A 124,556-nucleotide genomic window follows, 5' to 3' on the forward strand; every position below is an offset into this window, starting at 1 on the left:
GTCTGAACAGACCCACCAATCACAGCTCTCGCCGGCAATGGACCAATAGCAGCAGTCTAGTACCGGTCACATGGGACAAGGGGAAGGGGGGCACAGGAAGAGTTTTTAAACTTTTGATAACTTTTAGGGAGGATTGGTGGATCTGTACAGATCCAATGATCACCGGCATTGGACCGCTGTTACGGGTCCGTTGCCGGTGACTGAGATGTGTAAGCTGTCGGGGGGGGCGTTTTTTTTTTTACCCACCCCTGGCTAAAAGTGCACTGTGATTGGTGGGTATGAACAGACCCACCAATCACAGCAATATCCGGCAATGGACCGCCGCTATTGGTCCATTGCCGGTCACATGGTGCATGGGGCAGAGAGGGGGACCTCTGTAACCGTTCCCAGACTAAACTACAAGTCCCGGGAACGGTTTTTAACCCCTTCCCGCTCCTGGACGTACTATTAGGTCATGGTAACTATAGCGTTCGCGCTCCATGAGCTAATAGTACCTCTCGGCCGTCCTCCCGACACATACAGGAGCTGTGACAGCTGCTGTCTTGTTCAGCAGCTGTCACAGCTCCTACAGCGGGGACCGATCGCTGTGTCCCCGCTGATTAACCCCTTAAAAGCCACGTTCTATAGAGATCGCGGCTTTTTAGGGGTTAAGCTGCCATCGCCGGCCTGCTACACGATAGCGGCCGGCGATGGTGACTATGGCAACCGGACACCAAACAATGGCGTCCGGCTATGCCATAGACGGAAGCCTAGTGGGTCCTGCAACGTCAGCGATCAGGGCCTCCTGTCCTCAAGTCCCCTAGTGGGACAAAGTAATACAGTAAAAAAAAAAGTTATAAAAAGATGTGTAAAAATAAGAAAATAAAAGTTTTAAAAGTATTAAAAGTAAAAAGCCCCTTTTTACCTTATCAGTCATTTATTATTAATAAAAATATATAAACAAACAAATAAACTATACATAATTGGTATCGCCGCGTCCGTAACGGCCTGAACTACAAAATTATTTCGTTATTTATCCCGCAGGGTGAATGCCGTAAAAGAAAATAATAATAAACCGTACCACAATCACAATTGTTTGGTCACTTCACCTCCCAAAAAATGGAATAAAAAGAGATCAAAAAGTCGCATGTACCGAAAAATGGTACTGATCTAAACTACAGTTCGTTACGCAAAAAATAAGTCCTCGCACGGCTTTATTGATTGAAAAATAAAAAAGTTCTGGCTCTTAGAATAAGGTAACAAAAAAGTGAATGATTTTTTACCAAAAGTATTTTATTGTGCAAACGCCATAAGACATAAAAAAAAACTATAAACATCTGGTATCGCCGTAATCGTATCGCCCCGCAGAATAAAGTGAATATGTCATTTATAGCGCACGGTGAACGCTGTAAAAAAAAATAGAATAAAAAAACAATAGTAGAATTGCTGTTTTTTAGTCACCACGCCACCTAAAAATAGAATAAAAACTGATCAAAAAGCCGCATGCACCCCAAGAAAACTACAATGGATTCCTCAAGGGGTCTAGTTTCCAAATTGGGGTCACTTTTGGGGGGTTTCCAATGTTTTGGCACCACAAGACCTCTTCAAACCGGACATGGTGCCTAATAAAAAAGAGGCCTCAAAATCCACTAGGTGCTGCTTTGCTTCGGAGGCCGGTGCTCAAAACTGCAGAATCTGGGCAATACGTATTAAGTTGCGTTTCTCTGATAAATCCAATTGTGTTGTAAAAAAAATGGAATAAACAGGATTTTCTGACAAAAAAAAAAAAAGTAAACTTCACCTCTACTTTGCTCTAAATTTCTGTGAAACACCTAAAGGGTTCATAAACTTTCTACATGCTGTTGTGAATACTTTGAGGGGTCTAGTTTCTAAAATGGGGTGTTTGATAGGGGTTTCTAATATATGGGCCCCTCAAAGCAACTTCAGAACTGAACTGTAACCTAAAAAAATAAATACATGAGGCAATACTTCGCTTCTTACATTATACTGATAATGAGCCGTGCCCACCCCGAGATGACCCCAGTTTTGACCATTTGTATAAACGGAGACCCCTATTAGACCGTTTCAGTGCCCGGTTTTCCCAAGCATTCACCCCCAAGAAGTGTATTTCTATTGATGAGTCCCTGGTACATTTTAAAGGGAGGGTTCAATTCCGCGAGTACCTGCCGGGTAAGAGGGCAAGGTATGGCGTGAAGATGTCTAAGCTCTGCGAGAGTGCATCAGGGTATACCTACAGGTTTAGGATATATGAAGGAAAGGCCACCCCCAAACCAGACTGCATCCTGGACTACAATAGGTACAAGGGAGGGATGGACTTGTCAGATCAAATCCTGAAGCCCTACACCGCCATGCGGTGTGGTATAAGCTGGCCGGGCACATCATACAGATGGCTTTGTACAATGCGTACGTGCTACGTCTATGTGCAGTCCAGACGGGAACTTTCCTGGAATTTCAAGAGGTGATTATCAAGAACCTAATATTTAGGGACCAAGAAGGGGGGGGGGGGCACCCAGTACTTCTGGAGGCGGGGCCACACGCATCGTACCAGGGCGGCAACACTTTCCAGGAGAAGTTCCCCAAACTGGCAAGAAGGGAAAAAGTCAAAAGAGGTGCAAAGTCTGCTATAAGAGGGGGATAAGGGATGACACAATATATCAATGTGACGCGTGTCCCGAATAACCAGAGCTCTGTATGAAAGAGTGTTTTAAAATTTATCATACATCCCTTGGTTTATAATTGACCACAATTTTACTTACCCTGATGCACTCCGCACAGCTTATCCCCCCTCGTCTTTCCCCTCTGGGCCCTGCTGTGTGCCCAGGCAGCTGATAACAGCCACATGTAGGGTATTGCCGTACCCAGGAGAACCCACATTACAGTTTATGGGGTGTATGTCTCCAGTCAAAATTCTCACTACACCTCTAGATGAATGCCTTAAGGGTGTAGTTTTTAAAACGGGGTCACTTCTTGCGGGTTTCAACTGTACTGGTACCTCAGGGGCTTCTGCATACATGACTTCGCACTAGAAAATCCCCAGTAGGCCAAATGGTGGTCCTTCCCTTCTGAGGCCTCCCATGGGCCCAAACGGCAGTTTATCACCACAAATGGGGTATTGCGGCACTCAGAACAAATTGCGCAACAGAATGGGGTATTTTGTTTCTTGTGAAAATAAGAAATTTTCAGCCAAAACTACATATTATTTGAAAAAAATAATTTTGTTTTCATTCCCAGCCCAATTCAAATAAGTTCTGTGAAAAAACTATGGGGTCAAAATGGTCACAACACCCATAAATGAATTCCTTGAGGGGTGTAGTTTCCAAAATGGGGTCACTTCTGGTGGGTTTCCATTGCTTTGATACCTCTGGGGCTCTGCAAATGTGACATGGCACCCAAAAACCAAACCAGCATAATCTGCACTCCAAAGAACACACAGCGCTCCTTCCCTTCTGAGGCCTCCCATGAAAACTGTGCGGTCAAAATGGTAACATAACCATAAATGAATTCCTTGAGGGGTGTAGTTTCCAAAATGGGGTCACTATTGGGGGATTCCTACTGTTTTGGCACCTCAACACCTCTTCAAACCTGGCATGCTGCCTAAAATATATTCTAATAAAAAAGGACTCAAAATGCACTAGGTGCTTCTTTGCTTCTAGGGCTTGTGCTTTATTCCACGAGCGCAGTAGAGCCACATGTGGGACATTTCTAAAAACTGCAGAATCTGGACAATACATATTTAGTAGTGTTTCTCTGGTAAAACCTTCTGTGTTACAGGAAAAAAAATGAATACAATTGAAATTCAGCAAGAAAAATGAAATTTGCAGAATCGCTTGGGTAGGTTTAAGCATTTCGCCGTTATTACCACATAAAGTGAAATATGTCAGATTTGAAAAATGGGCTCTGAGCCTTAAGGCCAAAACTAGGCTGCGTCCTTAAGGGGTTAAAACTTTAACAGTAAAACCAATGTGATCGGTGTTCAAATCCACCGACCACCGGCATCGGATCGCTAATCAGTGTCCGTTGCCGGTGACTCTGGAGTGTTAGCTGTTAGCTGCCTCCGGCTGTGTACACTGGGAATGACTCAGTGACTATACATCCTCGTGCGGGTAGTAATCTCCCGCAAAGACGTATAGTTACTTACTCGTGCGGGTAGGGGGTTAAAAAAATATAAAACATTTATTTGCGACTCATTCCCTTTAAGGAAGTAGTAATAACGTTTAAAAAAATACAAGGATATAGAAAAAATATTTTATTGAAATAAAAAAAACAAAAACATTTCTGGTTAACCATTTTATTGAGAATAAGAAAACGCTGCCATCGAAGTAGTCCTTGAATCCGAAGTAGTTCAACAACCGAACCTGTAAAAAAAAACAAAAACAAACAAAAAAATGTATTGCTTTGTTTTTATTATGTGTAAGGGTATGTTCACACGGCAGCCTCCGTGACGGCTGAAATCACGGAGCTGTTTTCAGGAGAAAACAGCTCCGGAATTTCAGACGTAATGGCAAGTGCAGGCGCTTTTCGCTGCGTACATTACGGACGTAATTGGAGATGTTTTTCCATGGAGTCAATGGAAAACGGCTCCAATTAAGTCTCAAGAAGTGACAGGCACTTCTTTGACACGGGCATCTTTTTTACGCGCCGTCTTTTAACAGCGGCGCGTAAAAACAAAAATGACCGCCGGCACAGAACATCGTAAATGGGCAGGTTTGCTGACGCTTTGGAGCCGTATTTTCAGACGTAATTCGGGGCGAAGACGCCCGAATTACGTCCGTAAATAGGGTGTGTGAACCCAGCCTTACGATTATACATTCCTTTTCTGGGTCCAGCACTGGAGCTGCAATGTCAGCATGCTGGGCCGCCCTATATCTAATCCTATCATATGAGTTCAAATCTGCTGAGCCACTGTATCCAATCCTATCCATAGCTATAGGGTCATAGTGATGCAGATATGCTGTCTCCCCTGATGATTTTAGCAACGCCCCTGGCTGCTAGTGCTGCATCTTTGGGCCACTTAAAATCTTAAGAGAACCAGCGATCCAGCTGAAAGCTGCAGGCTGTCGGCCATGAGAAGAAGTTGGGGAGCTCAAGAAGGACTTTTGCACCGGGGCCAATGAGCCTTTAGCTATGCCCCTGCCTGGACTGCTGACTCAACAGTATCAGGAGGCCATAATTGACTCAAACCCAGGTCTAACTTGGACACAAGGCGTTCAGCCCCCAAAGACACAGGTGCCATTTGAGGTGGTCATATTTGCATGTGTATCCAGAGCGATGAAAGGTGAGATGGATAAGTTGTGCTTGAGGGTAAGGCCACACGGTGGGGTCACGGTGCATTTCTGTTGCGTTTTTAAACTGCAGCAAGTCATTTTTGAATATAAGTCAATGGTGAAATTTTGGTTATGGACAGACCGCTGCTATTATATTACAATGTGTTTTTTTTTGTGCGGTTGACCGCGTCTTCATAATGTCCGACCGCATGCAGTTAATGACCGCGCTGCCAAAGTTGTTGCTGAACTGCTTGCGTTTTTGCCAACCGTTCTGCAATGCCTTGTAATGAACTATATACAGGAAGCACCAAACAAAATTTCAACACGGGTGAAAACTATGTCCATCAATTATTTCCTTTAAAAACGCAAAAGAATTGCAGCATTAGAGAGATAAAAACACATGCAGTTGACCGCATGCGGTTTTCAAACGCAACAAAACGACGCACCGTGTGGCTTTACCCTGAAGGCTATGTTCATTTATATTTTAAAAAAACAAAACTATCTGTGTTTGGTACAACTTTCTAAATACTCATAACGTAGATGTGATCAATAACAGGTGGATCCTGCGTGTCACGCAGGACCCACCGACACTGAACCAGTCAGTATCGCTGACCTGACTGATTCAGGTCTCAGCGCTAGATACAACTGCTCTGTATACAGAATACAAAGCAGCTGTAATAAAAAGTATTTAGAAAATTGCACCAAACACACAGATTTTGTTAAAAATAAATATAGATTTCAAAAGGTACCCTTTAACCCCTTACCGCACCAGGACGCACTGGTACGTCCCGTATTGCAGTGCTTTAAGGCACCGGGGCATACCGGTGCGTCCTTTCTAAAAACGGTCACCCTGTCAAAGGACAAGGTGACATAACTGTGCCGTCAACTGTTTGACAGTTGATCGGCACAGTAAGACGGCAGGGGACCAATCACAGCGGTCTCCTGCCGGCGATCACTGTGATTGGTCAGTCAAAGCAGACTGACCAATCACAGCTCCATGACGTGGTGTATGTGATGGCGCTGGCTCAGCTTGAGCCAGCGCTATCACCGCCTGTAAATCACCTGTCCGACACCCCTCTGCAACGGCCAGGACTGGAGCTAGGCTCCGATCCGGCCGATTAACTCCTTCGATGCATCAATCAACGCGATCGATGCATCGAAGTGTCTTGTAGCCTATTGGCAACCACGATGGTTGCCACAGGAGCGGGTGTCAGCTGTTTGTCACAGCTGACATTGTGCTCTAACTGCCAGGACCGGAGCTAGGCTCCGATCCGGCTGATTAACCCCTTAGATTAGATTGCACCCTATGGTTGCTAATGACAACCATCGGCACCCGCGGGTGTTCCGATGGTTGCTATGGCAACCGTAGCCTAACAATCGCTTCCTAGTACGGAAGTCTATTAGGCCCCGCCAGGAGGCGAAGCCTAATAGGCTTGCTGTCAGTGAATAGCTGACAGCTCGAATACACTGCACTATGTAGGTAGTGCAGTGTATTAGAATAGTGATCAGGGCTTCATGCCTTCAAGTTCCCTAGTGGGACACAAAAAAAGTTAAAACAAGTTAATAAAAATGTTGTAAAAAAGTAAAAAAAAAAATAAGTTTCATGAAAAAAATAAGTTTCAAAAGACACTATAACAGCCTTTTTTCCTATAATAAAGTCTTTTATTATAGGAAAAAAACATTAAAAAAAAGTACACATATGTGGTATCCCCGTATCCGTAATGACCAAACCTATAAAAATATCACGCTATTTTACCAGTACGGTGAACACCTTAATTTTTTTTTATAAAAAACGATTCCAAAAACGCTGTTTGTTAGTCACTACCCCTCGCAAAACAGAATAAAAAAAAAAAGGGATCTAAAAGTTGCATGTACCCCAAATTATACAAAGAAAAACTGCAGCCCGTCCTGCAAAAAACAAGCCCTCCCGCAGCTTTTTTGACGGAAAAATAAAAAAAAGTTATGGCTCTCAGAATATGGTGACACAAAAAATAAATTTGAAACAAAAGTGATTTTATTGTGCAGACGCTGCAAAGCATAAGAGAAACTATATACATCTGGTATCACCGTAATCGTACCAACCCACAGAATGAAGTAAAATTGTCATTCATAGCGCATGGCGAACGCCGTAAATTTTTTTTTTTTACTAAAAACATCAGAATTGCAGGTTTTTGGTCACCTTGCTTGCCAAAAAAAATGAAATACAAAGTGATCAAAAAAAATCGCATGTACCCCAAAATGGTACCAATGAAAACTACAGATTGTCCCGCAACATATAAGCCCTCACCCAGCTCACGTGGAGAAAAAAAAAAAGTTCTGGCTCTCAGAATATGGCGATGCAAAATGTGCAGTGTGTTCCAAAAGCGGATAAGATCGGGCACCATTTATCAGTGCGACACCGGCCACATATCTATGAATTATTATTTATTTACCACATTATTATACCCTCTTATTATACCCTGATGTACTCCGCACAGATTACATATGCCCCCACATCATAAACTGAAAAACCAGCAAAACCCCAAACAAAACTACCACTAAGCAAAATCTGCGCTCCAAAAGCCAAATGGCGCTCCCTCCCTTCTGAGCCCTGCAGCGTGCCCAACAGGCAGTTTACGTCCACATATATGGCATCGCCATACCCGGGAGAACCCGCTTAACAGTTTGAGGTATTTGTCTTCAGTGGCATGAACTGGTCACAAAATATTGTGCACTAAAATGGCATATACCTGTGGAAATTTGCAATAAGCCCTGTCATATGTCCAGGCAAATGATAAATGCCTTGAGGGGTGTAGTTTACAAAATGGCGTCACTTCTCAGGGTTTTACACTCTACTCTGGTACCCAAGGGAGCTCTGCAAATGCGACATGGCGCCCATACACCAGTCCAGCAAAATCTGTGCTCTAAAAGCCACATGGCACTCCTTCCATTTTGAGCTCTGCCATGTGCCCAAACAGCAGTTTAGGGCCACACATGGGGTATTGCCATACTCAGGAGAAAAAACAACACATAATTTGTTACCCAATTTCTCCCGAGTACGGCAATACCCCATATGTGGTCATAAACTGCTGTTTGGACCCACGGCAGGGCTCAGAAGGGAACGAGGGCCATTTGGATTTTGGAGCGCAGATTTTGCTGGAATGGTTTTTGGTGCCATGTCGTGTTTGCAAAACCCTGGAGGGACCATGACAGTGAAAACTCCCCAAAAGTGACCCCATTTTGGAAACTACACACCCTCAAGGAATTTTTCTAGGGGTATAGTTAGCATTTTGACCCTACACGGTTTTTGCTGAATTTATGGGAATTATGCCGTGAAATTGAAAATCGAAATTTTTTCTAATAAAATGTCGTTTTAGCTCAGATTTTTTCATTTTTACAATAGATAAAGGAGAAAAAACACCCCAATATTTGTAAAGCAAACTCTTCTGAGCACAGCAATACACCATATGTGGTAATAAACTGCTGTTTGGACACATGGCGGAAGTTAGAAAGGACAGAGCGCCATTTGACTTTTGGAGCTCAAGTTTTGCTGGAATGGTTTGCAGTCCCATGTCACATTTGCAAAGCGACTGAGGGGCCAAAATAGTGCAAACCCGGCAAAAGTGACCCCATTTGGGAAACTATACCCCTTGTGGAATTTTATCTAGCGGTATAGTGAGCATTTTGACCCCACAGTTTTTTTTTGCTGAATTATTGGAATTATGCAGTGAAAATGAAAATCTACATTCTTTCCACTAAAATGTTGAATTTTTTTCATTTTCACAAGGAATAAAAGGAGAAAAGGCGCCCCAACAATTGTAAACCAATTTCTCCCGAGTACGGTAATACCCCATATGTGGTCATAAACTGCAGCTTAGATACACCACAGGGCTCAGAATGGCAGGAGTGCTACTTGGCATGTAGATTTTGGTTGATTGTTTTTTGGGCGCCATGTCGCATTTGCAGAGCCCCTGAGGTACCCGTACAGTAGAAATCCCTGAGAAGTGTCTCCATTTTGGAAACTATACCCCTCAGGGTAATCATCTAGGGGTGTACTGAGCATTTTGATCCCACAGGTGTTTCATAGATTGTATTAGAATGAGGCAGTGAAAATGAAAAAAAAATATTTTTTTTCCACAAGGGTTAATAGGAGAAAAAACAACACATAATTTGTTACCCAATTTCTCCCATTACCCCTTGTGGAAAAAAAATATTTTTTTTTCATTTTCTATTGAGGGATCCGTGAAAATGCGCAAAAATGTCATTTAAAATGTCAGTTAAAACAACGACCATGTGAATAACCCCATAGAAAAAAATGCAGCCGTGTGACGGCCATTAAAAAAAACGTCCTTGACACGGACGATTACCATGTTAAAAAAACCAGTTAAAAAAGTGGTTTTTTTTAAGGTCCAAAAAAAAAAGTATATAATATAATAAAATATACACTACCGTTCAAAAGTTTAGGGTCACTTAGAAATTTCCTTATTTTTGCAAGAAAAGCGTTTTTTTTTCAATGAAGAGAACATTAAATTAATCAGAAATACACTCTATACATTGTTAATGTGCTAAATGACTATTCTAGCTGCAAACGTCTGGTTTTTAATGCAATATCTACATAGGTGTATAGAGGCCCATTTCCAGCAACCATCACTCCAGTGTTCTAATGGTACATTGTGTTTGCGAACTGTGTAAGGCTATGTTCACACATATTTTGCCAAGTTTTTTGATGCGGAAACCGCGTCGCAAAACTCGGCAAAAACGGCCCGAGAACGCCTCCCATTGATTTCAATGGGAGGAGTCGGCGTCTTTTTCCCGCGAGCAGTAAAACTGCCTCGCGGGAAAAAGAAGCGACATGCCCTATCTTCGGACGCTTCCGCCTCTGACCTCCCATTGACTTCAATGGGAGGCAGAGAAAGCGTATTTTTCGCTGTTTTATGCCCGCGGTGCTCAATGGCCGCGGGCGAAAAACGGCGCGAAAATCGGCGTGCAGGGAGAGGAAAATCTGCCTCAAAGTTCCAAACGGAATTTTGAGGCAGATATTCCTCCCCCAAAATACTCCGTGTGAACATAGCCTTAGAAGGCTAATGGATGATTAGAAAACACTTGAAAACCCTTGTGCAATTATGTTAGCACCACTGTAAACAGTTTTGCTGTTAAGAGGAGCTATAAAACAGACCTTCCTTTGAGCTAGTTGAGAATCTGGAGCATTACATTTGTGGGTTCGACTAAACTCTCAAAATAGCTCGAAAAAGAGAGCTTTCATGTGAAACTCGACAGTCTATTCTTGTTCTTAATAAATAAAAGCAAAAAAGGACACGGTGCCAGAATGGAGTGTAGAAGATGAGATTTTTTTGGGGGAATATTTGCTTCCCTTTCCAAATGTGCAAATACTGGCAGGTAAACGCAATGCGGTGCAAGCTGCTACCGATCCCCAAACGCAAACACCTTACGGAGTTGCCTTACATGAAAGATGCATAGAAACAAAAAATTAAAAAAGAGGGATACTTGTAGGCGCTGCTTGGTTGCGATATAAGTAGGTTTATTGCATAAAAGCAAGGTAAACAGAGTGCCGGCGTTGAAACGCGTAGCACTCTGTTTACCTTGCTTTTATGCAATAAACCTACTTTTATCGCAACCAAGCAGCGCCAACAAGTATCCCTCTTTTATTTCTATGAATCTATTCTTGTTCTTAGAAATGAAGGCTATTCCATGCGAGAAATTGCCAAGAAACTGAAGATTACCTACAACTGTGTGTACTACTCCCTTCAGAGGACAGCACAAACAGGCTCTAAGCAGAGTAGAAAGAGAAGTGGGAGGCCCCGCTGCACAACTGAGAAACAAGACAAGTACATTAGAGTCTCTAGTTTGAGAAATAGACGCCTCACAGGTCCTCAACTGGCAGCTTCATTAAATAGTACCCGCAAAACGCCAGTGTCAACGTCTACAGTGAAGAGGCGACTCAGGAATGCTGGCCTTCAGGGCAGAGCGGCAAAGAATAAGCCATATCTGAGACTGGCTAATAAAAAGAAAAGATTAATATGGGCAAAAGCACACAGACATTGGACAGAGGAAGATTGGAAAAAAAGTGTTATGGACAGACGAATCGAAGTTTGACTCACACAGAACATTTGTGAGACGCAGAACAACTGAAAAGATGCTGGAAGAGTGCCTGACGCCATCTGTCAAGCACGGTGGAGGTAATGTGATGGTCTGGGGTTGCTTTGGTGCTGGTAAAGTGGGAGATTTGTACAAGGTAAAAGGGATTTTGAATAAGGAAGGCTATCACTCCATTTTGCAACGCCATGCCATACCCTGTGGACAGCGCTTGATTGGAGCCAATTTCATCCTACAACAGGACAATGACCCAAAGCACACCTCCAAATTATGCAAGAACTATTTAGGGAAGAAGCAGGCAGCTGGTATTCTATCTGTAATGGAGTGGCCAGCGCAGTCACCAGATCTCAACCCCATAGAGCTGTTGTGGGAGCAGCTTGACCGTATAGTACGCAAGAAGTGCCCATCAAGCCAATCCAATGGGGTGAAATTTCTCCCGATTACCTGAGCAAATTAACAGCTAGAATGCCAAAGGTCTGCAATGCTGTAATTGCTGCAAATGGAGCATTCTTTGACAAAAGCAAAGTTTGAAGGAGAAAATTATTATTTAAAATAAAAATCATTATTTCTAACCTTGTCAATGTCTTGATTATATTTTCTAGTCATTTTGCAACTCATTTGATAAATATAAGTGTGAGTTTTCATGGAAAACACAAAATTGTCTGGGTGATGCTATATTGTGATCGTTTGGACTTGGAAGGACGCGGCGATACCAGCTATGTTAAAAAAAAAAGTTAACCTTGATTTAGGGAAAAAATGTGAAAAGGGTTTTTTTTTTTTTAACTTAATACTTTGTTTTTTTTATGTTCCAAAAAAAACTAAACACCTTTTATTCTTTTATTTAACTTTTTTTAAAACTTTTTTTTTTATTAGTCCCCTTAGGGGAGTTGATCCACTTCAATGATCATCCACTGCATGATATACTGCAATACTAATGTATTGCAGTATATCGTGATTCTGACATATATATATACACACACACACACACACACACACACACACACACAAATTGGTGGTTTTTAGTCATTCACGCTAAAAAAATAAATAGTGATCAAAAAGTCTCATATACCCCCAAAATGGTATCGGTGAAAACAGCTCGCCCTGCAAAATTTAAGCACTCATCGCTAAATTGATGGAAAAATTAAAAAGTTATAGCTCTCAGAACATGGCGAGACAAAACATTTTTTTAATTTAGCAAATAGTTTGTTTTTTTAAAAGTGGTAAAACTTAAAACAAAAAATTTGGTATCGCCGTAATCGTATCAACCTGTAGAATAAGGTGAATATGTAGTTTTTACCGCCCAGTACAATATGCAGTACAATAAGTGGTGCCATTAAAACTACAACTTTTTTTCACAAAAAACAAGCCCTCATATGGCTATATAGACGGAAAAATAAAAAAAATTATAGCTTTTAGAAGGTGGGAAGGAAAAAACAAAAAAGTGAAAATCCCAAAAATTGCTGAGGGAAGGGGTTAAATCAGCCGAATGCCTATTAGGGTATGTTCACACGGCTTAGCAAAATAAGTCTGAAATTACGGAGCTGTTTTCGCCTGAAAACAGCTCCTGATTTTCAGAAGTTTTTAAACTACTAGTGTTTTTCGCAGCGTATTTTACGGAAGTTATTGGAGCAGTTTTTCAATGGAGTAAAGGAAAAACGGCTCCAAAAACGTCCCAAGACGTGACATGCACTTTTTCGGACATCTTTTTACGTGCCGTTTTTTGAACAGCGACACGATGTTCTATTCCCACGAGGTGTAATTTTACGCAAGACCCATTGCAGGCAATGGGCAGATGTTTGTAGGCGTAATGGAGCCGTTTTTTCAGGCGTAATACGCCCGAATTACGTCTGAAAACAGTGCGTGTGAACATACTCTTATGTTGCAGAATTGTAACGCATTTCATTCTTTACAATGTAAAGGGTTAATTAGCTGTAAATCCCTAGCAAATTCTGTCACACACATTGAGGAATTAGGTGCACAAAATCCACATCAAAATCGCAGGTAAAATCTGCACCTAAGGGTATGTTCACACGAAGTGTTTTCAGACTTAATTCCGGCGTTTTACACCTCGAATTACGCCTGAAAAACCGGCTCCATTACGCCTACAAACATCTGCCCATTGCTTGCAATGGATTTTACAGTGTTTTGTCCACGAGCCTTAATTTTACGCGTCGCTGTCAAAATACGGCGCGTAAAAAGACACCCGCGAAAAAGTGCATGTCACTTCTTGGGACATTTTTGGAGCAGTTTTTCATGGCTGAAAAACAGCTCCAATAACGTCCGTAAAAGACACCGCGAAAAACGCGAGTTGCTACAAAAACATCTGAAAATCAGGAGCGGTTTTTGCCTGAAAACAGCTCCGTATTTTCAGACATTTTTGGTCACTGCGTGTGAACATACCCCAATAGTGCGTTTGATACGTTTTTAGGTGTGGTTTAAACATTTTGATGCGGAAATAGGTGCAGGTTTTAGGCTGCAGATTTATTTATTTAAACTAGTCAGAAACAATTCGCAAGCGGAAACGCAAGATAAATTGACATGGAGCATATTTTCAAATACGCAGCGCAGGTCAATTTTTTGTGCAGAAATTGCGACATGTAGATGAGATTAGTTGATCTCATTTACTTTGCTGGTACTGTATTACACTGCGGATTTGCCACACGAAAATACCCACGACAAGTTTGCACGTTATAAGTATCGTGTGCATTTGGCCTAACAGAGTTTTTTTTTTAACTCGCCCTAAGGCCCCGTTCACACATGTTGGATCTGATACAGATTCCGATGACATGCTGATGATTCTGCATCCCATGCATATGAGGTTGCCACAACCCAGTTCACATGCTACGAAAAAAATGTTCGTGTATTTTTGTCCGCACCATGAAAAGAAATCTACCACAGCAATAAGTAGCATGCTACTGATATTGCATGGAAAAGCCGAGAGGACAGAGACAGTTGACTGCAGGACATACCCTCGGAGTAGCAGGACACTGCCCGGAATCCACGACGGTTGGGAGATAATAGTCAGGGGCTCCACCTGGAGCAGAATCCCCAGCAATGCTATGAACTGGGATCGCGCTCCTAGCTCACATCCACCTTCCTGCTTGAATCTGGCTCCTGCACAGGTCCAGCGCCCTACAGAGCCACACCGTATGTCCCCAGTGTCAGGACATATCCCATAGAAAGCTATGGGATCCAGTCTAGCATCAGTTTGCCTCCGGCTGTTCTGCAACACGCCGGAGGGAAACTGACATATGTGAACGGCCCCTTACAAGTGGTAACCATACGGATAAAAACCCGAGTGCTGCGGGAAAGACAAATTCCATACCACTAGACCCGCTGGTAACAGATTACAGCAGCCTGTAGTCTACCAATGGAGATGATCAAAGGGGCCACTGCCATTTCCAGTCAGGCTTTTCTTTTTTGGATACAACTGAACTCAAGTACAGCTATGCCCTTAGAGAGATCACAACCATTTTGGTTGCTGGCTACAGTCACACACAGGAATCCAAATATTAAAAAAAAACAAAATTTTGAATTTTATAAAAAGTTTATTTATTCATACCTGTGCCTGGAAAAATATGCACTTTCTTTTTTTAAAGTATGTTTCAAACAATATGTGAGATGCATGAGAACTGAGAACAGATTGCCTAAGCAGACATGTCTACAGCTTTTTTTCCCCTCCACAAATTTACCTAAATGTAAAATGCCACACTGCAATACATAAAAGGAAGTCAAAGCCGTACAAAGACAATTTAACACAGTTGCACAACAGTGAATTCCAGTAGTAGCAGCTGTAGGGAGTGTTCACTCCTCTGGCCCAGAAGGCTAATGAAATTTAGAGACAAATCCTACTGTAGATTAGAAGACGACACAGACACTACACAGAAAACATACAAGTGCACACTTCCATGTGTTTTGTAACTTGCTAAGCAATTAAATTAACAGAAAAGCAAACCGACAAATATTCACCAACCTTTAATGCAAGGTTATGTGCTTACCATAGGTTTTATAAGTGAAACATGCCTCCATATAATACGAACCCTTGAAAAGTGTGTTATTAATGTATTTATAGATTGTATACTGATTGGTTTCATAAAGCAGACTTTATACTTACACCGCAAACCTTAAACCGCTTCTACCCAATACCAAACAAACATTCAGTGACACGGAGAATGCATTCTGCAAAAGAAAAAATATATATCTCCAAAGTTTTCTTAGGATTCCCAAGAGTAAAAATGTTCCAGTAAATTCATTTCACAAAGGAGTACAATTATCGTGGTATTTTTTTGGGCTGGGTTTTCCTGTCGCATTTAAAAATGTGTTTTTTGGTTGCAATTCGCTACATTTTGTATTAAAAAAAAAGAAAAAAAAAAAAAAGCCAAAACTAGGTGGGGATCATAAAAGGGAGAGAAAGTATAAAAGAACTACTTCTCTTATTTGAATCCTCTCTTGGTTTTGACAAAACCTGCACGTGCGATTACATCCTTAGGCTGGCTTCCCACGGGGTGGATATGCAATTTTTGCAGCGTAAACACAGATTACGCCGCAGATACCACAACGCTTGCCTGTCTGTTGCAGGCTTTGCATCCCCATTGAATTCAATGGGGAAAACCCGCAACAGAAAATGAACAAAAACGCAGAATAAATGGACATGCAGCGTAAACATTAACATGACCTGCGGTGCGGAATTTAATTCTGCAGCTTTTTTTTTCCCCGCAGCATCGGCAAGAGATTTACTAAATCTGATCCTCTTTGCTGCTAATGTAAACGCTGCGTAATTTCCGCACAGAATTCCATTGCGGAAATTCCGAAACATTTACAATACGTGGGAACCCGGCCTTGGGGGTCCATTGAGACGTTGCAGTTCAACCGTGGTTGAAACAGATTAGAAAAACTGCATCTGAAAAGCGCATGAGTTTGTATTGCGGTTTGGTGCGTTTTTTGATGCAGTTGCGGCAAAACCACAATCACATCGGAGAACACACCAAATTGCAGTAAAAGCGTATGCAGTATTCGGATGTGTTTTTTTAATGCGGTTTTAACGGCAACGTCTGAATGGACTTTCAGGTGTATGTATAAATTATGGCTTCATCTGCTCACACCTACATTTGACTGGAGAAAAGCCATGTTCTATTGGATGTAAATATGCCTTATATCCGGTTTACATGCCAACTCTCCAAAAATGATCAGGATACTCCTGGAAAATGTGTAGATCTTCCTGAAGAGGCGAACCTCCCTCTATTCGATCAGTCCGCTTTACTCCTGGGCGCCACAGCCAGCGTCAGGACATTTCAGCCCTGGGGACTACTGCAGACAGAGGACGGCAGGCACGGGGAGAGGCGAGGATCTGCTGGTCTGTCTGATCTAGAGTCTATTTATTTAGGTGGTCTGTATTTGTTTAGAGGGTCTGTATTCATCTTGGGTTGTGATGTAGGGGGTCATATGCACCATTTGTGAATTAAATACGGTCGTTTGGGCACATGTCCTATATAAATGAGCATAGAGAGAAAAAAAAAAAAAAATTATAACATTTACACAATGCTTCTCCCAATGCTTTTCGGAATCCCCCTGATGTCCCTTCTCAAAAGTTTGCAAATATTATCTATAGTTTAAAAGGCAGTTTTTCCACTGACTTAAGTCAAAACATTGGCGAATAATCAAACAAGCATCACACCCTTTTCCTTCAATGGTTTAGGAAAAATAGGAAGGGAAGAGGCTTTTTAGTATCTGAATGGAAATGAGGGATTATCTGTCTGGTACAAGTGCATTTCTGCAAAGCTCTTCTGTATGCTGTGGGCATTTGAAATAAATGTATCTTGGTAAAACTGCAAAAGGTTGTCACTATGGGCAAGACATTTTACAGGTGAATTATTTTGATCAGATTTTAATCTACAGTGAGTTGGGGTAACACTGGAAAAACAAAAATGCACAAACATACTATATATTTTATGTATATTACAAATAGACAAAAAAATAAATCTACCTAAAATGTTAAAACAAAAAAAAAAAAACACAGAAAGATACAATAGCACAAACATTCAACATGACAACACATACAAAGCTTTCAAAAGACCACCAAGAAATAAATGAATATGGGTATGGAGCACAAGAGACAGATGTTCTGCTTATATTCAAGATTTAACCTGTACAAGAAGAGAAAAGGAGCAAAAATGCAACTAGTTTTAGAATAGAAAAAGCTATAAAAAGAAAATGCATGGCAAAAAAAAAAAAAAAGGTAAGATTATATGGCGGCCCTAAAATGATAGAGCTGTGAAGAAGCGCTTATAGTACTATATTCACCAACACTTGCTTTTGACCATGTTGACGGCAGCATCCAAGGTTAAAGGCTATGTACACCTTGGAAAGGAATTTCTTCTTTTAAATAAAAATGTCTGTTTGGTGCAACTTTCGGATTTAGTTTTTACTAAAAATTAGGTTTACCTTTTGAGACACAGCTGCTTTGTATACAGAACAGCTCTTGTGCTGAATACTGGATCAGTCAGGTCAGTGGGACTGACTGGTTCAGTGTTAGCGGGTCCTGCGTGTCTGACACGCACGATCGAGCGGTTACCGATCACATCTGAGGCACGCAGGACCCGCTGACACTGAACCCATCAGTCTCGCTGATACTTTTTTTTTATTTAATAAAAAAAAAATAAAAAAAAAAACAACCAACCACCTTTTGAAAGGTTTATATAGACTTTAACTTCTACCTTAATACCTATAGTGTTAGGGGAAACTATTGAAAATCAAAAGCACACATAAAACCAGTAGTAGTATAACACAAGGAATGGAAAAATAAAAGTGAAGTCATGCTAAAAACGTGGGCATCATAATGAAGATTAGTGCCAAACACAAAACAAAAATGAAATGTTCATTTTTGTGCTCCATGTGCCCTTGTGTCAAGAGAAGGGGGGCTCCCAACACAAAAACCAACACACATTTTCACAGATTAACATACATCAATAACTACTGCTTTTTTTTTCATTCATTCAAGGTAAAGAAAAGCTGCAGTGTGGTACCCTTTTTTCTTCACATCTATGGATGGATATTACATGACAGAATGTGTGTCAGGATTTATATGGAACGGCTGCATTGTCTGCTGCATATTGCTGCTTATTTATTGTAACAACCAAAACAAGCTGAGCATCTGAAACTAGTGCCAAATGACAGAGGGTTTAAAAAAATATCTACTTTTTTACTCTAGCCTACTCGCACAAAATTCTCCTGCAAAATTCCACGTCCACTGTGGTACAAGTCCAGGTTCAAGTCGTAGCATATGTCTTGTTGCAGATACCAGTGATTTAAGAGTATGCCTCGGCAACTCCTGTATAATGCCCGTAATTCCATTACAATTGCCTCTGCTCCTTCAGAAGAGTTTTGTAAGTGTTTCTTCTGCCAATTTTCATTTCTTTCAGCGAACACCAAGCAGAAATGAGGAAATCATTATGATGAGTTTAGGGTTGTAACAAGTCAGTATCTTGGCCATAGTGCACCGTAAGGGACAATATAAATCCGATTATGTGCCTTAGGAGTGTCTTCCATACAAAAATCAACAATGGCAAGTCATTACCCCGAACTCCGCTAGCAGGCACCAGTGGCAAGAGTGGGGTCTGGAGACTTCATATGTTAAGCAGTTGCATGGAATAAAAGACCCTGCCCTCCTGGAAGGAGTGAGCGTATGGAGAAGCACAAGGAGTGCATATATTCATCTGTGTGCAATTAAATTTCTTCAACCCCATGAGCAAATATCATCACCAGGCCTGGCTCTAAAACCATGTCCTCTCCCATGTGTTGGTTCTCACAGGCCATCACCACCACGGCCTGCTTTCCTGGAATTCGTTTTGCCACGTAGTTCTCATAATATCGCCGATTCATTTGTCTTGTCTCAAGAGTAGCCAGACCCTGTGGCCAGTTGCGTTCATGGGCATTCTCTATCAGCTCATTTACTATTGATGCCGGGCAACCACTTTCCACTAATGAACGCTTGATGACCGCTTGCAGCACAGCATCTGGTGTGGAGATCATTCCTCCCCAACGAGTCACACGTGCTGGTTGTAAGGAATTTACCCACCTGTATTAAAAAAAATCAAATAATAATAATAATACATTTTATTTGGAAATTCAACCATGTACTATATAATCTATTCAGCTCAATTGCTGCATATCATCTTTGCCAAGAGGTAGAAGCTAATTTTTGTTTAGGAATAGTTTTCAAAACTAAAACAAAATTTCTTTTTTTTTTTTACCATGGCTACTGTTCCTACTCATCCTGGCCATGTTTTATTCCTATTCAGGCCATATTTGCTAGGCTTCATTCACATGGCAGCTTTATTTAGTCCCCAAAATAGAATCAGATTCCATAAAGAGAAAGTAGGAAAACTTTCCCAAAAACTCTTAATGCTGGATGTGTTGCGTAGTACCAAAGTTTCCATACAGAATGTTTAGCAAATATATTTCAGAGAGGATCCCCAGCTTACCAATTAAAACAGATCCGGTCCACTACAGATATTTTAATTTTTTTAATGTAGACTTGGTGATGTGGTGTTAACCGCCCAAACAAAAAAAAAACACCTTAGTCACTTTCTAAAATGCATGGAGTTAAAAGTCGATTGGCAGAAAGTAAGTGTGTACAGGACTTATTCTATGCACTAATTTGCCATGACTATTTCCATTCTTATCAATTCTCCACAATTTATTGGGTTTAGCAAAGTTTCATTGTGAAAATAAATTTGATTGCAATAGGGTGGACTGCAAATATGAAATGGTTTTCACAGAATCATGAATCTATAATCTGTCTGCAGTGGAGCAAGTGTGAACAAGCCAATCAGAAACTAAGTGGCTCAGCGCTCACCCGAGTGCTTCTACTGCTTTGTTTAAGAGATCAGTGGGGGTCTCAGTGCTCGGACCCCCACGATTAAAAGCTCTGACATGTCACTATGACATGTCAGATGTTTTCTGAAAAGTTTAGTCACCCTTTAAGGGGTTAATGAGAGACGAGAGAACGCTTTAGCCACCCCCCGAAAGAAGCTCGATAAGGCAAAACCCAGGGTCGGGCAAGTGAGGATTGGTGTGCAAGGTGGAGATTTTAAATATTTGAGCTCTTTTTATTTTGTCATCAAGTATATGGTATAAAGTACAGAGAAGATTTTATTCAACGCTGCAGTCTGCGCTATTTTTGTCTGCTTTTATCCTTTGCAGAACCACTTGTGAAGGCTGCGTGACCATGCAGTAGAAAAATCAATAGTGTTCTGACACTTCATCTACCACATCTAACCTCCTTGATGGTGAGAAACATTTCCTGGAGACGTTTGTTGAATTTTTATCTTGACTACATGTTTATTGCCATTGCATATTATCTTTATATATGTATTTGAGTGGATTTCTGGACTTTATCCACTGCAATTGGGTGCTCCACGGAATACAGATTAGTGCTAACCAAAATGTCAGTACATCCATTTCTAAATTGTTAGCTGTACCTCTTTTACCACTTTTTGATCAGATATTAAAACAGTTAAAAGAGCACTCTTTTATTGCTCCCTCCATTTGTACATTGGTGTTTAAGTGGGGTGCTGTGTCCAAAAATACCTACCGATCCCCGCATCTTGTATATTTCGGGTCCAGCGCTGCTCACGTGATCTAGAGTCACTGTGCTTTTGTAAAAAAACTAGAACTCAGGCTCTCAATGCATTCCTATGGGAGACAGAACGAGTATCCATAGGAATGCATTGAGAGCATGACTTCCGGTTTTCTGAAGAGCAGCGATTCCAGAGCAGGTCAGAATGAAGATCACATGAGCACTGGACCCAAAAAACAAGATGCAGGGATCGGTAAGTATTTCTGCACACAGCACCCCACTGAAACACCAATGTACAAATGGGGGGTGCAATAAAAAAAATAAAAATAAAAGTGGAGTGCTTCTTTAAGTACCAGCCTATTTGGGGGCTTTCAGGAGCAAGCTCTTTTTTTTTTTCATCACATCATCTCAAGAGCCATAACTATAATTTTTGCATCAACATAGCCATATGAGGTTTTTGTTTTTTAACAGATTTTGAGGAGGAAGTGGACAACCTGAGAGCAGAAGCAATGGAGACAACAAATTTGAAACAAATCCTGGCTGCTATAAAACACACACACACACCACAAACACACTAAACTAATCTACCGAAACTAAAACCAGTCACTTTTTTTGGTCCTACCAGAGGACTTAAAGCGGTACGTTTGGTCGCTTCTATAAGGCTTTGGAATACATGGTATTCTAAATTATTATTGCCTGTCAGTGTATCACCTCTGGCATGGCCTTATAGGCACAACGTTTTGGCAGCTACACCTACAGTACAAGTAAGGCTGAAACAAATAACGTGCGCATATATATATATATATATATATATATATATATAAAAAGATCGCAGCGTCTTGTCCTTGTCTGCCAAGAGCTGAAGAGTGAGAGCGGATGCGCGCACATGCTCCGAGCTGCGCACACACGCTCTGAGCACACACTTCTCTAGCTCTTGCTGTGGCACTGTACGTAGCTGATTGGACAGTGTCACAGCGCGTTTACACGCCCCCTTGCCTAAAACAACCCCCTGAACTGTCAATGGGGTGTGTTTAAATATCGGGCACCAAATAACACGGCACCGATATCTAAATTAGTGCCCCAGGGTTTGTGCAGCCCTGCCCATTACATGCTGCACATGTATGGGCAGGTGAAAGGTTCTCTTTAAGGCGTTAAATGTTGAGCTAAGCAACTGCAGATTAAGGTTTTCTTGTCATCAACACGTAAGGTACACTTTTGAAACAAAATGTAAGCACAAAACCAGTGAAACATTTTATAAAAAAATGTTACTTACTCGAGAATTTCATTATATTCTATAGTCTCCTCTAAGTTCTGTAGGTTTGGGTTAGAACTGCGGATCGCTCTCATGTAGGCCTTTAGGAGCTGAATGTCCCGTTTCTGAAACCGTTAAAAAGGGTAAAATAAGTTTAAGCTTATTAAATAGAATGTAAAAAAAAAAAAGTTTTGCACTTTTGTGGAGATTCTTGCATATGTATGTAAAATGGTCATGAATCCCTTTGTGATGTACTGGTGGTTAAAGAGGCTCTGTCACCACATTATAAGTGGCCTATATTGTACATGATGTGATCGGCGCTGTAATGTAGATTACAGCAGTTTTTTATTTCGAAAAACGATCATTTGACGGCGTTATGACCTATTTTAGCTTTATGCTAATGAGTTTCTTAATGGACAACTGGGTGTGTTTCACTTTTTAACCAAGTGGGCGTTGGAGAGAAGTGTATGACGCTGACCAATCAATGTTATGACTGTCAAAAATGATCGTTTCTAAATAAAAAAAATACTGCTGTAATCTACATTACAGCGCCGATCACATTATGTACAATATAGGGCACTTATAATCTGGTGACAGCCTCTAAAGGAAAGAGCCTCTTGTGAGATTTACCACATCTTGTTTGATGCTCCTTAGCAACAGACAAAGTGTGTATTCACTTTTTAGATTACCAAAAAAGCTGCAGTTATTGAATGCCATTTAAAATTCTAACAACGCCAACATAAATACATAAATGAAGCTGCTATGTTTGTAGAGATTCTGGTTTAAGTAATGCACTAGTATAGGATCAAGAATAACATATTTGGCACAGCAGGAATTTAGTTAACCATCTAAGTATAGCATCAAAACACATCTAAATGACACGTGGGTTTTTAGGGTTATTGAAACTGTCCTAAACAAGAGCCTAGGATTTCCAGTGCGATTTGTTATATGTAAAGCCAGTGATACAGATCGAATTGTCTTACCGGTAATTTTCCTTCCCTTAAATCCGAAGACAGTACGACATATGGAGTAGCCCCCTGCCTACTAGGACAGAAGAACACATGAGTAGCTAATAGCAATCAATTAAACTTTAACCAATGAGGAGGCACTCCAGCACATACACGCCTGACACAGGAAACCACTCGTGTTGTATGAAGCAAAAAAATAAAAAAATATTATTAGGGAGCGAAGTTTGTGCTGCCTTTGGATTCAAGGAAAGGAAAATGACTAGTAAAACAATTTTATCTTTCCTTATGATCCTCAGCACCACAACATACAAGATTGGGAAGCCGTAAGAAAATGGGAGGGGGATTACTGAATTGCCGATTGTAGCATCTATCTGCCAAACTCCAATTCTATGGAGGCAGCCAAGTCCAGCCTGTAGTGATTAGCAAACGTGGAAGATTAGGTCCATGTTGCTGCTCTAGAAATCTGGTCAAAACAGACAGTTTTTCTCTGCCCATGAGGTACAGCTGGAATGAGTAGAATGTGCCCCAAGACCGAAAGGAATGGGTAGGCCTTCAAGAGAAAGACCATGTAGAATTGGTGTCTTTAATCCATCTGGCAAGGGTTGATTTGCTTGCACAACAACCCTTATTCTTGCCCTGGAAGTGGATGAAGAGAACATAAGAGGATCTGAAGGAACATCTAGAGCAGGGGTCTCAAGCACGCAGCCCGCAGGCCGTATGCAGCCCCTGGGGCTGTCATCTGCGGCCCGCGGGACACAGAGCCGCTAGTACAGAGACTGCTCCGGGACTCCGGCTCTGGGGGAAGCCCCAGACATCGCTGTTCATATGTGGACAGCGATGTCAAGGAATTGGAGTCCCGTGCAGAGTGCTAGTCTAGTCTCTGCTCCGGAACACTGTCCATATATGAACAGCGATGTCCGGGAATTCCACAGTGTGTCAGGGTCTTCCCCAGAGCAGTGTCCCGGGCAGAGCGCTAGTATAGGCTCTGCTCCGGTACTCTGTGGAATCTTCGGACATCGCGGTCTACATATGGACAGCGATGTCTGGGGCTTCCCAGAGCTGGAGTTCCAGGCAGAGCGCTAGTATAGTCTCTGCTCTGGGACTCTGGGGAAGTCTGACATCGCGGTCCATACATCAACCGTGATGTCAGGGGCTTCCCCAGAGCACGAGTCCCAGTGATGTCAGGAGCACAACTGAGTCCCAGGAAGAGTCTACTAGCGCTCTTCTCCGGGACTCCAGCTCTGGGCAAGCCCCTGACATAACGGTCTATATATGGACACTGATGTTAATGGCTTCCCCAGAGTTCCGGCGCAGAGCCTATACTAGTGCTCTGCTCCCGTACTCCGGCTCTGGGGCTGCCCGGGATATCACATTCCGGTCCAGGAGGATCCAGACATCTCTGTGTATGGACAGTGACGTCAGGGGCTCCAACAGTAGAGGAATCCCCAGCCAAAGTGTCGGCAACGCTCTGGCTGGGGATTCCACTCCTAGGGGGGAGCCCCAATGGAACCATCTACTTGGGGTGTGTGGTAGCATCTGCGGCGGGCACTGTAGCAGCATCCGCGGCGTGCTTTACTTTATTTTTTTATTGCACATTGGTGTTCCAGTGGGGTGCTGCGTGTAGAAATACTTGCATCTGGTCTTTCGGGTCCAGCGCCGCTCACGTGATCTTCATTCTGACCTGGTCTGGAATTGCTGCTGTTCAGAAAACTGGATGTAAGGCTCTCAATTCATTCCTATGGAGCCTCGTTCTGGATCCCATAGGAATGCATTGAGAGTCTGAGTTCCGGTTTATTCAAAATCACAGTGACAAGTCAGAGGGAAGATCACGTGAGCTACACTGGACCCAAAAAGACAAGATGCGGGGATCACTAAGTATTTTTGCTCAAAGCACCCCACTGAAACACCAAATGTACAAATGGAAGGTGCAATAAAAATAAAGTGGAGTGCTCCTTTAATTTGAGGAAGGGTTTAGGAATTACGACTCTTTAATACGTAGATGCCTCTTTTTCAAGGGACCAAAAAAGGTAATTGGACAATTATCTCAAAAGCTATTTAAAAACGGGCTGAATGGGCCATTCCCTTGTAAATCCAGCATCATATAAGCAGGTAAAGGGTCTGGAGTTGATTCCAGGTGTGGCATTTCCACTTGGAAGCTGTTGCTGTGAACCCACAACAGGAGGTCAAAGGAGCTCTCAAGGCAAGTGAAACAGACCATCGTTAGGATGAAAAAAACAAAAAAAACAAAAACAAACACTGGTGATCTCATGAACTCAAAAAGGCCTGTACGTCCACGGAAGACAGCAGTAGTGGAGGATAGGATAATCCTATCCATGGTGAAGAAAAACCCCTTCACAACATCTACCCAAGTGAAGTACACCCTCCTGGAAGTAACGATCAGTATCTAAGTCTACCATAAAGAGAAGACTGCATGAGAGCAAATACAAATGGGTTCACCACAACGTGCAAACCATTAATCCGCCTCAAAAAAAAAAAAATAAAAAAAATAAAAAGGCAAGATTAGACTTTGCCAAACATGTAAAGAAGCCGGCCCAATTCTGGAATAGCATTCTTTGGACAGATGGAACGAAGATCAACCTGTACCAGAATGATGGGAGGAAGAAAAGTATGGAGAAGGCTTGGAACGACTCATGATCCAAAGCACACCAAAACTTCTGTAAAACATGGTGGAGGCAGTGTGATGGCATGGGAATGCATGGCTGCCAAAGGCACTGGTGTTTATTAATTGTGACTGAAGACAGAAGCAGCCGGATGTATTCTGAAGTGTTCAGGGTTATATTTTCGGCTCAGATTCAACCAAATGCAGCAAGGTTGGTTGGACGTCGCTTCACAGTACAGCTGGACACGGACCCAAAACATACCACGAAGGCAACCCAGGAGCTTAAAGAGGCTCAGTCACCAGATTTTGCAACCTCTATCTCCTATTGCAGCAGATCGGCGCTGCAATGTAGATTACAGTAACGTTTTGTTTTTTTCAAAAACGAGCATTTTTGGCCAAGTTATGACCATTTTTATATTTATGCAAATGAGCCTTTCTGAAGTACGACTGGGCGTGTTTAAAGTTATGTACAAGTGGGTGTGTATTGTGTATGTACATCTGGGCGTTTTTACTTCTTTTACTAGCTGGGAGTTGTGAATAGAAGTGCATGATGCTGACGAATCAGCATCATCCACTTCTCTTCGTTAAAACCCAGCTTCTGGCAGTGCACAGACACACAGCGTGTTCTCGAGAGATCACGCTGTGACGTCACTTCCTGCCCCAGGTCCTGCATAGTGTCGGACGAGCGAGGACACATTGGCACCAGGCGACAGAGGCTACAGTTGATTCTGCAGCAGCATCGGCGTTTGCAGGTAAGTCGATGTAGCCTCTGTCGCCTGGTGTCCTCGCTCGTCCGACACGATGCAGGACCTGGGGCAGGAAGTGACGTCACAGCGTGATCTCTCGAGAACACGCTGTGTGTCTGTGCACTGCCAGAAGCTGGGTTTTAACGAAGAGAAGTGGATGACGCTGATTCGTCAGCATCATACACTTCTATTCACAACGCCCAGCTAGTAAAAGAAGTAAAAACGCCCAGATGTACATACACAATACACGCCCACTTGTACATAACTTTAAACACGCCCAGTTGTACTTAAGAAAGCCTCATTTGCATAAATATAAAAATGGTCATAACTTGGCCAAAAGTGCTCGTTTTTGAAAAAAAAAACAAACGTTACTCTTATCTACATTGCAGCGCCGATCTGCTGCAATAGGAGATAGGGGTTGCAAAATCTGGTGACAGAGCCTCTTTAAGGCAAAGACGTGGGATATTCTGGAATGGGCAAGTCAATCACCAGATGTCAACCCAATCGAGAATGCATTTCACTTGCTTAGGACAAAAACTTAAGGCAGAAAGACCGCAAACAAGCAACAACTGAAGACAGCTGCAGTAAAGGCCGGGCAAAGCATCACAAAGGAGGAAACCCAGCGTTTGCCTGAAGTCTGGAACCCATGGACATCACCAGTCATTGCCTGCAAAGGATTCTCTACAAAGTATTAAAAAAAATTTTTTTATAGGAACATTAATTTGTCCAATTATTTTTGAGCCCCTGAAATTAGGAGGCTGTGTAGAAAAATGCAATTCCTAAATGTTTCTCAGGATATTTTTGTTCAACCCCTTGAATTAAACTGGACAGTCTATACTTCAATTGCATCATAGTTGTTTCATTTCAAATCCAATGTGGTGGCATGCAGAGCCCAAATCATGAAGATTGTGTCACAGGTCCAAAAATGTTTGGACAAACTGTCTGTGCTGAAGTGGCTCCTCATTGGTTTAAGTTTAATTGATTGCTATTAACCACTCATGTGTTCTTCTGTCCTAGTAGGCGGAGAGCTAAGGCTATGTTCACACGGAGTATTTTGGGGGAGGAATATCTGCCTCAAAGCTCCAAACGGAATTTTGAGGCAGATATTCCTCCCCCAAAATACTCCGTGTGAATAGCAATGATCGCGCCGTTTTTCGCCCGCGGCCATTGAGCGCCGCGGGCAGAAAACACGCTTTCTCCTGCCTCCCATTGAAGTCAATGGGAGGTCGGAGGCGGAAGCGCCCGAAGATAGGGCATGTCGCTTCTTTTTCCCGCGAGGCAGTTTTACTGCTCGCGGGAAAAAGACGCCGACGCCTCCCATTGAAATCAATGGGAGGCGTTCTCGGGCCGTTTCTGCCGAGTTTTGCGACGCGGTTTCCGCGTCAAAAAACTCGGCAAAAGACCCGTGTGAACATAGCCTAAGACTGTACCCGTATGTTGTGCTACCGAGGAAAAGGAAATTTGTAATGCAATAGAAGAATTGTGAATACTTGGGTGGAGTTTTTTCGTAACGAAAGGAGGGTAGATTGGCAGACCATTTGGCTCTTCTTCCATTTCAGAGACAGGAAGTGTTTGTCGAAAGAATCCATCTCTACTTCTCATCTTAAAAGAAACTTCATAATCCCATTTTCGTTTGATATAGGTCTTGCTTTTTAAGTGTTTTCACCCAAAGTAGTCTGTGGACGTGCATCTAGTATAAACCTAGCTATACGTACAAGGTTGCTGTTTGCTAAACATTCTTTCCGCTAAGAGTACTCATTTCCCAACACACCCATGAACATGTGTATGGTACAGCCAAGTGTAAATGTTACTTCAATAAGATTATGGAGATAAGAGACTATCAGATGCCTATTGATCTACCAATAATCTGCAGTAACAAAAATAAAATAAAAAAATGGACAGGTTAATCCCAAATCTGTCTGACCCTTGTTTTGCCCAACAGAAGAAGCCAGGGGACAATAGTGCTGTCCTGTTTGTGGATCTTCTAAAAAGCATTAAAATACGGAATAATAGCGAACGTGTATAGCGAGATTAAAAGTGTGGTTATTACTGCAGTGTGTTTGGCAAGACTTCTAAATTAAGCCATATTTTGGCCAAATTCAGATTTTAATTTTATACATTGACTTTACCTGCTCAGATAGATGGTGCTTATTCTCAGCTGCTGCTTTTTCTAGCTCCCCTATACGAGATTGCTGCTGCTGTACTACTGAGCGAAGATGCTTTATGCAGTTATGATTTGGTAATTCATCTTTGGGCATTTCCAGGCTAAAAATGTAAATAAATAAAAAAAGAAGGATGTACATTTTAACATAAATGACTTGAAGCAATTGTTCTATAGCTGTACATTTCATAGCATTGCATCATAAAAGTTTAGAAAATTATAAAAAGGAATACAGGATATGTAAAAACAGTGTAAAGAGTAATACTGGCTGTGCAATTTGTGATTTTAACAGAAGAGGAATATTGGCACTACAATTGAATGAATTGGAGTTAAAAATTTGAAAAAATAAAAATGAATTTCAAATTGACAGCAATTTAACTAAATGGAGGCAAAAGCCGAGACAATGGATGGCAAATGGTCAAAAGTCAGCCATATACAGCGCCTTGCGGAATTATTCACCTCCTTGGTGTTTTTCCTGTTTCGTTGCATTACAACCTTGAACTAAAATAGATTGTTGGGGGTTTGTACCATTTGACGTACACATATTGCCAACCAGTTTGAGGGTATACATTTTTTTCCCCCACTGACACAAACAAAAAAAAACAGAATTTTAGCGTGCACGAGTATTCACCCACTAAAAATCAATACTTGCAGATTTTGCACCGAAAACCCACAATTTAATCTGTGCGGAATTTAGCGCATGCTGCAGTTCATTATGTTGCAAACATTATGCAGATTTTTACAGCGGTATTCACCTTTTGAAATATGCGCCAGACCTAGGTATAAAATATTCACCACAACCGTTTAGTCTTAGGCCATGACCACACATGCAGAATTCTGGGTAAGTTATATTTTTTTCTGAGTTGCGTTTTTTGCAGCAGAATTGCTGCTTTCCGCTGCAAAAACAGGTAACATTTACTATTTGTTGCAGGTTTTACCTCCCCATTACATTCAATGGGGAAAACCGGCAACAAATAAGCAGCGATTACGCAAATACGATGGACATGCTTCAGATTTAAAAAAACGCATGTCAATTTGAGCGTTTTTCCGCTCTGTCTTTACGGTGCTTATGTATGATATTTGTTCAAATATCATCCACTTTGCTGCTTCTGCATTACGCTGCAGATTTTTTGCAACTAAATCCATTGCGGAAAATCTGCAGTATTTACTCTACATGTGAACTTCTCCTTAGCACGTATCTAAGCTTTCAGCTGACTTCAGAATAAGCGGTCCTGTGTGTGCATGAGTAATAACACTGCTATTTACAAGTCATAACGGCTAAAAATAGTTTTTCCCTCTTCAGGCCCTAACACTCAGTTGTCTGAGCTAATAGGTGGAGCCTAACTGCCATCATGTCTTCTATACACTGCACATAAAAGGAGAAGAATTCTGCGGTCCTCTCTATCACACAGAAGAATGGAGCCAGTGTAGCTGAGAATCCAGCACTGGGAAGAGAAATAAAACAGTCTCTCTGCCTCACTCATTTTGCTACTGCCCCCTCCCCATAGATTTCTACGGGCAGCTGTAACCTCATCCCTTAGTGAATCTACATGGTCTTGGAGAAAGTAGGAGCAGTAAATTCAGTTAATAAGGGGGGGGGGGGGGTCTGATAAGTGGCGAGTATTTTCTTCTCTAATAAGATTAAAAAGTTTTAGATTTGCATGTACTATCGATTTATGCCAAGTATGTTAAAAAGTAACCATTTAAATGGGGCTGTCTAAAACAGCCAAAATGAGTGTTCAGTAATTTCTGGCCTTCCCATTTTTTTATTTTTTTTTAACTGCAATGCCCTAGCAGGCTGCTTGTATGAAGTCAGTGGCACACGCCGGGGGGGAGGGGGTTTCTCAGTTGCTGGTCCAGGGCTGGGATGCCCTCGCATACTATTGGACTCAATTGTACGACAGCACTGAAAAAGCAAGGGAACAATCAGTAAGTACCCTTCTCCGCCATTCAGGTACCGTGATGTCATCGTTCCACTGGAGCAGGCCTGGTCACAAGAGACCAGGCCTGCATCACTGGAGGACAGAGCAGCAATGGGGACAGTTAAGTGCTTGTTTGAGCGTACAATACAAAAAAAAAAAAAAAAAAGTGTGTGTGGCTTAGCAAAAGCGTCAGGGCCTCCCTCCAACTTGCAAGTTTATTATAATTTACAACAGAAAAAAGGTGTGAATTATAGCGAACAGCACCTTCTAGCTGGCATATATTTCATTTTATGGCACACTGACAACTCAAAATGCAACAAATTTATTAACCCCTTATCGGACAATGATGTAACTATGGCAGGGAGAAAAAGAATGAAGGGGGCTCAGGAGCAGAGACCGCATTACCTTTTATCTACCTTGTCCATATTATTTAATTTCAATTGTAAAATAAAAAAAAACAAAAAAACAGAACACACTAATTGGTATCACCGTATTCATAAAAAAAACAAACTATATGTCTGTTAGTTTTTACCAATGGAACCATTTAATGTACTATATATATATATATATATATATATATTTTTTTTTTTTTTTTCATAGGACCTTAGGGGGAATAAAAAATAAATAGAATAAAATGTTTGTTTTTTAACTTTAACCCCTTAGTGACCAGCCCATTTTAGGCCCTAATGACCAAGCTATTTTATTCGTTTTTCTATAGTCGCATTCAAAGAGCTATAACGTTTTTATTTTTTGCGTCTACATAGCTGTATGAGGACTTGTTTTTTTGCGGGATTAGTTGAGCTTTTTAATAGCACCATTTTTGGGTACATATAATTTTTATATTAACTTTTATTAACCCTTTTGGGGGGATTATAAAAAAAAAACTGAAATTACGCCATTGTTCTATGCGTTTTTAAATTGGCGCAGTTCACTATGCGACGTAAATAACATGTTACCTTTATTCTATGGGTCGGTACGATTACGGCGATACCACATATGTAGAGGTTTTTTTATGTTTTACGACTTTTGCACAATAAAAACACTTTTGAACTAAAATTATTTGCTTTTGCATCGTCGCTTTCCAAGAGCCGTAATTTTTTTATTTTTCCATCAATGTAGTGATTTTTTGGGCTTGTTTTCTGCGGGACAAGACAGTTTTGAATGGTACTGTTTTGGGGTGCATGCCACTTATTGATTCATTTTATTATGACTTTTTTGGGGGGCAATGGAAAAAAAATGCAATTTCGCCATGGTTTTTTGCGTTTTTTTTTTACGGTGTTCACTTTGCGGTTTAAATTACATATTAACTTTATTAATGGAGTCATTACGGTCGCGGCGATACCACATATGTGTACTTTTTTTTTTTTACACTTTTACTAAATAAAACCACTTTTTATGGAAAAAAATGGATTTATTTTTTTACTGTACTTTTTATTAATCATCTTTATTTCACTTTGATGACTGATTTTATTAGTCCCACTAGGGGACTTTACTGTGCGATGTTCCGATCGCTGCTATAATGCTCTGGTATACTTCGTATACCAGAGCATTATTGCCTGTCAGTGTAAATCTGACAGGCAATCTGTTAGGACGTGCCTCCGGCGTGTCCTAACAGGAATATGTCCAGGGCAGACCTGGGGGCTTTTATCAAGCCCCCGGCTGCCATGACACCCCATCGGAGACCCGCGATTTCATTCGCGGGCCGCCGATGGGTGACAGAGGGAGCTCACTCCCTCTGTAAACAAAGTTAAATGCCGCGGTCGCTATTGACGGCGGCATTTAACGGGTTAAACGGCCGCAATCGAAGTAAACTTCGATCGCGGGCGTTGGAGCAGGAGCTCCGCTGTCATCAGACAGCAGAGCCCCGGCTCCTGCCTGCATGGGAGACCCGTGCAGGACTTAGACTAGGCTGACGTGAAAAGGCATCAGCCTAGCCTAAAGCCCATTAGTGACCGACGTAAAAAGGCGTATTAGTGGTCACTAAGGGGTTAAGGACATAGACATATAAACTTTAAATTTGACTTTTTTTAGTCCCACTAGGGGATTTGAACAAGCGATCCTTAGATAGCTGGTACAACGCACTGTAATGCTTTTGTATAGTAGTATATTGTACTTTCAATACTCAAGCAGTCTATATTCTATATTCTAAGACTGCTGTATGAAATGCTAGTCTTGGCATTGAAAACCAAATTCATTGGCCGAGATGTACTATGACATTTTTGCTTATCTGGCACCTGCCAGTGTCTGACCACAGCCTTCGGATTTCTCTCAGTGGACCCAAAATTACCAATGGGCAATTTTAGAATCCGCAAACTTCCAAAATTATAAACCCAATGACTGCATGCAACCGAAACCTGCAGTGATCAATTCCCACTCTGCAGCGGCCAATTTCAGACCCATTTGCATACTTACATCTAGTGGGTCGCTCGTTGTCAAATGCCTTCTATGCTTCTTACTTTTAGATGCAAGGAGGGCATTCAATAAAAAGGGTTTTCTATCCTCCCTTTGAGAAAAAACAATTTGTAAACATTCTATTTCTGGGATATATAAAATTGGCTGTAATGTCCTTCTACTCCTGTGCATCAGTTAGATTATTTACCTCCGGGTTTTATTTTATTTTTGCCATTAGAAATGACACCTACCAAGGATGCCCACTTGCCCCTATTATTTTCACCTTGGATGAACGTCAGGTGTGACCTACATGTCGATGGAATAAAAACCGAAAATTGCCATCACAAAATTGCCCATGATGTGATTCGCTCTTGCAATTTTAGAATGCTGGTCATATATTAGAGGAGAATAAGAATAAAACTTCAGTCCTAAAAATGTCCATTCTGACACTTTTCCTTTACACTTTTAGAACATAAATTAGGACTTCACCCAAAATGTATCAATAGGTATTCTAATTTAAGTTGTGGGTAGAGGGCAGGCAACAGTGTGGCCTTAAATGCTTTACGTAGGGCTGGAAGGTTTAGGAGCACCAAACGTGAAATTATACTATTAAGCAGCTATTCTAGACCAAACCATAGGCTAGGGTATATCAAACTAACAGAACTTGGGAACAAATTGAGAGGGCAATTGCAGACAACCACTTCATCTCCTTACTTGGATACCATATGTATGGATCAATCTTTTTTTGTTTTGTGTTCACATGATGCGATTGAGTATAAAGTCCATAGACACATTCCCGTTGGAGCACAATTGCCATTCAGAGCCGAGGTTTTTAAAGCTGCCAGCTTCATACAGCTACAGGATGTTCCTCTGAAACACATTGTGAATGGTCATGCCAAAATACGAGCTAGTTACCCACCTGAACAGGTAGATTTATACTTTAAAATTAGCACATCTTTTTGAAACATGAACTTACCCACATCCCTGCTCACATGTCACTGGTCGCTTTGGATTATGTTCACAGTCGTTTAGGTGAGACATGAGGTTGTCTAGTCGCACAATGGTGGTACAGCCAAAAACAGAGTTGTCACATGTAATTTGGAGCTTCGAGAGCATATTACGCATGATGCGGGGAACTGGGCGCAAATGTGCTACTGTAACAACACTTCGGTCCACGGGGCAGGTCTGCTGTTGAGAGAACCACTGTGTGATGCAGGCATTGCAAAAAGCGTGCTCACAATGAGGAGCCTGTGAAGAAAAACATTGAAAATTAAAAAAAAAATCTGTATGAAAACCCAATGTATTTGCTTCGGCCTCACGCACACAAACGTGTTTTTGCGTCCGCAATTCATCAGCAGAAAATGCAGATGAATTGCGGACCCATTAACTTCTACGGGACAATGAACAAAAAATAAAACTGAACGGTTAAAAACACGTATCCTGGTTTTAACAAATAATTTGTATTTATTGTTTAATGAAGACATACAATTTTCCAATATATATTTTTAATCTATTCCTTACGGCTTTCAAGATCCCTGCTTGCCGTTATTCAATAGGAACCCTAAAGGTTTACTTCCAGTGGATACAAGTCTGTCCTGGTCACGTGATGGACACACACAGGGCGCTGGAGCCTCCCAGCATGTAGGGGGTGCCACTGTGAAGTGAGGAGGCAGCGCAGGAAGCTCCGCCCACAGACCGTCCTGCAAGAAACCTGTGCAGCAAGGAGAGATGGTGTATGTATGTATGTATCCCAAAAAAAAAAAAAAATCAGGCAGCACTCCAGCGATATAGCAGAAAAAGTACAAAGTGCTTTATTGATCCATCAATAGAGTGCAGTGTTTCAGCTCCACAATAGAGCCTCTCATGCGGGTGTGTGTGTGTGTGTGTGTGTGTGTGTGTGTGTGTGTGTGTGTGTGTGTGTGTGTGTGTGTGTGTGTGCGCGCGCGCGCATGTCTAAAAACATTTTTCTACAGTATATTTGTGGTTACTACATTATTTGTGGAGGGTAGCAATAGAGCGTCCCGCACAGGGCGCCATCCAACCTAAGGCTGGCCCTGGTCACACAGGTGTTTAGCTGGTTACAAGGCACAGCTCTGATAGCTGTACTGTAACCAGTCCTGAATCTGTGTGCATCACATGACAGGACAAGTTTTTATTCCCTGAATGTAAACAAAGAAGGTTCCTATTGAATAAAAGCAAGCAGAGATCTTGAAAACCATGAGGAATACAGAAAGTGTATTGGAAAATTGCATAACTTATGCAAATAGGATTAAAAATCGGTATACCCCTTTAAGAAATTGGCTTAAACAAAAAAAAAAAACACAAATACACCTTATACATACCATCATTCTATGGGGACCCAAAAGTATGGGAAAATAGGGCTCTAAAGTACATCCTGACTTTCTAATGTACTATAGAAGAATAAGCGTGCTACACGCACCATTACTTCTTGCATAGGACATATCCAATGCCAAATAAAGCTCTACCTTTAACAAGTTCCTGACCGCTGGCTGTGTTTTTACAGCCAGCGGTCAGGGTCTCTGAAGTCCGCCATATAGACTAACTACCTGGTTGTTGCTAACAGCCCTGAGCACTGGGCAAAGTGTCTGGGGCCAATCTTTTGGCCCCTGAACATGTGATCGCTGTGACATCCAATCACAGCGATCACATGCATTTCAATGTAAAATATAGTGTGCACTCACTCACTTGCACACAGCCCTGTGCCCATGCAGTTACCAACAGCTCTGGGCAGAGTATCAGGGACCAATCTGTTTGTCTCTGAACATGTGATCGCTGTGAAAAAAAAAAAAAATCAATAACATTTGTTTTTATTTAAAAAAAAAAAACTCCAGTGTTACACATCAATACATTCTTTGTATCGATAGATGGATAGATTGTACAGATAGAACAAGAGATTTCTACCTACCTTTCTATCTTTACTAGAATAGGCAGGTAGGGAATATATCGATTTCTTTGTTAGCGGCAGAGTGCGCGTGTGCGTATAAAAAAATAATTGTTTCTTTAGTTCGTGTTTGACATTATGGCGAGGAGATTGTTTAGCGCTGAGGCATAGGCCATGCTGTGGTCAGAGTCTGAGACCGCGTCAGAGATGGAACCTGTTTTGGGCAGTGACGATGACAGCGTCACTTCAGGTTCATCTTCAGGGGACGTTATCCCTGATGCAGTAAAAACTGCAGAACATGGAAACGCAGGGCCTGTAGCACGGGACAGCCTGGTCCCTCCAGTTCAGGCTCTTGTATGGGCACCTGCTCCATCTTTTGGGCCTAGAATCCACGGATTTACTGCCACTCCTGGCATAACTGTGGACAACATAAATTTTGTCCAAACGGATTACTTCCATTTATTTATTACTGACCACATCCTAAATATGATTGTCCACGAAACTAATTTATATGCCGCTCAGTATATAAGGCAGAAACCTTCATCTACCCATGCCAGAGATTGGACCCCCACCAATTTGCAGGAATGAAAACATTTTTTGGGGGCTCACACTAAATATGGGTATTTTAAAAAAAGCCCTCCATTAGGTCTTACTGGTCAACAAGACCCGCCCAAACCACCCCAGTATATTCTACAGTAATGCGCAGGTCTCATTAAACAATAATGAGGTTCCTCCACTTCCATGACAGCGCACCCCCCACCCCAAGTACTGATGCAAACCATGCTCTATTGTTCAAAATAAGACCGCTAATAAATTTCCTCAATAATTTCTGCAACTACACCCCTGAGCAGAATGTAAGTGTGGATGAATCCCTCAACTTCCATGGAAAACTTAAATTTCGCCAATATCTACCTTCCAAAAGGGCAAGATATGGTGTTAAGCTCTACAAATTGTGTGAAAGCGGGTCAGGATATACCACCGCCTTCAGGATTTATGAAGGGCGGGACCGCTCAATTAATGTTCCTGGATGCCCCCCTGATCTTTCCACCAGCAGTAAGATCGTGTGGGAGATAATGCAGCCTCTGCTTGACAAGGGGTACCACCTGTACTGCAATCATTTTTATTCCAGTGTACCCCTGTTTAGACATTTGCATGCTGCAAGGACTGGGGCATGTGGTACCATGCGCAAAAACCGGATTGGTTTTCTGCAGCAATTAGTGGGGAAGCGCATGGTAAAGTGGAACTCCTGTGCTTATGCATCTGAGGAATTGCTGCCGGTCAAGTTCAGGGATCGCAAAGATGTGTATGTGCCAAGCACGATTCATACCGCAGGAACAGTGGCAGTGACGGAAAGAGGGGCAACATCGGACAAGCGCAAACCAGTGAGCGTGTCCGAATATAACAAGTACATGGGGGGGGGGTGGATTTAATCGACCAGGTTTTACAGCCCTATTTAGTGAAACGCCAAACAAAAAAGTTATGAACTTATGCATTAGCTAAATTCTTAAATCTAATTTAACATTTTGCCCACTTTAGAGAAAAAAATAAATGTATACTGACAGATGCCAGTAAGACAAAGCCCTATATGTGCTTTAAAAAAAAGTTCATCTATGAATTTTACACTGTATTCACCTGCAGTTATAATTATCTAAAGAAGCGCATAGAAAAATTGTGACATTTTTTCTGGTCATTTAGCTGTAAAACAGCCTAGTCCTTAACCGGTTAAACGACAGAAACAGACCATTGGTATTCGCACATACATGCATGTAGGAGGGATTGGGTACGTGAAGAAGTAAAGGTTTGAAATGCCAGACCGGAATGGAAAAATAAACACTTCAGCTGTTAGCAATTTTCCTTGTGGAATATCTCTAAACATAACTCCAGATTTCCTAAAAATAGATGGAGTTACAAGAGCCGTGACTTTCTAGATTTCTTATGCAGTTCTTGAGGGCTCATTCAGACGAACGTGAATAACGGCCGTGTGCTGCGCATGGAAATCACGCGCAGCACATGGACCCATTGATTTCAGTGGGGCCGTTCACACATGGAGGAGTTTCACAGAGTCCGCTGCATGAAACTTACTGCATGTTCTCTATTGGTGCGTTATCACGCACCTACGCGCCCATTGAAGTCAATAGGTGCGTGAAAGCCACGAACCGAACACTACACATCTGTGTGCGGTGCGTGATTTGTGCATCAATTCAATTGAAAATAAAAAAAAAGGTTTGCGAGTGCGTGAATAACACATGCCACTCGCAAAGCACACTGATGCATAACGCAACACACACGGACCAGATTCATGTGTTTTTTTCACGTACGTGAATCTGATCTGCTCGTGGGAATGTAGCCTAAAAGTGCAACTCATGTATACACAGCTTCTACTATTGTACACTGAACACATTGGTATTTGTTTCTGACACAACTGGACATCTAAATTATATTTGGAAGGAAGGGTCCAAACCTTCCATCCTACTTCAAAAACATGTTCAAAACAAGTCTTTAGTACAATAATTTTTCATACGTGCATAGATCAGACATTTGACACATTGCCATAGATATATCTAAATTAATAACGTTTTTACAGAAGCACATTTCTAATAACACAATGCAAACTAAATAATAAAAAAGCGTTTGTAATAATTCTGCATTGCCAAAAATGTAAATATATACTCTACTTAAATTCACTGGTTTATATCTTTAGGGATATATATATTTTTAAAGTGCCAGTATCATTGCAATATTTCCAAATTGCAATCTGCCTGTGTCAGATGCACAGCACAGATTGCAAAAAATATATATCAACTATCAGGTTCAACTGTTGATGCGCTTTCTTTGCCACTATGGTTTCAGTGATTTATTGGAAAAATTCGGGTGGATACCCATAAGCTCACAGTTTGTGTCAGCCGAACATAACGTTGCTTTATTATACTTGGTTTTATTTTTATTTTTGTTTGTTATATTTTGTATATATATTTTGTTTTTGTTATTTTATGTTTTTTATTCCAAGTTGTGCAAAGTTTGTCCGAATATGAGCTTAAATACCCCCAGGGATATCTCCCCGTTGGTATAAATATTCAGCCTAATAGATGCTGTTGGAGTGTGTCCTCCGTCTGTTGCATCTATATTATTATATTGAGACTGGATAGCTGCACTTTGTATGGATATCAGCCTGTGTTGGCTGATGCAGCTATCAGCTGCTAAGTCCTTACAGGGGCTGCTGCTGTTGTGCTGAGTCAGGATTGCTGCACTATCTAGGGATGTGAGTCAGTGTTTATCAGCTACAAAGCCCTTATAAGGGCTGCTTTCTCGTTCCTGTCACTGAACTCACTCTCGTGCTGAGACTCGGTAGCTGTACTGTCTGAGGCTGTAAGCCAGTGTATATCAGCTGGTGCAGCTGCTAGCTTCTAAGTCCCCCTAGGGGCTGCTTCCTCGTTCCAGTCTGTCACTGGACTCACTCTCGTGCTGAGACTCGGTAGCTGCACTGTCTAAAGCTGTTAGACAATGTTTTTCAGCTAGTGCAGCTGTCAGTTTCTGAGCCCTTATAAGGGCTACTTCCTCCTTCCAATCTGTCACTGAGTTTGCCCTACGCGTTTCCTTGCTATTACTGATGTCTGCCGCAATTCTTCAGGGGCCTGCAGTAGGTAAGTATTATTTGTTTGTTTGATAATTAGCATACAATGGCATAAGGAGACATTCAGTGATGTCTGACGTCGCTTGTGTTTGCTAGCCGCATTTGGCGGCAGGACGCTGCACAATTTAAAGTGCAGAGTCCACCCCCATAGTAATGTGCCAGCCTATCAGGAGACATGGCACTCCCAGCAAACTCACTCCCCCTATCTAGGGGCTCGTCCGTCTGGGACCAATCACAGCGGTCAGGAGACCCCTGCCCCAGTGTGACGTGGATGGGGTTGATTGGCCTGACGGATGCACTAGAAACTAGTGTACAGGTCTCCCCCATACTCCCCGACGTCAGAGCCATGGGAGGGGCCTGGAGTGGTTTGTTCTGCATGCCTGTTTACAGAGTGCCATGTTATCTCCTGAGGCTTTGCTGCACTTGCTAACTGGGGTGCAAATTAGAACTATGTGAGTTTTATTACACATGTATATTGTGTGAGCAGGTTTATTATTATTACAGAACAGCAAACTGGCTTTACTGGACGTTCTTGTTACTTTCTGTTGATGGACAAAAGGATCAATAAGTGTCACCTCCCTTTATTTTGGGACATACACCCCAGTTCAGTCACATTGAAATGCCTAATGTACATGTTTGGACATATTATGTGGCGAGTACAGTCCTTCTTAGGAGATTGATTCTGCATGTGAAGTGAGTCTGTATCTCCACTTTATGATACCACAATGCTGTACTCTGTATAGACATGTACTTGGCTAAGAATTAGTGTTTTATATTATTTTTGTATGTTGAGCTGTTCTAGTTACTGGATATTTATAGCCAGGCAGATTAATGGGTTTCGCCTCTCTTTTCTTTGGGGCGTGCATCCCAGTATAGTCACGTAATTCTATCTAGTGTAAATGCTCGGACGTTCTTGTGTGCCGATTACAGTAATTAGACTATCAGTCCTTTCGTACTGTATTTGCTGTTAGTCTAGATCTCCACCTTATGAGTCCACAATACTGACTTCGTATCTTATATAAAGCTGGTGAATGACATATAGTCATTTATGCCCTGAGGACTCAAGGTCTGCAGCCTATATATCCAACGGCATTCTTTTTGGAGAAGAAGTCTGTCCAAATTTCCTCCACGACTAGATGGTCTGATGACCTCTATTATTTGAAAAGAGATCTCCGCCTCCCTGTTGTCATGTGCTTCTCTCATATGTCTCGCCAAACATGTGTCCTCTTTCCGTCTCATATTTCCTATGTGGTCCAGAACTCTTCTTCTGAACTCTCTGATGGTTTTTCCCACATAGTTGAGTGGACAAGAGCATGTGGCCATATACACTACTCCTTTGGTCTTGCAGTTTCCAAATTCTCTATTGGAAAACACTTGCCCAGTGGATGTACTACAAAAGTTTTTGCTTATTGTTACGTGCTGGCAAGCCCTGCATGATCCACACCGGAAGGTTCCTACTGGTCGGTCAGGTAGCCAGTCCTTTCGAGGGAATTCCTCGGTGAAGTGGCTATGCACGAGGCGGTCTTGGAGGTTTCTTCCTCTTCGGAATGTAATTAGTGGATAAGGTGCCACTGCTTTACTGAGGTCACCATCCGCTCTCAAGATTTCCCAGTATTTCCTGAAAATGCCCCTGATTTCCTCATGTCTGACATCGTAAGTGCCCACCATCCTGACTTTATTCTCATTCTTTTCTACCTTGGTGATAGCCTGTGGGATCAATAGGTTTGTTCTGTTATTCGACAGCGCATGTTGGTAAGCCTGTCTCAAGGTTTTCTCTGGGTATCCTCTTGTTTGGAATCTTTTCCTGAGCTGTTTGGATTTGCTCATGAAGTCACCAAGATCGGAGCAGTTTCTCCTTAACCTCAGATATTGCCCCTTAGGGATCCCTTGTTTTAGGGGGATGGGATGATGGCTATCCCATGCTAGAAGGCTGTTGGTGGCTGTACTTTTGCGATAGAGTGTGGTGGTTATTTGACCTGATTCGCTTTTAAAGATGGTAATGTCAAGGAAATTGATCGATGCCTCATGTATCTCAGACGTGAAGAATAACCCTAAACCATTGATATTAAGAGTGTTAACCAGTTTATTGAAATTTTCAACTGTGTCATTCCAGATGATGAATATATCATCTATGAATCTCGCCCATAATAAAATGGGCGAGGTGGCTGAAGCGAGATTTTCAGCAAACACAACCTGGTCCTCCCACCAACCCAAATATAGGTTGGCATAACTAGGGGCACAAGGGCTGCCCATAGCCGTCCCTCTAAGTTGATGAAACATTTTGCCTCCAAACAAGAATATATTTTTTGTCAAGATGAAATCGAGCATGTGGAGAATAAGCTCGTTATGGGCCTTGAATTGGTTGCCCCGAGTTTCAAGAAAGCATCGTACAGCCTCACATCCCTGGGCATGAGGGATGGAGCTGTACAGTGCTTCTACATCTAAACTTGCCAACATGGCGCCTGGGGGAATCTCCAAGCCCTCTAGTCTCTTAAGGATGTCTGTAGTGTCTCTCAGATATGATGGTAGGGCATAGACGAAGTCCCGTAGTACATTGTCTACGTACGTACTGACATTCTGTAAAAGGCTATTTATACCGGATACTATTGGTCGGCCTTTGAGGGGGTTCATACCTTTGTGTATCTTCGGTACACTATAAAAGGTCGGAATCTGTGGGTGGTTGGGGCTCATAAAGTCGAATTCCTCTTTGCTGATCAGTTTGTCTCTCCAGGCCTTTTGCAGCATGTTGAGGAGTTCCCCACTATGATTGTCTATTGGGTTATTAGCTAAAGTGCAGTAATTACTTTGTACAGATAGTATGCGTTGGCACATATCTTTGTATACCTGCACCTCCATCACTACAAGATTTCCCCCTTTGTCTGCAGGTTTGATTATTATTGTTTTGTCCCCCTCAAGGTTACGTAGTGCAGTGATCTCTTCTGCTGTCAGGTTGCTACGGTGTTGTTGTAGTTCCCTGTTCGTGCCCAATTGTTCTATTTCTCTAGTCACCAGGTTCACAAACATATCAATATTATTTGTTTCATTCATTGGTGCTGCTTTAGTGCTTCTGTTTTTAAGATTGGTAAAGGGTCCCTGTCCTTCCGGTCTTTCATTTTCTTGAACTAGACCCATAAGGTTTAAGAAATCGGGATAATCACTTTCTTCGATATCTAATTCCCTACATTTCTGTTGGTCATGCTGTTTAAAAAATTTGATCCATTTCAGTTTGCGGGCAAAGAGATTCAGATCTTTTACCCATTCAAAGGTGTCAAAACGGGTAGTAGGTACATAGGATAGTCCTTTTTTTAAAAGATTGATGTCCTGGACTGATAAGATTTTCTTTGAGATATTAATGATTTGCATTGTGTCAGTCTTACCCTCATATAGCTCTGGGTTAGTGTGCTGTGGGTTATCATCTCTTGCACCTTCTAATCCCTCTCTTGTTGTATGGGTCTTGTTCGTAGTGTGTAGTTGGTGGCTGGGTAGTCGGCCCCTAAAAAATCCCTATTACCTTGATGAGCCCTCCTGGAGCGTCTGCCTTTTCCTCTCTGTACTGTCCCAAAACCCGGACCCTTTCTGGAATGACTATAGCTAGTGCCCGTCCTTTTCTTGTTCACACCCTCTGTGTCAGACTGGTCAAAATCCGAAGAGGATCTCTCTGAGTGAGTATCTATTCCTGGAGTATTGCCCTCGAAACTATATGCTCGATGTTCTTTGAAGGCCTGTAGGTCTCGCGTGAACTGCAAGTGTTTCCTCTCCTTTATGGCTGTTTGAAGCTTTTCAATCGTCTGCTGCAATTGTGCCTCTTGTTGCTCAAAAGTGCCATCATTTTTATATGTTTTTATTTTGTCAATCTGCTCTTTCAGGGCTACTGATGTCTTTTCCAGGTTTTTATTTTCCTGTTCTAATAATATGCGCATGAATCGTACTGAGCTAGCTGTAGCCTCCATGATCCATCTTTCTATAAGTTCTGGTGTCCTAACTCTTCTGGCTGGAATGATATTAATCCTTAACCCTTTCGGGACTATGTTCTGCTGTATATAGTTTTCTAGGCTTTTGACCTCCCACCATGACTTAATGTTCTCTTTATAGGTGCTTGCCAATGTATTGAATGCTGATTTCAAGGTTGGTGTGTTGGTGGTGGTTAAGTTTAGTTTGTCCGAGAAAACCTCTTTTGCGTCAGTAAGCCACTGCTGTGTATTGATATCCTTAGATAGGAAACCTGCCATAATTTTCCAATGCACACTTATTATGAGATTAACTATGATTCACTGAGTATATAAATGTCATGTAGTTCTCCCTAGTACAATTCTGAAATTCACTGGTTTATATCTTTAGGGATATATATATTTTTAAAGTGCCAGTATCATTGCAATATTTCCAAATTGCAATCTGCCTGTGTCAGATGCACAGCACAGATTGCAAAAAATATATATCAACTATCAGGTTCAACTGTTGATGCGCTTTCTTTGCCACTATGGTTTCAGTGATTTATTGGAAAAATTCGGGTGGATACCCATAAGCTCACAGTTTGTGTCAGCCGAACATAACGTTGCTTTATTATACTTGGTTTTATTTTTATTTTTGTTTGTTATATTTTGTATATATATTTTGTTTTTGTTATTTTATGTTTTTTATTCCAAGTTGTGCAAAGTTTGTCCGAATATGAGCTTAAATACCCCCAGGGATATCTCCCCGTTGGTATAAATATTCAGCCTAATAGATGCTGTTGGAGTGTGTCCTCCGTCTGTTGCATCTATATTATTATATTGAGACTGGATAGCTGCACTTTGTATGGATATCAGCCTGTGTTGGCTGATGCAGCTATCAGCTGCTAAGTCCTTACAGGGGCTGCTGCTGTTGTGCTGAGTCAGGATTGCTGCACTATCTAGGGATGTGAGTCAGTGTTTATCAGCTACAAAGCCCTTATAAGGGCTGCTTTCTCGTTCCTGTCACTGAACTCACTCTCGTGCTGAGACTCGGTAGCTGTACTGTCTGAGGCTGTAAGCCAGTGTATATCAGCTGGTGCAGCTGCTAGCTTCTAAGTCCCCCTAGGGGCTGCTTCCTCGTTCCAGTCTGTCACAGTCTGACACAGGCAGATTGCAATTTGGAAATATTGCAATGATACTGGCACTTTAAAAATATATATATCCCTAAAGATATAAACCAGTGAATTTCAGAATTGTACTAGGGAGAACTACATGACATTTATATACTCAGTGAATCATAGTTAATCTCATAATAAGTGTGCATTGGAAAATTATGGCAGGTTTCCTATCTAAGGATATCAATACACAGCAGTGGCTTACTGACGCAAAAGAGGTTTTCTCGGACAAACTAAACTTAACCACCACCAACACACCAACCTTGAAATCAGCATTCAATACATTGGCAAGCACCTATAAAGAGAACATTAAGTCATGGTGGGAGGTCAAAAGCCTAGAAAACTATATACAGCAGAACATAGTCCCGAAAGGGTTAAGGATTAATATCATTCCAGCCAGAAGAGTTAGGACACCAGAACTTATAGAAAGATGGATCATGGAGGCTACAGCTAGCTCAGTACGATTCATGCGCATATTATTAGAACAGGAAAATAAAAACCTGGAAAAGACATCAGTAGCCCTGAAAGAGCAGATTGACAAAATAAAAACATATAAAAATGATGGCACTTTTGAGCAACAAGAGGCACAATTGCAGCAGACGATTGAAAAGCTTCAAACAGCCATAAAGGAGAGGAAACACTTGCAGTTCACGCGAGACCTACAGGCCTTCAAAGAACATCGAGCATATAGTTTCGAGGGCAATACTCCAGGAATAGATACTCACTCAGAGAGATCCTCTTCGGATTTTGACCAGTCTGACACAGAGGGTGTGAACAAGAAAAGGACGGGCACTAGCTATAGTCATTCCAGAAAGGGTCCGGGTTTTGGGACAGTACAGAGAGGAAAAGGCAGACGCTCCAGGAGGGCTCATCAAGGTAATAGGGATTTTTTAGGGGCCGACTACCCAGCCACCAACTACACACTACGAACAAGACCCATACAACAAGAGAGGGATTAGAAGGTGCAAGAGATGATAACCCACAGCACACTAACCCAGAGCTATATGAGGGTAAGACTGACACAATGCAAATCATTAATATCTCAAAGAAAATCTTATCAGTCCAGGACATCAATCTTTTAAAAAAAGGACTATCCTATGTACCTACTACCCGTTTTGACACCTTTGAATGGGTAAAAGATCTGAATCTCTTTGCCCGCAAACTGAAATGGATCAAATTTTTTAAACAGCATGACCAACAGAAATGTAGGGAATTAGATATCGAAGAAAGTGATTATCCCGATTTCTTAAACCTTATGGGTCTAGTTCAAGAAAATGAAAGACCGGAAGGACAGGGACCCTTTACCAATCTTAAAAACAGAAGCACTAAAGCAGCACCAATGAATGAAACAAATAATATTGATATGTTTGTGAACCTGGTGACTAGAGAAATAGAACAATTGGGCACGAACAGGGAACTACAACAACACCGTAGCAACCTGACAGCAGAAGAGATCACTGCACTACGTAACCTTGAGGGGGACAAAACAATAATAATCAAACCTGCAGACAAAGGGGGAAATCTTGTAGTGATGGAGGTGCAGGTATACAAAGATATGTGCCAACGCATACTATCTGTACAAAGTAATTACTGCACTTTAGCTAATAACCCAATAGACAATCATAGTGGGGAACTCCTCAACATGCTGCAAAAGGCCTGGAGAGACAAACTGATCAGCAAAGAGGAATTCGACTTTATGAGCCCCAACCACCCACAGATTCCGACCTTTTATAGTGTACCGAAGATACACAAAGGTATGAACCCCCTCAAAGGCCGACCAATAGTATCCGGTATAAATAGCCTTTTACAGAATGTCAGTACGTACGTAGACAATGTACTACGGGACTTCGTCTATGCCCTACCATCATATCTGAGAGACACTACAGACATCCTTAAGAGACTAGAGGGCTTGGAGATTCCCCCAGGCGCCATGTTGGCAAGTTTAGATGTAGAAGCACTGTACAGCTCCATCCCTCATGCCCAGGGATGTGAGGCTGTACGATGCTTTCTTGAAACTCGGGGCAACCAATTCAAGGCCCATAACGAGCTTATTCTCCACATGCTCGATTTCATCTTGACAAAAAATATATTCTTGTTTGGAGGCAAAATGTTTCATCAACTTAGAGGGACGGCTATGGGCAGCCCTTGTGCCCCTAGTTATGCCAACCTATATTTGGGTTGGTGGGAGGACCAGGTTGTGTTTGCTGAAAATCTCGCTTCAGCCACCTCGCCCATTTTATTATGGGCGAGATTCATAGATGATATATTCATCATCTGGAATGACACAGTTGAAAATTTCAATAAACTGGTTAACACTCTTAATATCAATGGTTTAGGGTTATTCTTCACGTCTGAGATACATGAGGCATCGATCAATTTCCTTGACATTACCATCTTTAAAAGCGAATCAGGTCAAATAACCACCACACTCTATCGCAAAAGTACAGCCACCAACAGCCTTCTAGCATGGGATAGCCATCATCCCATCCCCCTAAAACAAGGGATCCCTAAGGGGCAATATCTGAGGTTAAGGAGAAACTGCTCCGATCTTGGTGACTTCATGAGCAAATCCAAACAGCTCAGGAAAAGATTCCAAACAAGAGGATACCCAGAGAAAACCTTGAGACAGGCTTACCAACATGCGCTGTCGAATAACAGAACAAACCTATTGATCCCACAGGCTATCACCAAGGTAGAAAAGAATGAGAATAAAGTCAGGATGGTGGGCACTTACGATGTCAGACATGAGGAAATCAGGGGCATTTTCAGGAAATACTGGGAAATCTTGAGAGCGGATGGTGACCTCAGTAAAGCAGTGGCACCTTATCCACTAATTACATTCCGAAGAGGAAGAAACCTCCAAGACCGCCTCGTGCATAGCCACTTCACCGAGGAATTCCCTCGAAAGGACTGGCTACCTGACCGACCAGTAGGAACCTTCCGGTGTGGATCATGCAGGGCTTGCCAGCACGTAACAATAAGCAAAAACTTTTGTAGTACATCCACTGGGCAAGTGTTTTCCAATAGAGAATTTGGAAACTGCAAGACCAAAGGAGTAGTGTATATGGCCACATGCTCTTGTCCACTCAACTATGTGGGAAAAACCATCAGAGAGTTCAGAAGAAGAGTTCTGGACCACATAGGAAATATGAGACGGAAAGAGGACACATGTTTGGCGAGACATATGAGAGAAGCACATGACAACAGGGAGGCGGAGATCTCTTTTCAAATAATAGAGGTCATCAGACCATCTAGTCGTGGAGGAAATTTGGACAGACTTCTTCTCCAAAAAGAATGCCGTTGGATATATAGGCTGCAGACCTTGAGTCCTCAGGGCATAAATGACTATATGTCATTCACCAGCTTTATATAAGATACGAAGTCAGTATTGTGGACTCATAAGGTGGAGATCTAGACTAACAGCAAATACAGTACGAAAGGACTGATAGTCTAATTACTGTAATCGGCACACAAGAACGTCCGAGCATTTACACTAGATAGAATTACGTGACTATACTGGGATGCACGCCCCAAAGAAAAGAGAGGCGAAACCCATTAATCTGCCTGGCTATAAATATCCAGTAACTAGAACAGCTCAACATACAAAAATAATATAAAACACTAATTCTTAGCCAAGTACATGTCTATACAGAGTACAGCATTGTGGTATCATAAAGTGGAGATACAGACTCACTTCACATGCAGAATCAATCTCCTAAGAAGGACTGTACTCGCCACATAATATGTCCAAACATGTACATTAGGCATTTCAATGTGACTGAACTGGGGTGTATGTCCCAAAATAAAGGGAGGTGACACTTATTGATCCTTTTGTCCATCAACAGAAAGTAACAAGAACGTCCAGTAAAGCCAGTTTGCTGTTCTGTAATAATAATAAACCTGCTCACACAATATACATGTGTAATAAAACTCACATAGTTCTAATTTGCACCCCAGTTAGCAAGTGCAGCAAAGCCTCAGGAGATAACATGGCACTCTGTAAACAGGCATGCAGAACAAACCACTCCAGGCCCCTCCCATGGCTCTGACGTCGGGGAGTATGGGGGAGACCTGTACACTAGTTTCTAGTGCATCCGTCAGGCCAATCAACCCCATCCACGTCACACTGGGGCAGGGGTCTCCTGACCGCTGTGATTGGTCCCAGACGGACGAGCCCCTAGATAGGGGGAGTGAGTTTGCTGGGAGTGCCATGTCTCCTGATAGGCTGGCACATTACTATGGGGGTGGACTCTGCACTTTAAATTGTGCAGCGTCCTGCCGCCAAATGCGGCTAGCAAACACAAGCGACGTCAGACATCACTGAATGTCTCCTTATGCCATTGTATGCTAATTATCAAACAAACAAATAATACTTACCTACTGCAGGCCCCTGAAGAATTGCGGCAGACATCAGTAATAGCAAGGAAACGCGTAGGGCAAACTCAGTGACAGATTGGAAGGAGGAAGTAGCCCTTATAAGGGCTCAGAAACTGACAGCTGCACTAGCTGAAAAACATTGTCTAACAGCTTTAGACAGTGCAGCTACCGAGTCTCAGCACGAGAGTGAGTCCAGTGACAGACTGGAACGAGGAAGCAGCCCCTAGGGGGACTTAGAAGCTAGCAGCTGCACCAGCTGATATACACTGGCTTACAGCCTCAGACAGTACAGCTACCGAGTCTCAGCACGAGAGTGAGTTCAGTGACAGGAACGAGAAAGCAGCCCTTATAAGGGCTTTGTAGCTGATAAACACTGACTCACATCCCTAGATAGTGCAGCAATCCTGACTCAGCACAACAGCAGCAGCCCCTGTAAGGACTTAGCAGCTGATAGCTGCATCAGCCAACACAGGCTGATATCCATACAAAGTGCAGCTATCCAGTCTCAATATAATAATATAGATGCAACAGACGGAGGACACACTCCAACAGCATCTATTAGGCTGAATATTTATACCAACGGGGAGATATCCCTGGGGGTATTTAAGCTCATATTCGGACAAACTTTGCACAACTTGGAATAAAAAACATAAAATAACAAAAACAAAATATATATACAAAATATAACAAACAAAAATAAAAATAAAACCAAGTATAATAAAGCAACGTTATGTTCGGCTGACACAAACTGTGAGCTTATGGGTATCCACCCGAATTTTTCCAATAAATCACTGAAACCATAGTGGCAAAGAAAGCGCATCAACAGTTGAACCTGATAGTTGATATATATTTTTTGCAATCTGTGCTGTGCATCTGACACAGGCAGATTGCAATTTGGAAATATTGCAATGATACTGGCACTTTAAAAATATATATATCCCTAAAGATATAAACCAGTGAATTTCAGAATTGTACTAGGGAGAACTACATGACATTTATATACTCAGTGAATCATATACTCTACTTAGAATGAAATCAGAAACACTACATAAAAAGGGACATCATTTCTGCAAACCCTTGTCCAAGGCTGTTTTATTGCGGTCTCTTACCTAATGATACATCAGTCAGGAATATCTGTGGTGGTAGGGGGACAATTGAATTGGAGCCACCAGGAACATTATCTCCAATTATTAACAGCCAATGTAGCACCACAAATACTCAAACTGCCTCCTATGCATCTCACTCAGCCCAAACTGATCTGTCAAGGTCCCTGCATTGTCAGAATACCAAGAGCTTTTAATTCTGCAGAGTGCACATACAAGTGCTTTTATCCCACACTGCCCGCATAGCATCTGCATTGCTTTCTTATATTACCAGTGAGAGCAGGAGCTGGAAAGAGGAACACGCGGAGGATTTAACCAGAGTGCATCATCGCCTGGGACAGTGCAGATAGTACGGAAACATCAAGACATTGGCTAGCTCATGTGACCGGTACTCACAAATCCCACAGAAGCTTTAAAGTGCCCTTTTGGCAGAACGGCATAGTGTTAATATTGAAGATTCATTTAAACCAAGCAGAGTTTGAAGGGAACCATGTATGAATGGCGCGTCCACAAAAACCTGAAGAGGACAGTACCATCATAGAGAAAGTGGTTAAAAACAAAGAGGTCACCTTGAGCAACATAATGCGAATATATATTTTATTTAGTATACAATATATTCAGCATGTATAGAGATCATAGTAAAATGTGTCCAGGGACGAGGTCAATAAGGTAAGAAACCTAAGGATTTCTATATTCACAATAGAATATATAAAAGAAAAAAACAAAAAGAAATTGCAAAAATAGCTAGTATATTGGACTATAAATTCAGACACAAATCTAACACAATATTTAAAAAAGACTTTAAAGACCAGCACTAGCTAACTATTGAGTTACAGGAGTTTTGCAGCCAATAAAAATTGATGACCTATCCTCAGGATAGGCCATCAATAGCTGATGGGTCAGTTGGTTCTTAGTTCACACAGTTGGTTCTAAGTTCACGTGTGGAGATTTGCTGCAGCAAATATAAAGGATAGAATAGTACTAGCATGCGAACGTTTCAGTCTCTGAATTGTAACGGACTAGTTTAGAACAAATAGGTTTCCAAAACAAAATGTAAAATCCGCACCTAAAAAACACATTTAAAAAATATCCAAACCAAGTGTGGATTTTAGACGCAGTTCACATCTCATTTTGTGGACACGATTATGGTATACGACGACGTATACGTTTTTAAAGTTACAAAAACGTATGCATTTGTAACATATGCTTAAGCTTTTTGTGGTATAAGTCGTATACATTTGTGTCCGTTCTTACTTCAAGATTTCCCATAGGTTACAAAAGCGTACATGTTTTACCTATGCAAGCGTGGGGTTTAACCCCTTCCCGACATTTGACGTACATGTACGTCATGGAAAGTACTGACTTCCCGCATCTTGCCGTACATGTACGTCAAACGTTTGGCACCGGCTCAGAAGCTGAGCCGGTCCCATCATCACCGGATCTCAGCTGTATCTTACAGCTGACATCCGACTGTAACGGCGGGGACCGAAATTAGCTTCGATCCCCGCCATTAACCCCTTAAGTGCAGCGCTCAAACGCGATCGCTGCACTTAAGGTGTTTGCAGCTCATCGGAACCCCAGTAATGAAATTGCCGGGGTTCCGGTGGCTGCAATGGCAACCGGAGGCCTAATACTGGCCTCCCGGTCTGCCTAGCACCGAAGCCGGTCAAGATCCGCCCGGCGGCGGAGCCTGATCGGCTTCCGTAGCTGCCGGCAAGATGGCGCCGGGTCAGGAGCTGATCCGGCGTCATCAGCGGTGGAAGTCAGCTGTACTGTACAGCTGACATCCACCTGTAACGGCAGGAACCGGAGCTAGCTCCGATCCCTGCCATTAACCCCTTCGATGCAGCAATCGAAAGCGATTGCTGCATCGTAGCGGTTACAAGCAGATCGCCAGCCCTGACAGGCAATCGGGACTGGCGACTGCTGTTATGGCAACAGGAGACACAATGGTCTCCTGCTCTGCCATTACGGAAGCCGATTTAGGCCCCGCCGGGAGGCGAAGCCTAAACGGCTTGCTGTCAGTGAATGACTGACAGATCTAATACATTGCACTACATAGGTAGTGCAATGTATTAGAAAAAAAAAATCTGACCGTTGGACCTTCAAGTCCCCTAGTGGGACTTGAGAAAAAGTGTAAAAAAAAGTGCAAAAAATAAAAGTTTGAAAACAATAAAAGTTTCAAGTAATCAAATAACACACAATCCCCTTTTACTCTTATCAAGTCCTTTATTATTGAAAAATAATAATAAACCATATGTATTTGGTATCGCCACGACCGTAACGACCGGAGGTATCAAAATATTATATTATTTATTGCACGCGGTGAACAGCGTAAAAAAAACCCGTAAAAAACGTTACCAGAGTTTCTGTTTTTTAGTCACTTTGCCCTACAAATATTACAATAAAAAGTGATCAAAAAGTCGCACGTATCCAAAAATGGTACCTATAAAAACTATAGCTCGTCCCGCAAAAAACAAGCCCTCATACAACTCCGTCGACAAAAAAATTAAAACGTTATGGTTCTCACAACTTGGCGACAGAAAAAATACATTCTTTTTACAAAAGTAATTTTATTGTGCAAAAAGTTGTAAAACATAAAAAAGTTCTATAAATGAGGTATCGCCGGAATCGTACTGACCCGCAGAATAAAGGTAACATGTAGTTTATAATGCGTGGTGAACTCTGTATAAAAAAAAACCAAAAAAAGCTGTGCCAGAATTGCGTTTTTTGGTTTACCTGGCATCCCAAAAAATAGGATAAAAGGTGATCAAAAAGTCACATGTACCCCAAAATGGTACCAATAATAACTACAGCTCGTCCCGCAACAAACCAGCCCTCATACCGCTACGTCTATGAAAAATAAAATTAGTTATGGCTCCAATAAGTCAGGAAATAAAAAAATATGCAGTTGTGCCCGAGGAGAACATTTCTTCTGTTTCAAGAGGCGATTTATCAAGGACCTAAAATTAGGGAACCAGGAAGGGAGGGCCCAATCATATCCGATGGAAGCGATGGTGCCCGTATTATACCAGGATAATACTTTCCCAGCAAAATTCCCCAAACTACAAAGGCGCGGAGTGTGGACCAAAAGGGGGATAAGAAATGACACCATTTATCAGTGCGACACCGGCCTGTGCAGAAAGGATTGCTTCACAGCGTAACACACATCTATGGATTATTTTTATTTTTTTATACCACCTGACTATGCCCCTTATATACTCCGCCCCGCTTACATGTACCCCCACATTATAAAACACCAGCAATACTCAAACAAATATAGTACCAAGCAAAATCCGCTCTCCAAAAGCCAAATGGTGCTCCCTCGGCCCTGAACCCTACAGCGTGCCCAAACAGCAGTTTCCTTCAACATATATGGCACCGTCATACCCGTGAGAACCCTTTTAACAATTTTTGTGGTGTGTGTCTCCAGCGTCATAAGCTGGGCATGACATATTTGCCACTGAATGGCATATCTAGGGAAAAATATAAATTTTTAATTTGCACCATCCGCAGCGCATTCATTTATGGAAAAGACCTGTGGGGTGAAAATGCTCACTACACCCCTTAATAAATGCCTTGAGGGGTGCAGTTCCATAATGGGGTCACTTATCAGGGGTTTCTTTTTATTATTTCACATCTGAGCCTCTGCAGTTGTGAACCAATACTTTGTAAATCGCCAAATTAGGCCTCCACTCCGCATGGTACTCTTCACTTCTGAGCCCTGTCATATGTCCAGACAAAAGATTAGGGCCACATGTAGGGTGTTTCTAAAACCGGGAAACACCGCATAATAATTAGAGAGCTGTCTTGTTATGGTGGCACAAGCCGGGCACCACATATTGGCATATCTATGGAAAAAAATCCCATTTTCACTCTGCAACATTGAGCGCACACTAATTTCTACAAAACACCTGCAGGGTTAAAATGCTTACTACACCCCTTGGTAAATGCATTGAGGGGTGTAGTTTACAAAATGGGGTCACTTCTGGGGGGTTTCCACTGTTTTGGGCCCACAGGTGCCCAGAAACCAATCCAGCAACATCTGCACTCCAAATGGCGGTCCTTCCCTTCTGAGCCCTGCCGTTTGCCCAAACAGCAGTTTATGACCACATATGGGGTATTGCCGTACTCGGGAGAAATAGCTTTACAAATGTTGGGTTCTTTTTTTCCTTTATTTGTTGAGAAAATGAAAAAATTTGCGCTAAAGCTACGTCTTATTGAAGAAAAAGGACTGTTTTTATTTTCACTGCCTAATTCTAATAAATTCTATGAAACATCTGTGGGGTCAAAATGCTCACTACACCCCTAGATGCATTCTTCAAGAGGTGTAGTTTCCTAAATGGAGTCCCTTTTTGGGCGTTTTCATTGTTTTGTCCCCTCAGGGGCTTTGCAAATGTGACCTGGCCTCCGCAAATCATTCCTGCTAAATGTGATCTCAAAAAGTCAAATAGTGCTCTTTCCCTTCTAAGCCCTGCCGTGTGTCCAAACAGCCGTTTATTACCACATGTGGGGTATTGTTTTACTCGGGAGAAATTGCTTTACAAATTTTGTGGTGCTTTTTCTCCTTTAGTCCTTCTGGAAATGAGAAAAAATTAGCTAAACCTACATTTTATTTGAAAAAATGTAGATTTTCATTTTCACAGCCTACTTGCAAAAATTTCTGCAAAAAACCTGTGGGGTCAAAATGCTCACTATACCCCTAGATAATTTCCTCAAGGGGTATAGTTTCCAAAATGGGGTCACTTGTTTGGGGTTTTCACTGTTTTGTCCCCTCAGGGGCTTTGTAAATGTGACATGGCCTCCGCAAATCATTCCTGCTAAATGTGAACTCCAAAAGCCAAATGGCGCTCTTTCCCTTCTCAGCCACGCCGTGTCTCCAAACAACCGTTTATTACCACATGTGAGGTATTGTTTTACTCGGGAGAAATTGCTTTACAAATTTTGCGGTGCTTTTTCTCCTTTAGTCCTTGTGGAAATGAGAAAAAAAAAATCGCTAAACCTACATTTTCTTTGAAGAAATGTTGATTTTAATTTTCACGGCCTACTTCCAATAATTTCTGTAAAAAACCTGTGCGGTGAAAATGCTCACTACACCCCTAGATAATTTCCTTGAGGTGTCTAGTTTCCCAGATGGGGTCACTTTTGGGGGATTTTGACTGTTTTGGCACCGCAAGAGCCCTTCAAACCTGACATGGTGCCTAAAATATATTCTAACAAAAATAAGGCCCCAAAATCCACTAGGTGCTCCTTTGCTTCTGAGGCCGGTGTTTCAGTCCAGTAGCACGCTACGGCCACATGTGGGATATTTCCTAAAACTGCAAAAACTGGGCAACAAATATTGAGTTGCATTTCTCTGGTAAAACCTTCTGTGTTATAAAAAAAATTGTATTAAAAATGTATTTCTGCAGAAAAATATGAAATTTGTAAATTTCACCTCTACTTTGCTTTAATTCCTGTGAAATGTTTAAAGGGTTAAGACATTTTCTAAATGCTGTTTTGAATACTTTGAGGGGTGAAGTTTTTAAAATGGGGTGACTTTTTTGGGGTTTCTAATATATAAGGCCCTCAAAACCACTTCACAACTGAACTGGCCCCTGTAAAAATAGCCTTTTGAAATTTTCTTGAAAATGTGAGAAATTGCTGCTAAAGTTCTAAGCCTTGTGAGGTCATAGAAAAATAAAAGGATGTTCAAAAAACGATGCCAATCTAAAGTAGACATATGGGGGATGTTAATTAGCAACAATTTTGTGTATTATAACTGCCTGTCTTACAAGCAGATACATTTAAATTGAGAAAAATGCTAATTTTTGCAATTTTTCGCTAAATTTTGGTGTTTTTCACAATTAAATACTGAACATATCGAGCAAATTTTGCCAGTAACATAAAGTCCAATGTGCCACGAGAAAACAATCTCAGAATCGCTTGGATAGGTGAAAGCATTCCGGAGTTATTACCACATAAAGTGACACATGTCAGATTTGAAAAATGAGGCTCTGTCAGGAAGGTCAAAAGTGGCTAAAGAGGGAAGGGGTTAATATTGCATATGTCGTCCACACGTTGCCATTGACTTCAATACAAATAAAAACATGTTTGGGAAAAGTACTGAACATGACGGTGGGGGGGGGGGGGGATACAACGTAAGAAATCAAAAACGCATGCAAAAACTACACCATTAGGGCATCCATCCTGACCATAGAAATCAACATGCACGTTGTGGTGCACATTTGGACACTTCTCTCAAGTCAAAAACATGCCCGTCAGACGTAGAGTAAAAGCGAGATGTGAACTTAGCCTTATTTGTGGTTTTGATGCCAATTTTCCGCATTAAATTCTGCAACGTGTGCATGTAGTCTAAACCTTGAATATCCTCTGCACTCTCCATTCCCGTATGTAATGTTTTGGGGCAGTATTCTGTTTACAGAGCATTAAAGAACCTTAGACCGAAAGCGAAACTAAAATGTCCTCATGCACATTACTAAACTCCAAGCTGTCCATGAAAGCCAAATTCTAAAAATTGTTGCAAATGTAATTATGGATGCTAATCTAACGTTTCTGGTGACCTAAAGGGAAAAGCTATTGTACAGATCTATGAAGCATAGAAAGAGCTGGATGGAAATGTAAGGCAAGAGAAATTCCCTATATTGCTTAATCTTTAATCTAGTCATGCTTTGGTTTTTAACTTCACCATAAAAGTGTTTGAGGTTTGGGAGCAGTGACATAGGATGCCAAGTAAGATGATAGAGGAGTTAAATAAAACAGGCAAGTGCACCAAGCAGGGGGCGAACATATCATTGATGCAGCTGCACAGGGGCCCAGTAGTTAAGTGGACCCACTGGCACCTTATAGGCAGCGAATATCTATTAGATTGCATGCCAGGGACAGAGCTCATGAATTTCCTAGCTCACAATTACTAGTGTATTGTTAGAGAGCCGTAAAGGGGTGCACTATGCAGAGCACAGGGCCCATATACGGTTCCTGCGCGGTGAGCTTCTGCGGTCCTTATCCGCCCCTGGCTCCACGCCTGGAAGCTATTTGTGAAGTTTTACTTACTTGAACTGGCTCCTCCAAAACCCCACTGCAGATGGGGCAGATAAGGTCTTCGTCCACATCACCCTGGAAGCGTGTTACATCATACCCCATCGCTCATCACCGACACTAAACACTGTAGATAGAAAAACATGGTAAGAATCCCCATTCACACAGCACATTTCATAAAGAGTATACTTCTGATCCTTCATACAATTGTGGCTTATGTACAGCTTTATAAACAGCCTATTAGTAGTTTCTGGTCCATGATGTATTCACCATAGGTACAGTGTGTGAAAAAACTAAGAGGTTGTCCGGGCACAGAGTGGTTTTTCATGCTGATAACCTATCCACAGTAAAGGTAATCAGTATATGATCAGTGGGGGTCAGACCTCTGGACCCCACACCGATCAGCTATTCCAATGTACGGAGGCAGCTGGATGTCCGTGCCGGAAGCAGATGGCTCCAATCACAGTATAGTGGCCGTGCTCCAACTCTGCTTCTATTCAAGTGAATAGGAGGAGGAGAGCTGAAGTACAGCCGCTATACTGTGATCGGAGTCATCTGCTTTCGACACGGACATCCGATGCCCGGAGGCTGCCGCAACATCTGATCGGTGTGGGGTCCAGATATCAGACCCCCACTGATCACATACTGATTATCTATACGATGGATAGGTCATCAGTATGAAAAACCGCCTTGTGCCCCGACAGTGATCATGGAAAGTTGTATAACTTAATTATACAAAGAACATTAATTTGCTAAAACTACCTGATTAAGGCCTCATGCACACGACCGTAGCCATGTGCATGGCCGTGATTTTTGGGTTGGCCGGCCGCGGAGTGTCACCCGCAAGTCGAGGGCCGTCCATTATTTTCTACGAGCATGGACCACAGAACACGGCCGTAAGACATGTCCGTTCTTTCTGGTCCAGGCTGCTGGGCCATGCACGGACCGTGGAAACCACGGTCGTGTGCATGGGCCCATGGAAATGAATGGGGCCGCAATTCTCCCATGGATTTTCGGGGGAATTGCGGCCACAAAAGCACGTTCGTGTGCATGGGGCCTAACTAAAGCTGCTATACCTACACATTTTGTTTCATATTTTTCCCAAATAAATAAAATCGACCAAATTTTACCACTAACAAAGTCCAATATGTCACGAGAAAACAATCTCCGAATCGCTTGGATAGGTATAAGCATTCCAGAGCTTTTACCACATAAAAGGACACGTCAGATTTGAAAAATGGGCTCTGAGCCTTAAGGCCAATACTAGGCTGTGTCATTAACCCCTTCCCGACATATGACATACAGTTACATCATAGCCGGGTAGGGGGGGGGGGGGGGGGGGGAAGTATGGAGCAGGCTCACGGAGTGAACCCACTCCATACGATGCAGGTGTCAGCTGTATCTTACAGCCGAAACTTCAGAGTAACGAGCGGCATCGCATCAATAGCGACCACAGCATTTAAATAGTTAGAAAGAGGGAAGCGGCAGTATATCGTGCAAGCGATTTAATGATCGCTGGTTGACGTCCCCTAGGGGGGGGGACTAATAAAAAAAATTTTAAATATTAAAAGTTCCAAAAAAAAACAAAAACACCCTTTTCCCCCTAGAACATAGTAAAATAAATATAATTGGTATCGCCGCGTCCGTATAAGTCTGAACTATTACAATATATCATTTAACCCGTTGATGATCAACCACTGACGAACAACCAGCGAAACGCGTGTTGGGTCTGGCAGCGGTCTCCCCTCCCGATCTGCTCATTTTCCACTGCGTAGGTATACTGCTCATTATTTGCCTATGACTGCACTTTGCATGTATTTTATTAGGTATCTGTGCAAATGTACTATGTCACCTGCCTAAGAACATTGATTTATGCACTTTAGCTTTTTGTGGGATCTTGTGACCAGTTTAACATCTGGGGGGCCAGGCTGCTTTTATGTTCGGAAGCCATCTTTTTAGGAGGGTTCACTCTTTTTTACTGTGTATAGTTGTTATGTGTTTTTTCTGTGTCTAATTGACTGAAATAAAGATTGTTTGTAATTTTGCAAGTACTTGGTCGTGACTGGTTTCTTTTTCTGGTTTATTATATTAGTCACTGGGACCACTGGTACAATTTGGGGAATTGCTCGGTTTGATAGATATATATATATATATATATATATATATATATATATATATATATTTGGTATCGCCGTAATCGTATTGACCCCCAGAATAAAGTTAACATGTTTTAATTGCACAGTGAATTCTGTAAAAATGGCGCGCAAAAAAACATGAAGGAATCTTTTTTTTCTTTCATTTTCTACCCCACAAACACATTTTTCCCGTTTCCTAGTACATTATATGGCAAAATAAAATTGTGCTACGAAAAACTACAACTCGTCCCGCAAAAATCAAGCCCTCATAGGACTATGTCAACGGAAAAATAAAGACATTATGGCTTTTGGAAGGTGGGGAGGAAAAAACAAAAATTTAAATCTGAAAGTTGTTTACGACAGGAAGGGGTTAAAAAAAATAAGTAATTTCCACATACTTTTGACATGTCAGAAGTTTTGATTGGTGGAGAGACTGACTCTACGGATGCGGTCGTACACGTGAAGACGGGTTCACATGGAAAGTCTATTAACGCGGCTGAACACACAATTTTGGTTGAGCACGATCTGGTGTATTAAGCTGCATCATTATTATACTCTGCTCAAGAATTCCCTTTTACAGTATATCTAGGTCAATAGTATGCAAATTAGATGCATAGAAGTCTGGATTTTGACCCTGCAGCAGTCTCTCCATTACAGACAGTAAACACATCCACAATAAGAAAATGTAAACAGTAGGAATGAGACTGCCAGTTCGCAGGATGTTTTTTTTTTTTTTTACACGTTTTGAAAACGTCAGAAAATGCACAAAAAAACATCCGAAAATGTCTCCCATTGATTTCAAGGGGAGGCAGAGGCGTTTCTTCCCCAAGCGGAAAAACCGGCTTGCGGGAAAAAGGAACATGCCCTATCTTCAGGAGTTTACGCCTCTGACCTCCAATTGACATCAATGGGAGGCAGAGAAAGCGTATTTCACTGCTTTTTGCCCGCGGCGCTCAATGGCCACGGGCGAAAAACTGAAAATCGGCGTGCAAACGGAATTTTGAGGCAGATTTTTCGCCTGCAAAAACCTCCGTGTGAACACAGCCCAACACGTTTAAAAGAAAGAATTCAACATCTGGGGAAAAAAAAAAAAAAAAAAAAAAAGAATTGCAATCCCACAAAATACATTAATCTTAAAGAGGCTCTGTCACCAGATTTTGCAACCCCTATCTGCTATTGCAGCAGATAGGCGCTGCAATGTAGATTACAGTAACGTTTTTATTTTTAAAAAAACAAGCATTTTTGGCCAAGTTATGACCATTTTCGTAGTTATGCAAATGAGGCTTGCAAAAGTCCAAGTGGGTGTGTTTAAAAGTAAAAGTCCAAGTGGGTGTGTATTATGTGCGTACATCGGGGCGTTTTTAATACTTTCACTAGCTGGGCGCTCTGAAGAGAAGTAACATCCTCTTCTCTTCAGAACGCCCAGCTTCTGACAGTGCAGATCTGTGACGTCACTCACAGGTCCTGCATCGTGACGGCCACATCGGCACCAGAGGCTACAGTTGATTCTGCAGCAGCATCAGCGTTTGCAGGTAAGTCGATCTTACCTGCAAACGCTGATGCTGCTGCAGAATCAACTGTAGCCCCTGGTGCCGATGTGGCCGTCACGATGCAGGACCTGTGAGTGACGTCACAGATCTGCACTGTCAGAAGCTGGGCGTTCTGAAGAGAAGAGGATGATACTTCTCATCAGAACGCCCAGCTAGTGAAAGTATTAAAAACGCCCCGATGTACGCACATAATACACGCCCAGTTGTACTTTTACTGTAAACACACCCACTTGGACTTTTGCAAGCCTCATTTGCATAACTACAAAAATGGTCATAACTTGGCCAAAAATGCTCGTTTTTTAAAAATAAAAACGTTACTGTAATCTACATTGCAGCGCCTATCTGCTGCAATAGCAGATAGGGGCTGCAAAATCTGGTGACAGAGCCTCTTTAAGAGAAACTAAAATTATCTGTATTTGCCAAGTGGTGGAGGACAACCTATCGTGTCCTGCTATTAGCAATTTGGGCCAGAAGAGAAATGTCTGACCCATGAAACATTGTGGCTTTACCTAAGGTTCTCTCTTTCTTTGCCCGTTAAGGCATGCTTTCTTAGAGCGGTTTCCGCCTCGGACCTCCCATTGAAATCAATGGAAGAACAAAAAAACATGCCACTTGTTTTAAGCATTTTTTTGTTGCCCACAGTTTTTGCATTCGAATCAACTGCCGTGGACGAGAAAAAATAAAAATCAAGACCATGTTGGCAATTCAAAATTTGCCTCAAATTTCGTAAAGAAGTTTTGAGGCACTTATTTTCTGCCTGCAAAAAAATAAAAACGTGAACTAAGCCTATAACTGCATAAAATAAAAAAAAAAACAGTTATTAAAATGAAAGATGCTTTATGTCCTTTTTTTATGCAGCATTTTATTTGGTGTGATTTTGCACATGCTTTTTTTTCCTGACGTTTATTGAAGTCCTACAGAGAAGAAGCTTACGGGGGTGGGGGGACGACCCAAAAAAAAAAAACAAAAAAAAAAAAACACTGAACATAAAATAGTCTCAAAAAGGCCACAATCCAAACCACTGTTGTGTGTAATGCATTTGATATTTTACTATAGGCTTTAACCCCTTACAGTCCAAGTTCCATTTTAGTTTTACACTCCCTGCTTTCTATGAACCATAACTTTGTTTATTTTTCTGTCAATGTAGTGGTATGAAGGCTTGTTTTTTGCAGGAGGAGTTGTAGTTTCTATTGTTGGCATCACTTAAAGTACAACATAATGTACTGGGAAACTGAAAAAAACCAAAAAACAAAACAAAACCGTGTGGGGTGGAATTGGGAAAAACAGATTCCTCCATTTTCTTTTGGGTTTTGTTTTGAAGTCTTTAACCATGCAGTAAAAACGACAGATTATTAATAAGGCCTCATGCACACGACCGTATTTTTTCCCACCCGTAAATACGGGTCCGGTGTCACACGTATTCCACCCGTTTTGCACCAGTATTTACGAACCCGTGCTCGTAAATATGGGTCCGGTGTCACACGTATTCCACCCGTATTTACGAGCACGTTTTTGGCGGCAAAATAGCACTGCACTAATCGGCAGCCCCTTCTCTCTATCAGTGCAGGATAGAGAGAAGGGACAGCCTTTTCTGTAATAAAAGTTAAAGAAATTCATACTTACCCGGCCGTTGTCTTGGTGACGCGTCCCTCTCTTCACATCCAGCCCGACATCCCTGGATGACGCGGCAGTCCATGTGACCGCTGCAGCCTGTGATTGACCTGTGATTGGCTGCAGCGATCACATGGCCTGAAACGTCATCCAGGACGTCGGGCCGGATGTCGAGAGGGACGCGTCACCAAGGCAACGGGCGGGAGACCGGACTGGAGGAAGCAGGAAGTTGCCGGTAAGTATGAACGTCTTTTATTTTTATTTTTTACAGGTTTATACTGATCGGTAGTCACTGTCCAGGGTGCTGAAAGAGTTACTGCCGATCAGTTAACTCTTTCAGCTCCCTGGACAGTGACTATTTACTGACGTCGCTTAGCAACGCTGCCGTAATGACGGGTGCACACATGTAGCCACCCGTCATTACGAGAGCTCCATAGACTTCTATGGACTGTCCGTGCCGTTATTACGGCCAGAAATAGGACATGTTCTATCTTTTTCAACGGCACGGGCACCTTCCCGTGAGAAAACGGGAAGGCACCCGTCGCCAATAGAAGTCTATGAGCCCGTTATTATGGGTCGTGATTACGACCCGTAATAACGGGAGTTTTTACGGTCGTGTGCATGAGGCCTTAGGCCTTAGGCCTCATGCACACGACCGTGCTCATAATTACGAGCACGGTAGGGCATGGCCGGCCACGGGCAGCCGGCCGTTTTTCCGAGCCGTGCTCCCATTATAAAGTATAGTAAAATAAAAAAATAGAACATGTTCTATCTTTTTAACGGCACGGGTACCTTTCCGTGAGAAAACGGGAAGGTACCCGTGGCCAACAGAAGTCTATGGGCCCATTATTTCGGGTCATAATTACGACCCGTAATAACGGGTGTTTTTACGGTCGTGTGCATGAGGCCTTACTTCATTCTTCTGGTCAATACGATTACAGCGATACCAGATTTATAAAATGTTTATTTCAATGTTTTACAAAGAAAAAAAAACCTGAAAACATTTTTAAATATATAATTTTTTTTCACCCATATCCTGAAAGCCATAACTTTATTTTTTCGTCAATTGAGCAGTGTGAGGGATTATTTATTGCGGCACAAGTTGTAGTTTTTATTGGTACCATTTTTTAGTACATACGACTTTTTGATCATTTTATTAAATTTTTTTCACTGCTAGATTGACCAAAAAACAGAGATTCTGGCAGTTTATATTTTCTCTTTCTTGCGCGTTCACCATGTGCATTAAATATGATATATTGTAATACTCTGGACTTTTACGGACGCAGCAATACCAATTTTATTTTTTACATTACGAGAGGAAAAAAGTTTTTTTTTAAACTTTACGATGGGAATGGGTTAATAGTGAAAAAAATGTAAACAAGTTTCAGATTTTAATTAGATTTTTCCTCCACACCTTCCAAAAGCCATAACTTTTTAATTTTTCCATTGATATAGTCCTATGAGGGCTTGATATTTGCGGGACGAGTTGAAGTTTTTTGTAGCGCCATTTATTGTGCCACATAATGTACTAGGAAATGGAGAAAAAAAAATTGGTGGGGTAGAAGATGAAAAAAACTGCGATTCCTCCATTGTTTTTTGCGCTTCGTATTTACGGAATTCATGGTGAAATTAAAACATGTTAACGGTATTCTGCGGGTCAATACTATTAGGGCGATGTAAAATATATAAAAAATATATATATATTTGGCAAGTAAAAAACTTCAACCAGCGATCGCTCGCACAATATACTGCAATACTAATGTATCGCAGTATACGGTCTTTCTGACAGGCTTCTATTAAGCCCTGCCGGAGGCACAGCATAGTAAAAGCACAAAGATGGTGGATCCGGGGGCAGCCATAGCAACCATCGCCACTCCACGATTGCATTGCGGGGGGCGCGATGAGCTGCTAGAGATTTAAATGCCGCGGTCTCAATTGATCGCGGCATTTAAGGGGTTAAACGAGCGGGTTCGCGCTCGTTACTGTGAAGTGTTGGCTGTAACCTACAGCCAGCACCCGCATCGTATGGAGCGGGATCACACCGTGAGCCCGTTCCATACTCTTCCCCGCCCCCCCCCACCCGGCGCGTACGTCAAATGTTAGGAAGGGGTAAGGGTATGTGCACACAAAATAAAAAACGTCTGACATTACGGAGCGGTTTTCAAGAGAAAACAGCTCCTGATCTTCAGACGTTTAAGTCACTCGCGTTTTTTTACGCCCGTTTGTGGAGCTGTTTTTCTAAAGTCTATGAAAAACGGTAAAACAAAAAAGGGCCGTCGAAAACAGAACACCGTTTTTCCCATTGAAATCAATGGCCAGATGTTTGGAGACGTTCGGCTGCCGATTTTTCAGGAGTTTTTTGGGACGTTTACAGCCCGTAAAACGGCTGAAAACACTCGTGTGAACATACCCTTCGAGGCTTTTTTTTTTTTCAAAAAACCTTGCGCTCCGGAGACAAGGGGGAGGCTCATGAAAGTAAAATAAAATCTGCAAGCAGCTTCAATAAGTACAGGGGGCTGTCAGAGTGGCTGGTTTGTCCTTGTGGGCTGCTCCATGGACAGGCTTATTTCTATTGAAGCCATCTCCTCCGTGCGGCATCCCACAAGGACTAACCTGCAGCGGCTCTGACAGCTCATCGCTCCCACGCACATGCTGCATCTACTTACTCGTGACGACGCTTTATAAAATGTTTACACTGAACAGCTTTATTTCACACAGTAAAGTCATTAGAAGCTGAAGTAAAAAGGATTTTGCAGTATCCGAAGGGAAAAAAAACAAAAAAAAACGTCCAAATGTTATGAAAAGTAACACTAAAATTCCCATTTAGTTACTTGCACTGTTGTAAGGCAAATTAAAAAGATTATAAAATGGAGATATTAAAAAACGAATAGAATTCTGAACTTGCAATAAAAAGACCTAAAAGCGGTCACCGCATTACACTCATTTAACTGCACGCAGACTTTTTACAGAACACCAAATAGAGTTTGCTCTGCTTGACAGGTCACGAACGCTTTCTCTTGTATTCTTCTGAGATAGCCAGACACCCACTATTGTGACTCAGAAGCCTAACAGGACTTTATATACATGTTGTAATGGTGAGTAGTCTTACAGGTCTATAAAATATTATATAGAAGTTATAAATTCGAGGCACTCAGCGTTTGTGGAAATAAAACATATTTATTGATAACCATCTTGGTCTGTTTGGTGTGGGGAAAAAAAAAAAAAAACAAGACAAAACCTACAGCCATTTCGCGCTACACGTGCTTTGTCAAGGCCCTTGCATCACTTCCTCTATGTGAGCTTACATAATAGCAAAAATGTACACAACAAATTGATGTGCGCCGTATACTCCTGTTACATTCTACAAATACAAAAGCAATTTCAACAATATTTATATTAACGAACTAAGATAGTTACAGTTATATAAATGACATGATAGACTACATATTGTGTCTTGCAGGTTATGTAATTTATTGCCCATGTGAGATTTTATATAGGCAAAACTATCTGTCCAATGCAAAAAAAGATTTGGTCAACATGTTCGCTCTTTAGAAACAGGTAAGGGTTGTTCAAGACGGATGCAACATAAGCATGAATGCCACGGCAATGATTAACGAGGCATGTGTTCTGCAGGTATTGTTCAGATTAAACCAGTCCCCTCAGGGGGAGACAGGCACCAAACTCTATTGCAAAAAGTTGTAAAACTGGAGGCACTAGGACCGCTCGGTCTCAATGACCATAACAATCTTCGTTCCTTCTTAATATGATTGAAATTTCTTTTGTATTTGATGTGCACCGTATACTCCTTTTTGCCATTATGCAAGCTCACAGAGCAAGATATAAATGGAGCAAAGAGAAAGTGACGCAAGGGCTTTGACAAAGCAAGTGTAGCGCAAAACGGCCCTATGTTTTTTTTCCACACCAAACAGACCAAGATAATCAATAAATAAAAGTTTTATTGCCACAAACGGTGAGTGCCTCAAATTTCTACCTTCTATATACATTATCAAGCGTGCGGTTTGTCGATGAGCACCCCGTGGGCAACAATTTGAAAGCTTATTCCACGGCTTTATGCAGAGGCAACATTGTGTCTAAAAAGAAGGCTGGCACTGCCCTAACTCACTCTTTCTATAAAATATTATGTATTAACTTGCTTCTGTGAGGGGATTATGAAGGAATAGAAATGTCTAGCTTACAAAACCTTCAAGTGAGCATTCACTAGGGATCACAGATGTATTAGGCTATGTTCACACGGGGTATTTTGCAGAGTTTTTTGACGCGGAAACCGCGTCGCAAAACTCGGCCGAAACGGCAACGGCCCGAGAACGCCTCCCATTGATTTCAATGGGAGGCGTCGGCGTCTTTTTCCCGCGAGCAGTAAAACTGCCTCGCGGGAAAAAGAAGCGACATGCCCTATCTTCGGGCGCTTCCGCCTCCGACCTCCCATTGACTTCAATGGGAGGCAGGAGAAAGCGTATTTCTCGCTGTTTTATGCCCGCGGCGCTCAATGGCCGGGGGCGAAAAACGGCGTGATAATTGCCGCGAAAATCGGCGTGCAGGGAGAGGAATATCTGCCTCAAAGTTCCAAACGGAATTTTGAGGCAGATATTTCTCCCCCAAAACACTCAGTGTGAACATAGCCTTATATTAGTAAAACTTACTATGGTATAATGAAAGCATTGCTAAGCATGTGTCAAATAGATTGTAGCCATTCCTCCAGTACAGCAAACACTTACCACTTTCCCCTAAGGCGAAGTTCTCACTGGCGTTACGATCAGTTTGTCTTTCTTCCTCTGACGGAAGAGGATCGATACTTAAAGAGGCTCTGTCACCAGATTTTGCAACCCCTATCTGCTATAGCAGCAGATAGGCGCTCCAATGTAGATTACAGTAACTTTTTTATTTTTAAAAAACGAGCATTTTTGGCCAAGTTATGACCATTTTTGTAGTTATGCAAATGAGGCTTGCAAAAGTCCAAGTGGGTGTGTTTAAAAGTAAAAGTCCAAGTGGGCGTGTATTATGTGCGTACATCGGGGCGTTTTTAATACTTTCACTAGCTGGGCGCTCTGAAGAGAAGTAACATCCTCTTCTCTTCAGAACGCCCAGCTTCTGACAGTGCAGATCTGTGACGTCACTCACAGGTCCTGCATCGTGACGGCCACATCGGCACCAGAGGCTACAGTTGATTCTGCAGCAGCATCGGCGTTTGCAGGTAAGTCGATGTAGCTACTTACCTGCAAACGCTGATGCTGCTGCAGAATCAACTGTAGCCTCTGGTGCCGATGTGGCCGTCACGATGCAGGACCTGTGAGTGACGTCACAGATCTGCACTGCCAGAAGCTGGGCGTTGTGAAGAGAAGTGGATGACACTTCTATACACAACGCCCAGCTAGTAAAAGTAGTAAACACGCCCCGATGTACACACATAATACACGCCCACTTGGACTTTTACTTTTAAACACACCCACTTGAACTTTTGCAAGCCTCATTTGCATAACTACAAAAATGGTCATAACTTGGCCAAAAATGCTCGTTTTTTAAAAATAAAAACGTTACTGTAATCTACATTGCAGCGCCGATCTGCTGCAATAGCAGATAGGGGCTGCAAAATCTGGTGACAGAGCCTCTTTAAACGGAAAGCTATGGTTCCATTAGAATTAGCATTGATTTCAATAGTAATTCTTTTGTAACTGTTGCTTTCTGTTTAATGTATCAATTCTCTCTTCCTCTCATAGAAGAGGTAAGGGCCTGTTCACATCAGCGTTGGCTTTCCGTTCCGAGGTTGATATCAATGGTGACGGAAACCTTGCTAATGGTTTCTGTTAGTCACCAATCCGGCAGGTTTCCGTTTTTCCGACGGAATCAATAGCGCAGTCGACTGCGCTATTGATTCAGTCATTAAAACGGAAACTTGCCGGAATGGTGACAAACAGAAACCATTAGCAAGGTTTCCGTCACCATTGATATCAATGGTGACGGAAACGGAAGCTGTGGCTTCAGTTTGGCTCTCCGTTGTGGGGTTCACCCGACGGAAACCTCAGACGGAACCCCAGAACGGGGTTCACATCACTGTTGCCCTTCCATTGAGGGGTTCAGTTGACGTAGTCAACTAAACTATTGATTCCGTCAAAACGACGGAACCCTTGCACAACGGAGACAAACGGAAACCATTGGTGCCGGATCCGTCACCATTGAAATCAATGGTGATTGAAATGGAAGCCTATGGTTTCCGTTTGAGTCTGTCAGGGCTCCGATCCGACGGAACGGAGCCCTAGCACAGATGTGAACAAAGCCTTAGGGTATGTTCACATGCAAACGCAAAATACGTCTGAAATTAGCGAGCGGTTTTGAAGCGAAAACAGCTCCTGAATTTCAGACGTTTTTGCAAGTACTCGCGTTTTCCGCTGCGTCCATTACGGATGTAATTGGAGCTGTTTTTCAATGGAGTCAATGAAAAACGGCTCCAAAAACTTCCAAAGTAGTGACACACTTTACACACAGTCTTTTGACAGCGACGCGTACAATTACACCTCGTCTGAACAGAACATCCTAAAACCCATTATAAGCAATTGGCAGATGTTTGTAGGCATAATGGAGCAGTTTTTTTCAAGCGCAATTCGAGGCGTAAAAATAAAAATATAGAACATGTCCTATTTCAGGCCGTAATAACGGCACAGGCAGGCCCATAGAAGTCTATGGGGCTCCCGTAATTACGGGTGGCTACGTGTGGGCACCCATAATTACGGGAGCGTTGCTAGGCGACGTCAGGGGATAGTCACTGTCCAGTGTGCTGAAAGAGTTAAACGATCGGCAGTAACTCTCAGCACCCGGGACAGTGACTACCGCTGGAGTAAATAGTATTAAAAGTTAACTTACCCAGAACTCTTCTTCCTCCAGTCCAGCCTCCCGGGATGACGTTTCATCCCATGTGACCACTGCAGCCAAATCACAGGCCAATCACTGGCTGCAGCGGCCACATGGACTGCCGCGTCATCCAGGGAGGTCGGACTGGATGTCGAGAGGGACGCGTCCCCAAGACAACGGCCGGATAAGTATGAATTTTTTACTTTTACTGCGGAAAGGGCTGCCTCTTCTCTATCCTGCACCGATAGAGAGAAGGGCTGCCGATTAGTGCAGTGCAAGTTTGAAGCGAAACCGTGCCCATAAATACTGGTGCAATACGGGTCGAATACGTGTGACCAAGGACCTGTATTTACGCCAGTATTTACGGGTGGACAAAAATACGTTCGTGTGCATGAGGCATTACCCAGTAGTCCGTTTCTTCCTCCAGGCCTGCCCCCTGGGATGACGTTTCATTCCATGTGACCGCCGCTGTAGCCAATCACAAGCTACAACGGTCTCCTGGGATGAACCATCATCCCAGAAGGCCGGCTCAATAGCAGACCGGCTAAACGCAGTCGTTTTTTTTGCAGAGGACATTCCGGCTCAAAATAGCCCAGTCCTGATTAAAGGCTATGTAAACCTGTAGGCCTCGTTTACACAATCGTGATATATACGTGCGTGCGACGCGCGTGCTTTTCACTCGTGTCGCACGCACCTATATTAGTCTATGGGGGCATGCAGACAGTCCGTGAGTTTTGCTCAGCGGGAGTCCGCTGAAAAAAAAAAACTCACGACATGTCCTATCTTTGTGCGGTGTTTGCGCATCACACACCCATTGAAGTCAATGGGTGCGTGAAAATCACGCGCACCACACGGAAGCACTTCCGTGGGACGCGCGTGATTTGCGCAACAGCTGTCAAACTATGAATGTAAACAGAAAAGCACCAGGTGCTTTTCTGTTTACAAACATCCAAACTGAGTGTCATGATGGCGGCTGCGCGAAAATCACGCAGCCGCGCATCATATGGTGATGGCACACTGAGCTGTTAAGTGCCTTTTGCGCACATGCTCGTGTAAATGAGGCCTAAGGAGGGATTTTTTATTTTTTTAAATAAATGTACACATGTATTGATAAAAAAATAAACATTTGTCCGAATTCGGCCGTTAGCGCAGAGATGCCGTTTCTATGTATAGTAAATGCATAGACGCTGCATCTCGAAAAGTAAACACAATTTTTAATTAAAAAGTAAACTACAAATGTGCTCAATAAATATGCACATTTTTAAAAAAACGTCCCCCAAAGTTTTACATGGTAGCAGGCTGGCTAGGTGCTACAGTTTTCTGCAGATTGAAGTGGGAGCTGCATAAATTTGCAGCTTCCACTACCACAGAGGCTGGAGGACAGGGGGACGTGCAGGGAGAGAAAGATGCTGTGATCCTCCTCCTGTCTTTACGGCTGCAAATGATCGGAGGGGGGGGGGGGGGGAGGAGGGCTGACATGAACATTTCTTTAGGTTATAAACCAGAGACCATACAAATGAGGAGGATCTCCCCCCCCCCCCCCCCCCCCAATTCTTCAACACAGGAGTGAGAAGATGAGCAGTAGCTCACCTAATGACCCCTCTGTGCCTAATTGACACATTTATTGACTATGGCCCGGACGGTTTGACCAGGCCTGCTTCAGTGGAACGATGCAGGCGGCATGACGACATCACGCCACACGCATCACTGGTAAATCGAACAATGGCAGGGCAAGGAACGGATAGTTCCCTTGCCTCGCCAGCACTGGTCACTGTCCAGTTGTATCTGCATCCTAAGAACGTGGATAAAATTTAAGTGCAGGGGGATCGGGTCAGGATCCTTCTTCTCCCCGGTTCCGCAAACCAGTTATTATTTTGACAACTGGTTTGGGAGAATAGACATGAATTTATGGCATTGAACATGAATAATTACACCGACACAAAGTTGCATGACAATGCCTATATATATATATATATATATATATATATATATATATATATATATATATATGCCGAGTAGCATGTGCCAGGTGTCTTTCAGTATACACACACACACACACACTTCAGAATGATTTTTTTCTCATTTTGTAATTTAGGTGTTATTCGTACAGAACAAAAATACGAAAATTGTCCTGGCTACCAAGGCCCACCCACAGATACCGACCACCGCTGCCCATAGTTAATTTGGAGAAAGGTACGGGCCTCATTATATTGCAGAGCCTGTTCCCATCTCCATAGTGACTAATACTGGGGCCCTTCTTCACAAGACGGACGCTGGCTAGCAGCACAACGTTGTGTGATGGCGCATACAATATCTTGACGCTGGCCAGTGTCAGTCTTGTGAAGGGCCCCAGCGTCAGGACTGTCAGGTGCCATAGAAAAGATGTCGGACCGTAAGTGGAGGCAAGAGGAACCAGCAGAGGTCGGATTTATTTTTGAGGGGGGGGGGGGAAATAAATGAAATTAGGGCTGTGGGGTAGGAATCTAGGGGCATGGTCTGTCTTGTCAGGAGAGTGAATTTAGGAGTCTGATTGGGGGTATAAATTTAGAGCCACCTTGTGGTTTCCCCACCTGCCCCTCCACAGAACTCTGCAACCTATTCTCTCCTTGTCCCCTGACAGAGCCCCTGCCCATCTACTGTTTCCGCCATGCCCCTCCACAGAGCCACTGCTAGTTTGTGTGTCACAGTTGAAGTGAGAGAAGGCTATAAGGCTGAATTCAGACGACCGTAGTGTATGTCCATGTGACGGCTGTTAAAACAACGTTAGTCACACGGACGCATGTATGTCAATGTGGCCGTTGTAACAGACCGTGTGAACGGTCTGTTGAAAAATAGAACATGTCCTATTTTATTCCATTTTCACGGATCTCTTAATACTCAAATCACCGATGCCCTTAGGGGCTCAATGTAGAAAATTAATATGATGCAGGTACCTTCAATAGGGTAATGATCAGGCATGAGCATTCCCCAACCATAAAGGTAAGAGAAGCTACTCAGTTTTCTCCGGTTATAGGGGGCTGACATTTTCACTCGTGTGCGCACAAGCCTCCGATCATGTATAAGGCTTGGTTCACACACCCCATTTACGGACGTAATTCGGGTGTTTTAGCCTCGAATTACGTCCGAAAATACGGCTCCAAAGCGTCGGCAAACATCTGCCCATTCTTTTGAATGGGTTTTACGATGTTCTGTGCCGACGGTCATTTTTTTTTTTACGCGCCGCTGTCAAAAGACGGCACGTAAAAAAAGACGCCCGCATCAAAGAAGTGCCTGTCACTTCTTAAGACGTAATTGGAGCAGTTTTCCATTGACTCCATGGAAAAACAGCTCCAATTACGTCCGTAATGGACTCTGCGAAAAACGCCTGCACTTGCCATTACGTCTGAAATGCCGGAGCAGTTTTCTCCTGAAAACAGCTCCGTAATTTCAGAAGTAACGGAGGCTGCTGTGTGAACATACCCTAAGGGTCTATTCGCACAATACATTTCAGCTGCGTGGCCAAAAAACTAATTTATTTTTTTACCACGGTTCTGCAGATACCACGGAAACCCTTTCAGTGGTTTTCGGCTACATGGTAATAAACGCAAAAAAGGGCTTTTTATACCCCTTTATTTATGCCCTTGTTCCCTCCTAAGAATTTTCCTAACAAACAAATCTGTTTTGGAAAAGTTTTATAGTTTTCTTTGTTCAAACCTGTATCTAGATAAAATAAGTGGAGGAAAACAAACATAGCGGTGTGAAAAAAAAAATAAAAAAAAAAAAATCACTCATGTGTTTTACTCTATCCTTTGACCCGGATCTGGCTGCCTGTGATGTGTGGTACTTTGTTGGAGTCAAGTGCCACATGTGAGGCCACCACACTTTTAGGTTGATAAACACTATGTAAAACGCTCTGGAAATGAGTGAAGTTCACTGACACACACAACTCTGTAATGCAACAGAACATACACTGCATGCCATACCGTTTACAACTCTATTGAATGTGACTTTAGTCAGTAAATAATGGGGAGACACATTACGATGCATCATTTACAACCTGCTCAGCTTTGATCCTATGACTGAATGTAAATGGCCAAAATTACACTGTCACCGCATTTTACTAAACCTCTGATGAATCCCTTACTTCAGGGATGGACAGAATAATGTAAACTTTGGGAGCCAGTTAGCCCACTCCAAATACCAAGAATTAGGAACGGTCACAGACATGAAGAGGAAACATAAGGCCCTATTAGACAGAGCGATTATCGTACGAATTTTGTATCGTCGTTGTAAAAAACAATCGCCACATGTAAAAGCATGCAACGATCAAACGTCAAACAATAAAATGTGGGCCACCATGGTTCGGCGACATCTACATGAACTAAAGATTATAGTTAGTCGCCACCAGATCCCCTCAGAAATCACAAATCTTCCAGTCGTGAGCAGATCAGGGAGGAGTGTCTTTTGGTAGAGGTTTGTTTGGTAGCGAGTAACGATCGCAACAACAGCGAAAGTCTTTAGTGATTATTGTTACATGTAATCAGTGTTTTGAATGCAAACGACACGGTAAATAGTTTGCCGCTTGGTCAAAGAATATCTGGCCATTTAATAGGACCCCCAGGCCCCATGCACAACAACCGTATTTTCATCTTTCCGTAAATACGGATCTGTAGTCATCCATATTTTATACGTAGACACGGAAGGGTGTCCGTAAATACGGTCTGTATTGCATCCGTTAACCCCTTCCGACATGCGCCGTATATATACACACACATGGCTCAATCGGGAAGGTCTTCCCGCAAAGGGCAGTACCGTTACGGTGATAGTGCGGGCTCAGGAGCTGAGCCCGCACCATCACCGCTAGGTGACAGCTGTATGTTACAGCTGGCACCCGGAGGTTGTCGTCCAGGACCGGAGCTAGCATCCGATCCGGCTGATTAACCCTTCAGATGCTGCGTTTAAGAGATCGCAGCATGTGAGGAGTGTAGACACCAGCACTCCAGAAACGGGATCGCTGGGTTGCCGGTGGCTGCAGAGGCGATCGGAGGCCTAATACTTACCTCCCGGTCTGCCAGCAACAGCAGCCTCCTATGCCCCGCTCGGCAGCCAGGCCTAAAAGGCTTCCAGTACCATCGGCAAGTTGGCGCCGGCTCAGAAGCTAAGCCGGCGTCATGAGCAGTGGGTGTCCGCTGTATGTTACCCCGCTGTAACGACAGGAACCGGAGCTAGCTCCGATTCCTGCCATTAACCCCTTTGATGCAGCGATCCCATGAGATGGCTGCATCAAAGTGGTTTGTAGCAAAATCGGCAGGCTGCCATGCGATGGCAAGGCTGGCGACCGCTACTATGGCAACAGGAGGCCTAACAATGGCCTCCTGTCTATTACGGAAGCAGATTAGGCCCCGACCGGAGCCTGAGCGGCTTGCGGTCAGTGAATAACGGACAGTTCTAATACATTGCACTACATAGGTAGTGCAATGTATTAGAACATCAATAAAACCGCTGGACCTTCAAGTCCCCTAGTGGGACTAAAGAAAAAAGTGTTAAAAAAGTAAAAATAAAAAAGTAATAACAAAACCCAATCGCCCCATTTCCCTTATCAAGTCATTATTGTAAAAAAATAAAACCATACATATTTTGTATCGCCGCGTCCGTAACAACCTGAACTAATATGTTATTTGTCCCTCGCAGGGAACGCCGAAAAAAAACAACCTAAAAAAATACCAGAATTGCTATTTTTTTGGTAATTTTGTCTTACAAGAATGGAAATAAAAAGTGATCAAAAAGTTGCATGTACCCCAAAATGGTACCAACAACAACTACAGCTTGTCCTGCAAAAAAACAGCCCTCCTACTACGAAGTCTATGAAAAAAAAAAAATAAAGTTAAGGCTCCAATAAGTCAGGAAAGAAAAATATGCAGTTGTGCAGGCCCGAGGGGAACATTTCTTCTGTTTCAAGAAGCGAAATCAAGGCACTAAAATTAGGGAGGGCCCAAACATATCTGCTAGAAGCGAGGGCGCCCGTATTATACCAGGACAACACTTCCCAGCAAAATTCCTCAAACTGCAAAGGTGCGTAGAGTGGACCAAATGGGAGATAAGTAAGGACACCATTTGTCAGTGCGACACCGGCCTGTGCAGAAAAGATTGTGTCACAGCGCAATACACAACTATGGATCACTTTATTGTTTATCCTATTATACCACCTGACTATGCCCCTCATGTACTCTGCCCAGCTTATATGTGCCCCCACATTATAAACTGAAACACCAGTAAAACTACAAACAAAAACTACCACCAAGCAAAATCCACACTCCAAAAGCTAAATGGCACTCCTTCCCTTCTGAGCCCTACAGCGTGCCCAAACAGCTGTTTACTTCCACATACGTGGCATCACCATACCTGGGAGAATCCTTTTAACAATTTTTGGGGTGTGTGTCTCCAGTGGCACAACATATTTCCCACCGAAATGTCACATCTAGGGAAAGATTTACATTTTTACTTTGCACCATCCACAGCGCAATCATTTATGGAAGAGACCTGTGGGTGAAAATGCTCACCACACCCCTAATAAATGCCTTGAGGGGGTGTAGTTTCCAAAATGGGGTCACTTCTCAGCGCTTTTTTATTATTTCACATCAGAGCCTCTGCAATTGTGAACCAATACTGAGTAAGTTGCCAAATTAGGCCTCAACTTCGCATGGTACTCGCTCACTCCTGAGCCCTGTCGATAGTCCAGGCAAAAGATTAGGGCCACATGTAGGGTGTTTCTAAAACCGGGAAACAGCATAATAATGAGAGCTGTCTTATGGTGGCACAAGCTGGGCACCACATATTGGTCTATCTATGGAAAAAAAAAATACAATCTTCACTCTGCAACGTTGAGTGCGCACTAATTTATGCAAGTCACCTGCGGGGTTAAAATGCTTGCTACACCCCTAGGTGAATAACTTGAGGGGGTGGTTTCAAAAATGGCGTCACTTGTGTGTGGGGGGGGGGGGGGGGTTCCACTGTTTTAGTCCCACAGGGGCTTTGCAAATGCGACATAGCAACCAATCCAGCAAAAGCTGTACTCCATAAGCCAAATAGCACTCCTTCCCTTCTGAGCCCTACTGTGTGCCCAAACAGCAGTTTATGATCACATATCAGGTATTGCCATACTCCAGAGAAATTGCTTTACAAACGTTGTGGTTCTTTTTTTCTTTTATTTGACAAAATGAAAAAAAATAAAAAATAAAATAAAAAATGTTGAGCTAATGCTACGTCTTAAGAAAAAAAAAATAAAAAAAAATGTTCCTTTATTTTCACTGCCCAATCCTAATAAAATGTATAAAACCCCTGTGGGGGTCAAAATGCTCTACACCGTAGATGAATTCCTCAAGGGGTGTAGTTTCCAAAATGGGGTCACTTGTGGGAGGTTTCCACTGTTTTGTCCCTTCGGGGGCTTTGCAAATGTGGCATGACCTCCGCAAACCATTCCTGCTAAATTTGAGCTCCAAAAGCAAAATGGTGCTCTTTCCCTTCTAAGCCCTACCGTGTGTCCAAACAGCCATTTAGGACTACATGTGGGGGGTTGTTTTAATCAGGAGAAATTGCTTTACAAATGTGGCAGTGCTTTTTCTCCTTTAGTCCTTGTGGAAATGAGAAAAAAAATAAATAAAATTAGCTCAACCTACATGTTCTTGTAAAGAATGTAGATTTTAATTCTCACAGCCTACTTCCAATAATTTATGCAATAAACCTGTGGGGTCAAAATGCTTACTATACCCCTAGATAATTTCCTTGTGGGGTCTAGTTTCCCAAATGGGGTCACTTTTGGGGGGTTTCCACTGTTTTGGCACCGCAAGAGCTCTTCAAACCTGACATGGTGCCTAAGATATTTTCTAATAAAAAGGAGGCCCCAAGACTCACTAGGCGCTCCTTTACTTCTGAGGCTGGTGCTTCAGTCCATAAACACACTAGGGCCATATGCGGGATATTTCTAAAAACTGCAGACCCTGGGCAATAAATATTGGAGTTGCATTTCTCTAGTAAATCCTTCTGTGTTACGAAAAAAAAAAAAAAAAAAAAGCAAATTTGTAAATGTCACCTCTACTTTGCTTTAATTCTTGTGAAACGTCTAAAGGGTTAAGTAACTATCTAAATGCTGTTTTGAATACTTTGAGGGGGTGAAGTTTTTAAAATGGGATGATTTTTGGGGGGTTTCTAATATATAAAACACAACTGAACTGCCCCCTGTAAAAATAGCTTTTTCAAATTTTCCTGAAAACGTGAGAAATTGCAGCTTAAGTTCTAAGGCCTCATGCACACGACCGTGTTTTTGCGGCCGCAATTCTCCCGAAAATCCACGGGAGAATTGCGGCCCCATTCTTTTCTATGGGGCCGTGCACACGACCGTCGTTTTTTCGGTCCGTGCACGGCCCGGGAGCCCGGACCGCAGAAAGAACGGGCATGTCTTATTACGGCCCGGTTCTGCGGTCCGGGCTCATTGAAAACAATGGCCGCGGCCATGTGCATGTCCCGCGATTTGCGGGCGGCCTGCGGCTGACAGTCCGCTGACAGTCCGCAGCCGGCCGACCCGAAAATCACGGCCGTGCACACGGCTACGGTCGTGTGCATGAGGCCTAAGCCTTGTAACGTCCTAGAAAAATAAAAGGATGTTCAAAAAAAATAAAAAAAAATTATGCCAATCTAAAGTAGACATATGGCAGATATTAATTAGCAACAATTGTGTGGTATAACTGCCTGTCTAAGGCCTCATGCACACGACCGTATTTTTTCCCACCCGTAAACACGGTTCCGGTGTCACCAGTATTCCAGCCGTATTTACGGGCACGTTTTCGATGCAAAATTGCACTGCACTAATCGGCAGCCCCTTCTCTCCATCAGTGCAGGATAGAGAGAAGGGGCAGCCCTTTCTGAGGTAAAAAATAAAAGAAATTCATACTTACCCGGCCGTTGCCTTGGTGACGCGTCCCTCTCTTGACATCCAGCCCGACATCCCTGGATGACGTGGCAGTCCATGTGACCGCTGCAGCATGTGATTGGCTACAGCGGTCACATGGGCTGAAACGTCATCCAGGGATGTCGGGCCGGATGTCGAGAGGGACGCGTCACCAAGGCAACGGCCGGGAGACCGGACTGGAGGAAGTTCTCGGTAAGTATGAACGTTTTTTTTTTTTTTACAGGTTGCTCTATATTCTGATCGGAATTCACTGTCCAGGGTGCTGAAAGAGTTACTGCCGATCAGTTAACTTTCAGCACCCTGGACAGTGACTATTTACCGACGTCGCCTAGCAACGCTGCCGTAATGACGGTTGCACACATGTAGCCACCAGTCATTACGGGAGCTCCATAGACTTCTATGGGCTGCCCGTGCAGTTATTACGGCCTGAAATAGGACATGTTCTATCTTTTTCAACGGCACTGGCACCTTCCCGTAAGAAAACTTGAAGGTACCCGTGGCCAATAGAAGTCTATGAGCCCGTTATTACTGGTCGTAATTTCGACCCGTAATAACGGGAGTTTTTACGGTCGTGTGCATGAGGCCTTACAAGCAGATACATGTAAATTTAGAAAAATGCAAATTTTTGAAATTTTTCACAATCTGTTTTTTGCAATTAAATACTGAATGGATCGAGCAAATTTTGCCAGTAACAGTCCAATGTGCCACGAGAAAATCTCAGAATCGCTTGGATAGGTGAAAGCATTCCAAAGTTATTACCACATAAAGTGAAACGTCAGATTTGAAAAAGAGGCTGTTAGGTCAAGAGTGGCCAAAGAGGTTAGGGGTTTAAAAAAAAAAAAAAATATATAGATGTCACCAGCATGTTGCATAGCAACGCTTACGTAAATACGGACGGTTTACGGATGCACATCCATAGCCGTCTGTATTTACGGAAGCGCCCATAGGCTTCGAAGGGAGAGAGTCTGTGCCGTAATTACTGACAGGAATAGGACCGGTTCTATAATTTTTTCAGCACGGACACCCATCAGTAAAAATACTGAAAGATGTCAGAGGCCAATAGAAATGAATGAGTCAGTAATTACAGATGAAAATACGGTCATGTGCATGGGGCCTTAGGCTGGGTTCCCACCGGTCGGTTAATCACGCAGCGTATCAGCGTCCTGGCTGGAAGCGATGTCTATTCACTCTCGAGACACTACAGTAACGTTAGTGTGGGTGTATGTGGCAGCACAGCACGATCTAGCAAGATCACTATGCGCCGAGTACACGAATGGAGAAGTGTATGACGCTGATTGGTCAGCGTCACACACCTCTTTACAACGCCCACTTGGTCAAAAGCTAAAAAACGCCTAGTTGGGCATTAATAAATTCATTAGCATAAATCTAAAACTGGTCATAACGCCGTCAAAAAATGATCGTTTTTCTAAATAAAATAAAAAAAAACAGCTGTAATCTACATTACAGCGCCGATCACATTATGTACAAGATAGGCCACTTATAATGTGGTTATATGCAAATAAAGTATAATCCTTGTATAACGAGGCTATTAGCATTGAACTGAAAGCTGGATATTTTGATATTTAGGGCTCATTCAGACGAGAGTATCACGTGGAGCGCATCCCTCCATAGACTAGTCTACAGGGGATCCACGACAAAGGTCAGTTTTTCAGGTTAGAGGTTGCAGACTCTTTTTAATGTAGCTTTAGTGTCAGAATGGAAAACAGAATATTCTGATCCAGAAAAGTGTTCTTGAAAAAGGAGTATCTAAAAGTTTAAAAAAAAAAAAAAAAAGGGGGGGAATTACTACGGCTGTAATAGCCCTTAAAACCCAAAAGGACAAAGAGTTGTCAAATCATGGAGACCTGATATGGAAGATTAAACCCACAAGAATTTGTCCGTATGGTAATCAGAACAGATTCCTTAAAGGCTATGTAAACTTTTGAAAGGGATTTTTTTTTTTATAAAGAATGCAACATTCAAATTAGTTTTTATTAAAAATGCTTTACTTTGAGATACAGCTGCTCTGTATACTCATAACTTAGATGTGATAGATTACAGGTGAATCCTGCGTGTCAGATACACAGAACACGCTGGCACTGAACCCGTCAGGTCCTCGGGACTGACTGATTAAGGTCTTTGCAAAAGAAACAGCTGCTCTATATCTTGCATCTCAGAGTAATTTTTTTTTAATAAAAGCTAAATTTAAGAGTTGCAATCACACAAACTTTTGATAAAAAATAAAAATAAATGGCTAATGGTGGAAGTGTTTACCCTAGAGCTCCGCACCTCAACGGGGAGTATCCAGCTATTATCAGCCGCTCACATTCCACCTCAACTCCTCTTGCTTCCCCTCAGGGATCTTTTGATGGCGAAAGGGAATGCCAAAAAGTCCGGGATCGTGACCAGAACAGCTGCTGAGCCAGATCCTCCATTGCAGATTGAAAACGCGGAGCACAGCTGCAGGTATCTCCACCGGACCCGATACCCAGTGTTTTCAGAGCCCAAGCCCTGCCTCAGATTTATTTGGTGAAGAAGACTTCAATGCTTCCTCTGCAGAACCTGCAGTACAGGGGTTTTCAGTAAGCCAGGCTGGGAAGGAAGGGTCTCCTCAATTATCCTCCTTGCAGCTGCAAGCAGACACTGGGGCATATTCTGGTGACAAAGTTTTTATTGCACGCTTTTCACAACTCTTACTGCAAGAACCTGAAAAAACATGTGTAAAGATCACATCTGAATTTAAAGCCGACTTTCATGCTCTGGGATCTAGAATGGGAGCAATGGAGACTAAAATTGATAACCCAGCGACGACTTAAAGAGGCTCTGTCACCAGATTTTGCAGCCCCTATCTGCTATTGCAGCAGATAGGCGCTGCAATGTAGATTACAGTAACATTTTTATTTTTAAAAAACGAGCATTTTTGGCCAAGTTATGACCATTTTCGTATTTATGCAAATGAGGCTTGCAAAAGTACAACTGGGCGTGTTTAAAAGTAAAAGTCCAAGTGGGTGTGTATTATGTGCGTACATCGGGGCGTGTTTACTACTTTTACTAGCTGGGCTTTCTGATGAGAAGTATCATCCACTTCTCTTCAGAACGCCCAGCTTCTGGCAGTGCAGATCTGTGACGTCACTCACAGGTCCTGCATCGTGTCGGCACCAGAGGCTACAGTTGATTCTGCAGCAGCATCAGCAGGTAAGTAGCTACATCGACTTACCTGCAAACGCCGATGCTGCTGCAGAATCATCTGTAGCCTCTGGTGCTGACACGATGCAGGACCTGTGAGTGACGTCACAGTGTGATCTCTGGAGAACACGGCTGTGTCTGCACTGCCAGAAGCTGGGCGTTGTGAAGAGAAGTGGATGACACTTCTATACACAACGCCCAGCTAGTAAAAGTAGTAAACACGCCCCGATGTACGCACATAATACACGCCCAGTTGTACTTTTACTTTTCAACACGCCCAGTTGTACTTTTGCAAGCCTCATTTGCATAACTACAAAAATGGTCATAACTTGGCCAAAAATGCTCGTTTTTTAAAAATAAAAACGTTACTGTAATCTACATTGCAGCGCCTATCTGCTGCAATAGCAGATAGGGGTTGCAAAATCTGGTGACAGAGCCTCTTTAACCAGCAATCTGATTGCATTGACGACATACCAACAGCTTGAAGATACGGAAAATAGATCCAGGCGGGAAAATTTCGATATAAGGGGTCGGTCAGAAAACATCCTGTATTTAGTACGCGATCTTTTCAAACATCTCCTCCCCGATTTACCGGACCGCTACTTTGATATTGACAGAGTGCATAGGGCACCTACTGTTCCCCCCACGGATGGTCTGCCCAGAGAGGTGTTGGTGAAGCCTCATTTTTACTCTGTGAAGGAACAGGTTATGAAAGCTTCCAGGACCACTGAACTACGACTGCGTAACTGACATACAGATCTTCACTGATCTGTCTCCTCGCACGATGCAGAGGCTTCATTCATTAAAACCTCTCCTCCAAGTCCTGATTCGCCAGGAGATTAGATATAGATGGGTCTTCCCTTTTCGTCTCACATTTTCCTATCGCAATCGGCCATACAGTTTTGCTTCTCTCCAGGAAGGAGAGGCCATTATTTAACGTTTGGGCCTTATTTCAAAAGATGGTACGCCTCTGCTGAGGAAATCACCACCACCTGCTTCCTCCTCTTCTACAGCACGTCTCTGAAGCTCCAGATCTTCGACTTCTAATACCTGAACTTGCAAGTCCTTGATGCATTCTTAATATAATTCTCACAGGATCCTGTGATTGGAACTTTCTCCACGTACTAGTTCCCTTTACAGTTTACTATCAACGTTTAATTTTACATTAATATGGCCTTTATTACTGTGGTATTTTATGCTGTTGTCCTTTAGCTAGATATGGGCTGAGCCATCGAGAGCTGGCCCTCCTGTTGGGTGATGGCGTGCCCACTGATATTATATTGTTCTAGGGGTGGTGATCTCTCAACATCCCCTATGGGCCTATTTGGGCATTGCTTTACTTCTTGCTATATGTTCCAAAATAAATGTATTTAATAGTTTTTTCTTTTGCTCCTCTTTCCTCCTTACAATGGTCGAGTGTCTTCGGAATTGTGCTTTCTGCAAACATTTTGGTCACGGCTGACCCTTCATCCTCGTTTAACATTGTCACTCACAATCTTCAAGGACTCAACTCGCCGACTAAACAGCGGCAAGCATTCCAAACATAAATCCATGCGTTGTGATGTGTTTCTACAAGAACTGCACTTCTCCACTTACTCGTCCTAAATTTTATGCATAATCATTATCCTTTGTATTACCTCTCAGAAGCTGTGGCGAGTAGTTGGCATCTTTTTGAAACAAAACCTTCCCTTCACGCATCAAGCCAGTGGCAGATCCTGAGGTCAGGCATTTGCTCATAAATGGTACACTACAGGACATTCAGGTTACATTTGTTTCTTATTATTCACCAAATGAAGGCCAAATAAGTTTTTTCAACACAATGTTCAGAAACTTACTTCCTCATTTCATTGGTAAAGTATTTTTAGGTGGGGACTCTAATGTAGCATTGGATTACCTCCTTGCCAAAACTATCCCTCCTCCCTTCGCCCCCCCCCCCTAAACAGAGGTTGCAATTAGCCAAACTCTTAGGGTATGTTTACACAGAGTGTTTTCAGGCGTTTTACGCCTCGAATTATGCCTGAAAAAAAACGCCCCTAATACGCCTACAAACATCTGCCCATTGTTTTTAATGGGAATTACGATGTTCTGTTCCCACGAGACTTTGTTACGCGTCGCTGTCAAAATACGGCGCGTGAAATGATGGCTCGTCAAAAGAAATGCAGGACACTTCTTGGGACGTTTTTTGGAGGAGTTTCATTGACTTCATTGAAAAACAGCCGTAAAAAAAAAACGCAGTGAAAAACGGGAGTTAAAAAAAAAAGTCTGAAAATCAGGAGCTGTTCTCACCTGAAAACAGCTCCGTATTTTCAGCCGTTGTTGGTCACTGCGTGTGAACATACCCTTACACTGCCATGATTTTGTTGATGCGTGGGAGATCCACCAATCTCTCCACTAGGGATTACACCTTTTATTTTCATGCCCATTCATCTTACTCTTGCAAAGACCATCTCTTCCTTCCATCTCAGCATTAAGGCTATGTTCACACGGAGTATTTTGGGGGAGGAATATCTGACCCAAAGCTCCAAACGGAATTTTGAGGCAGATATTCCTCCCCCAAAATACTCCATGTGAATAGCAATTATCGCGCCGTTTTTCGCCCGCGGCCATTGAGCGCCGCGGGCATAAAACACGCTTTCTCCTGCCTCCCATTGAAGTCAATGGGAGGTCGGAGGCGGAAGCGCCCGAAGATAGGGCATGTCGCTTCTTTTTCCCGCGAGGCAGTTTTACTGCTCGCGGGAAAAAGACGCCGACGCCTCCCATTGAAATCAATGGGAGGCGTTCTCGGGCCGTTTCTGCCGAGTTTTGCGACGCGGTTTCCGCGTCAAAAAACTCGGCAAAAGACCCAGTGTGAACATAGCCTTAAATAGTCTACTCGATGCCAAAATACACCCCATTTCATGGTCAGATCATGACTTGGTTCTGTTTACATTTGATTGCTTCTGGCTTAACCGCTTCCTGACCGCCCACTGTATATTCACGTCGGCACTTGCTGGGCTCTGTGCAGTGCCGACGTGAATTCACGGTGGGTGTTAAAAGCGCGATCCGGGTGTCTGAGTAGCGCTGACACCCGGATTGCGCGGTTATCACCTGCCTCTGGTCCCGGAGATATGATCGGGACCTGATTAGTTCAGGTCCCGGTCATGTGATCGCAGGGAAAGTGTGTTGTAGCAACGAACTGGAAAGTTTGTTGCTATAACAAACTGGAAAGTTTGTTGCTACAACAAACTTTCCCGGGGACCGATTGCTGGTGCTGCAGTCGGTTATAAGGCAGAACCGGGGGCCATATAACAGCCCCCGGGTCTGCCATGCACAGCAGCCTATGAGAACCAGCCGGATGCTGGTTCTCATAAGCTTCCTGTCAGTGTGACTCAGCGTCACACTGACAGTTTAGAATACGTTACACTACCTAGGTAGTATAATGTATTATAGCAGCGATCAGTGCTGCCAGGCTTCAAGTAAAACAAGTAAAAAGTAATAAAAAAAAAGTTTTATAAAAGTGTAAAAACAAAAGTTAACAAAAGTTATAAAAAAAACTTACAAAAAAAAAAAAAAAGAATGCTTTTTTTCCTATAATAAAAGTCTTCTATTATAGGAAAAAAATGAAAATGTTTAAAAAAAAACACATATTTGGTATCACCGCGTTCGTAACGACCCAAACTATAAAACTATAATATTATTTTTCCCGCACGGTGAACACCGCAAAAAAAAAAATTAAAAAATAATGTCAGAATCACTTTTTTTGGTCATCAACCCTCCCAAAATATAGAATAAAAAGTGATCAAAAAGTCGCATGTACCCCAAAATTGTAAAAATAAAAACTACAACCCGTCCCGCAAAAAACAAGCCCTTACACCACTTTTTTGACGGAAAAATAAAAAACGTTATGGCTCTCAGAATGTGGTGACACAAAAAATAAATAATTTTATCAAAGTTATTTTATTGTGCAATCGCCACAAAACATAAAAACCTATATACATATGGTATCGCCGTAATCGTACCGACCCGCAGAATAAGGTAAAATGTCATTTCTAGCGCACGGTGAACACTAAAAAAAAAAAAAATACAAAAAACATTGTCAGAATTTATGTTTCTTTGTCACTGCTTCCAAAAAAAAAACCTAATAAAAAGTGATTTTAAAAAAAAATAATCACATGTACCCTAAAATGGTACTAATGAAAAGTACAGATTGTCCCGCAAAGAATAAGCCCTCACACAGCTCCGTTGGAGAAAAAATAAAAAAGTTCTGGCTCTCAGAATATGGCGATGCAAAATGTGCAGAGTGTTCCAAAAGCGGATAAGATCGGGCGCCATTTATCAGTGCGACACCGGCCACATATCTGCGAATTATTATTTATGTACCCCATTATTATACCCTCTTATTATGCTCTGATGTACTCCGCACAGATTACATATACCCCCACATCATAAACTGAAATACCAGCAAAACCCCAAACAGAACAGTTACCAAGCAAAATATGCGCTCCAAAAGCCAAATGGCGTTCCATCCCTTCTGAGCCCCACAGCGTGCCCAAACACCAGCTTATGTCCACATATGACATTTTATATCCGGGAGAACCCGCTCATTGTATGAGGTATTTGTCTCCAGTGGCACAAACTGGGCACAATATATTGTGCATTAAAATGGCATATCAGTGGAAAATTTTAATTTTCACTTTGCACCATCCGCTGCGCATTAACGCCTTGGCGCACCACGACTTAATAGCATGTCGTGGTACGAGGGGTTATTTATGGAGCGGGCTCATGCGCTGTGCACGCTCCATATTCTGCAGGTGTCCGCTGTGTATTACAGCTGACACCCTGAACTAACGGACAGGAACATCGATCGCGTTGTTACAGGAGCCTGTAAAATGACATACTGCAATACATTAGTATTGCAGTGTATTGTACCAGCAACCTAATGATCGCTCGTTCCAGTCCCCTAAAGGGACTTTTGGGAGGTTTCCACTATTTTGGTACCTCAGGGGCTTTGCATATGCGACATGACACCCGAAAACCATTCCAGCTAAATTTGAGCTCCAAAAGCCAAATATTGTTCCTTCCCTCCTGAGTCCTGCCGTGGGTCCAAACAGCAGTTTATTACCACATATGGCGTATTGCTGTAATCAGGACAAATTGCTTTACAAATTTTGGGGTAATTTTTCTCCTTTATTCATTGTAAAAATTAAACATTTCTATGTTTTTTCAGAAAAAAAAGTAGATTTTAATTTTCACGGCCTAATTCCACTAAATTCAGCAAAAAAACTGTGGGGTCAAAATGCTAACTATACCCCTAGAACAATTCCTTGAGGGGTGTAGTCTTCAAAATGGGGTCAGTTTTGGGGGGATTCCACTGTTTTGCTTACTCCAGGGAGTTGCAAACGCGACATGGAACTGAAAACCAATCCAGTAAAATCTGCGCTTCAAAATCCAAATGGCGCTCCTTCCCTTCTGAGCTCTGCCGTGGCTCCACACAGCAGTTTAGTACCACATATGGGGTATTGGCGTAATCGGGAGAAGTAGCTTTACAAGTTCTGGGGTGCTTTTTAATCTTTATTCCTTGCAAATATTTTTTTTTATATTTTTTCAGAAAAAAAAGTAGATTTTCACTTTCACAGACAAACTCCAATAAATACCGTGTTTCCCCGATAGTAAGACACCCCCGATTGTAAGACGTATCGGGGGTTTCAGGGGGGTCGGCTAATATAAGCCGTACCCCGAAAGTAAGACATATGTCTTACTTTCGGGGAAACACGGGGGTATTGCGGCCTCCTGCCCACTTCCGCGCCGCCCCCCTCTCCATACGTCACCGCGCCGTCCCCTGCACTTGCTCCTGCTGCAACTGCCGGAATCGAAGCGCTCGCCGATTCCGGCAGTTTAACCCATTAAATGCCGCTGTCAATAGTGACAGCGGCATTTAATGTGTTTGACAGAGGGGGGAGCTCCCTCTGTCACCCGATCGGCGCCCCCGCAAACAAATCGCGGGTCGCCGTCGGGTTTCCATGACAGCCGGGGGTCTAACAAAGACCCCCAGGTCTGCCTTCAGCATCTGCCTGTTAGGCGATGCCGGAGGCATGACCTAATAGGTTGCCTGTCAGTTTTACACTGACAGGCAATAATGCTTCGGTATACTAAGTATACCAAAGCATTATATATGCGATCGGCACATCGCATAGTGAAGTCCCCTGGTGGGACTAAAAAAAAAAATGTAAAACAGTTAAATAAAGTTTGTGAAAAAAAAAAATAAATAAATTCGACAATTTTTTTACAATATAAGACATACCCCGAAAGTAAGACATAGTGGGGCTTTTGGGGATAAAAAGAAAGTAAGACACTGTCTTACTTTCGGGGAAACACGGTATAGCAAAATACTTGTGGGATCAAGATGCTAACTATACCCCTAGATAAATTCCTTGGTGTGTAGTTTCCAAAACAGTCTCACTTTTGAGGGATTTCCACTGTTTTGGCACCACAAGACCTCTTCAAACCTGACATGGTGCCTAAAATATATTCTAAAAAAAGGAGGCCCCAAAATCCACTAGGTGCTACTTTGCTTCTGAGGCCGGTATTTCAGTCCATTATCACACTAGAGCCACATGTGGGATATTTCTAAAAACTGCAGGATCTGGGCAATAAGTATTGAGTTGTATTTCTCGGGTAAAACCTTCTGTGTTACAGAAAAAAAATGTATTACAAATGAATTTCAGCAAAAAAAATAAAATTTGTAAATTTCACCTCTACTTTGCTTTAATTCCTGTGAAGCGCCTAATGGGTTAAGAAACCTTCTGAATGCTGTTTTGAATACTTTGAGGGGTGCAGTTTTTAATATGGGGTGATTTATGGGGTCTATCTAGTACATAAGGCCCTCAAAGCCACTTCAGAACTGAACTAGTCCCTGTAAAAATAGCCTTTTGAAATTTTCTTGAAAATGTGAGAAATTGCTGCTAAAGCTCTAAACGTAACGTCATGGAAAAATAAAATAATGTTCAAAAAACTATGCAAATATAAAGTAGACATATGGAATATATAAAATAGTAACTATTTTGTGTGGTATTACTATCTGTTTTACAAGCAGATACATTTAAAATGAGAAAAATCATAATTTTTGCACACTCTAAATTTGTGTTTTTCACAAATAAGCAATGAATTTATTGACCAAATTTTAAACACTAACATAAAGTACAATATGTCACGAGAAAACAATCTCAGAATCGCTTGGATAGGCAAAAGCATTCCGGAGTTATTACCACAGAGACACGTCAGATTTGAGAAAATGGGGCTGGTCATGAAGGTCAAAATGAGCTCGGTTTTGAAAGGGTTAAAGAGGCTCTGTCACCAGATTCTCAAATCCCTATCTCCTATTGCATGTGATCGGCGCCGCAATGTAGAGAACAGGAACGTTTTTTTTTCATTTTTGGCCAAGTTATGAGCTATTGTATATATATATATATATATATATATATATATATATATATATATATATGCAAATGAGCTTTGAAATGGACAACTGAGCGTTTTTCCGTTATGTCCAACTGGGCGTGTATTGTGTTTTTAACTGGGCATGTTTATGTGTATGACGCTGACCAATCAGTGATCAGTCAGCGTCATACACTCATCTCCATTCATTTACAAGCAGCACAGAGTTCTTACTAGAACGATGTGCAGCCAGATACACAAGTGTCCTGATAATGAATACACACGAAATCCAGCCTGGACGTCATGTGTACTCAGAATCCTGACACTTCGGACTCTTTTCTGAGATTTCAGCAAGCCACTCGTAATCTCGCGAGATTACGGAGGTAAACGAGATTTCGTTTCCCTTGCTGGAAATCTCAGAGAAACGATTCAGAAGTGTCAGGATGCTGAGTACACATGACGTCCAGGCTGGATTTCATGTGTATTCATTATCAGGACACTTGTGTATCTGGCTGCATATCGTTCTAGTAAGAACGCTGTGCTGCTTGTAAATGAATGAAGAGGAGTGTTGACACTGACTGGTCAGCGTCATACACATAAACACGCCCAGTTGTCCATTTCAAAGCTCATTTGTATATATATATATAAATAAAATAGCTCATAACTTTAAAAAAAAAACAAAAAAAAAACGTTACTGTTATCTACATTGCAGCGCCAATCACATACTATAGGAGATAGGGATTTGAGAATCTAGTGACAGAGCCTCTTTAAACCTCAGTCTAGTTCATGGCGTTTGAACGAGTCCCTTCTGACAAATCCCCAAATATCCCAAGAAATTGTAACTGAACTTGAATCCTTTTTCCAAGTTAATTGCGCGACTGACGCTTCCCCAGCTATTAACTGGGAGGCCTACAAAGCTACCCTCAGGGCTGATTCAGACGAACGTTGCGTTTTTGCGCGCGCAGAAAACGCGGCGTTTTGCACGCGCAAAAACCACTTGACAGCTGCGTGTGTCATCCGTGTATGATGCGCGGCTGCGTGATTTTCGCGCAGCCGCCATCATAGAGATTCTAGTCTACGTCAGTCACTGTCCAGGGTGCTGAAAGAGTTAACTGATCGGCAGTAACTCTTTCAGCACCCTCGACAGTGAATGCCGATCACAATATCGAGAAACCTGTTAAAAAAAAAAAAAAAAGAAGAAAAAGTTCGTACTTACTGAGAACTTCCCGGCCGTTGCCTTGGTGACGCGCCTCTCGACATCTGGCCCCACCTCCCTGGATGACGCAGCAGTCCATGTGACCGCTGCAGCCTGTGCTAGGCTGCAGCTGTCACTTGGACTGAATTGTCATCCCGGGAGGTCAGACTGGAGGAAGAAGCCGGGAGTTATCGGTAAGTCAGAATTTCTTTTTTACACGTTCATGTATATTGGGATCGGAAGTCACTGTCCAGGGTGCTGAAACAGTTTAACTCTTTCAGCACCCTGGACAGTGACTATCTACTGACGTCGCGTATCGGAATTTTTTTTGCCGGGTTCGGCCAAAACTAGTTCGGCCGAACCCGGTGAAGTTCGGTTGTCCGGGTTCGCTCATCTCAAAGACACTCCGTTTGGATGTTTGGAAACAGAAAAGCACGTGGTGCTTTTCTGTTTACATTCATCCTTTCGACAGCTGGTGCGCTGTTTCAGTCGGTTCGCACGGAAGTGCTTCCGTGCGACCTGCGTGGTTTTCACGCACCCATTGACTTCAATGGGTGCGTGATGCGCGAAATACGCGGAGATATTGAGCATGTCGCGCTTTTTGCGCAGCGGACAAACGCTGCGCAAAAAGCACGGACTGTCTGTACTGCCCCATAGACTTGTATTGGTCTGTGCGTGGCGCGTGAAAACCACGCGGCCCGCACGGACCCAATACACGTTCGTGTGAATCCCCCCTTAGAGGAAAAACTTATTCAGATTGCCTCACATCTAAAAAGAACTAGAGACCAAATTCTTAAAGATAAGGAAGCAGCTTATTTGGTTTTCGTTAGTCAACAAAAGGCAGATAATAAACTTTATTTACAGTCTAAAATGGAGGATGCCCGTACTGAACTTGTGCTTACCACTATCGCAGAAAGTCACATTCGTTGGACGCAATATTGATTTTTGTGCCCAGTGACAAACCAGGCACCCTATTAGCTCGGAAACTTGGTCCATTGTCTAGTAACTTTATGGTCCCTAAACTAAGGCTAGCGAACGGTAATCTCACGCAGCACCCTAAAGTGGTTCTCAATAGTTTCCTTTTATTCTACTACTCCCTGTATAAATCTCCTCCCCAGCTAGATAAATTGAAATCCTGAAGTGAAGAATCAGTTCTCCTTGCCTGTATTAAAAGACCCCCACAGAGATAATATGGAGACCCCTATATCGACTCAGGAAGTTATGGCTGTGATTAAATCCCTCAAATAAGCTAAATCCCCAGGTGCATTCTCTAATCTATACTATAAAAAATTTGCGGATGTGTTGGACCCTCACTTGGTCACCCTCTAATACTTTGAGGGATGGTGGTTCTCCTGGACCTGAAGCCGTCAGTGCATACATTTCAGTATCCCAAAACCAGGTAAAGACCCCGCTCTTCTTGTCAAAGTTATAGGCCAATATCACTAATGTCGACATGAAGATTCTCACTAATATCGACATGAAGATTCTCACTAATATCTTGGCCACGAGACTCAATGCCTTTCTAGAACAATACATTTCACCCTAATAAAGGTGGGTTTTGTACCGAACGGACAAGCGGCTGATGACTAGAAGAATCATTGATCTTATATCCCTTGTTCGTTCACATTGGGATAGATCACAGAAAACGGGAGCATTGTGCCGGTCGCTGGACCTGCATAAAGCTTCCGATTCACTGACCTGTGACTACTTATTTTTTGTTTTAAAGGCGTTGAGGGTTGAGATAAATTACCCTTTCGAAAAGTTTATACTCTACTCTATCTGCCCAGGTAATCATCAAGGTATTTTTCTCAGACCATATATCCATAGCCCGGGGAACGAGACAGGGGTGCCCGCTCTCCCCTATCCTTTTTGTCTCTGCAATTGAGCCCCTGGCCCCCCTGATCAGAATGAATAAAGACATAAAAAGGGAATTGAAGTTAGGGGTAGACACATAAGTGTGCACTATATTTGGACAACATCTTATTGGTATTGTCATCCCACTTACGTCCCTCCCGAATCTTTATCACGTCTTAGACCAATCCTCCCAAATCTCAGGATTGAAAGTCAACCATGACAAGTCTGGGGTCTTGAACATCAGCATTCCACGGCCAAGTTGATACAACTGAACTTTGAGCGGAGATGGAGACACAAAATATCCTATGGGGGGGGGGGGGGGGGGGGAGGTGTTCACCTCACTCCTCGCTATTCCACCGGGTTGCACAAATTAATTTCCTCCCTCTCAAACAAAAACTGAAAACAGACCTGTTGCACTGGGCTTCTATTCGACTTTTCTGGTTCAGCAGGATAGCAGCTATTAAAATGAATTCCCAGAATCTTATACTTCTGCTGCACTTTACTTATAGATATCCCTACCCCCTATTTAAAAGCTTATATTGTCCTTAATTTGGGATCCTAAACGATGTAGGGTCCCACAAAGTACCCTCTATGCTCCTAAAGTCTCAGGGGGATTGAGTTTACCGAACCTCACTAAATACTATGCTGCTCGCCTTACACACTTAGTCTCACTGCACAGCGTAAGTAACCAAACACATTGGATTTCTATTGAACAGGCAGCCACTCCTGAGGTTACTGTAGGCCAGTTGCTGTGGCTGAAACCCAAAGACCACCTACGTTATGCCCGCTCCGCTCTACTTCCTTGGCGCTGTGGGATAGGTTGAGTCGCAGGTTCCGGCTCTGTTCTATACACTTGCAGCCAGATTATTTGCTAATCCTACTTTTGCTCCTAGAATGCAACAGTCAGCATTCCAATGGTGGTTAGATAAAAAAAAAATCTACACCGAATTAGACACTTCTTTGGTAGACTAGGAGTAAAACCCTGTCATTTTTATCAGTCTATATATCACATGCTGGGCTGAGATCTTTCGCTTTCACCAGATTCACCATTTTATGTCCTCATTTAAAACTACTTCAGTTCTGCAAAGCACTTCAGTATTTGAGAATTTAGGCTTGAATAATTCTAGTGGTCATCATCTCTTGTCTAATATTTACTCTTTTTTTGGTTTCTCCATTAGACAAACTGACATATGTCTATGTGGGAGAGATATGGCAGAACGTACTACAAAAAATTCCATTAACGCTTCGCTGGTCGAAGCCAATTATAAAGTATTTTTAAGATGGTACTTACTCCCCTCTAGACTGGCCAAGATGTTCCCTTCTTCCTTCAGACACTGGATGTGTGGGAGACCCTCTGCATATATGGTGGGGTTGCCAAGGGTACGCCAATTCTGGCGACAAATCTTTAATAGGTTATATTCTATAGCTCAGATGAACTTGAAACTTTCCCCGTCACAGGCGTTACTTAATGAGACCATCCCTGGATTATCTAAGGCCTCTCATAAATTTGTATCCTTTATTTTTCTGGCAGCCAAAATTGCTATAGCTTCATCCTGGAAAAAAGTCCTGTGATTCTTCTTCATCTGGTTAAGACTAAACGGACTTGGATTATGGTCAACACTGTATGGTGTCCGATAAGGAAGCGCTCGCCCTTCAAGTTTGGGACGATCTCTTCGTTTCATTTTGCCTAGAAGACATTTGACCCTCGTTCTCCTAACTTCCCCTCCCCCCTCTCCCTTTTAGTCCTTCTAATTTTATTGAAATGTGGCAATATTTGGAATAAATTTGACTGTTATGATTCGATTTATGGGGATTGCCCCCGGATACTATCTGCATTGTTTGATGTACCATTTATATATTTTCTTGAAAACCTTCAATAAATACTTCAAATGTTTACATAGCCTTTAACCCCTTCCCACTCCTTGACATACTATTCCGTCATGATGAGCGCTTCGTCCACGCTCAGTCACGGAATAGTACGTCATGGGAAGAACCGCCATTCCAGCCCCCCTCCCAGCACACAGAGGAGCTGTGACAACTGCTGTCTCATACAGCAGTTGCCGCAGCTCCTTCCCCAGGGACCGATCGCAGTGTTCCGTCGATTAACCCATTAGAGGCCACGTTCAATAGCAATTGCTGCTTCTTAGGTGTTAAAACACCATTGACGTCTCGGGATGTGATCACAGGCGTTGATGGTTGCTATGGCAACCAGAGGCCTAACAATGGCCTCTGGGTAGGGCATCCATGGGAGCTTAGTAGGTACCAAAGGCAGCTGACAGCTCTACGCATGTAGTGAAGTGTATTAGAATAGTGATCAGGGCTTCATGCCTTCAAGTCCTCTAGTGGGACAAAGAAAAAAAAAAAAAAAAAAAAAAAAAAAGTTCTGGCTCTTAGAATATGGCAACACAAAAAGTGGGGAAAAAAAAAAAAAAAAAAAAAAAAAAAGTGTATCCCAATAATCGTATCGCCCCCGCAGAACAAAAGTGAATATGTCATTTATAGTGCACAGTGAACACTGGAGAAAAAATAAAATGTCAATTGTGGAATTGCTGGTTGTTTTTTTTTAGCCACCATGCCTCTTAAACTTGCATGCACCCCATGAAAAATACAATGAATTCCACAAGGGGTCTAGTTTCCAAAATTGGGTCACTTTTAAAGGGTTCCCCTGTACTGGTACCTCAGAAGTTCTGCAAATGCACATGGCGACCAGAAGCCAATCAAGTGAAATCTATGTAAAATAGCGCTCCTGCCTTTGAGCCCTGCAGTTTGTCCAACCAGCAGTTTATGACCACATATGAAGTATTGCTGTAATCGTGAGAAATTGCTTTTCAAACGTTGGGATGAATTTTCCGCTTTATTCCTTGTAAAAATGTGTACGTTTTAATCATAAAAATGTGATTTTCAAATTTCACAGCTTGCAGCAAAAAACATGGGTGTGTCTAAGTGCTCACTATACCGCTCAATAAATTCCTTGAGGGGTGTAGTTTGACACTTATGGGGGGGGGGGGGGGGGGGGTTTCCACTGTTTTGGCATCAGAAGACTTCAAATAAATATATTCTAATAAAAAGGAGGCCCAAAATCTACTAGACGCTCCTTTGCTTCTGAGGCCTGTGCTTCATTTCATTAGCACACTAGGGCCACATATGGGATATTACTAAAAATTGCAGAATCTGGGCAATAAATACGGAGTTGCGTTTCACTGTTAAAACCTTGTGTTACAGAAAAAAAAAAAAAAAAAAAAAAAAGGGAATAAAAAGGATTTTCTGCAAAAAATTATGACATTTGTAAAGGTCACCTCCACTTTGCTTTAAAATCCCGTGAAACACCTAAAGGGTTACGTAATTTTCTAAATGATATTTTAATTACGTTTAAAAAATGGGGAGTTTTATGGGGGGTTTAATATATAGGCCCCCTAAAAGTCACTTCAGAACCAGTCAAAAATAAATAAAAACCTAGTAGACGTTTGAGAAATCTAAACTAGTAACTATTTTGTGTGGTATAATTTGTCTTACAAGCAGATACATTTAAAGAGGCGGTCACCAGTTTATAAGCACCCTATCTCCTACCTAATCTGAAACGTGCTGTAATAGACGTTTTTGTTTTTTTTTACGTTTATTTTTGACAGTTATGATGACTTTTTGTTTTATGGCAATTTGTTCTGAATGCCCAACTGGGCGTTTTTTTTACTTTTGACCAAGAGGGCGTTGTAGCGAGAAAAAAAAGTGTATGACGCTGACAAATCAACATCATACACTTCACTGCATTCATGTCCAGCTGTACTCACAGCATAGCGTGATCTCACGAGATCACGCTGTGCTGTCACTTACCCCCACAGTAACTTAACTGGAGTGTCGGGAGAATGAAAAGACATCACCTTCTGGCTGGAGGCCCCTTCACCCATAGGCAGCCATGTTAAAAAACATTGTGCAGTATACTTTATTTTTTATCAGGATTCCTCAGGATGGAATAGCATAGTCTATCTACTATGCTAACCCAGACTTAAAAAAAAAAAAAAAGGAAAGGAAGAGGTATACCGATGTATAACACGCTTTTGTCCTCCATCGGGCTAACGAAGCCCTATAAACACGTTTATCGTGTACATCGGGAGCTTTCCTGATGTACATGATAAACGTAGGGCAGAAACGTGATCTGGAGGGGGCTGTAAGAAAGCTTTCCAAGTCACCATTAAAACATATTTGAAGATTTGGCCACCACAATTTACCTTTCGGACATCATAAAACAGAGTCCCCCTCTCAGCAGACTCAAGCCATCATGTTTAAGGGTATGTTCACACGACAGCGTCCGTAACGGCTGACATTATGGGGATGTTTTCAGGAGGAAACATCCCTGTAATTTCAGCCGTAACGGCATGTGCAGGCGCTTGAACGCCGCGTCCATTACGGACGTAATTGGTGCTGCTTTTCACTGGAGTCAATGAATAATGGCTCCAATTAGTGACAGGTCAGCGGCGCGTAAATATATGCCTCGTGTGAACAGACAGACGTCAGCCCATTGCTTTCAATGGGCAGATGTTTGTCAACGCATTCAAGACGTAATTTCGGGCGTAATTCAAAGCGTAAAACGCCTGAATTACGTCCGTAATTAGTGTGTGTGAACATACCCTAAGGTGGTTATACCCAGCTTAACATAGATTACCTATCCACAAGAAAGGCGATAAAAGGAGTCCCCCACGATCAGTAGAGTAGAATCGGGGTCTCAAGCCTAGGGCTTGGAAATTATCACCTAAATCAAGATTAATGGAACATGTAACCTCGAGAAGCGATTAATGAACAATTAGGACCACACCCTTTTTGCATACCACGCCCCTATGTGCATGCTACGCAATTAAATTAATATGTATCCCAAGTTTGCTGTATGCTACTGTATATAATATACCCGGAAATTGCCCCACACAGTATAAGGCATCCATAACTGCCCTCCAAAGTATAAGGCCCCCATAATCACCCTCCACAGTGTAATGCTCCTATAACCACCCTGCACACAGTATAATGCCAGTATAACTGCCCTCACACTGCATAATGCCCCCCATAGCGCCTAATAAAATACATACTCACCTAACCCCGTTCCAACAATGAGTGGAGGAAATCCGGTCTGTGTAGCCCAGTGCAGACATGCATGACGATATCACTGCGCAGACAGGCACGAGGCAGAGTCGTGAGCGTCCAGCGATACATAGTAAATGGTAAAGCACATACCTTACGGCTCCCTGCTATACCATTGGATTCAACTGACTTGCCTCCTGAGGACGCAGATCCAATTAAAACGGCGGGGTGGGGAGTTGAAAGACGAATGTGCAAGATTATCGGTTTCTGTGTTTTTTTTCTTTCTATTAATTGCCTGGCCGCACTCGAGACCCTCGTTGCTCGACCTACCAGCGGTCGACAATGTGTGGTTCGGCTCCAGTCAAAATTCTATGGGACTGATTGAGGCAGCAGAGTAGAGCTCAACTGTTTTCAGAAGCTCCATATACATTAAATGGCACAGAAGGGCCCATTCTCAGTGCACACATAATAATTTATAAAGCCTCTGACCTTCAAAACGCTACAGCTGAAACACTATATACAAACTTTTATGTTACTATAGACTTTTTACGAAACCTTCGTTTTAGCTGCCCCCTCACAAAAAAAAAACAACAAAACAGAAAACACTGCTAAATGCATGATGAAATTTATTGTATAGGCCAAACTGTCTTCCGTAGTAATTTACATTCACGTGCTGCAGAAAATTTTCACACCGAGAATAACTAGTTAAAAAAAAAAGTTGAGATTTTTGAAAGTCCTATTCACATTTTGTGGGAAAGACTTGCATAAATTTAAGGCGCACTGGCAATTGTCAAATCCACAAAATAGCATATCTGATTTACTCGAATTTGGTATTCCGATTGTAAAGAACACATGTGGAGTTACAGTGCAAATTTACGTTTCAAAATGTCTGTTTGGCACACAAGTGCAGTGTGTGACCATGGCCCAAGGCCTTGGTTTGTGTCCGGTTTTTATGCATATGAACGTCTGTGATGCCTCAGTGTGGTTTCCGTGTGTCGTACATTTTTTACTTTGCAAGAATTTCACCTTTTCTTTTCTGCATTTCTTTAGCAACTGATCAATGAAAAAACCTAACAGCACACGCCTGGTCGAGAGCTTGGTCTGTAAAAATGAACCAGAATAGGACATGACGTGAGTTTCCCTGCAATGGACACAAGCTCCGTGAAAATAAACCGCTGTGTGAATAGCCCCACTGACTTGTATGGGTCGGCACGCTGTGCTGCTCAAATCCACAAAATCACAGGTCTGGTTGATTATAGTGGAAGTTTCAGGCTGAATAATCAAAACCATTTGAATTTCTTTTAAATTATTTAATGAAGCACAAACACTGCAATTTGTTGACAAAACTATACGGACACAGTATCAGCCATGTCATTTTCTCACGCATACATTTTACATTCAAACGCAAACTCTAAAGCCTTATGCACACGACCGTAGCCATGTGCACGGCCGTGATTTTCGGGTCGGCCGGCAGCGGAGTGTGTCACCCATTATTAACTATGAGCCTGGACCGCAGAACACGGCTGTAATAAGGCATGCCTGTTCTTTCTGCTGTCCAGAATCCTGGGCCATGCACGGACCACGGTCATGTGCATGGCCCCATAGAAATGAATGGGGCCGAAATGCTCCAGTGGATTTTCGGGGGAATTGCGGCTGCAAAAAGTGCATGGGGCCCAACTATGAAGAATAGACATCGGGATCATCTTCTAAAGAAAAAAACAAAAAAAAACAAAAACGCACAAACAGTCATTACCCCAGGACATAACCATCATTTAAAATTGTAAAATATGGACCATGCAAAACCATGTGAGTGGACCAGATACAGGACACAGTCCCTGCAAAACTAGAATAGAATATTTCTAAAAAGTCACGTTCAGACATGGCTGAATTGCCACAGATTTTCGGTAAAGATTCCACAATTTACAGTACAATACACGTGGATAGAGTTTTCAGTCTGAAGAAACCAGAGCATGTTGCAAAATCACAGATCCATTGCGGTCCATTTGTCCATTAAAAAAAAACAAAAAACAAAAACAAAAAACGTATGTTGTGTGTATCAACTGTGTCGCCAGGATTCACAGCAAGAAAATTTATGTCACCAGTTTGTGAAGCCACAAATCCAGGCTGCAAGATGACTTGACCTGAGTTTTGTGGTCCACCGCACTGATCCGTAAACATCGTGGTCGTGTGCTATTTGCAAAATTGCATATAGTACATGGACAAAGAACTACGTTTGTGCGCATGAGGCCTAATACAGAAGGACATGAAACATCCACAAACAAGGAATCAGTGAGGGGGGGGGGGGCGCCACAACACACACACACACGTGTCTCCATGGAGGTTCAGTAAAGGTCCATTTCACAAACCCACAGTACAGCCAATATTTTTGGGACGGTGGATATAAATAGCTACACATTTAGGCCCCCTGCATACGCTGCAGAAACCACCACTTTCAGGTGAATGGAACGGATTTTCAGTCAGAGAAATGTCTACAACAAAATGTACCACGTGCAGGGGGCCATAAGACATACAATTGTCCCACGGATCCAGATTAAGGCCCCATGCACATGAACGTGCTTTTGCGGCCGCAATTTCCCCGAAAATCCACAGGAGAATTACGGCCCCATTCATTCCTATGGGGCCATGCACACGACCGTGGTTTACACAGTCTGTGCATGGCCCGGACGCAGAAAGTACGGGCATGTCTTACTACGGCCGTGATCTGCGGTCATGTGCACGGCCCACGATTTGAGGGTGGCTTGCGGGTGTCACTCCACCCCCGGCCAACCCGAAAATCAGCCGTGCACATGGCTACGGTCGTGTGCATGAGGCCTTACATATACACCTACATTTCATCTGTCGACCGTTGACTTCCATTGTAAATAACCAGACCACGTATGTTTTCTTGTTCTGAGAAGCGCAGTGGCCTACGCTGTCCAGACTATCAAAACAGAAACGGGTCAGACACGGGCAAAAAGGACACCATCAGAATACCACTGCAAAACTAAACCAATGGGTACGTTACCACATAAAAAATGTTTCTTAGGTAGACAAAAATCATGGTGTGAACACAGCCTGACTCATACACGTGTATTTACTGTTGCAAAAACAGCCAATATGGAATCATATATACACACTGAATAGCATGCACCAGTTATTACTGCCTGACACAGCACAGGAGCAGTCCGCCATATAGCAAACAAATGGGACTACATAAGAGACTGAAGTGACGAGGCGGACGGGTAGCATTCCAGTAATATAACGGCACACTCGCCAATGGCACTGCATTTCACACAAGCCATTAACTTGTGACGCCATAATGCAGGAGTGCACGGAAGACACACTTAAGAAAAGTGCTATATATTCAGAGATAGCATTAAAGTTATCACGTCCTCCACCCTGCAGCGACGGGACCTCATACCCACCGGCCTCACAACCCGGCCAGGCTCTGTATATAATAACATGGACTCAGAGTTTCCCCCACCTGCCCGAAGATTTACTTCCTTCAGGGGCCTCTGCAAGCTCTTCAGCCCCAGAAACCTGAGCACTTCAGATATTACCACAAGTACTCACCGTGACTAGCCCCAACCCCAACGGAGCGGACGCCGCCTCCGGGGTAGGGAGTCTCCGGTGCCCGGACGCTCCGTCTCTACGTTTACCCCTGACAGAAGCTGACGCCACCACCGGTCTCTCAGTTCTGCTGCTACGCAACCCACAGCCAAGTCACGCCCGTCCGTCCAGTGACTGATAGGCGACATTATCCAATCATATGGCAAAATTATGAAGAGTGGGCGTGGATTTTTCGCTCTTTGACAAATCAAAAACAAGAAAGTAAAGAGGGCGGGGAATAAGACATTGTATGTGTCCCGAGAAAAGGGAGAACCTTTAACTCATTCCTGAGCTCATGACGTAAGAGCAATCCAGACCAATCAGGGTGTAGTTGCTAGTCAATTGTTTCCAAACGTCACCGGTTCGTACACCCCCAGAGTTCTAATTACGGCTCACTGTAAACTCTGGCGCCATCTTGGTTCTTTCCATTCATCAGGTGCAGGGGGTGCTTCCTTGTACCGGGGCCATTATTTTAGGCTCTGCCATGTATTGAATGACACTTTTCTGTGTGACGTATATGTACAATTCCTACATCTACATCAGTTCATTGCTGTAGTTTTAATTATATAGGGATTTACAAAGCCACTGAAATCATAACGAGGGGCATATATTCTGAGGTGATTTGTGACTAAGAACAAAACGCCTAAATGGTACAGGAAGCCTGAGGATAAATTTGGGCACAAATGGAGATAAAAAAAATAAATGGAAGTCATATTAGCTACGTGTTTATAAAACATCCAACATTTAGGCCGGATTCAGACGAGCGTGTGCGTTTTGCGCACGCAAAAACCGCGGCGTTTTGCGTGCGCAAAAGGCACTTGACAGCTCCGTGTGTCATGTTCATATGGATGCGCGGCTGCGTGCTTTTCGCGCAGCCGCCATCTTTATGACACTCCGTTTGGATGTTTGGAAACAGAAAAGCACGTGGTGCTTTTCTGTTTACATTCATTCTTTTTCTGTTATTGCGCGAATAACACGCGTCCCACGGAAATGCTTCCGTGGGGCATGCGTGATTTTCACGCACTTATTGACTTCAATGGGTGCGTGATGCGCGGACTAAAGCTGCGCAAAAAACACGGACTGTCTGCACTGCCCCATAGACTTGTATTGGTCCGCGCGAGCCGCGTGAAAACCACGCGGGCTGCACGGACGCAAATCACGTTCGTCTGAATCCGGCCTTACAATAAAAATCTAATCTAAATCAGTTCACAATGAGGGCAGGTTCACACGGCTTATTTTCAGGTGTATTTCGGAGTGAAAAGCGGTCGTATTATGCTCCGAAATACATTTGAAATACGCTTGCAAACCACTTCTCATCGATTTCAATGGGAATCACAGTGATGTTCATACAAGACTAAGGCTATATTCACAATTAGCAAAAAACGTCTGAAAATATGGAGCTGTTTTCAAGGAAAAACAGCTGATTTTCTATTGAGTCAATGAAAAACGGCTCCAAAAACGGCTCAAGAAGTGACATGCACTTCTTTTTCGCGGGTGTATTTTTACACAGCCGTTTTTCAAAACGGCCGCGTAAAAAAACACCCCGTCGGAACAGAATGGGCAGATGTGTGGAGGCGTTCTGCTACAGATTTTTCGGCCGTTTACGGCCCGAAAAATGGCCGAAAATAAGCAGTGTGAACATACCCTTATTTTTACGCTGCCGAAGAATATTACAAGCTGATTTTTCTCATTGACACTTTCAGGGTATGTTCACACCGCCTATTTTCTGCCGTATTTCGGGTCGTAAACGTCCCGAAAAATGGCTGAAAATGCGGGGGCTGAACGCCTCCAAAACATCTGCCCATTTATTTCAATGGGAAAAACGGCGTTCCATTCCCACGGGGCATTTTTTTTACGCGATCCTTTGTAAAAACGGTGCGTAAAAAAACACCCTGTAAAAAAGAAGTAAATGTCACTTCTTGGGCCGTTTTTGGACCAGATTTTCACAGCTCCGTATTTTATAGAAGTTTTTTGTTAAGCGTGTGAACATAGCCCAAAAATACGCTTCAAAAACACTGAAAATCAGCTCCAAAAATGCATGGATTCAGAGATGGTTTTCACTTTAAATCACGCTCGTATTTTTCTGCCTGAACATTGCTGTGTGAACATGCCCTGAGGTATTTACACAATGTGTTCACAAATGGTTTTACATAGGCAGATATCACCCTTGTTTAACCACCTTTAAAGGAACAGTGTCACGAAAAAAATAATTTTTACATCAGTTTGATGTTAGTGTTTTATTAAAAACTTTTAGATTTATTTGTGTGTTTGTGTTTTACTTCTTTTTATTTTTGAACTTTTTCTTCCCTATGGGGGCTGCCATTTTTTTTTCCATTTCTGTATGTGTCGATTAACGACACATACAGACATGGAATACGGCAGCCACAGTCCCATAGTGAATGCGAACGGGGCCCGTTCCATCCACTATGGTGTACGCCGTCTGTGTGGGAACGGCACATGCGCCGCTCCCACACAGTCCAAGTTGAACTGTGCGACGTCCGGCGCCATTTTCCTGTGGACAGGAAGTCGCGGCCGGACAGTAAGATTACTACTTCCGGTCGCGGCTTCCGGACTTGTGCACTTGGAGCGGCGGTAGCAGACGGAGCGGACGGACCGGAGGGAGCGGCGGCGGCAGGAGCAGGTAAGTTATTTCTGTGTATGTAAGTGTTATACTGTGTGTTTACTACTGTATGTTAACCTACTACACTGTGTGTTAGCTCAAAAAATGGCGACACACATTGTAGGAGGTTTGACCGTTCAATCCCCTCGTTTCTCCCGGCACTAGCCAGGATAAAGGAGGGGGGGATTCTGAGAGCTCACTAGAGCGAGTGAGTTTTCTCAAATTTTGCAGCATAAAGCAATGTGGTTGCTTTACCACATGCAATGCTGCAATTTTGGGAATTGCTCCATCTAGTGACCAGCACTGGGAAATATTATAAATTAGAATCAAATTTATAATATTTCCTGACTCGTGAAAAAAATTAGAACAATGTTTAATCACCTATACACTAATTGTTTAACTAAAAAAAAAAAAATTTTTTCTAGTGTCACATTCCCTTTAACAAGTGCCGATCAACAATACCGTACGTTGATCGGCGATTGTTAGCTCACTTCACATGGAGCAATAATTGTTAATGCATGAGGACTATCGATCGTTACTACAATCGTTCGTCTCCATGCAATTGCATCACATCGACAGCACTTCTCCCTGTTTACACGGGAAAATGTGCTACAGACAATCGACAGTTTATTTGCCCGCATAAAAGATGCGATCAGTTGATGAACGAGCGTTTGCTCATTCATCGGCTGATCTTTGCTCTGTTTACACAGGGCAATGATCAGGAATAATTATCGTCACAATTCCCTTTGTTTCCAAGCACCCATAATGATAATGATAATGGGCCCTTGTCGCTGCTCTTAGTGACATTTACTTACAATAGGCATTGCCGTCTAGTGCACAGCACTTGTAAGATTCATCACTAGGCAACCACGGTGCTCCCTGCCACCAGCGAGGGTAAGGGTATGTTCACACGCAGTGGTTTCAGACGTAATTCGGGCGTTTTACGCCTCGAATTACGCCTGAAAAAACACCCCTAATACGCCTATAAACATCTGCCCATTGCTTTCAATGGGAATTACGATGTTCTGTTCCCACGAGCCTTTATTTTACACGTCGCTGTCAAAATACGGCGCGTAAAATGACGGCTCGTCAAAAAAGTGCAGGACATTTCTTGGGACGTTTTTGGAGGCATTTTTCATTGACTCCATTGAAAAACAGCTCCAAAAACGGCCGTGAAAAACGCGAGTTGTTAAAAAAACGTCTGAAAATCAGGAACTGTTTTCGCCTGAAAACAGCTCCGTATTTTCAGAAGTATTTTGCGTTTGCGTGTGACATACCCTTATACTGATGGAAATGTCCATCAGATCCTCCACAACGACTTTTCAAACCACCAATCGTTCATTGGTGGTTTGAAAAGTAATTTAGGGAGATGCGTTATTACGTATTCGATTTATTATAAGAAACAGTATTCCAGTCTCTGAGAAGGGCACATGCTCTGTTAATGAATCGTTCTTAGGGGGAAAACATCGCCAGGTCGGACCTGCCATAGTTTTCTACACCTTTTGGGTTAGAAAAGTGTCGGAAATCAAGTTCTGCTTATGTTTTATGAGACATTCATGTTTTTCAGAATAAAAATGGCATGGGGGCTTTATAAGTATGACAGTATGAGAACGACGTCCGGTAATATAAAGCTGCTATCGGTTCACATGGGCAGGACATTGTCTATGGCCTTGTTGACACAGTAAAAAATGTATGCAAATTCTGGCCCGTTTTGCCGAATCAGAATCTGTGTGGATTATACTTGTAAAATGCCTCCCATTGTTTCAATGGGAAACCACCCAGTTGTTCATGTGGGGCGGAATTTTCAGCGCAAGGAACTGAGAAAGGCCTTGCTGAAAAAAAAGAAGTGACTTATCAATTCTTGAGGCCTTGTTCACACGGAGGATTTTTAATAAAGAAAAATCTGAGGTGGATTTAGCTAAGATTCCGCTACTAGGGATGCACGATGCATCGAATCTTCGATACTGTTTCGATCCGTGCATCCCCAAACGGTTCGATACCGTTATTTCATGCATTTCGATACTGAGCTGTGCGGCCGGACAAGTGCCCGCTGTCAGGATTATGTGATGCGGCCAGCGCTGCACTAATGAGCGGCGGCACTGAAGACAGAACATGGGTGCACTACAAAACACCCCCATGTTCTGTCTTCAGTGCCTGCGCCGGTGCTCATAAGTGCAGCGCCGGCCGCATCTCCCCATGCTGACCGCGCACGCACTTAATGTCAGGAGCGGGGCAATGGCTGTATTGCACAGCTGCAGCCCCGCTCTATAACGGCAGAGATCAGAGAAACCTCTCATCTCCGCCGCTATTCCCCTGAATGCTGCGATCAAAGCTGACTGCAGCATTCAGGGGGATCCCTGTGACGTGATTGGGGGACATACCATATATGGGCAGACAGCCCAGGGTCCATTGAAGGACCCCAGGGCTGTCTTACCATATTTCCTGTTGTTAGGGCATACTTAGGGTATGTTCACACGCACTGTTTACAGACGTAATTCAGGCATTTTACGCCTCGAATTACGCCTGAAAAAATGGCTCCATTACGCCTACAAACATCTGCCCATTGCTTTCAATGGGTTTTACGATGTTCTGTTCCCACGAGGTGTAATTGTACACGTCGCTGTCAAAAGACGGCACGTAAAAAGACGCCCGTGTCAAAGAAGTGCAGGTTACTTCTTGGGACGTTTTTAGAGCCGTTTTTCATTGACTCCATTTAAAAACAGCTCCGATAACGTCCGTAAAATAGCGAGTAGTTACAAAAACGTCAGCTCCGTAATTTCAGACGTATTTTGCTACTGCGTGTGAACATGCCCTAAGGTATGTCCTAACAACTGCCTGGGTACTATCAGTGCACAGGCTAATGTACTGGCATATAGATATATACCGGTACATTACTATCAGCATATATATATATGCCAGTACATTAAAGTTTAAAAATAAAATAAAAATGAAGTAATATTAAATTAAAAAAAACACACATACACCTTTTTTACAATAAACATTAAAATAAGTCACAATACATAAAATACACATATTCGGTATTGGCGCGGCCGTAATAACCTGCACAACAATTTTTTTGCATCATTTATGATGTGTAAAAAAATAAAATAAAAACTGCTTTCTTTCACATATTGTGGGGCACGAGGTGTGATGAATTTAACCCCCATGTGCCTCACTTTAAGGCCGGGTTTACACGAGCGTGTGCGTTTTGCACACGCAAAAAACGCACCGTTTTGCGTGCGCAAAAGGCACTTAACAGCTCCGTGTGTCATCAGCGTATGATTTTCACGCACCCATTGACTTCAATGGGTGTGTGAAGGATGGTTTATTTGCTTATATTCTCTGTATGAAATTACATTATGAATTATCAAGCAGGATGCCGAATTACTAAGATATGTATTCTCCATTTTGTAATGAACTTTCCTCTATATAATTCAAAGAAACATCTTATCTTCATGTGTTAAACGTGTGGCCTTCATAGTCCATTGTAGCCGGTTGGCTGAACGCCCAGACATAAAGTGCAACTATTATCGCAACAAACTCCCCCATGAGAACAAATCACTAACAACTGCCTATTATATGCCTGTCTCCAGGTTTTACCTGATGTCAGCATTTTAATGAAGAATTAGAATTATATATTTGAAATATTCTTATGGTCTGCTATTGGCTGAATAAGAATTATTGTCACATTGCCTCTGATTGGTTAACCTCAAGTCTACACCCCATTTGAATGATATTATTATAATTGAGTTTGGAAATAAACCTGTAGAGGAGTATTTTGAGCATATCAGCAGCGTCTGTGTTTTTTCTCCTCTCTCGATATACACCGCGTTCCAAATTATTATGCAAATGTTATTTTTCGCTGATTTTCCTAAATAGTCGATGCAAATGACAGTCAGTATAATCTTCAAGCCATCAACCGTAGGAGTATAATGTGAATTTTATTGAACAAATCTCCTAATGATAACAGATTTTTTTTTAGAAGTAAAAAACTCAACATGCACTGTTTCAAATTATTATGCACAATAGAGATCAAAACATTTTAAAGATTGTAAAGAGAACTAAAATGGTAATTTGTTGAATTTGCAGCATCAGGAGGTCATATTTACAGAAATCAAAAGCTCTTTCAATCAAAAAAAACTTAACAGGCAAAGTTACATGTTAACATAGGACCCCTTCTTTGATATCACCTTCACAATTCTTGCATCCATTGAATTTCTGAGTATTTGGACTGTTTCTGCTTGAATATCTTTGCAGGATGTCAGAATAGCCTCCCAGAGCTTCTGTTTTGATGTGAACTGCCTCCCACCCACATAGATATTTTGCTTGAGGATGCTCCTAAGGTTCTCAATAGGGATGAGGTCAGTGGAACATGGGGGCCACACCATGAGTTTCTCTCCTTTTATGCCCATAGCAGCCAATGACACAGAGGCATTCTTTGCAGTATGAGATGGTGCATTGTCATGCATGTAGATAATTTTGCTACGGAAGGCACGGTTCTTCTTTTTGTACCACGGAAAAAAGTGGTCAGTCATAAACTCTACGTACTTTGAAGAGGTCATTTTCACACCGTCAGGGACTCTAAAGGGGCCTACCAGCTCTCTCCCCATGATTCCAGCCCAAAACATGACTCCGCCACCTCCTTGCTGACGTTGCAGCCTTGTTGGGACATGGTGGCCATTCACCAACCATCCACTACTCCATCCATCTGGACCATCCGGGGTTGCACGGCACTCATCAGTAAACAACACGGTTTGAAAATTAGTCTTCATGTATTTCTGAGCCCACTGCAACCGTTTCTGCTTGTGAGCATTGTTTAGGGGTGGCCGAATAATAGCTTTATGCACACTTGCAAACCTCTGGAGGATCCTACACCTTGAGGTTCGCGGGACTCCAGAGGCACCAGCGGCTTCAAATACCTGTTTGCTGCTTTGCAATGACATTTTAGCAGCTGCTCTCCTAATCCTATTAATTTGTCTGGCAGAAACCTTCCTCATTATGCCTTTATCTGAACTAACCCGTCTGTGCTCTGAATCAGCCACAAATCTTTTCACAGTACGATGATCACGCTTAAGTTTTCTTGAAATATCCAATGTTTTCATACCTTGTCCAAGGTATTGCACTATTTCACGCATTTCGCCCTGTGGCCTGCTTAATAATGTGGAACGTTCTTCTTAAGTAGTTTTCCTTTGATTGGGCACACCTGGCAAACTAATTATCACAGGTATCTTTGATTGATTACAATCATCCAAAGAGCCCTAAGACACAATACCATCCATGAGTTTAATTGAAAAACCAATAATTAAATGTTTATGACACTTAAAGGAACAGTGTCATCACAAATTATTTTTTTATATGTTAAAGATGTTAGTGCTTTATTAAAAACGTTTATATTCATTTGTGTGTTTGTGTTTTACTTTTTCTTATTTTTACACTTTTTCTTCCCTATGGGGGCTGCCATTTTTTGTTCCATTTCTGTCTGTGTCGATTAACGACACATACAGACATGGAATACGGCAGCCACAGTCCCATAGGGACTGCGAACGGCTCCCGTCCCATTGACTTCCGTGTACGGCGTCTGTGTGGGAACTGCGCATGCGCCGCTCCCACACAGTCCAATTCGAAATTGGCGCCGTCCGGCGCCATTTTCCTGTGGACCGGAAGTCGCGGCCGGACAGTAATATTACTACTTCCGGTCGCGGCTTCAGGATTTGTGTACTTGGACCAGCGGCAGCAAACGGAGCGGACGGGCCGGAAGGAGCCGCGGCGGCAGGAGCAGGTAAGAGATTTCAATGTATGTTCGTGTTTGTGTGTGTTTACTACTGTATGTAAACCTACTACGCTGTGTGTTAGCTCAAAAAATGGCGACACACAGTGTAGGAGGTTACACCGTTCAAACCCCTCGTTTATCCCGGCACTAGCCAGGATAAAGGAGGGGGGGATGCTGAGAGCTCACTAGAGCGAGAGCTTTTAACCCAATGTTGCAATGCTGCAATTTTGGGAAATAGCTCCATCTAGTGACCAAAAATGGGTAGTATTATAAATTAGAAATAATTTATAATATTTCCTGACTCGTGAAAAAAATAAAAAAAATTTGAACAATGTTTAATCACCCACACACTAAATGTTTAATTAAAAAAAAAACAACATGTTTTTCGGGCAACACCATGCCTTTAAATCCAATGTGCATAATAATTTGGAACACGGTGTATATCGGTATGAAATATCCTGATTAGGATGCTGGATAAAGTGCCTGGCGTGAGTGTCTGTTGGAACACTCGTCTAAATTTCAGTCTAATATATCTTGAGCCATTGACTTCCACGACAGGTGCATGATGTGCGAAAAACGGCCAAGTATAAGACATGTCGTGAGTTGTTTTTTTTCCAATTCAAAGTTTTTTATTGGTTTTAATACAAACACTTACAAAAACATACAGAGAAAATGTGTCCCCATAATAAAAGGAACATGACAAATAGGGCGCAGCCCAAACAGAAGGGTAAACATTACAACCCATGAAGAGCACACACTACAACAGCCATCTGGGCATCATAACGGGAAGGACTATTACTGAAAAGGAAGTGGTGAGAAAGGACATGTCGTGAGTTTTACGCAGCGGACACACGCTGCGTGAAAATCACGGAATGTCTGAATGGCCCCATTGACTAACATAGGACGGTGCGACGCGCGTGATTTTTACGCGCGTATCACGGATGTTAAACACGTTCATGTGAATAAAGCCTTAATGTGAGGCACATTCAAAATTCATCACACTTCGCGCCTCACGTCAGCAAATGGAAGAACTTTTTTTTTTTTTCGATTACTGTTGGCAAAGTATCGTTTTGGTATCGAAATCGCAATACTACACGAAGTATCGGTATCGAAATTCAAATTCTGGTATCGTGACATCCCTATCCGCTACAGAAATCCGAGGCTGACTTGCATTTCTGCCACGGTGTTTCGGTAAAAACTGGCTTGTCACTGCACAAAGATCAATAGGGCTGCACGCTTTCAATGTGATCTGCGTGTCATTTGCCAATGCTATTTCTCAAACCGAATCCGCCATCAAAACATCGTTAACCCCTTCTCGCTTTGGCCACTTTTAACCTTCCTGACGGCCTCATTTTCAAATCTGACATGTTTAATTTTATGTGGTAATAACTTCGGAATGCTTTCACCTATCCAAGCGATTCTGAGAATGTTTTCTCTTGTCACATTGGACTTTATGTTACTCACAAAATTTGCTCGATACATTCAGTATTTAATTGTGAAAACCACCAAAATGTAGCGAAAAATTGCAAAAATTTGCATTTTTAAAATTTAAATGTATCTGCTTGTAGGACAAGCAGTTATACCACATAAAATTGTTGCCAATTAACATCCCCCATATGTCTACTTTAGATTGGCATCGTTTTTTTAATATCGTTTTATTTTTCTAGGACGTTACAAGGCTTTGAACTTTAGCAGCAATTTCTCACATTTTCAAGTTAATTTCAAAAAGGCTATTTTTACAGGGGCCAGTTCAGTTGTATATATTAGAAACCCCCAATAAGTCACCCTATTTTAAAAACTTCACCCTCAAAGTATTCAAAACAGTTTCTTAACCCTTTAGACATTTCACAGGAATTAAAGCAAAGTAGAGGTTCAATTTACAAATTTCATGTTTTTTTGCAGAAATTAATTTTTAATCAGAGAAATGCAACTCAATATTTATTACCCAGGTTCTGCAGTTTTTAGAAATATCCCACATGTGGCCCTAGTGCGCTTATAGACTGAAGCACCGGCCTCAGAAGCAAAGGAGCACCTAGGGGATTTTGGGGCCTTCTTTTTATTAGAATATATTTTAGGCACCATGTCAGGTTTGAAGGGCTCTTGCGGTGCCAGAACAGTGGAAATCCCCGAAAAGTGACCCTATTTTGGAAACTACACCACTTGAGGAAATTATCTAGGGTATAGTGAGCATTTTGACCCCGCAGGTTTTTTGCAGAAATGGTTGGAAGTAGACCGTGAAAATTAAAATCTACATTCTTTCAAAGAAAATGTAAGTTTAGCTCATTTTTGCTCATTTCCACAAGGACTAAAGTAGAAAAAGCAGCACCACATTTGAAGCAATTTCTCCCGATTAAAACAATACCCCACAAGTGGTCCTAAATGGCTGTTTGGACACATGGCAGGCAATGTTCCCTTTAATATCAACAGAAAATGTATTCAGAGCATATATCAAACCATCAGGTATGACAATTAATTATCCAAATCCAAAAATATACCTGATGTATAAATAACATCAAGTAGACAGCAAGAATATAAAATATATAAATCTCTATTGTCCCATACGGGAAAAGTTACCCACAAAAAACATACATTTAAAATACAAAGAGCTAAAAACACCCCGGATGGGAATGTTCACCAAATCCCATGGAAATGACCATAAATTATAACATAATTGCAACAATATGATATTATAGTAGAATAACCAGAAGATCAGATATCTAGAATGATCAACTTTAGACGGCAAGATATAACTCAATGAGTATGCAAAAGAACATCAATGTCTAAATGGGCTAGTCATTTACCTGAAGTGGACATGGTGAAAAGAACACACTCCGATCCGAGGACCACCTCGACGCGCGTTTTGCTTCCTTCGTCAGGAGGTGAAGTATGCCTAGTGTTTCCCCTCTTAAGTACACCTCCAAATGAGGTGATGTTAACCGGCGCATGACAGGTCACGCCCATCTCCATGCGTCAGACAATCCGCGTCACGGCCGGAAGTTGTACCTGGAAACCAGGACTCGTTCTCAAACCAAAAGACAACTTCCGGTCCGACGCACGGGAGATCACGCGACCCGCATGCGCACCCATCAAGTACCCAACAGGTGAGAGAAGAAGCATACTGTCAATAGGGGAAAGTGTCGTTAATCATACCGGTCCCTAGAAAGCCAAAAATACCCATGTACGTGCACATGAAATAGACCTGACTATATCGAAATATCCTTATATGCATATTACAAAATACCAAAAATAGATTACTCATTAAATAAATAAATAAATAAATAATTGCATGACTGTACATATATTTAAATACCATCCATATATTAAAATGCCATAAAAATAATTATTATAATATATTACAAAGATAGAAATTAAACAAATACTATACCACCAACTATAACCAAAAGGAAAAATAATTAAATATAATTAAATATAATTGTACCAAATCTAACGCAAAATACCATGTGTCTTAGAAACCCCCATAAATAAATAAATTAAGAGGACCAACCCGGACCAGACCCTTGAATATAATTAATAAATATAAATATAAAGTGCACACAAGTAAGTTGATGGATTCGTAGATGCTGATCCCAATCGGAGACCCGACCTGTAACCAGGAATCACGGGTTACGACCAGGATGAGCAACACGGATCCAAAAATAGAGTGAAAATCTAATTCATACACATAGATTTCTACGTATATAATGTTTACAATAAATTAAATCCCATTTTGAAAGATGAATTAATGACATGATAGCAAACACCTTTGTGCATACATATCCCCCACAGTGATAGACATTAATTATACATATATATTAAGATATACAAATACACTCAAAATATTAACATAACCATAAAATTATACACAATAATTATATAAATAAATAAATATTAATACCCAATAGGTATGTGTACACATCTAAACTTCCCATAATAAAAAATTATTATTATTTTATGATATACATACATATATACAAATTATACATATAAGAAAGGAAGGGGAAAAAAAAGAAGGGGAAAGGAAGGGGAAAAAAGAGGGGAAAGGGAAGGGGAAAATCATACATACATATAAATACATTATTCATATGACCACTCGTACATACATAAAAATACATACATATATAACTCATATAAATATAGCCATGCATTATGTTGGTAACTTCGCATCCTCCAGCATATATAATCATCGGCACTAATCCATATATTTTGGACTTTTTCGGTATCACTTTCTACAGAAATCCGTTAATTCGACACTAGCAACAAATTAAAAAACAGCATTAGTCTTAAACACAGCAATTACAAAAAGGATGCAAAACTTTGTGATTCGTTCAGACCCCTTGGGGACATTGTGTCCAAAGTAACAATCCATTTCATTTCCTTTCTCAGTAAATTTTTCACAATATCCCCCCCGCGGTTCCCAGCATAAATCCGATCAATTCCCTTAACTTTCATAAGTCTCCAATTGCTGTCATGGAACTCCTTGAAGTGCCTTGCAAGAGGCTTACTACTGTCACCATAAAGGGTGTCATCAATTCCATCATGTCTATGTTGAATGCCCTTAATGTCCCTGATATGTTCCATTATCCGCATTTTTAGGTCCCTTGAGGTCATTCCGATATATATCTTATTACAAGGACAGCGCGCGTGGTAGATGACATTCCTAGTATTGCAGTTAACAAAATGTACAATTTTATAAACTTTAGTGCAATCTGAGCCAGAGAACGAATCAGTTCTCTCCATAGTTTGACAGGCTCCGCATTTACCACATGACACATTGCCCCATTTGGGCCCCCTTGATCCAAAAAGATATTTATTAGATGTGGAGGGAAAATAATGACTCCTAACCAGAATATCACGAAGGTTAGGACTACGCCGCGGTGTCATCGCCGGAAGAGGAGTAATAATTTTAGACAGACGTTTGTCTGTTTTCAAGATCGACCAATGTTTATTAAAAATCCCTCGCATGATGTTCCATTGCTTATTGTACCCTGATATGTATCTTACCACATTGTCTGAATCTTTTCTTCCCTTCACTTGGGATTTAAGTAGGTCAGTTCTGGTCTTGGTTTTGGCATACTCGTATTCACGTTTCACTTCTGATTCTTGATAACCTCTATTGAGAAATCTGTTCATCAGATCCTTGGATCGATGCTCAAACCCATCTTCAGTAGAGCAGATCCTTCTAGCCCGGAGGAATTGCCCCCTAGGGATAGCCCTAATGATGTGTTTAGGGTGGGAGGAGTCAGCCGTTAAGTAAGAATTCACAGAAGTGGTTTTTCTAAAAATATCGGTGTTAAGCTTACCATCAGCCTCCACCTTTATCTTTAGGTCCAAAAAATCGATTTCGGTCTTACTGTACTTGCTCACGAGTTTAATACCCATTTCATTAATGTTCAGATGGTTTAGAAATAGGTTGAGCTCATCCTCAGTCCCCTGCCAAATAAGCAAGACATCATCAATGAAACGCCTCCATGTTACAACTTGCCACTCATCACAATAATTACCATTTGTTGTCAAGGATCTTTCCCAAAATCCCATAAATAAATTTGCATAGGATGGGGCGCAAGTTGCCCCCATCGCAGTGCCTCGATTTTGTAAGTAGAATTTATGCTTAAAAACAAAGAAATTATGTCTCAATACATAAACTAGCAGTTCTAGAATGAGCTCAACCATTTCATACGCCATATTTCCTGTCTGCAGAAAAAACCTGCCTTGCGCGCAGACCATGATCATGTTGTATTGATGTGTACAAGGACTCTACATCACTCGTGACCAAGTACATATCAGATTCTAATCTCAGGCCCTCAAGGGATACAAGAATATCAGTTGAATCACGTATATATGATGGAAGAGTTTCCACATGGGGTCTGAGATAGAAATCAATAAATCTACATGTCATCTCACAGATCCCACCGATTCCCGAAATAATCGGTCTGCCAGGAGGGCCTTTAACATTTTTATGCACCTTAGGTAAAAGGTAAAGAGTAGGTACTTTAGGTTCTCTAACAATCAAACTCTCAAGAACCTCCCATGTGATACTGCCTTTATCTACTGCTTTCCTCAGAATGGTATCGAGTTTTGAGCTAAATAGAGTCATTGGGTTGTGATCCAAAACCCTATAAGTTTCTTTATCACCAAGTTGTCGCCCAATCTCTTTTTCATACATATCACATGGCCACACCACAACATTTCCACCCTTGTCCGCTGGCTTGAATATAACATCTTTCATCTGTTTTAATTCCCTTAGAGCCTCCCTCTCACAAGGTGCCAGGTTGTCACCAAAATTGCTGGAAACAGATCTCAAATCCTCAGTTGCCAATCTTACAAAAATATCAACCTGTGGACAAAGGGAAAAGGATGGAAATGTCGTGGATTTCTTGCGGGCACACAAGGGAAGTTTAGGTATACTCATACCTTCAACAGAACTTTCCTCCCTTAATTCCTCCAATGCTTTAAGGGCCTCCCTTTCAGTATCATCACATGGTATAAACTCACCCGGGTTAGAAAAATAGCGTTTAAGCATGAGTTTACGGGCAACAAGGTGTAAGTCCTTAACCGCTTCGAAGAGTTCAAAGTTAGCGGAAGGTGAAAAGGTCAGGCCTCTACTTAAAACGGAAATCTGTGCATCTGAGAGATCAATAATAGACAAATTAATTACCTTTAATGTTTCCTTACTTTAGTTTGGTTCTCTCTGAGACCTCCGTAATTTTTCCTTTTGTAATAATTTCGGGTATGCATTCAAGATCGATCCGATTCCTCTTGATTTATTGAGGTTACAGGTTTGTCTAAAAAACGTTCCCCTACGTTGCTTAATGTTCCCTTTAAGTCTAGGCAGCTCCTGAGCGGGGCAGTTAGGGAGCAGGGCAAGTCTCCATCAATGGTGGGCGATCTGATGACCAAAAGTAATACCCCCAGTAAACGCTAATATAGCGACTAAATAAGAGAATGAGAAAACTTCTTTTAAATTAGTTTTAAATTACTTTTTTAAATACTATAATATTACAAGTACAGCAGTAAAATAGACGACAGTTATAAACACTAATTATAGGCATCAATGAAAGAGTCCTTCATTACACCACTACCCCTATAGATAGCGCCATACAGGCCACCTGTAGATAGCCACGCACACACATACCCTGTAGATAGTGCCACAGATGCCCCTGTAGAGAGCGCCACGCAGCCCCTGTAGATAGTGGCACACAGCCCCTGTAGATAGAACCACACACATCCCCCTGTAGACAGTGTGACAACTTGGGGACCACTTAGCTCATGGGATCGCCATCTCCCGGGTGAGATGGTTGGCACACATAGAAAGTTCACTCCAAAAAGGTTTAAACCAGCCGCAGCTAGCTTTATTGTCTTCACAACAGCAGTCAGTGGTACAAAAATAAACATACAAAATAAACCCTAGGCCGTCCAGCCTCTAACTAACACATTCAGTGTCCCTCACTATGTGACACTGAGCCTTGTGCCCAGCACCTCAAAACCTTCAGTTTTACCTCACACGGTGGTGACACTCACAGGCTAGCATGCCTGTCTTCCCCAGACTAAGAGCCCTGTGTGAACTGCACACACCTGAATTAAAGAGCCATCTCAGGTGAAGCCTAACTAGGCTCATCAGACAGCCCAAGCACCAGCAGAGAAAACCCTCCCTGCTGTACATGCTCCCTGGTTGCTAAAAACCTGAGTTTCTGCACTGTCCAGTAGCTGCACTGCTACATATCCCCCCCTTTGATAAAGGCCGTAGGACTGATCACATTTCAACCTCCCTCCAGGGTCAAAGCTCCTACGTTGGGACATAATCACACTTAGGGTCACCCCTACAGTAAAATACATTTGATAATCACCCCTGGGTGTATTAGACAGGTGCTCCTGCAACTCGTCTATGTTGGCATGCCTAGCATCCTCATCCCTTGTAGGCACTACTAGCTTTTTCTGATCACAGCCGTATTTACATGTGTGGTGCCCTACATTCAGGGACCTTTCCGCATCCATGAAGTGGCTTTGTGTGTCACCCCTTGGTTTAGACACTGGCTCATAGTGTTCAGTAACACTCATCTCGTGAGTTTTGGTATACACTGTACCATCTACCAAACCACCTTCAGACGCTATTCTCCCCTCCATCTTGGAGTTTTTCATCTCAGCATTTAAATGCTCAGACTGTCCGTCCAGAGACAATTTTCCACCGCACCCACCAGACCTCTCTGGGTTACTATTAGTAACAGTACGCACATCACATGTGACACTCTCGACTTTCTCAACTACGGCCTCAAGGGGCACACTTGAACTAATCCCCTCTTCTGTCTCGGCTGCTGTTTCTTTAACAGCCTGTTCACACAATGCATTAACCTGCTCAGGCTGTGTGACATACTCACGGGTTAAAGACACGTTAGGCACAATTTTTGACATTTCACTAGTGTCATCACATAAACTAAACCAAAAAAGGAAATCTTGATATCATGCAATTATATTAGTCAAAATACAATTTTATTAAACGATTTTTACAATTTATTACACATCAGTACAACAGTACAAAAATAACCCCCCTCCCAAGTATATACTATAGACATTTAAAATATATTAAAAGAAAGCCAGGTGACTCCTAATATAATATCGTAGGTTATGAGTAGTGATAACTCCTCACAAAATATATATACACACCCCTCAGGTGAAATTCGAATTGAATACCATGTGTGTTACTGTGTACACAAAGTACAAAACACGATCAATTAGAACAATGCTATATAGCTGTCAGAATGTTTGATCCATAAAAATAGCGTGACCATACTAGTAAGCCTATTTCAAAACAGTGTAAGAAAAAAGGATGACAGTACAATTGGTAGCACACACCGATTGAAAGTTACTGGTGGTGATAATTCAGCATACCTGAGGAGGACATGATGAGAGTATAATAAGGCACCTGGACACCGAGCACCTCGACGCGCGTTTCGCAACCTTCGTCACATAAACGCTGTGCATCAAATACATGTGCGTCATTTTTAGCAGGCATTTCCTGAATCACATTATCACTTGACATCATTACCACTGGTGCATTTTCCCTTTTTGGCAGTGGAGCAGCACACCCTGCACAGGACTTTTCCCTGTAAGGCTTATCGGAGATATTGCCTTTCTCTCACAACTGCCAAAAATGAGGGAAGTCGCTTCCCAGCACCAACTCCTCATCAAGTTCCTGACATTTTATAAGTCTGTGCTGCACAGTCCCAAAATCAGTTTCAAAGTCAATCAGAACGGTCTCACCCATTGTAGCGTCCATGGCCGCGGGCCGTCGAGTTTACTCACCTCCCGACGCCCGCAGCCATGGATCTGTGAGCGCTGGTCCCCGTCTCCCTCCTAGGATACGCCAGCGCTCACTTCCGCTCCGTTCGGCTGTGTCCCGTAGGGTGCGCGCGCACGCTCGCGCCCGGCCTTAAAGGGCCAGCGCGCGCATTAGGAAATCGTCATCATCATCAACTGCCACAATTTCCTGGTCTATAAGAAGGCCCCTGGCCTTCTAATCCTTGCCTGAGCGTTGTTAGTTTTCCCAGTCTGTCTTGCAAATGGTCCCTTAGTGTTTCCCGTTCCTGTTGTTACCCGTACCTTGTTCCCCGTTCCTGTTTCCCGTGCTTTGCCTTAGTATCAAGTCGTGCCACGTCTGGAGGAATCCGCCACGTCCTGTGTCATCTGCCACGTCTGGAGGAATCCACCACGTCCTGTGTCATCTGCCACGTCCAGAGGAATCTGCCACGTCTGGAGGAATCCGCCACGTCTGGCGCAACTTGCGGCTCCTGTGTCATCCGCCACGTTTGGCGCCATCTGCTGCACCCATCTCATCTGTGCCAGAGCTGCGGCCACCATCTGGACTAATCAGGTACCCTTGTGAGGGACATTGTATTTCTGGGGTGTCCTGTTGTTTGGCCAGCTGCCTACCCACTGCGGCGGTACGGCCTAGTGGGTCCACTAACCCGCTCCGTGACAGTACGCGCAGGCCATGGACCCCGCGTATTATGCCTCGATTTACGCCTGAAAATAGGGCTACAATACGTCGGCAAACATCTGCCCATTCATTTGGTTTCAACTGTATTTTTATTGAAAATTTTCAAAGTATACATATGACATAAAGATGCATGGGAAGGCCATGCAATTCACATGACCGAACAGTAAATTTCAATAGACAAACAAGACATCAGGGAAAAGACACAGGGGAAAAAAAAAAAGGGGGGAGGGATAGTCAGATCTCAACCATCGACCTAATCTTGAGATAACCGTAACCAATACTTGTCCCACGGGTCCCACACCACTTTGAACCTGTCCAGTTCATTGTCAATAGAGGCAGTCATATGTTCCATTGTACGTATTTCCCTAATTCTAGTTACTAAGTCGATGTGAGAGGGAGGGGCTGTCTGTCTCCATTTCCAAGCTATCAACGTCTTAGCGGCGGTGAGAAAGTGTCGAAAGAGTCGGGCTAAAGGTTTCCCCAAAGACCTAGGAGGGACGTTCAGGAGATAATGAAGAGGGTCTAGAGGAATATCCTGCTGTAACACCGCCAACGCCAAATTCCTAACCTCCAACCAATACTGTTGTACCAGTGAGCAGCTCCAGAAAATATGGAACAGGTCCCCTCTCTGATTTCTACATCGCCAGCAATCTGACGGAATACTCGGATTGAAGCTATGCAGAAAGGCAGGGGTATGGTACCAAAACATAAGAATTTTATATTGGTTTTCTTTATATGCAGTGCAGATGGAGGTTTTAGCTGCTTGCGACCAGATAATCTGCCACAATGAAAGAGGGATAGATTTATTCAGCAAGGCCTCCCACTTCAACATGTACCTATGCCCAGGTGGAGGGGAACCCTCCGGGGATAGCAGTATTGCGTAAATGGCGGATATAAGCCCCCCAGTAGTGGTAGCATACCGACACAACCTTTCGAAGCTTGTAGGTGTAGTGACCCGTGTGGATCTGAAAGTTTGCTGCATGTAATGCCTGATCTGAAGATAGTGGAAAAATGCAGAAGAGGGGACATTATGATGTCTTTGAAAGTATGAGAACGGGTGAAGCTCTAGCGTGTGGGGATCAACCATGTCAGCCAAGTGAAATACCTAAATTCCCGCCCACAATCGGACTATTCGGGGGGTAGTACCGCCCGGAATAGTGGGAGTGTAGAGTACTGAAGTCAAGGGTGGGCAACCCGACGCCAAATGAAAGCGTTTTTTACAGGTTTCCCACACCTCTTTTTGAAATCTCATGGCACCCAACAGAGATGAAGACGGCATTACCAGCGGGTCGCCCCATAACAAGGAGTTTGGGTGAACCGGGGCCATCCATAGCTTCTCTATTTCGGTCCACTTGTTGTAAGCCCTTAAGGACACCCAACTGAGTATGCGGTGGAGATGTGTCGCCCAGTAGTATTTCACCACATCAGGAACTGATAGCCCACCCGCAGATCGACCAGACAATAAGACTGATTTCGGAATTCGATGTCTGCCGGAGTGCCAAATGAACCTGAGGATGGAAGACTGCATAGCCCGCAATTCCCTCATAGGTACTGCCACAGGTAGGGTCTCAAAGAAGTACAGTAGTTTAGGGAGCAAGGTCATTTTGACCGCTGCTATGCGCCCAAAAATTGACATGGAAAGAGGATCCCACCTGGCCATTAGCTGACGCAATTCCACAAACAGAGAGGGGAAATTAGCCTTGTAAGCCGACGTATAGGAGGGAGTGAGTTGAACTCCTAAGTAGGTCAGGGAGGTTTCCTTCCAGTTGTAGGTGTAGTTATGTTTGAGGAGCAGGAGCTCCTGGTGTGGGACATTAAGAGGGAGCGCTTCTGTTTTAGATGTATTAGTTTTATACCCTGATAGCCTCCCATACCTACGGAGAACAGTAGTAAGGTTAGGAAGGGAGGTATGAGGTTTAGTGATAGTCAAGAGGACGTAATCTGCAAACAGGGAGACCTTGAACTCTTTATCTTGTATCTGGACCCCCGCTATATCGATGGATTTCCGTATTTGAGCTGCTAGGGGTTCAATGCAGAGCACAAATAAAAGAGGGGACAGGGGACACCCCTGACGCGTACCATTCCAAATTTGAAACGGGGGGAAAGTGGAGTGCGGAAGTTTAATTGCCGCTGTCGGGGAGGAGTAGAGACCATGCAGCGCCGTCAAGAAAGGACCCGAAATCCCAAATGAATTTAGAGTTTCAAACATAAATGCCCATCCCAAGCGATCAAACGCCTTCTCTGCATCTAGGCTAAGAAGGATCGCCGATTCCTTTTGCTTGTGGAGGGCATCAATGAGATCAAGGTTCCTTCGTGTGTTATCTCCCCCTTGTCTAAGAGGCACAAAGCCCACTTGGTCCTTGTGGATCAAAGAAGGGAGCCAAACATTGAGTCTATTAGCAAGAAGACGAGTGAAAATTTTTAGATCAGAATTCAGAAGAGCTATGGGTCTGTAGTTGGAGCACTCTGCGTGGCCCTTACCCGGTTTAGGGATCAGCGTAATCTGAGAATGCAGAAATGTTTGAGGGATGGGAGAACCCTGCAGGAATTCATTAAATAACTAAGCCATCCGTGGAACCAAGATCTCCGCAAAGGTCTTATAATACCCATACGTAAAGCCGTCTGGTCCAGGAGCCTTACCACTAGGGAGGTCCTTCAGTATATCAGACAATTCCTCTGCAGAGATCGGGGCATTCAGGGATGAGAGCTCCTCTTCTTTCAATCTAGGGAGAGTACAGGAAGAGAGATAGGCTTGCAGCGTTTCCCTCCGGCGGGCTGGGTCAGGTGGTAAGGTAGTCGGTAAGTGGTATAAGGATTTATAATAGTCATGGAAGAGTGTGGCTATCGTGTCTGGATGATGCTGGAGGATGCCCGCGTTATCCCGAATCGCCTGTGGAGTACGAGCAGTCGCCTGATCCCGCAATAGCCTGGCCAGAAGCGAGTGCGCCTTATTACCTTTGTCATAATATTTCCTTTTCGTATATAGTAGTGACTTTTCTACCCCCTTCATAGCTAAGTCCTTGAGTTGTGCTCTAGCCTCTATCAATTTCCGTAGTGTCGGGACCGCCGGTTTAGTCCCCATTTCCCTCTCCAGCTTAGCAATTGTACGATGGAGAGCCGCCCGCTTCGCCCTAGAGTCTCTTTTCAATCTAGATCCCATTACTATGCATTGCCCCCTCATCACTGCCTTGTGCGCCTCCCAAAGAGTGGATATAGAAGGAACCGATCCCTCATTAAGTGCATAAAATTCCCGCATATGTCCGGCCAGGCTATCCCTAAGAGCAGGAGACTTAATCAAAGTTTCGTTTAGGCGCGAATGACATACTCTCGTGGTTGGCTTCCCCAATTGCAAGGTCACAGAGACTGGCGCATGATCTGACCAAGAAATGGGGTCTATATCCGACCCTGAAGCGAACGGAGGGCCGGGACATTACCAAAGAAGTAATCTAAGCGCGTGTGAGTGTTGTGCGTATGGGAGAAGAAAGTATAGGAACTATCACCCGGATGATCCACTCGCCACAGGTCATAGAGCTGGTGCTCCCTAATTAGTTGCCTAAAACGTGTAGAAAGTCCTGTAAGGGTGGGTGTCGGAGTAGCGTGTGTAAGAGAAACCCTGTCCATGGTCGTGGAGAACGGGACATTAAAATCTCCTCCCACCAGCCATGCACCCCTAGGAAGCTTTTGGAGCTTGGAGAGGAGTCTACGTAGGAATGGAATCTGCGCGTTATTAGGGGAGTAGACGTTACATAAAACAACGGGCTGTCCAAACAGAGTCCCCTCCACGATAACATACCTGCCCTTCGGATCTAAATGTGAGGTGTGAACTTGTATGGGACAGGTTGCTGCTATCAAAATGGCCACCCCCTCCCTCTTACGACCTGACGAGGCAGAGTACACAGCAGGATACGCCCCTCGAGCAAATTGGAAAGATCCGGAGGAATCTAAATGTGTTTCCTGCAGAAAAGCGACCTCCGCTCCAAGCGATTTCAGCTCCCTGAGAAGCAAGCGTCTCTTCACATTGGAGTTGAGGCCCTTGACATTAAGTGTGACAAATTTAACCATGGTCAAAGATGTAGAAAAGAGCAAAGAAGGATGTGGAAAGTGTGGATGTGTACAGCTCACAGTTATGTCGGGGCCAGTCCCAGGCCGGTTTCAAAGCAAGCAGTGTTCTATGGCGTCCTTCTACCTTGGAGGTTCTTGGAGGATTCAATGTCGTCTCGTTTGTTATCTCGGGTGAAAGTAGGAGGGAAGGGAAAGACACTGGGGTAAAGACGTACCAGGGAGACATTACACATATCTGCAGTAAGAACAAAGAGAAATGCATGAGATCAGTGTACTTCAAACAAACTCAGAAATTACTACCAGGGAGAATACTATACCCTGGGGCGGGTGATATTAAAGCAAATGAAAACTGGTAATACAATATTACCCTTTGCAACTCTCTCTAAAAACAGAGGGAGAACTGCAAAAAAGTTACCCCTATCAAAAGAGGAGGTCGGGTCTCAACAGTCGAGGAACCTAGTACAAAATTACATATAAATACGTAAAGGCCAAAAAACAAAAAGGGGGTGAATGAGCCAAGTGTATCCAGGCCAATCGCACCCTGCCACAATTTACGTTAACGAATTAAAGAGAAGCAATAAAAAACAAAAAATATATTCCTATATGCATTTTTAGCCTAGGATAGTGCAACTGGCGAAGAGAGCATCTGGTATAGGTTACCAGACTCCTTCACATATATTACAGAGATGCCGTGTAACAGCGCAGCGTCCATCAATTCAAATCAGGTCTCGGTGAACTTCGGCTTGACTGTCGTCTTGGGGAGAGCCTCCGCTTGTTTCGGACCGATTGCCAGACTGGAGGTGGAGACGAAGGCGGCAAAGGAGTCTCCCAATTCTGCATCTTGGGTGCTGGTATACCAAGGGAGTCACAGAAATGAGGCAAATCCCCCGGGTACCTCAGGGTTGCAGAGACGCCATCTCTTTGGGCTGTGAGGGAGAACGGGAACCCCCATCGATAAATAATATTGTGATCCCGCAAGGTAGCGAGTAGCGGACGAAGCAGACGCCGTTTCTGTAGCGTAATCCAGGAGAGATCCGGGAATAGCTGAATCGGAGCACCGTCATACTCCAGATCTTTACGCTGTCGGGCCTTAAGCATAATGTCCTCCTTAGTGCGGAAATCCTGGACACATCAGATGATATCTCTGGGTTGAGATGTAATAGACTTTGGTTTCAATGCTCTATGTGCTCTGTCAAGCGGTATCCGATTAGACGGGGGTGCACCCAAAAGGTCGTTAAAGATAGTCTCTAACACGATGGGAAGGTCTTCAGACCCCGAGGGCTCCGGTATACCCTTAATCCGTATATTGTGACGGCAACCCCGGTTATCCAAATCCTCCAGGTGCAGTTGCATATCTCTAATGGACGCCAATTGGGATGACACCGTGGATTGTATCACAGAAACATGGCACCTAGTGGCATCGTGGTCTTCTTCCAGCGCCTCTATCCTAGTAGCTATTCGCTGTATATGCTGAGAAACCCCCGCCAATTCTGAGCGAAAAGCTGCCTTCACTTCTTGTATCATACTCTTAAAGTCCTC

General features: G+C 42.7%; 1 protein-coding gene across 1 annotated transcript; it reads right to left on the reverse strand.

The window, feature by feature from the left end:
- Positions 1–14,885: 14,885 nt before the first annotated feature.
- On the reverse strand, positions 14,886–100,816 carry RNF41 (ring finger protein 41). Its single transcript, XM_075852148.1, has 6 exons — positions 100,539–100,816; positions 57,165–57,276; positions 33,971–34,242; positions 28,650–28,785; positions 22,208–22,311; positions 14,886–19,431 (listed from the first exon to the last, which is right to left on the reverse strand). The coding sequence occupies exons 2-6, from the start codon at positions 57,252–57,254 to the stop codon at positions 19,080–19,082; spliced, it is 954 nt and encodes a 317-aa protein (XP_075708263.1). The 5' UTR covers positions 57,255–57,276; positions 100,539–100,816; the 3' UTR covers positions 14,886–19,079.
- Positions 100,817–124,556: the final 23,740 nt, after the last annotated feature.

This window comes from Rhinoderma darwinii, chromosome 2, assembly GCF_050947455.1.
Source record: "Rhinoderma darwinii isolate aRhiDar2 chromosome 2, aRhiDar2.hap1, whole genome shotgun sequence".
Classification (NCBI taxonomy): domain Eukaryota; kingdom Metazoa; phylum Chordata; class Amphibia; order Anura; family Rhinodermatidae; genus Rhinoderma; species Rhinoderma darwinii.

Coding starts and splice junctions, on each gene's coding strand:
- RNF41 (XM_075852148.1), bottom strand. CDS start 57,254: ATGGGGTATGATGTAACACGCTTCCAGGGTGATGTGGACGAAGACCTT. Junction 28,786..33,970: donor ACATGTGAGCAGGGATGTGG/GTAAGTTCATGT, acceptor TTACATTTTTAG/CCTGGAAATGCCCAAAGATG. Junction 19,432..22,207: donor GAATATAATGAAATTCTCGA/GTAAGTAACATT, acceptor TTTTTAATACAG/GTGGGTAAATTCCTTACAAC.